This window comes from Camelus ferus, chromosome 2 (assembly GCF_009834535.1).
Source record: "Camelus ferus isolate YT-003-E chromosome 2, BCGSAC_Cfer_1.0, whole genome shotgun sequence".
NCBI lineage: Eukaryota > Metazoa > Chordata > Mammalia > Artiodactyla > Camelidae > Camelus > Camelus ferus.
This window is the reverse complement of record NC_045697.1, coordinates 33,226,882-33,371,060: the sequence shown is the minus strand read 5'-3', so window position 1 is coordinate 33,371,060 and position 144,179 is coordinate 33,226,882. Positions and strand designations below refer to the sequence as shown.

The window sequence follows — 144,179 nt, the reverse complement described above, 5'->3', positions numbered from 1 at the left end:
ATAGGTGTAGATTTTTCTGTGTTTGTGGGAGAGGGTGAGCTAGGCATTCTGCTACTCCACCATCTTGGCCCAACCATGACATCCTTTTCTTTTTTTTTTTTTTTTTTTCTTTTTTTTCCAATTGATTCATGCCTTCTTCTCTTAACTCGGTGCTTAGCATCTTGAGAACAGACACCAGGTCTTAGATTTCTGCTGTACTCCATATGATCCCTATTTTCAATAATGATTTTCTAATAAATATCTGTTGAATGCATATAGTTATGCTCCTGGGGTGAATGTATGACAGGAGGTACTCAGAGCAGCACATAATTCCAGACAGGAAGCTTGCCAGGCTGAGTCATTCAGCAGCTGCATCATGTTTGTGACATGTTTTCTTATCAGAGTGTGAGGATTAGGAATAAAGAAATCTCAGTTTGGTGTGTAGGGAATAAGCTTGGGTTTTGTGCCTTCTTGCAATTTAATAATGCATTTTTAGAACTATAGTTGTGCATGATTCTTTCCTTTGATTCTACATAGATAACACGATTTTGGCTGCAAGTAACAGAAATGGCTTCAATAATAAGGAAATGATTATAGCAAAAGATAAAAAAAAAAACAAAGGAAAAGTTCAGAGATAGAATGGTTTCAGATTTGATTAATGCTGTAAGTCAATAATGTCAAAAATTTCTTCTATCTTTCCGTTCTCAAGCTTCCTACTAGTGTAATTCCCTCAGGCTGAGTTTCTTTTTAATTGCAAAATGGCTGTTACAGATTCTTCTCCTTGTTGATGGTACCACAGGTGTTCAGTGGGAGAAACAAAATCATATCTTCTTTGGTGACTCTATTTGGGAGTGAAGACTTTCCCAGAAGTCCCTAGCATATAGCATATTTTTTTCTCATCTCTTATTAGTTGAAACTGGATTACCTGCCTGCTCCTAAAGAAATAAGTGGAAGGAAGGATGAGACTACTATGTTTGTCTTGGTCCCAGAAGAATTCTGGTCACAGGTGGTAAATGGATGGCTATCGGAGTAAACCTGAGGCTTTTCGGTATGTTTGAAGTGGAAATGTCTGCTAGCAAAACACCCAGTGGTCGGCCTTAGATCCCAACACAGTACTGGCCAATGACCCCTCTCCAAAAGGTAAGCAAACCTCCTCCCTCTCTTGTTTGTTTTCAAAGGATTGAATAGGCTAATGCACTTTCTGACTCTGGGGGATGCAATCCAGCTCATCAATGGTTGGAGTCCTCTGCCAGAATATTTTAATAGTCTTAATGACCATACATTATATATATTGTTTGCATTAAAATATTGGCTACGACTAAGCCCTGAGGTTTCTCTAGGGCACCTTTTTAAAGTAATAAATTTTAGACTAGCTGCCTTCCTTAGCCAACTTATAAGAGAGACCTTATGCTCAGTTCTCTTCACCTCTTCCTTTTGTTCCTTTCTTTCACTTACCCAGTGCCTTCAAACCTTCTTCCAGAGGCCCCAAGCTATGTCAAAACCTGCTCTTAGAAGTGTTCTAATGCCAGTCAGTTATGCTGGAGGGTGAGTTTGGACATATGTTCCCCTATTGGAATATGTGAATGAACAATTAACTTCTAATGGTAGAAAGAAGGGTTTCTGGTTTTGCTTGTCAAAGTTGTAGTTATCAGCTAAGAGAGTATGTACAATAACTAAAGAGATTTTAGGAGTTTTCTGGCTCCCTACACTACTCAACATAAGATTACAGCTGTGAGACATTTTCTTTAACCAGGTAAAGTGTGTGTGTGTGTGTGTGGTGTGTTTGTGTCAGAGGTGGAATGGAGGAGACAGTTTGAAATGCATGTTTTATTTGGTGATCCTAATTAGGTTTATATATACTGTCTTCATCCATCAGTTTATACTACTTCAGTTCAGTTGAAGTTTTTCTTCAAATGCATAGACAAAGTAATTAACTGAGTACATAATGACAGAAATATAGGATGGTGTTCTAATACCACTTGGAAATAATTTTGTTTCTGATAGACTGCCTCTCAAAAATATTTTCTCAAAGATTATGAAAATGAAATATCAAAATATTTTCAGTTTTCATTTTTTTCTTTCTTAAAATATCTTTCAACCTACATTATCTGCTTAATTGAGCTGATTGCTACACACACAACATCTAAAGTCATTGAACTGTTCAGATGCCTGATGAATTTTGTGTAAATATTAAAAAAAATATTTAACTCAGATGATGTCAGGTTTCTAACATGTATTATGCCTCACTAATTACATTATTTTTTTCTGTATTTCCTTTGGTAGACCAATATGAAAAGTATCTGTATCAAATCTGTCAAGGAAAAGGAATGCTAATTAGAATAAAGTTTTCAACATAATTTATAATATCTAAGAATAAATTATGACCTCTTCATCAAGTCACTTTACGAGAAGTTAAAAGACATACTTTATATACAGAGTTTTAGCTAAAAGACTAAATTAGCACAAGACTCTCCAACTCAGCTTTATCGAGCTCACTATAAGCCCTTCCCAATTTGGGTCCCTATAAAGTATTTATATAGCAATACTTCTTTTTTGTTTTTTTTAAAAACTTATCAGTGCATTGTATTTATTTGTATAGTTTCCTCAACAGCAAGCATTTGGAACTTAAGGAGCTTTTCTAAATAATCTCTGGGTGCTCAATATTCAGCCAAGTGTCCAGCTCACACTAGGTGCTCAATGCCCATTAGAAGTGCCTTATTTATTTTTGGTTCCTGAATTTGGACCACCTTGGTACTTGGTTAGGATTGGAGTTATGCTGGACCTTCCAGGAAAGGGGATAACAGTAGGAAGTCAAGGTCACCTTGTTTAGGATTTTTCCTCTTTGTAGTCTAAATTAGCTCCTCCTTGAGTGCTCTTACATTCTGCTCTTATCTCTAAATTCATTCATTAAAAAAAATACTGGATTCACAGCGAAAGAAAACGTGACAATGAATGTATGTATGTTCATGTATAACGGAAAAATTGTGCTCTATACTGGAATTTGACACAACATTGTAAAATGACTATAACTCAATAAAAAAAATGTTAAAAAAATACTGGATGTCTATTCTGTCAGTCACTGCTTCAGGCTCTGGGATTCATCTGTGAGTGAAATAGACACAATCCATCTCTCATGGAGTTTACATTCAATTTGTAGAGACGTGGAAATAATCAAATAGATATAAATTATAATGCTAGGTAGTGAAAGTGTCATGAAGAAAAGAAGATAAAGGGACAGAAAGTTCCAAGAGAAGCCAGTTTTAGCTAACATGGTCAGGACATTTTCCCAAGGTGGTTATATTTGATCAAAGACAGTTGATGTCTGGGGAAGGGAGCTGAGACATGAGGGGCTCCCTCATGTCAGGTCAAAGAAGAGGAAGGAAATTTAGCAAAAGACTAACAGGGAGCAGCTAATGAGGAAAACCAGGAGTAGATGCTGTCAGAGAAGTTAAAAAAAAAAAAGAAATAGCTAGTAATAGCCTATTTATTTTGCTTTGAATATATTCTTCCCATGCCTATTTATTCTGCTTTGAATATATTCTTCCCATTTTCTGTAAACCTCAAAAAGTGAGATTGATCTTGTGATCTAATTTATGTATTAGAAATTTTCAGCCTGAAACTCACACGTTCAATCTCCCCAACTTGTAAAGCAATGTCTAAATGGCCCATTGTGGGAAATGCTTTTCCAGCTTCCATCAGTTGTTAGCTTACTTACCCTACACTTAGCTAACCTTACAGCAGAGGTAAGGAGCTGTTCCATGGGTGGCCCAGATGTTTGGATTGTGTGCATTGGATTTATTCAGACTCAACCTCTGAAGAATATTTTATCTATTAAGATCAATTTTGCTAAAAAATGTATAAATGCTTTGAAAATAATTACAGTAAATGCCTTCTTATCTGGCCTTTTAGCAATTGGCTCGAATGTTTCCCATTCTCTCCTTCAAATGCGCTGACTGATTCCCTAGTCAGCAATTGCTCCCAGCCATGGTTTTCTCTCTACAATGCCTGTGACCTCCTCCCTCCTTGGATTAAGATGCTTCTCAAGATGGACTTTGTTCCCAACTTGCATATGCCAGTTGTATTTATCAGGGCAACACTTAACTTGAAACATTTGTAACTTGATACCATTTGGAAACAGAATACACTGCGTTGCTAAGTGTTGAATGTGGATTGCTAAAATAATTCTGATGATTTGGTTTTGGAGAGATTGAAACCAAGTACCCCAAACAGAATTCCGCTGCTGAGTTTACGATGAACTTCTCTGTCCAAAACTTTATTCCCTTTCTTGTCTCATCCCTGTTCCCCTCAGGATTGAGAAGTATCAAAGAAAAGGGGGCATTGAAACTGAGGGGGCCCTCCTGGATACAAAAACTCCCTGCTCATGTTCCATATTTCTTGTTTATAGAAAAAAGCTTTAGTTTCCTAGGCCTTCCCTGAATTCCAAAGAGCAGGCACAGGCAGTTACTAATTAGGGAAGTGAGGGAATGCAGAAACAGAGGAAAAGCAGTTAAGCAAGAAAAGTAATGACAGCTTAAATGGTAGTTCAGGGAGAAAACAGGATCCGAGTTCCTCCTCAAGGGATAGGCATAATAACCTGATACGTATCTTTGAGTTTCGTAGAAACTAAGACCCCCCTAACCCCAGGTGGAGGATGGTGACCTGAGCACAAGCAGGTAGATGCCAACCAGCTGGAACCAGCAGATCCTCCAAACATCACCCTGCTACCTCATCACCAACCTTTCAGAAGGGAGTCCAGGAGCTGCGACCCTCACCCAAATGTTGCCTTTAAAAACCCTTCCTTGAAAACCATCAGGAGTCCCCGTCTTTAGATCACTAGCTGCCTTGCGCGGCACCCTGCAATAAAGATTGTCCTTTCCTTCACCACAACTGAGCATCAGTGGATTGGCTTTTCTGTGCACAGGCCAGCAAACCCAAGTTCAGTTTGGTAACAAAATAACTAAGAACCAGGGTGAAATGATAAAGGTTAATGAATGATCGTAACCAAGTCCTGAATTATAATCAAGATTTGAGTCTGATTGCTTCCCCTGCCTCTTCAGACTCTCGTTATACTAGGAAAAAGGAAAAGAGGGAAGGAGGGAGGGATACAAAATGAAATCCATAAAGGAAGAAAAAAGAAGAAATAAATGAAAAGAGAAATAATTTCGAACTGTAAATCGATGCGATTCATATAAGAGGGACAATATAAAACTTTGAATTCAAAGAAAATGCCACATGTCTGCCTCTCTATATCAAAATATTAGCAAGTAAATGCATATGTATGCTTTTGTCAAGTTAAAATGCTTAAGAATTGTATGTATTATTTTATTAGATTCACTGTGAAAGTGAATTTTATACCTACTATTGATTTTCTTATGATACTGGTATTTATGAGTATGTATATATCTGTGGCTTAGAATAACTGGTGACTTTTATTTTGAAAGGGCAATGTTGCTGCAGAACAATCCAGGCAAAAATAGCTTCTTACGATGAAAAACTTTAAGAATCAGTTGACTGGTATCTTTCTGAAGCTTTCAACCTATTCTTGTCATTATACATTTATTTATTCTTATCATTACATATTTATTTAAATAAGGTTTAAAGTTAAATTAAACACATATATGGCTCACTTTACAAATTCAGCCTTAACACTACATCAACAATATTTATCAGTTTCTTATTTGTTAATTTTGAAAAACATAATACAAATAATTTAAAGTGCTTATTTGGAAAACACAAAATGAAACAGATGAGTCTTCTAAAAAAACAAAGAGTGAGAGAGAGAGAAAATCACTTCATAAGAAGAGAGAAATAGCAGAAAGAACTACAAAGAAAAATAAAGAGCTCCCGATTCAGTTTCAAACTCTCAGAATAAAACGGATTTGTGTCCAGTCATGTAGAGAATTTTTCTTAAACTTGAAAATCTGTGTTAGCCAATTTTTATGTGATTTAGTGGAAAGAGAGTATCCTGGTTCTAAGCTTAGCTTTATCATGAGTCCCCAGTGAGATAGTTAGCATTTGTGAGTATTTACTCTAAACCAGGCACCATACGTATCCCATCTAATCCTCCTATCGATCCGTCTGCATAAATATTGTCACCCTCACTTTCTACATGAGAAATGGAGGCTTAGAAGGAGGTGAAATACACAATCAATGGCTGAATAGGAATGTGAACTAACCTCTGTCTGAGGACTAAGGCTGGATATTCAACCATGTCCCGTACTGTCTCACCTCATCTGTTCATGTCTCGATTTCTTCTTCTGTAAATTGGGGGTAAAGTCATCTGTCTTCCTCAGAGTGGGTCAAAAGAAATGCAAAATGAAAAAAAAAACCCTGGTGCTTTGCAAATGTCAGGTAATGTTTATTGCTACCATCACTTCTCAAAGAAGGTTGGAGAATGGAGAAAACCTGAGCAGAGCAGCTTATTTTAGAGAAACGGAAGCACGTTCAGCCCTCAGTCCCGACTCCAACTTACCCTGTCTTGTCGCCCTGCGTTCTCCCAGTAAGGGCTCCACCAGGCTGGACATGGTGGCCTGCATTTTTCTGCTGCTCATCAGTGGGTCAGAGAATCATCAGATTAACTTTTCAAAAGACTTCCTTTGGTAAAAAGGAAGGACTAGAGCTGCATTAAGTCCCAATTCTGATTTTGACAGGGGCCAGTGACCAGCTACAGGCAAGCGTGGTTGTTTCATATTATCTCCCAAACTTGAGAGACATTCCTGATGAAAAGAAATGATAAAAGGGACACCACAGTGAGTCATTTGACTGTCCATTAGGTAAAAGGTAGGGCTATTATTTTGAAAATACATTTGAACGCGTGCCTGGTTTTGTTAAAGTATGGCCTCTCTGTTGAGACATGCATAACATTCCTGCAAACAAAGAGAAAAAACCTAAGCAAAAGCTAGATTTATATATATATATATATATATATATATAGAAAAATCCTGGGTGAAAGCTAACAAAAATTTAGTGTCTTATTCAATAGGGTTTAATCAATCAGTTTCTAAAATTTGTCAATGAACTCAATAGTTCTGGATTATATCAGCAGCAAAAAAAAAAAAAAAAAAAAATCCAGGGATTAGAAGTTAAAATGGATGGCTGGAGAGAAGGAGACAAGTGGCTTAGGGGTAATTATAATCAACATTTTACTGAACAGGATTAAAGATGATGCATCCTCGGAGTGAGTTTTAGGGCAGCCAGTGTGAACAGCAATAGCATGTAAGTGACTCCTGAGAAGGAACTTAAGACAATTGTCAGGAGCATATCCTTTTGGAAACTCACTCTTCATAACTATTTTTATTGTCAAACAATGTGCTAGCTTTGACTTGATATCTCAGTAAACAGAGGGGCTACAGGAAGGGAGGGGAGGGATAAATATATTAAATAAATAATAAAAAAGGAAATGTTCAAATTCCCTTCTTAGGGTGCTGATTTCACAGTGTCAACAGATGGTGTTTCTTCTGGTTTCCCACAGTGTCCTAAATGAGAAAGTTTTTCAAGATACTAAGCTGAAAATAAAATCAGAGCCTTTCAATGTAAAATTCAAGTCAAATCACAAAAGAAAATGAAAGCAATATTTCGAGGTGAATTTTTGTTATGTTCTTGGGTTCAATACAACAGCTAGTGTATGACTGAACTAGAGTCAGTTAGTGAAAAATCCAAGTTTCAAATCCAGATCTTTTCATTACAAAGCCTGTGTTCCTTCAGATACTCTGCTGCCTACCAGCCAAATACTAATCTGGATTGCTCAGGCAGTTACTGATGGAAGAACTTCCTTTCTGAACTCTTGAATTTAGCATCTTGCATTTGTGAAATTGACATAATAACACAACATGAGAATGGCAATTTAAAAAATAACAGTAATAATACCACCATGCATTTTCAGCTTTCTGTAGATAAAGTGTTTTCTTACATGGTTCATTTAATGCTCATAATAACCCTGCATGGTACATAGAAGATTGTCCTATCGCCTTATTATAAGTGATAAAATGAAACTTGGATAAATACTTTTGTCAAAAATCCTGTCATTCAGTTTAAAACTAGAATGAAGACTCTAATAGGCAGGTCATCAGAAGGGAAAAAAGTTATAAGATAAATAAGTAGTAGGGATGTCATGTACAACATGACAACTGCAGCTTACACTGCTATATGATATGTAAGAAAGTTGTCCAGTCAAAAAATGAGCAGAAGACCTAAATAGACATTTCTTCAAAGAAGACATACAAATGGCCAAAAGACACATGAAAAGATGCTCAACTATCACCAATTATTAAAGAAATGCAAATCAAAACCATAACAACGTATCACCTCACACTGGTCAGAATGATTACCATCAAAAAGTCTACAAATAATATATGCTGGAGAAGATGTGGAGAAGAAGAAACCCTCCTACACTGCTGGTGGGAATGTAAATTGGTGCAGCCACTATGGAAAACAGTATGGTGGTTCCTTAAAAAGCTAAAAATAGAGCTATAATATGATCCGCCAATCCCACTCCTAGGCATATATCCAGAGAAAACTCAAATTCGTAAAGACACATACACTCCAATGTTCATAGCAGCACTATTTACAATAACCAAGACACGGAAGCAACCTAAGAGTCCATCAGCAAATGGATAAAGAAGATGTGAGATATATAATACATATATATATATAATATATATATATATATATAAAATACACACACATATACTAGAATATTAGTCATAAAAAAGAATGAAGTGTTGCAATTTGCAACAGCAACATGGATAGACCTAGAAATTATCATACTAAGTGAAATAAGTCAGAGAAGACAAATATTACATGTCACTTATATATAGAATCTAAAAAATAATACAAATGAATCTATTTACATAATAGAAACAGACTCACAGACATAGGAAACAAACTTATGGTTACCAAAGGGGAAAGCCGGGGAGGGATAAATTATGAGTATAGGATTAACAGATACACATATATTTGAATAAATTCAAATGTATTTGCAACAAAGATTTACTATATAACACAGGGAACTGTATTCAATATCTGGTAATAACCTATAATGGAAAATAATCTAAAAATATGTATATATGGATAACTGAATCACTCTGTGTATAACTAAAATTAACACAATATTGCAAATCAGCTATACTTCAATAAAAAATTTTTAAAAAGAAAACTACAAAAAAGAAAGTTGTTAAGAGAGCGATCTTAAGAGTTCTCAATACAATGAGAAATTTTTTGCTTTTCTTCTTATTTTATCTATATGAAATGATGGATGTTAACTAAACCTAATGCAGTAATCAGTCCACAATGAATGTAAATCAAACCATCATGCTATATACTTTAAACTTATATAATGATATATTTTAATTATTTCACAATAAAACTGGAAACACTTAAAAGATTCTTAAAAAGAAGTAAAGAGAGAGACGACCTCAGTAGAATTCCTGACTTCATGAACGTTCGAAAAAACACTCCAGGATATAGTCAAAAAAGTGCAAGATAATTAAAACTTCAGGGAAAAAGGAAATACTGTAAAAGAAATAAAATGGAACAAGAATTTCCCTACTTGGCCCTCTAGGCCAAAATATTTACCTAACCATAATCATGTATGCACTATTTATTCATTCAACTAGAAATAGTGATAAAACTAAATAGGGCCAATGAGATAGAGAGGTGGGGAGGTAAGGGGACTAAATCCTCAGAGCAGGACCTCTGGAGATAATACTTGAAATCAAATAACCAGAAAATATAAATCTGTGTATTTTGCTTGAATATAGAGGAAATAACTGTTAAGAAAAAAAATGTTAAAAGGTTAAAAGACATTTTTGCCTCTGAGATGGAGCAACTTAGGGGTGAAAAGCAGAGTTTAGATTTTCAGGATATATGTATATAATATTGGGGGTTTTAATCATGTATATATTACTCTGATTGGAAATATCACTTATTTTAAGTGACTTTAAAAAATGAAAAATGCTCAAAACTGGTCAGAATTTTATATATATATATGTATCTGCTGTCCACTCCCAACCCCCTGAGGGCAGCTTGTGCAGTGAGCTGAGCTCCCACATGGCTGGAGTGGAAACCCAAGCCTCTCTTACACAGCGATGCAGGTGTGTAGGGTAGAGGATATAGGGAGGCCAGGAGAGTTGCAGAGAACCTTCAACAGCAGTTTTCAGTCGAAGTAACAGACTTCAGTTTGGACAAAACAGTAGATTCAGTGAGCATGAGAAGAATTCTAGACATTTTGAAAGTAGAAACAAAACTCCTGCAGATGGATTGGGAGGGAAGACTGGACGTCCATGAGGACTTAGTATTTGGGATCTGAACAACGTAAAGAGTGAAACTGCCATTTATGAGGCTGGAGAGGACCATGTGGAGGGCATATTTGGGGGATGATTACCCTGAGTTCAGTACTGGACATGATCAGCTTGCTGTGCCTATTAAACATCCAAATGGAAATGCCAAGTGAGCACATAGACATGTGAGTCTGGAATTCAGGAGCAGTTCTAAAGCAGAGATTAGACTGGAGGGTCAGCGTATAGATGGTATTCAAAGCCAGGAAGGGATAAAGTTACCTAGAGGGTGAGCACAGAGAGTAAAGAAATACAGACTGAGAGTGGAGCATTGGCCACTCTGAAGGTAGGGGAGATGAGCACTCAGCAAAGGAGACAAAGAAGGAATGGCTATGAGGGTGACCAGATAAAGTGGGACCTGAGACGTCCAGTAAGGAGAGTATTTCAAGGAGACAGGTGTGAGCAACTGTTTCAAATGCTGTTAATTAAGTGAGCTCTGAGAAGTAAGTGATCCTTACACATGGCAGCATGCAGGCCATTGGTGTCACTGACATGAGTTCTTTCAGTGATGGGATTGGGGTGATAATGACTCCAAGAGAAAAATGGGAAAGCAGTGGAAACTTCAAGTATAGATCTTTTTCTGAGGAAGATTGCTAAAAGAGAAGCAAATGGATTAGACAGTAGCTTTAGGAGAACATAGGTTGGAGAGAAGGGTTTTAGGTCCTTGTTTATTTTTAATATTTTATAGTATGTTGGTCTGTGGATGGGAATGAACCTGTAGTCAGGGAAAAACTCGTGCTGTGAAGTGAATGGGGAAAATTAGTGGAGTTATGTCTTTGATGGACAAGATGGAACGGGGGCCAGTGTACAGGTAGAAGATGTGGGTACACGTAGGATTTTAGACTTGGTGGCTTGGGCATAGAGAAGCTCTCTCTCTTATTTTTTGCTTCTGTTTTCTCTGAGAAGCAAAATAATCAGCAGAGAGTAAGACAGGGAGGAGTTGTGGATGCTTTGAGGAGAGACAAGAAGGAATGAAATAATCATGCAACTGAGTAAGAGACAGAAAACTGTCTAAAGAAATACAGTAGGATGGCCCTGGGGCACTACATGTTCACTGGAGGGTTTTGGTCATGACATGTATTTCTGGGCACGTGCAGCTGCCCAGGTGCCGGCACAGAGTATGTCAAGAGTTGGGTTCACACAGGGTTGGGCTTTTCTCAAATTAGTTCAATAAAGTAAGAGAGGAGAAAGTGAAGGGGTCTATGTAGGGTAATGGACAGGGCAATGCATCACGGAATCTGAGTTAGGTGAGCAAGGACAAGAGCATGGTCAAGGAAGGGGTTGCAGAGCCATACAGACAAAATTATGGGACTTGAGGTACTAGTAAAAAGTAGTGAAAAGCAGGAAATACTAGCAGCAAAAATGGGTAAGAGGCCACATACTGAAGATGTTACCTACAGAGAAGCTGAGCTGTTTGGACAGTAGGGAAGACAAAGCTCCGGATGTTGCAGTGAGTACCAAGCACAAGGCCTATCCACCGCCAAGCTGTATGGTACCTGGGATATGAGAGAGAAACTGCCCATAGTTTGCAAGGGCTCTAGGCACGCCTTTTCTGTGACTGGACAGATTTCCAACTGTGACAAGAGAGAGAATGCCAATGTAGCCTAGAATTTCTTTTGGAATTTACAGAGTATGGTATACTGTATACACACACATCCACATACATATTATATATCTATTCTTTTCTAGGAATAAACATTTCTAATTTTTTCTACTAGTTTTCTGTAAAGTAGGAAAGTACAATTTATATAATACCTGTGTTTTTACGTATACTTTTGTTCTCTTATCATTTTTATAAGAAAGTAATAAAAGGAAAAATTACGCACACCATTGCCTGAAATATTACGTACACCATTACCTGATTGCAAAGCTTAGTTACTATTTCTCTAAATTGCCTTACTTAGCTACAATCTTAAACGTTAGCGCAAGTGTAACATATTCTTTTGTCCCTTGAATATTCACCACTCAGCGTTTTGCAAATGACTTGTAGTATTTTGTTCACAATAACTTCCTTTGTCTGCCTTGCCAAGTGGTTGATATCCAGATGCTCGTAAGCACAATAATGTGTGGCATAAACTAATTATCTGCCATGCGCCACTATTTATACATCCTCACTACGTTAGTAAGATATGAAAGCGATTTACAATTCCCTTTAAATAGCCCCATGCACCTGCAGGCAGTTTTGGTTCAATAACACAGAAATGAACAGTAAAGATAGGTTAGGCATCTTTGTTCTTTACAGCTTTAAGAGTTCAAATGATTATGAACAAAACACATCCTTTCACTTTGCAGCATTGCAAATGCTGTGACAATTTTTGTACATTTCTCAATTAATTCTGGAATGTTATATCTTGGAAGCAAAGGAACTGGAATTCTGCAAACTCATAGAATTCAGGGTAACATTGATATATTAATACACTTTTTTTTTGTTTTAAGTTTGAGTGCAGTGGAAAAGAAGGTGAGGTTGGTGATTTAATGGTGACAGAGATGAGGGGAGGAAACTGAAGGGCATAGGTTTTTAGCTCACTTCATAGGTCTGAGTTTAATCCTGTACCTGCAGGGCCAGCTTAACTTTTAGGCACAGTAGGCATGGTGTCTATTTTAATTTTAAATTCTCTTAAAATCAGAAAGAGACAACTGACCATAAGAGCAATGAACATATAATAGTGAATCTAGCCAAGATAATAATTGTCTTCATAGTTACATAGTCAACAAAATATTATTTGTTTGCTTGTTTGTTTGTTTGTTTGTTTGTTTATGGAGGAAGGGGTCCACAAAGGCATAAGTGCCTAAGGGCTTATGAAAGTCAGAACGCAGCTCTGAGTGGCCCTGTGATCTTGAATGAATAACTTAACCAGGTTGAATCTGATTCTCCTCATCTTTAAAGCAGAGCTAATATCTGAGAGGGCTGTTAGGAAAAAACTGGTGAGATGCTATGTCTGAACTGCTCTGTATAGTGTCATGTAGAGTCTAGAGGCTTGATAAATGTGAGTTATTATTAAGTTTTACTAAAAATGGAGACGTTGGCTCCATTACTGCAGCCAAAATGAACTGTCTCTCTCTCTCCACTTTCTTTTAACACTGCTTGCTACTTCGCTACAGGATGAAGATGTTCGAGAGGTTTGGCAAATTCGGTAAGAACAGTTGTTTGTAAAGATAATTGATAACGCTCATAAATTAATGGTTCATTTTAATTACTCAGTCATTAAACAGAAATATCTTGGGCTATACAGCCAAATTCCTTAACTTATGCAGATCCCGTGCACTATATGGACTTGGTGTACATTTACATTTTTTTTAATTTGGATGATTAATAGATAAGTGAAAAATTATTTTTTTTTTACCAAATTCTTAAAATGTGACTATAGACTGTTTCAATTGAAAAAAAAGACTGTTTATAAACTCTTTACTTCTACTGTATTAAATATGATAGAATTTGTATGAAATGTAATTTACTAAAGAAAATAAAGTTATTTATAGTATCTCTCCTTTCCTGGCACCCGGTAGTTGCAGCCAGTGTTTCAGCCAAATAGAAAGAACCAGAAGCATTTCTTTTTTTATCTGCTGCTTTTAGAGAAAGAGAATATGGAGAATGAGAAGAAAGGGGATACTAATTTTCTCCAAACAGACTGTGATGTAAATGTTAATCTGTGCGTGGGGACAATGCAGACCTTCCCAAGGTGGAATGGTACAAAGCTGTGCTCAGTTTCCTGTTCCTACAATGTTCTAGTTTTCCCAACTCTGGTTATTAACTCATTAATCATTCCCTCCCCCAAGAAGAGAGTCTAATAGAATTTAATGACTTTTTTAGCCAGTAGCTTAGACTGGCAAACCTTTCATCTTTCTCCTGAGCACTGACCCACGGCTATAAATCTGTAATCTTTCAATTCCAGTCTTGTCCGTGCTAGCATGAGCCATGGTGGGCTTTCTTTGGGGAAGCATGCTAAGACTTCAAATATCTCTGGCTCACTTGTATACCAATAATCACGTTCAAGAATTAGTTTCTGTATTATCTGTAACTGTTCTAGAAATAAAGTACCTTTTCTGCCACAAGCTTTCCTACTTAGACTATAAGCTTCTTTTCCCAGGGAGACCTTGTCCAGGTCCAAGAGCCTAGACTCAAGTGTGAGTAACCCTTCCCTTTCTGTACCCACTCTAACCACTTGTTCACTGCTGTTACCTTTGGCCCTGTGCCACGTATAAAGCCCTGACAACTCTTTCTTAAATACTAGCTGCTCACTCCTTGTTTTCTCATTTTTAAACTCTACAGTTCCTGTGAACAGTTCCAGATTACCCGAGTGTGCCCAAACCAATTTGGTCCTTTAGTAAAGTCAGGTTCTTTTGGTAAACATCAGTCCCCACCCCAGGTTAGACCTTTTGCAACCTCTCAATCAAATGTTAAGCCACAATGAAAGTAAATCTTAAACCAAAATCTGCCCAAACCAGAGGATATTCATTAATAAGCAGCACAGTCACAGAACTTTTTCAGCTCAGTGAAGAGAAGTTTGCTCTTTTGCCCTCAGGTTCACAGAAAAACACTCACTCTTAAGGGGACATAAGAAGTCCTAATGGCAGCATCTACAGTCTTTGTAATTGGATCCAGGGGCAAGACGTCTCCAGGTCAAGGGCCCTAGACATGGAGGGCAATATTTTGGGCATAGATTGTTGCCGAGCGTGGTCCCCTCATATCTTATTCATGCAAGGACACTGAGTTCTCTTAAACTCCTCTTAACTGTTCACATATCTTGAATCCCTTTGCTATGACCAACAAAAGTTATTTCTCCTAGGGATTATGCAAATTAATTAACCCAAAAGGGTTGATTCATATTGAGACATTTCTTAGGCTAACTAACTCCCTCCAGAGTGTTAGTTAAATTTAACTTGTCCACACACACATGTCATACTACCGATACTGAAATATTTAAAGTGAATTAAAACCAGAAAATATAATGAATAAACCAGCTTGTGGGGTGGTGGTAGTGAGAGGATTCTTCAGTAATTTCCTGGATGACTTAATAAGTAAAGTCAATGGGATCTTGAAATTATTCAGCTTTATAGATCAGACACAGTCCCACAGATGGTGGGATAGGTTTAGCGGGCATGGAAGTTCCCTTGTTAACACTTGGGCCTGTGATCCTCTAAAGTCAGAATACTTCTTTATCCATTAAACTTTGTCAGCCTGTGCTATTTAAGGGGCCAGACCCTCTTCCACTGTTAGGGAAAACCCTAAGAGAATGTAAAGGAAGAGAGAAAACAAGGAAATGAGAACCCAGAGCTAGAGGGACACAGAGTTCAGGATTGTGATTTGAGGTCCCAGGAAGACTAAGAAAAGAAAACAGTAGCTGATTATTTACAGAGTGAGAACATTAAAGAGGGAACCAAAGCGAGAGTCAAGTGTAGAAGAATGAAGTGTGATCCCACTTATCAAAACCAAGAATTGGTTGGAACTTAAGCTCAACCAAAGAACTCTGTTACAGCAACTATAAAGACAGATCAGAATGGAACCCCAGCATGACTGACTTGAGGACTGATAATCAAACTGGTTCCAGGTGTCTCTATATTCTTTTGTTCTAGTTATTTTCAGAGCCTAGGGTGGAATCCATCCTGGGGAGCAGTTAAATGACCAAAGAAAAATATTACAGGAACAAAAGCCACCCCCTTGCTTTATTTTCCCCCAAAGTTTTGTTTATTCTTAACTAGTGCTAAGAATACTTAAGTTGTCGCACTAATATTTTCAAGCAGTAAATCAGTGTTTCTACTCTATATTTTAAGGAGATCTCCCTCTTTCCATAGCCACCTCCATATTTTGTTCAGACACCCATAATTTCTACCAAATAATAGACAAGTCAACACCTAATAGATCATATTCATATTCACCTACAGAGAGACCAATACATTAGAATTTCATTTTGTAGACAATTGCTTGATAATTGGCAGACGACAATATCTGAATAAAGAATCCAATTGGCTCTTGACTCGATTCAGTTTCATTTTTATCTCTGCTTTCAGATACACTGATAAAACTTTAACTGATGTGAATTGCTATTGTTATAGTTGTTTAGTTCAGTTAAGTAGTAGAAATGTTTTAGAACAATCCTGAGGCAAAAGACATAAACTATGCTGAAACACCAGGAAATTCCTCTGCTAAGTATGAGTAACAATGAATAGCTAACAACAACATCAGTATTCATAGAATTACCAAGTAGGAAAGAATTTATTTCCACAAAACACATTTTTACCTCTCCAGGCCAACCTGTTTCAGGATCCGATGACCAAGAGCTGGTATAATCACACAGAGCAGCAGCATGCACTTGACCTAGTCATCTATCCATACAACCATTCATCCTTTCTTTCAACAAATTTTTTATTGAGAACTCATCACTGTGCTACACAGAAGGGTCCACAGTCATAAATCATTAGCTCCTGTCCTCAAGGAGTTCACTTTCCACTTGGGGAGATAAATGAACATTTTGTTTTGCAATATAGTGTGATAACACAAGTAGAAGATGATATGGAACACAGAGGAAAGTCATTCACTGATGTGCTAAATGCTCACAAGTCCTCTTATTTCAGATTTTTGGTGCGGACTATGCGTTCTTTAATCAAATGCTTTCTTGAGGATGGTGACCTTGTTTTGTTTTATTTCTTTCTCTTTTTAATTTCAAATAAGGCCTGTGTAGGGCTTTACATTCTACAAATTGTATATAAAATATTTTTTAATTCTTGTTTTTGAAAAATAATTATTTAATTTACCAAGGCATTTTTTGTTTTGTTTTTGACACTAATGGAAGACTCTTCCCCCAGGAGCTAGAAAGGAACCTTCCAAATAGAAATTAAAGGAAGAAGGTGTCTAGGAACCACCCTGTTCAACATTTCTGAATTGCCATTCAGATGGCACGTGTGACTTTTTGAGTTAGTTCAAAGGTTGGCAAACTTTCTGTCTTAAAAGGTCAAATAGAGATGTCAAGCTTTGTGGGCAATGTAGGTTCTGTTGTGACCACTCAGTTCTGCCATTCTAGAACAAAAGCAGCTAAAGACAATACCTAGACAAATGGGCATGGCTATGACCCAGTAAATTTTTATACATGAAAACAGGTGGCAGGCCAGATTTGTTCAGCAACTAACTCACTAACTCTGGAGTCTTAATTGATTAGTTCAGATCATGCTAAAAAAAAAATATATATATATATATATATATATATATATATATATATATATACATGTGTGTGTGTGTGTGTATGTCAATATTCATGTAGTTATATATTTGAATTATGTAAAATATATTTCTCTGAGAATACATTTGGATTTATAGGAATATGAATGGGACAGATAAACAGTTCATTTGACTTAAGAGCTTAGGACTTAGGAAGGACTGATGTAAAAAGCAAATTCCCATTTGTAATAAAATTCTTTGGGAAATTAGTCCCTTAGTAGATAAGGTGAGTTTTCACACTATAAGACTATAAAAGAAATAAAAGTCATCTTCTATTCCATTCACTACAACTCCTATATGGCAAAGAGCCTTTTAGAATACTTACAGATCCTACATCCATATATGGTTCATAGGGGGCTGCTAATTAGTCCTGCCTTCTAGGGAAATAAGGATAAATCACACCCATTCTAGGCAGAATGTACTAAGGTGAGATATGTTGGGATGATGAATCCTCCAAGACTGGAAAATATCTATATGTGGTCTTATCCTTTGAAGTCAAGAATTCATTGGCTTCCACTATTACCAAATGCTACTGGATGAGTAGAAACAGCTTTCCTCATCATGAACCAAAACATGATTATCTTTCTTATCATTTCCTCTTACTGGCCTACCTTGATTGAAATATTGTGTCCCTCAGCCACCCCCCTTCCCCACCGAGTTCTAACACTGAGTATCCCCTCTTCTTATTTCTCATAAATGCAGAGGGACAATGGCATGGTCTTGAGCTATGAGTTCTCCATAGACTACGAATGTGGCAAAGATCCAAGTTACTGGACTGCAGATTTCTTTTTAGGGATATGAGTGGCTAGTTTTGAAGGTAATGTTATACATCTAATCCTATGTTACACATTGGTTTATTTATTCATTTTTTTCAACACCTATGTATTGAGTGCTTACTCTACGTCATGCAGGGCACTAATTGCAAGGGTTGCAACGTTAAGTAAAAATAAACATGGTCCCTGAACAATGGAACGTACAGCTCTGTCAATAGATTTTTGTTTTTAATGAGGGTACTGAGAGTGAACCCAGGACCTTATGCATGCTAAGCATGTGCTCTATCACTGAGCTATTTCCCTCCCCCTAGATTTTAATCAAGTAATCACACATAATAATATAAAAACAGAGACAAATTCTCTAAGAGGAAGCACATATAACAAAAAAAAAACTAACAGAGATAAGTAGGGGGGTGGTGCTATGTCAAGGAAGGCTTCTTGAGGAAGTGCTTCCTATTTTTTGTATGAAGGATGCATAAGTGAGTGGAAGGGGTAAGAGATTTCCAGCAGAGGAAACGTGTGCTACAGTGACCTGTGGCAGGAGGAGAACTGGCAGTAGGAAGCTTGGCACATTCCAGGAACTGAAGAAGGTGAAGATTGATGAGAGCAAAGGGAATAATGGTTCAAGGCCAGGCAGGAGTCAAGGAGTGCAGGACCAACTATGGCTATGGTAAGGATTTTGGTCTTGATCTTATGAGAAACAGGAACTATGGGAAGGATTTTAAGTTATGAGTGTGATGAACAAATGGCTATTTTGGACAGATAACCCAGAGCACTGCATGAAGACCAGGCTGAGGGTCAAAATGGATAAAGGCAGGACAAATGAACTGCAGTGAACAATATACATACACTCCTTGATACAGCCTGACTTTCTTATATTAAGACTTATTGAGTGTCTACACCATGAGAAGTACGATGAGGGATGAAAAGAGAGATATCATAGTTTCTGGTCCCTTAAGAACTTGTTAAAGATGAGTCTATTTTTCTTCTTGCAATTTGCATGTTAAATTTTTGCAATCGTTGGTACTTGCATTATGTTGATTGACTACCTAAAAGCATTTGAACCTGAATATTTCTGCTCCAGTGAATTGTATAATAACAACAACAGAATTGGTATTAAAATTTGTGACTAACTTGCCTTTTCTAACTTGTTGGAAATCTCTGGACATGCCTTTAAAATTTTTTCACTATATTCAGGTCAGAGTCAATTTCTTTTGTTTTTCTTTATGTAGTTGAGATACGGAGGTATATTCCTAATGTGAATTCTTCATCAGAACCAGTGTTCTTATCCACCTCCCATCACTTTAACATCTAGCAGTAGCTGTCCCAGTCAGCCTCTTTGTCTCACCCCTTCTCTTTTTGTCATTTTTTTCCAGCCCATTTCTGGGACCTGGCAGATGTTTCGGTTATCAGAGCTCTTGCTGGAACTTAGTAAATACCGTACACCTTCCTCCTCAGCACCACATCCAGGGTCTGTGTTTCTGTGGGGCAGGATGAAGCAGAGGTTCAGATGGACTATTTGTCAAGAACACCTGCAGACTTTGTCTCAATCCCTCTGGGTGTTTAGGTGGAGAAAGAAAGCGAAGAACAATTAAGAAATGGAAATAAAACCAAAGTGTTACCAAAAACCAAAGAAATCAATTTCTTCAGACTTAGATAAGAAACTATTTATATGCTATGATTTCAGGGTGGTTCATAAAGTTTCTGTGCAGGAAAACATTTTGCATGCCACTCCATCATTCAATGTTTCATATCAAAAAAAAAAAAAAAACCCACACACAACAAAACTTCCTTTTCTCTTTATCCCCAGTGGTCAGGTTAGACCAAGTCATTTCATGGTTAAACACCCCCCCACCCCCCAAATGTTAGAGGCTTAAAACAACAAATATTTATTTTTCATTCATTCTGTATGTCCACCGCAGTTCAGCAAGGAGCTCTGACCTTTGTTGTCCTCACTCAAGGACCATTTGGAGTATCGCTGGCTGCAACCAGACAGCGGAGGAGGCCACATGGTAAATAGACACAGGCACACTCAGCCTCCACGTGGAAATGGCCCGTGTCTCTTTTGCCCAATGATCATTGGCCAGAGCAAATTCCATTGCCACCTCTAATTTCAAGGAGAGTAGGCAAATTCAATCTGCTCATCATCTAGGCTGGAAACTAGCAATATTTGCTGGGTATTACTAATGTCTGCCAGAAGCCTCTTAAAATAGCCCGCCTCAAAAAATATTCTTTAAGGATACTTTGTTAACTCTTAACTCATAATTCAAAAAGTACTCTTGCTTTTATCTTCCAACTGAATAGCATGAGAAAAGACCCGGAAGTCACAAAACAGGAATAATGACTTGAAACCCTATTATAATCCAGTGGATGATCCAGAGAGTGGCTGGAAGCTTCTACTTTGATTAGTGTCTTTGGTTCTGTAGATGTTACCGATATGGGTCTTTTTTAAACAACCGATCAAACACGTGGCAATTTCTTTATTGAAGGAAAATCAGTGGCCAGTTCAAAAGTGAAAGTCACTTGATTTTTCTATTCAGTTCGTATAATAAGCCACACAATACACTTGAGTGGATTTAATAGCATGGTTTATAGAGAGACCTATGCACAGAAACACAGACAGGGATGCCCGTGTATTGGCAGCAGAAACACTCACATTCCCATTGGATGAAATGGACAATTTCCTGCCTGTATGTCCTCTTATAAACACATCTTTTTCCATATGCTAAAGACAAGTGTGTGCACAGAAGCAGACATGCTATATATAAATATCAAGAAAGAGGGAGGAAAGGGGGACATTAGAGAACTAACAAAAGATGGAAATGCAGGCCGAGCTGGAATGAAAAGGAGGGCATGGTATACTAAAAAGAGGACAAGAAAAAAAGGGCAGAAAAAAAGAGAGCGAGAGAATGAGGAAAACCATGTATTCATGAGAAAAAAAATAAGGCAACATAAGAGAATGTGGGTGTACGAGGAGGGCTCCAACCGATCATTCTGTGAAGGTGGGAACCTGAATGCTAGTGGGAAAGAGTGGATGGGAGCATATAGGGAAAGAGTCGAAAAATTCAATAAATTCAAGAGTGAGGAGTGCAACTGAATCTCACCTACTAAATGTCAAGGCAGTAAGCCAGTGGCTTTCAGACACTTGACACACTGCACGGTGTTGTCTCTGACCCAGGTGCCATTCAGTGCACTTGCATCAACTCGTAGAACGCTCACATTAACCACGTGAAGCTGGTTCTACAATTACCCTTATTCTGTGGGTAAGACAACTGAAGCCTAGGGAGGCTAAGCAATTTACCCAAGGTTGCACAGTGAGTAGGCAGCAGAACTAGGATTTGAACCTAAGTGTTTAGCATTGGAGTCTGAGCGCTTCACCACTACTCTTTCTTGAATCTCATTTCCTCTAAAGAAAGCATGGCGTTTCTCACTTGCAAATAATGGTGCAGATGCTCACGTATTCTCTCACTTATTCATTAGGTTGTTCACTCATTCATTGATTCATTCATTCTTTCATTTATTCCTCAAGAAGTTCCTGAAAGATTATATACACCTGGTCTGTGCTAGACACTTGGAAGGTAAGGATGATTAAGGTGAGGCTCACAGGCATGAGATAGAAAGTTAATAAATAAGTTTAACATGATATTCTAGGTTTCAGGTTAAATGCCTGTGCTAAGTTCAGCAGGAGCTCAAAAGGATGATGTGAACAATTTTATCTGGACAGATAAAAAATAGTTTATAGTGTTGCAGCAAAGTGTGTTACAGCTCAGTGTTATAGCTCAGTTGTGACAGCAACCTGGATTGGGGGAGAGACCAAGCAGCACTTGGAGGGTTGGAGAACTCAGGTTTATTATGCCAGCGGGCCCAGAGGAGTTAACATTCCAAGCTCTGGACCCCATCTGTATGTTTACATAGACTTTTATAGGCTACCAATCTAGACTTTGCAACACTTTATAACATCATATGCAAATAAGGTATAACAAAGGTGACTAATTAAGAAAAAGCTTTGTAGAAATGGACCAATCAGGAGTGAGGGAAATGGACCAATCAGGAGTGAGCGCCATGCAAATAAAGCACTACAAATGGACCAATCAGGAGTTAGCTCAGGGAACCAATAGAATCTTAGGGGTAAGTTCCTGGAAGTAAGCTGTTTCAGAGTTTAAAAAGTGAGATAATGCCACTGGGCCAGGGAACATGATGGTGCCAGCAGGAGAGTAGTGGCCCTGCCTGGGGGTCCTGTTGATCTTTTTCATGGGGCTCCCCACCTCAACAGGGCTGAAGTTTAAAGCACTCACCAAGTAGATGATGTGAAAATGGCATTCCAGTTGAAGGGGGCAATGGAAAGCCAAAGCATAGAGACAATGAAGCTACTGGCCATTGAGAGAAACAAACATTTTCACTTGTAGGGAGCATAGAGAACAGGATGATGTTGAGAAATGAATGCTGATTATGGTGATTGATGTGTATGTGTGAGTGTGCACATGTGTGTGTGAGAGAGACAACGTGTTGATGGAAAGATCATAGTTGAGGCTAGAGATATAAATGGATCAGATACGATGTGCAAAAGAGTTTACACCTTATATGTTTATCAACAAAGAATTTTAAATGGTTGAGAGACTCTATCAAATTGGTTTTGGAAAACTCTTTGCTGGACCTGTAGGGAATAAACTGAAGAAAACTGAGATTGGAGGTAGAGAAACCAGTTAGTAAGCAATTTCTTATTGGTACTGCAGTGGACCAAATGAGGGCAAGGCCAAGGCAATGGAATCGGTAAGGGGCAGAGTGGATCAGAATAATGGATAGATAGGAGGTATTTTCTCAGCAACAGTAAGTGTGTGTGTGTGTGTGTGTGTGTGTGTGTGTGTGTGTGTGTGTGTGTGTGTGTGTGTGTGTGTGTATAGGAGGGTGCTGAGGAAAAACAGTTGAGAATGACTCCCAGTTTGGGGGATTTTGGTGGGAGGATGGTGGTATGATACAATAGAGAACATCAGAGGAGATGCCTTTCGAGGAAAGATGTTGTCTACCAGTGATGTACAGTGAGCTGTGAGAGGTGGAGAAAGCTTTGAGAGTTACCAGTATGTTATAGCTGTGATTGCCCAAGGTCATGGCATTTTAAACTCTGGCACTAAGGCTCCCGATTTGTATTCCAAAGTGCTTAACTCTACAAAGAAATCAGCAATTATTTATCGGGCATCTATGAGCAAGATACTCTGGCAAATACAAAGAGTTCTCTAGAAAGGGAAATGGTCTACATATCATTATTTAAAATAATTTGATATCCATAATGAATTTGCCATGGTATTTTTCACTTTTTCTTAGAAATAATTGGTTTCTATTTTCTCTTTCATGTCTCTCTGACTGACCATGAAATACTCATGGCCTGTTTATGGTTTCACTTATTTCTTCACACTAAGTATATCCTCTCTTCCTCTCATGATGAAAGAGTTTTGGATGCTAAAAAAAAAAATGATATGGGAATAATCCTTCAGGTGAAACCAATCTTCTCTCACCTGAGATGTATACAAATAGGCCCAAACTAGGTCTTGGACGTCCTCCCTCCTCTGATTTTGTTGTTATTATTACTGGCTTCCTCTGCAACATTTTGTTTGACGAGTTGTTATTATTCAGAAAATATGCATATAAAATAGATCTTTTTTCTCACTCTGGATGTGATCATTTCCTGGTCCTAGGGGCTTCTTCTTAAGTGGCTTTTTGCATCATGGAAAGTACTTAATAGTCTTCTTAATAATAAGAATCAACTTATTAATTGTTACATGGTAACAACTAGATTTGTGAATTATTCAAAGAAACACGCCCTATGTTGCATTCTTTTTCTCAAGCTGCACGTTATTACTTAGTAAAGGTATTGATTTAGAAACATACAGTTTTTAGAGAACATGTATAGGCCTTGGTCGTTAATTTGTTCGCAATTAACAACATATATTATTTCATGCCTTTTCAATTTGATATAATCTCCCATGAGAGTAGGGACCATGCCTTATCATCATTGTATCCAGAGTGGTGTCTAATGGTGTCTTGTACATAACAGACACTCAATTAGACTCGTTAAATGAATATATGGCTGTCACTAACAGACTTATACTACTCAGATAACACCAACATGTCATCAGTTAAACATTTTGTCCAAAGTTTAAAGGGTGAGACTACACATGGGAAGCTGAATTTAGGCTGTCAAGGAACAACAGAGGCAGTGCAGTATAGACATTAAGCATGGACCCAGACTGCTTGGGCTCTACACCTGGCTCCTCCACTGGAAGGTCATAAGTTAACTTGACCTTTTTGTGCCTTAAGTTTTGTATCAGTGAAATGGGAGTAACAATAATGTAACTTTTGCTTTGAAGAGTAATTAAATAAATCTGAAGTACTTAGAATGGGATCCAAGTTTTTATACTAATGAAGATATTATACGTTTATGTTTATTATTTTCATTACAATTATTATTATTTAGGGAACATGCCTCATAGGCAAAAGCTGTCCATCATGTAGTAGCTTATTCTTCAATGAAATGAACAGTGTATTTTCCAATGAGGGAGCTTTTGGTCTGTATTACTGGAATGTTCTCTTTGTTTTAGAAAGCAGCTGAAGAGCCTGGAAACAAATTCTGTCTATAATTTCACAAAAGGAAAGCAAAAGGATTTCCTCACAAATTACTCTGTATATGTATTTGATGTAAGTAGTTGGTTTTTTTAAATCTTAGAAACCACTAGGGTATCCTGAATGTGTGATATATTTGATTTGCAAGTTGGGTAAGGTTTGTAAAATTATTTTATAAACAGAGAGTTAATCTGTTTTAAGAAGGTAATGTGCATAGTTTATCCAAGCTAGTATATGTGATATATTTAGCTCTAATGAAATGTGCCCTAGATACATTTATTTAGCAGAGGAATTTTGGAATTATTTGTTTATAAGGCTAGTTCCTCCCACTTTCCAGCTGTTACTTCTTGCAAAATCTTAGAGCCTAGTGGACATATTAGAACCACTGATCTAAATGCAACTTACAGGAAAAAATGGAGCTTGACGGTCATAGTTTTGACTTGAGAATTACCAAATGGGTATTTGCTCCAGTTTTTTTTTTTTTTTTTTTTTCCTCAATTACAGTGTGGTCAATATGTGAGAATAGACTTGCACTCCAAACCTGCTGAAACTAGTAAAGCATCCTGGGGAAGAGTACCGACTAGTATTTAATTCTGTGAAAACAGGATAATCTCTGCTTTAGTTCCTATTTTTGCACAAATATATATTCTCATTTGAATGAATGACTCACATAGGAAAGTCTGTAAAGTGTATATATATTTATTATATGAAATACATGCTGGTATTTTAAAATTTGTAAATATGGTGAGATGCTATTCTTGTTGAACCAATTCTGGTACTTCTCTTCAAAGTATGTAAAAATCACTAAGCCCAAATTATGTGGCAGTCAGGCTAAAAGCATTTCGTAGAAATGTGTTATATAAATGCTAGTCTCATTAAATCCTTCTGCCTATCTGTATTAGTCCAGACACCTTTCTACCGAGAACTATCTGTACATCTGTGTGCACGTATGCATATATAATATATACGTACATCTATTCTATATCCTTATATAGACATATTATCTTGTAAAACCTAAAGATTCGTGAGATTCCCTATATATAGATTACAGAGTAGTAGTTCCCTGGAGCAGTAGTGCCAAGTCTTTATATAGCTGAGCCCTAAAAATGGAAGCTCTACAAAATAGCTGCTAAAAAACATGAACAGTTTTGTGAATTTTAAATTTTAAATGAATTTTAAAATGGTACAATATTGTGAGCTATCAGGAAACAAAATCAGACAAAACCACGATCCCTAAATTCTTCATCTTCTTTTATTTTTGGTCCTCATGTGGAAATCTCCTTAGGGACTTGGGTGTCAGGGATGGGAATATGTAAGAAGTGACCCCCGCCCCCGTCCCATCCAAATCACGGGAAAGTAACTGAAACATGGTCAAGCAGAAGGTTTTGTGCTGCCTGAGCTGGGGTGGGAATGGGTTTACTGGCCACCAATTAGTTGTCAGATCTTCTACGGCATTGGTTGCCTTAGGACCTGCTCCAAAAGGAGTGGGTAGGAAGAGCTTAGTCATGACCTACACAGGCCAGCTCTCAAATCACAGGCAGTTCGATGCACTCCATTACAGAGAGGAAAGAAGGAAATCAGACTGGATTTATCAGATATTTATGGGAGCTGGACAATCCTAGAAAAAAATTTGGCTGGATTAGTAACACAGTGAAATATCAGTATAGATATTTCTATAAAGGTAGAGGTCCACTGCTTGCAATCAGTTTTCTGATTTCCATTTCCTTTAATGTGTGCTTTGAAGTTTAAATCACAGCTATCCAGCTTCAATAACATTGTAAAGCATTTTGTGGGGAAGAACTAAAAATCACGGTTTTTGTAGTGAATTTTTTGAATCTAGCTTTTACTAAGTCTCTCTCAAGTAAGTGCATATCCAAATCCACAGACTGTTCTAGCATACAGTTTTTCAAAAAGTAAGTGGTGAAATCATCAAAAATAGTTTGAACTTTGTGAAGTTCCATATAAATGGGTCATATAGCAATGAGATTAGAAATTTATTAAGGATGCTAGTGGGAAAAGCTAATTTTTTAGAACAAATTTCAATAAATACAAATTTTGAGATAAAGCAATTAAAACTAAATTCCATCATTCATCATTAGAATCCGAGGGACTATCGTGATAAGTATGAAAATAATGTACAAAGATATTTACAAAAAAAGTGTTACATTCATGAAAGGGAGATTTTGTAGCATAGCAACTAAGGTTGGAAAGAAACCATGAGCTGTTCGACCACCATTATAATAATATAAACAATTTAGTAATAATATAAATAGTGAAGCGATAGAGAGCTAAATGAAGATTGAGTCATGGAAATGGAAAATAGGAAAATACAGTAGGAAGTGAAGTGTTCACACCAAGTAGGAGATGTTTAGATTCCCTAGTTGCAAGGTTTTAAATGGCATGCTTTTTATCTTTTTGAATTTCAATTAGACTCTGCAGTGGGCAAGTCAGGAAGAGAATATTAATGATGGAGGAGAAGGCTGGTTGGTGTTCTTCACAGAGGCAGCTAAATAGAGCAAATGTTTGTTTAGGTTGTAGCTTATTAAATGCTCATTCAGAAAGTGGTGATTAATAGGTTAAAAAGAACAGCTTGAAATATTTACAATGTAAAGGTTTTACTCTCCTCACATAATCTTCAAAGCAAAGCTAAAATTTACTGTAGATTAGCAGTGCCTGTTATGAAAACTGCACCATCCAGGAAAAACATCTGAATTTGGGGTTCATAACTTAGGAAATTGAAGTATTTGGCGTATATTGACTGAATGTTAAACGACGGAAATGTATCAGCAGACCTTTCTCTTTTTTTCTTTTAAAATGTCTCACATTTATAACAACTTCTTGATGAGAAACACCCACTCTGCTTTGTCTTAGAAAGGTGTACATAGCATTCTGTCTTATGTGCAGTACAAAAAAGGAAAATGTTCTTTCTGTTGTTGCTCAAGTTGCACGTTTGGATTTTATCATCTCAGATAAAGAGAAATGACACAGATCAAACACGGTGCTGCAAGTGTACGGCTGGGGCTGAAATTACAACAGGTCTCCAAGCCAGCAAAAAAGCCCTGAAAAGAGAAGACCTCAACACCTACCACATTGTCCTCTGTGGGGAAAGAACTTGTGGCGGTAATAGAAAAATCAGGTCCCCTCCTGCTGGCAGTGGGGGTGGGGGTTTGGGTGGGGGTGGGGGGGTTGGGGGAGGATGTAAACTTTTTTAGAGCGGTCGATTGAGTTTGATGACCAGCTCGGGAGGTTGCCTGTGAAAAGAGATTGGGGGGAAGAATTGCTGAGAGGGAGCGGGTTTCCCAAGGTGTATAATGGACTTTACTGACCGGCTCCTGGGAAGTCTCCAGCCCACAGAGCTTTGAGGGAAAATTGGTGCTGATGGCAGGAGTGTGAAGGAATGAGTGTGGTACAGCAAGAGGGCTCAGAAAATCAAAGAAACTTCCTGCTGTTTGATTCCACGCAACATGCCTGGAACTTGGCGCTCCGTGGTTGCGCCGATGACCAAGTACAGGCGTGATTAGTCCCCTCGCGCTCCCTCGGGAGCGGTACCTCTTCACCTCTTCTCGGCAGCCACGTCTCTCCAGAGCTAGGGCATGTTAGGGGGCAGGCGGCAGGGCGACGCCCCGGGGTTCTAGGGCTGCACAGACACACTGCATTCCCGACTCCACACCAGCACCCACCCGCAGCCCCCCAGGAACCTCGGGGCCTCCGGGGAGCCCCGGCGGGCGGCGGCGGGGAGCAGTCCCAGGCGGCGCGTGGGCTCAGCTCCTCTGGCGCGGCGTGGGCGCGGGGAGCGGTGCTCCGGGCGCACCCGCGCGCTCGCCGCCGCCCGTGGCTGTGCCGCTGCAGGTGCACGGCGGGCGGCGGGCGGTTACCCGGGATCCGGGCGGGGGTACGGGGTCCCTGCGTTCGGGGGAACCTCGTTAGCCCTCCTCCCAGGCCTGGCTCCTCCTACTCCAGGCGTGGGGCTCGTGCCCGCTGCTGCCTGCGCGCACCGCGCCGCTGCTCGCATCCCCCCTACCCCGCCCGCTCCTGCCAACGCTTCCCCCTCCTCCTCTTCCTCCTCCTCCGCCCATCACCGCCACTACGGACGCCTTCGCCTCCTTCTACTCCTCGCGCCGCCGCTGCCACCGCTCCTCACGCTCTCCTTCGGCTTCCATCAGCTCATCGCTCCCCGCTCGCCCGGCTGCTGCAATCTCTCTCTCTCTCTCCCTCTCTCCCTCTCTCTCTGTCTCCCTCAATCTCTACCTCTCTCTCTCTCTCTCTCTCTCTCTCTCTCTCTCTCTCTCTCTCTCTCTCTCTCTCTCTCTCTCTCTCTCTCTCTCTCTCTCTCTCTCTCTAAGTTTCCTATCTATTCGAGATCAGGGCAAAGGGAGGAAAACACCCAGTTCTGCTTGCTGTTTCTGGTAAGGTCGCACGCGTTGGTCCCAGCTGGGACCATGACTTCCCCATTTACCTTTGCCTCCCGTGCATGCCTCATCTCCCCCCACCCGACTCTCAGATGCTCGCTGGCAACCGAGGATGCTCGGGTCGCCCCCTCCTCCCCAGAACATTTAAAAAACAATTTCGATACTCTTCACCAGAAGCGTATTTGCAACTACAATAAAACCCGAGACGCCCGGCCGGCCGGGCAGCACGTTAGCCTGTCTCTTTTATAGTCTCCAACTTTGCACTCGGTGATCGCCGCTGCCTGCCTGCCTCTGCTGGATCCCGGAGCCTCGCGCTCCTGCTCGGATTGTGATCCTCGGCTCCGGAACAGCTGTCAAACGCGTCGTTTCGCAGCAGTTAATCCGAACCCGTCTGCCTCCAAGACGTGGTCTTGGGCAACTGTGGATGGGCAGTGAGGGAGGTTATTTTATTTATTTTATTTTAATTTATTTTAAAGAGAGTGAAGTAGTGAAGACGTGAGGACTGCAGTTCATTGTAATGAAAGAATAATAATCGAAAAAAGTGGGCTGGCTGCCCTTTGCTTTTCTCGCTGTGAATGCGGGGGTGGTCTTGGTGGAGGGGACTGTGGCACGAAGTACCCATCTCTCCTCCCCTTTTTCGCTCTCCCCTCCAAACCATTCTATTCTCTAGCTCAGGGTCCCGTGTGTTATTATTACGTGTGTGTGCACAAAACAGTGTTTGCTTACGATGGGGCTGGGGGAAGTTCCTGGCAGAGCAAAGTCTGATTATTTGGTCGTCTTTCTTCCCAGAGAAGAAAAGAAAGAAAAGAAAAGAAAAGAAAAAAAAAAAATCCTTGGGTCATCACAGCCTACACTCACTCCGCTGGAATAATCTCCATATGCTTTAACTCTAATTCCCAGTGGAAATGTTATTCTTTGGGGCCATTTGGTTGGTGAGACTGAATGTAATTTTAAGTCTGTTTTGTTTTTCTTCCAAGACTTTACAAAGAGTGGCGATGAAGACGAAACTGAACGTCCACAGCATGCAGTTGCTGCTTCTTGTTTTCTTGGTGTGGGACCCAGCCAGGTGAGACACTTATTTACTGTTTTTGACATTTTAAATTCAGGGTAAAGGTGTATTTCTTGAATGCCATCAAAACAGAGGTGGCTTTTTGCGAATCTGAAGTATTCTGAAGGATCATTTCTCTTGAAAAAAGGTTGTGCCAGAAAACTGAACTATAAAGGGCAGACAAGTAAAAGTTCACTGCTTCTTGTTTTTAGTTATTAAAGACAAAAACGAATAGAAACATTTAAGAAAGAAAGAAAAGAAAGAAAGAAAATAAAGAAAGAAAGAAAGAAAGAAAGAAAGAAAGAAAGAAAGAAAGAAAGAAAGAAAAAGAAAGGAAAAGAGATCACCAAAGAAAAGAATATCCTTTGAATGACATATTCTTGCAAGGAATTGAAGTGGTTAAGTTATGAGCCACTGTACTAACACTAAAATTCAGTAAAGAAGCCAACTGTTTTCCTTTCAGCCAAAGAGAAAAGCACAAACTAAAATGATTTAAGTGTTAACTTCTTTTCTTTTTTCTTTCTTTTTGTTTTTCTTGCTTCCTTCCTTTTTTTTTTTTCTTAAGTGGTTTTGGCTCTTTCAGTCAATATAGAAAAACCAAATGATGTGTGAGTCTCAAACCTCTAGGTGGAGGTAGTATACAACTTCACAATCACAAACAATAAAACAAAAGCTTGATTTATTAATCAACTTTTCATATTATTGATTTAGAGATTTTTTTATTCCTAAAATTGTCCTGTCATAAAAAGTACTTATTTTGAAAATGTAACCAATTTTATTTTGCTTATATTCTACAAACATGAAATTAAAGTTCTATTGCTTTCAATAACTTCATCTTAATTGTAGTCTGATCATTAAAAATCAGAAAAGTGGCCATCTTGTATTTACTACCTAAATGTAGGCTATGGTTTTCAAAATACCAGAAGACTTAAAATGTAAAATTCATAAGAATGTCCATGTAACCATTCCTTTAAAAAAAAGAACAGTTAGTCTCTATGATTTTGTAATGCCTTTATTTCCATTTGAAATTTTTATTTTCCTGTCTGAGTAATTGTCAAAGTATGAAAATACTTTCTAGAATTGAGGGATCTCTTTATAAAGCCTTGTTTTTAATTGGAAAGTATCTCTTCATTTAAAATCTTAGTATTGACTTTAGAAAGCAAATGTGGTATGTGATTAAAAAACACTTTCCCATGAAAAATCCCTAAGTGGAAGTTTATGACTATCTTAGGGACTGTTTTTAAAATTAGCTTAAGGCAATATAAAAACTTTTGAGGCTTGAAGGTATGAAATAATTTGCTTACATAATTTAAAAATGTTTATATCAGTATTTTAATATTTTCTTTTCTATCAAGAGAGTATTTGAAGTTGGTTACCAATTTTTTTATGTATTACTGCTATTTTTAGCTACTAGCTGTGTAATCATTTAAATGCAAATAAATTCTGTCACTGATATTTCACACAATACACCTTGATCAGAATGCAATTACATGTAATCTTTGATTTTAAAGGAGTAAGTAAACTGTGGCTAGTTAATAATCACTGAAAGTCCTCAGTCCTTATCCATATTTCCATCTACTAGTTTTCTGTTCTATATTTGACCTGTAATGTTCATGCCAGTATTTTATTCTATTATATAAACGATTCTTTTTTGGGGCCAGTAATTTAAATCTCTGAATCATTCTGGGTAAAAAAAAAAAAAAAATGGCAGTGAAAAGGGACATTCTGTTTTATACATCCAGTTGCTTCTGCACCAAATTGCTGAATGTCACAAAATCAGGTCTCTGGCTTTCTGATGGAGAAATAATGGAGAAAATCACTGTTGCAACCCTTTTCCGGTGATATTTTAAGACCATTTATTCTTTCCGCAAATTTATCTCACTCACACACACCCACACACGCACATACAAAATAGCTAAGCATTTTAATCTTTGGATGACCTCTGTCACTTTCCTCAGAGACCAGTCAGGAGGGGTCCTCCTCCAAGGCTTTCTGCAGCTGTGTGTGTGCTGCTGATCCTCCCAGAGCCCACCTCCACCTCCTGGCTACATTGGAGCCTGGCACACAGCCAGCGGAGTTTCCCTGATGTCTATATTGCACTTGGCCATTGGGTGGAGGTATACCCAAAGTAAGGAAATCATCTTGCTTTAAAAGAGAAAAAGACATAAAAAGAAAAGACATTTATGAGGAAGGAAGAGAAATTTTGTGCCTCCAAGGAGGCAGTTCATTTTCCAATTAATATTCAAATCACTGAAGAATTATGTCAGGGGTCCCTTTGGTTTTTGTACCTTTCTAAATGCAGTGTAACATCACTAATACTGTCTGCATGTGATACTCTACAATCATAATATATTCTAGGGAGTGGATTTTAGAAAAAATGACTAGTTCACACAGAATGCTCTGTGTTAGAAATCTGAAATAATTTTGACATCAAACTTTCTGATAATCTAGTATTTACTATCCATTTCCAACAGCATGTTTACCTTTCCCACAGGCAGACTGGTATTTATAGAAGTGGAAAAAAAAAAGGAGGAAAACGGGTGGCACTGATAGCTTAGGGAGACTTAAAATTCAAATCAAGGAAGAAGAGCATGTTAGCGCTTGCAAAACACACATATGTATATATATCAGCTTGTAAAATTATCTGTTTAGGTTGGTGCTGGCTAACATCCAAGAAGATGAGGCTAAAAATAACATTACCATCTTTACAAGAATTCTAGACAGACTTCTGGATGGTTACGATAATCGGCTTAGACCAGGACTGGGAGGTAAAAATAGTTTTCTTTTTTTTGAACGCTCACAAAATAATGCCTTTAAAAGTTAAGGGTAATATTTATATTTTAATACATTTTTAATATATGAATGTATTGCCCCATATTAAACAAACATAGATAATAAAAAATAAGGTATATGAAATAAACATTATTTCTGATTTCTTTTATACATACACAATGTATTTAACATACCTTTTACAGAAGTCATATAGAGCCCAGACTTTGTGCATGAAGAGTTTTTAAATTAGTTTTATTCATAATGGCTAAGTTTTTCAAACTTAGAGTATGTGAAAGTGTAACGTTATTGGGCAGATGCGTTTGTGCAGTATCTCCGGTTTCCCTCACTGAATTTTACAGATGCCTACTTTCATATTGGTACAGATATGGAGATATGAAGAACATAAAAAAAATAATGAAAGACTATCTGGGTTGTATTTCAGGAAATACACTTATTATTCTGTGATGATATTTCTTGACGCATGCATGTGACTTTTCTAAAATACAGCACAGGTTTGACATTCTTGAAATTTCCAAAGGCGTTTTAGATATCCTTTAGCTGTAGGCCTAATTTTGTTGGTCTGTGGCACAGTTTGATTTCGAACTTAAACATCTATTTTCAGCTCAGAGAAACAAATCTGTTTTTATCCATAGAGGTGAAAGAAATTAAGCTTGGCTAACATGCTAAATTTTAATTATCCTTCAGCATAGTTGGCTGATGCTAAGGGAATTAGGTAAAAGTAGGGTAGGTGTGTAATTCCTAAAATGATTCTAGTCAAAATATTGTTATTCGACAATTCTGACATGTGTATATGCAGATATATATATATTATCATTTATATGACATTTATCATATATATTATATTTATTAGGATGTTCAGATTAATTAATAATTCAAAATTAAGATAAATTATTTGAACACTTGATACTGATAAAAGATTTGTATAATTATTCTGATTATCACCAGGTTGGCAACTTTGCAATATTAAGTTGCTTGAAAAGATATGTATTGACTAAATGCCTGGATGTTTATGTAAATACTGTCTTTGAAAAATATAGGTTGTTGTTAATTCTATACATAAATTTGGCAGTTGTGTGGTTTGCATTGCTCAGGAGCTGGAAAAGTTCAGAAAAGACCCAACTTGTTTTTAAATAATATGCCATTTAATTGCTGTTAGTTTTTGTCTTGAATCCTGAGTGGTACGTCGTATTGGAAGAGAGAAGTGCTGGGGAGGAATGATGTTCAGCAATATGACACATGGTATCTCTCAGGGAGAGCTCAGTTGTTTCACGTACAGTTAGTCTAGTAAAAGGAAAAGAAAAGAATGTTTCCTTAGTCATGGAAACATGTCGAATGACCATGAATATAAGGAATTACTGTCCACATCAGCCTGTACAGCAAGGAGCTCATGTCAAACTCATGCAGTAGACAAATGCCCAGCATAAGGCTGTTATAGTTCATGATGGTGGTTTGAGAGGTAGGCTGCACTAAAGCAGATTTTTTCCCAAGGCATAGATTTTATCACTTTTAAATAAATCATATGCTGTCAAAACCTTAAAATATTTGAGCTAGGTCTTGGATTTTTGTCTCTGAGTTTTCAGGAGCAATATTTACACCATGGGCGTCTAGTCGGGAAGTAAAAACTACTTGTTGCAGGTCCTGGGTATCACCATTTACTGCTTCATATTTCTTTTGTAAAATCTCTTCTATTCTCTTCACCTCCCTTGTCGGCATTCGCATATAGATTCTTGTCACTGTGTTATTTAGTTTAATGCATTTGACTCAGTGGCTCTTCTTGCTTGGTGTGTTCCTTCCTCCATCCTTCCCTGACATTGGACATATGCTAGTATCTCACAGTCAGATTAGCCTTCTTTTGGTTGATGCTTTTCATGTGTCATTCTCTTCTCTTGATCAAATACCCTCAGTGGTTCCCCACTGCTGTTGGTAGACAGCAATGAGGGGGCAGTGGAAGGAATATAGGCCTTGCGTGCAGATAGATCTAGATGAGAAATTCTGCTCCATCTACATACCCAAAACTGTACCTTGGCCAGGGGATCTGTTTACTTTCATTTAAAATGGCCATGATGTATTTAACGTCCTACCTTACAGGGTTGTTGAAAGGATCATGGAAACAAAAGTGTACACAAAGCAGGTCCCACATATTGTCAGTTAAACAAAATCAATTCCTTTCCTCCTCCTGTAAATTCCTAATTTGACAATCAAAAGTTTTTACAGTTTACTTCTTTGCTTCATTTTCCCTTTGCCATCCATCCATCCTGCATTTCAAAGTCGTCTCTTCATTTTCTCATGAGAATCCATCTGCTCCGTTGGCCTTTGATCATGTTATCCACACTCACTAGAATTATTTTTCCTCATCCTCTCTGCTGATCTAAACCCCAGTTTTCCTGTGAAGACCACCTCAGCATGGGTCCTTTTAGTAACAATCTTTCTTAACTGAATTGAAACTCCCAGATTCAATTTTCTCTCTGTTGAATTTCTTTAGCGGTTGTTGGCTCTGGATTGCATGTGGTACTTATTATTTGCTACCTTGGATTATTTATTACCTTTTTATGTGTCTCTTGTTACCTTAACAAGATTGTGAGCTTACTGAGGCAAGATACTGTATCATGAATCTTCTGTGCTCTCAGTAACTAAATATTGATTTGCATATGGCGGCCATAAAATAAAGGTTGATTGCTTGATTAACTTTTCTACGACCAGTTAATCATCTGGAAAATGGGCTACTCAGATCTGGCTGACCTTTTAGATGTGGATGTTGAGGTGATATGTTGAGCATCGTGCAGCAGAAAGACACCGTGGCTTAGTGGAGAGAACCTAACTTTAGACTGCAGAGATTTAGCTTAAATCCCTGCTTTGGTACTGAGCAGTCCTGTGACCTTAACAATACTTAGCCTCTCTGGGGCCACATTTGTCATCTATGAAGTGGGATTACTATTACTATTCTTAGGGTTTTTGATGAGTATTAAAAACTGATATATGCAAAGGATTTAGCAAAGTGACATATAGTAGAGAATTAATACAGAACAATAACTAGAAGCCCTTGAAAATTTTCATAAATATACTCTTGTACATTTCTGTAATTATTATGATTATTTCCATGTCCAAAATTCTTAGCCTGGATGTTCATATGTCATTTCAAATAGAAAGTTCAAGGAAATTATTTGTATCATTAAGTCCCAGAAATTAATAATAAGGGAAAAATTGAGTTTGATTCAATTTTAATATATCAAACTGAACATCTCTATTGATGGGTAATCTGGATAATTAATCTCAATTATTACTTTTTTTCCCTTTGTAACTTTAATATAAATGAGTGCATAAGGAAGAGCAATCAGTTTTAGATTGAGTGAGAAAAATTGTTCTTTTCACCTAGCTCTACAACTTACTAGATCTCATCCTAGACAAACTACTTAGACATGCTGAGCCTTGGAGTTTTCTTGGGGAAAATAGGCTCGCTAGTATTTTATTCTGAGAGGAGGAGGGAAAATTGGGATTCATATACACAGCAAAGATTATACACTACATTGAGTGATAGGATTTAGGTGTTTAATGATTGTGGGTTCTCTTTTTTTCTTCCAGTTTTATTGAGATATAATTGACATTTAGCAGTCTATATATTTATGGTGTACAGAACAATGGGTCCTCTTTTAACTATGGGTCTGATCACATTACTCAACAGAGCAAAATCCTGCGATGGTTTCTACTTCAATCAAAAGACAAAATAGATTTCTTTCTGTGGCTTCCAAGACCCTGCATGATCTGTCTTCCTGTCCTTTCTTTGGCTTCACATCATACAACTCTCCTTGCTAAGCCTGCTGCAGTCACACTGGCTTCCTTCCTAACACACCAGGATATTCCTTGGAGCTTTTTCCCTGACTGTTCCCCCTTCCCTGGATATTCGTTGATTGCACCTTCTCAGTGAGGCCTACCCTGACCAGTCAAATAAACACTGCAGGTGTCTGCTCGTTAGCAAGTCTCATCCCTCCCTCACCCCCACTTCTGATTCTCCCCTTACACCCATGACCAGTTTTTCTTCTGTTTCTTAGCACTTAATATTTTAGTATACAAGATAATAGTGTTTTATTATCAGTACATCAATTGCTTATTTTTGTCTCTTTGGTAGAACATAGGCTCATTGAGGTCAGGGATTTTTGCATGTTTTGTTGTTTGATTCCCAAGCATCTAGAACCGTGCCTGGCACATAGTAAGCGTGCAATTAAATGTTTCTTGAATGAATTTTAACTTTATTCATTTATTTCATTTTTTTTGCAAAATAAAATATATTTTATTTTTGGAAACAAATATGTGTTTGTCTCAGTAAGAAAGCACAACTGTGTGAACATCCCCTAACCACGTCTGTCATCCAGCTCCTGCTTTCCTTTCTCGAAGCATATTCTGCTTATGTGTGTGCATGTGTGCATGTGTTTTGGGTTTTTATTTTATGTTTAATTTTTTTTAAATATTGCTTTTTATTTTGTTGTTTCTTAATTTTTTTGTATATATATTTTTATTGAAATATAGTCAGTTTACAATGCCGTGCCATTCTGGTGTACAGCATAATGCTTCAGTCATACACGAACATACAGATATTCATTTTCATTATAAGTTACTACAAGATATTGAATATAGTTCCCTGTGCTATACAACACATATAAAAGATTATACATCATTTTGTTTTCTTAATATGCTACCATGATGAAAAGACTCAACTAGAGAACTTACCTTATCCTTAAAATCATCAAAGCAATTATCATTTAATTATCATACTGGCCTTTCACTCTTAGCATCAGCATATTTTAAGCTGACTTTTCACTGAATGGAAAACAACTATTACACCAATTATTCAAACTCTTGACTTACGTCAGCTGTGATTCTGCCCTGAACTAACTGTGATTTTGGGTGATTCATTAATCCTGCCTGCGACTTAATTTACTCATCTGTGAAATCGGAGGAGAGATTCTACTTACTCTGTTTATCTCTCAAGGATATCGTGTGGCTCAAGTAAATTAAAATTTTTAAGAAAGCATAATGTGACATATAATGGATAGATGTTAGTATTGTTAGAAACAGCAGAGGAGAGTTCTTTAAGGAGAACATCCTCTTAGAAGGTAGTATCCTTGAAAACATGCCAAGAAAACATTGGTAGGTCTTGTGCATTTGGTTGGTTTATTTCTTTGTAAGTCTGGAAACCTGAGATGAATTTACTTTGATATCTTATCTACCAAGACCATACATGCAGATTAGTTAGAACTAATAACTGAATCAGTTTTTCCCTTTTGTTTTCATTTTAGTCATTGGAGCTAACAGCTTGGGTCCCACCTATGGATTTTCACATTCCATAAGAGGCTTTCAAATTGTTAACTGAATAAAAGGAGCAACCTTTGTTTTCTGGACCAGTTTTATGGGGTCATTGAAAAAAATGAGTGTGGAGACAGGCCTCATATATTTATGACAGCTAACATCCACGATGCTCAACAGTGACAACTATTAGAAATGACAAGGCTTGGTATCTAAATTATAGATTCAGTCTGGAAAATCTAGATTGAGTACCATGCTTAACTGCATTTTGAAAAGCTGTTTCAATGAGCTTGTCTAGATAGAATTTTCCCCCCAGTGCTCTTGTTTTGTACTCTGAAAACTTGAAGAAGCTTTCTTCTTAAAGCCCATGAAAAACATGATGTCAGATTATAGACTTAGGGTCTGAAGGTCAGTTTCCAAATTCACTCTTAGATATTTCCCCTCAGGCTATAAAGAGATAGATGATAACATGCTTCTATGAATTTTCCTAGTCTCAAATTTATAAACAACAAAATATAGGCTATTCAGTGGGTAAAAATCAATACAAAAAAATCTGACCTCTCCCAGAACCTGAGTACATCTGACCTCAGGATAGCATTGCATTATTTTAGAAAGTAATGAATGGTTAAGATCAGTGCCTTGGAACACCAACATCTTTGGATTTGAATTCTGTTGCTGCGATACATTGACTCCAAAACTTTTAGCATGTTACTCAACCTCTTCTTGCTTTGGTTTCTTCATTTGTAAAATGGGGGAAGTAAAAGTATGTGACCTATTGGTTTGTTAAGGATTTAATTTAATTTATTTATTTTTTTAGCTTCTAAATCCTTTGGAGTGACTGGCAGACAGAGTAGGAACGCAATACTTGTAGATATTATCCTACTATGAAAGCAATAGAGGCCATCTCTGTGTTTCCCTTCATTTATAAAAGCTGTGACTTCTAAAAAAAGGATAAATTGTGGCACAAATCATCTATTTTTAAAGAAAGGATATATTTGTGTGTTTCTTATGCTATTGATTTCATTTTGTAACACACCTTTGTGTATGTGCTGAATGTGTGAAAACAAAGCCAATCACAAAAGAAATAAGTTGTATTTATTGTTCTTTATAATTATCATTGAGACATATAACAATTTGGCATCATCAATTCATGATCATGAATTTGCCTATAAGAGCAAAGTTATATTTACAGAATGAAAACCTCACCATATGGTGTAGAGGATGATTTCAGGGACATAAGACTGAACGCTTGTCCACTGTCCTAACCTGGGATGTGCCAGGAACTTGAAAGGCAAAAGCTATGGGTCTTGTAGTTACAGAGTGCACGCCTGGTGCTCGACTGCATCCTATGAGGTGAGGGGGCGGCAGAGGCATCGGCAAGGAGCTCACACTGAGAGTGATCTGAAATCTCTTTATAGAACTGAAGGGTGGGGAAAGGACAGGTGATTTGCAAGCTGAGCAGAAAGGAAGCGACTGAGCCCTTAAGAAGTTCTAGTCTCAGATGCAGGCAGGGTAAACTTCAGGTGTTGAGCCTCCGCTTAGACATGGTGATGTTCAGCCTTCTCCCCCTTGTTCAGCAGCTGTGACTGGGGCTGGTGCTCCTGGAAGAGGCATGAGCCGTGGACAATGCAGTCTCCATTCCCTTTTGACTCAGCCTTCTGAGGTCCCCTCAAGTGCCCTCAGTTATCCCTAACCTTCAGGATAAACTTTAGGCATGAGAAGATTTCAGAGCCTTTTTCACTCTGCACCACATCTTCTCCACCCACTTGAGTTTGCCAAAAGGTCACAGGAAACACCGCATTTGATTTTTCATGAGTGAGAAAATGAAGATAAGCTGGGGTGATCTCACATGAGTGTGTAAATAGCTTTTGGTAAAGGTATAAATGATCAATATCAAGTTATTTTTCATTTCCTCTTTATTTAAAATGATTTTGTGAGAGGCACAGAACAGAGAAAGCAGAAAGGTACTAGGTGCCTGAAGCAGAATGCTCTTTGGGAGGCTGGGAACTCTGGGCATGACTTTCAAAATCAGTTCCTTCAGAAGTGTCTGGGGCCTGACTTGGTATCCTCCCCGTGACATGGAACTAGTTTGCTCTTTCACGGTGCATTCTGGCTTAAACTAGAAACGCGCTAATGTTAGGTGCAGACTTTTGGATTCTTTTTGATATTTTGAAGCAGATGAAGAAACACTTTCTGTACATCCTCACTACAAATCTGTGTTGCTTGTCCCCTCCTTGTCAGGGAATGTGCTAAGATGGGCTTCTTCAGAAATGGTTAGAGTGAAGTGTTGTAGAATTCTTTCTCAGTTTGTTGTTTTAATTATACATATGTGTATATATATACATACACACACACATATATATCTTGTGGTAATTTTATAGGAAATACAGACTCAATGCGTACATGGCAGTAATGGTATACACTAGATTGGGTGGTGGCGCTTTCTTCCCAAACAGCATCTCTCTCAAAATTCAAGGGGGCATCACCAAAGTGCGTGATCCAGAGAATACTACCCACGTTTTAATCAACTGACGCTAAGGCTTTGTTTTCACCTTAAAACATTTTGGATTAATAGCTGCTGCTTCTCTCAACCATTGCTGCTAGAAAGGCATTGTTCACAGTCCTAATTTTGAGGAATTATTATTTTTGCTCTTTTAAGCACAAGCATTCCTCACTCACCGTGTTGTTTCCTCTCTAGCTTTTAAGCTCAGGTGCAAGCAAGGGTTTTTCTTTTTCTTTTTCTTTTTCTTTTTCTTTTTCTTTTCCTTTTCCTTTTCCTTTTCCTTTTTCTTTTCCTTTTCCTTTTTCTTTTTCATTTTCATTTTCTTTTTCTTTTTCTTTTTCGTTTTCTCTTTCTCTTTCTCTTTTTTTCTTTTTCTTTCTTTCATCCCTTAATAAGCAGTGGATAAATTGGACCATAGGCATCCATTTGTGTTAGTGTTATTTTTTTGATTGCTGCAGCCCAGTCATATTGCAGAAATCTATACTGGTAGTGGCCAAGGCCCCTCATTGCCTCTGCAAGTCATTACTTTTCAATATGTTAACATGAAAAGAGTCAAATGAAATTATTCTAGTATCTGTTCCCTAACACACATATGTTGAAGGCTTATGATGTGCCAGACACTTGGCAGGATATAAAGATGTACACGGGGTAGTGTTGGTCTCCAGGGGCTGAAGTTCCTTGGAAGGCAGATAAGAGAGTTACAGTGTGATTCTCACAGTAACTTGAAACAGCACAACACATGTTCCATTCCAAAAACATGCTATTGAAGTTTAGAGGAATAAGAAACCACCTTTACTTGTACCATACAACTGGAGTTAGCCAAGTTCTGTATCTATAAGCGTAGCTCATTCATTCAGGTGTTTCTTACCAAGGGCCAAGGATTTGCCGGGTCCTGGAAATGCTGGAATAATGAACAGGACCAGGTCTTTAGAAATTCATATTGCACCATATTTTGGCTCTTTCCGCTTTTTGAGTATCCTAACATCTGTTTCTTTACTCTTTCCTTAATTAAAAATATTGTATAATTATACTGTGCTTTTCTTTTTTGAACTGTGAGTCTTTTCCCATAAGGGGAAGGGTTGGTTCTTATATATTTACTGTCAGGCTGAGAGTTGTAATATCTACAGAAGAGTGTAACATCCAGCAAGCATGCCATTCTGTGTCTGTTGCAGGATTGTGAGGGGGTTTATGGTAAGGGTGGCAGTCCTAGAGGTAGTAGGGTACGTGTTAATTCCAGTGGAAACTTCTGGATGCTCCTCAGTTCTCTTTCTAAGGAAGACTTATTTTCTGCCTTATCTTAATTTTTTTTGAGCTACAGATGAGTTAAAAAGTAACTAGACAGGCCCTGTGAAATAAAAAGAAAAAGACATATGAGTTGTAGTATTATGAGTATTTAGTTTATTTCTTGTGAATTTTGGATGTTCCTGACCCAACACAGAATTCTGAAAACTTGTTTTTCTCTTGAAATACCATCATTCCTCAAGGTACAGATCTTATCACTTATGAATAAGGTATCATAACAATGAAATTAATGTTGAAATTTAAAGAGCTTTTATATAGTAGTTTACCAAATTAGGGATATCAACTTGTAAGATGCATAGAGATCCCTTCAAAGTCTCCATGGGTTTTTGCATTTTAAGTAACTTACATTAGGTGGTAGTTTTGATGCCTTTATACATCAAATTACAAGCTGAAAAACTAGCATGTAGGGAAGTATGATTCCATCTCCATCTTAATTTAATATGAATCAAGTACTACCAATTTTTGTTTAATCTTCTTACATTTCTTGTTTATTTAAATATTTAAAATACGCATGATTAGAAACAGAAATAGTTTCACGTAAAGTTCAAAAACATAGTACTCTGTTATAAGAACATTCCTTTTATGAATATCTTTGTTGACATTCAGGTTGTTAGTTCCTTATTAGGGGATTAAATGCAAAACGTAGCACAAAGATTGTTCCAGTAGCATGTGTGGCATTATTCTTTCTGTATAAAAGTATTTCAGTATTCTTAGAGGGTAGGTTCGGTTAGGATATTACTAAGTTGACTTAAAACGTAATAAAAGGAAAAGGAAGGTTTCCCTTCTTCTTGAATAGTATCCACAGAAAATATGTGTCCAGAAGCAGATACTGCCATTTTCAACTATTTTGCGGAGATGGTCAGTAAAGTCTAATAAATTTTATGACTATTTTAGGCATGTGATATTGTAAGTGGTACAATTGGATTTTTGTCTCTTGAGTAGAGGAGTAGAGTTAGGTCACAAATTGAAGGAAGGTTGAAGAAAGGATAAAAAATTATTAATTCCGCCCAAGAGCATTCCCAAAACTATTGTCTAGATTATGTTTTGTAGTGATACCTAAGTGTCTTAGTAAGTATTGGAAAGGCATTTGACTTCCATTAAGAATGTAAAAGTATTGGGTGCTTTTAGAATTGTGTGTGTGTGTGTGTGTGTGTGAAAAATTTTTCAGGACAGAAGAGAGCTCCAGACTTAAATCAGAGGGGTAGTTTGGAGGAGGAAGACAAACATCATGGGATGTTTTAGAAAGAAATGAGAGGCTTCCAGTTTACTCCTGAGATGATGTTAGATTTTGAAGCAAAAATACTGAGTTACTGCTCAGATATTTGGGTTGGAGGGTCCACATTTTTTCCATTATATGAATTTTTTAGAAGCCTTTACTAGAGAATTAAGCAAATCAACCATAGTCAGAGAATTAGGGTAAATGGGACAAATTCATTTTTGTTATAATGATTACATAGAGAAACTCTCCAATTTTCAAGAAAAGAAATAGTGGGCTAAAATGCCAGCCAGGTTTACAAGAAAGATTAGAATTTTAAATACCAAGAGAGGAAGTCTTAATTAAAAGAAAATGGGATTGCAAGGCTGGTGTTCAGGTCGAGTAGAGGCGACTGGGGGCAGGGGGTAGATTTAATCAGTTATTTAGGGCATGTGAAAGGATAATCATTGAAGCAAAAAATGTGAAGCTGATGACTGTGTTTTGAAGAATAGCAGAGGACTCATCCAACAGCTACTAGAGGAAGAGAAACTCTAGAATCTTAAGAGTAAATGGAGTGGGTTTAGGTGGTAAAAATGTTATAATGGAATGGGGGTAAATGTAGAGCCATTTTAATGGAAGTTGTCAGTAGAGCATTAGTAAGAGAGCAAAGTCCCTTTAGTCCCTCCAAACTAAAACTGAGAGCATCCTTTTATCATTTTGAGTAGCTTTTGCCTTAGTAATGATCATAGAATTATAGGATCAATGAAGACTGTCAAGAAATATGGTTACCAGAGGGGAATGAGGGGAGGAAGGATAAGATTAGGAGTTTGGGATTAACAGATATGCACTACTATATATAAAAGAGATAAATAACAAGACCTACTGTACAGCACAAGGAACTATATCAATTTCTTGTAATGAGCCATAATGGAAAAGAAACTGAAAAAATATATATGTATATATGTGTATGCATAACTGAATTGCTCTGCTGTACACCTGAAACTAACATTGTAAATCAACTACACTTCAATAAAAATAGGAATATTAGAAAAGAAAAACATTAAAAAATAAAGCACTTTTCTCTTTAAAAAGAAAGAAAACTACACGTAGAGACACATGATCAGTGGTGCTTATATTATAGTATGTTGGCATTTAAAGTAGGTTAAATATCAAAAATCGATTTGCTATTCTTAAAACATATCAATCAGAATCATAGGGCCTGAATTCTTACAGGAGAACACCAGATGGATGAAGCAGTGAGGAGAATGTTGCTGTAGCAGAAGAATTCCTTTCAACTTTCATTCTTTCAAGCTTCCCAGATAATCTGCACACTCTTGGGGGTGTTTTCGTCTGCCACCAAACTGATGGTCTGACTCATAGTATTAGCTCAGGGATGGTCACTGAGGGTTTATGTTATCATCTGTGAAATTTGGGGCTGATGAGAAGTCCCATGGGGCCGAGCTGCTGACTCAGGATGGAGATGTTTAGGTGGAGATGCAGTTCTACTTGTTACACTGATGTCGCCTGCCTTTGTCAGCCAATTTAGTCTTTGTTATTTTTGGTGACGGATTCTCATACAGGCATGTCACCCTCACACAGCGGACTGCTACCAGTTGTGGGCGCAGCTGCAGTTTCTGCTGCCGTTGCTGCTGCTTCGGACCAGCCGAGAGGTTAAGCAAAACCTCTCACAGATGCGGCAAGTGTTCAGGAGCATGTTGAAGTGAGTGGATGTGAAAGTCAGTGGAAAGTGACTCTTCATCAGATCCTTTCGCTTTGGGGAAGTTTTGTGGCCTGCCATTGCTCTAATTTTCCCCCATCCACTCAGAGAGGGTGGTGTGACACTTCACATACTTCCGTCTGAAGACATTAGCAGAAGATATAATACCCCAAGGGGCTTTTTATAGTGTAAATTTAATGCCACTCAGAACAAAGGAAACCTAGCTCTGTAATGTTGGAATAAAAGAATAAGACATAAGTGAAAGAAGAATATCATGGGAGCCTTTATCAGTTAAGGATGTGTTTGAAAGTAACTGAAATGTCTATCGGCAGTGGCTCCAATGGATATCAGTTTTTCTCACAAACTAGAAGTCTAAAGGGAGGTGGCTCCTAGTACTTGATGACATCAAGAACATCATCAAGAACCCAGACTCTGTTTTATTCTTCCACTTCTTCCTAAACGTTGACTTCAGTCCTTATGCTGTTAGCTTGTGATCCCAAGATGGCTGCTGCAGCTCCAGCTATCATATCCATCGTTAAGGCTGGAATAAATTGGCAGGGACTGTGCCAGCTCCTGGAGTTCCCTTCATCAGAAAATTAAACCTTCCCACCACTTGCAGCCAGTGTCCATATTTATATCATAGCTATTTCAAGCCAGGAGAGCATCTGGAAAAATGAGTACTCTACCTGGGGGTGGGCACAATTCTGCTCTGAATAAAATTGGAGATTTATTACAGAGAAGGAAGATGTATTGGATATTCAGTAAGCCACTGGCAATGCCTACCACATTTACTAATGCTAATAAAAGTTGCTTAATCATTGAGGGGTAGGGTATAGCTTAAGTGGTAGAGCTCATGCTTAGCATACACAAGGTCCTGTGTTCAATCCCCAGTACCTCCTCTAAAAATAAATAAGTAAGTAAACCTAACTACCTCTCCCCCTAAAAATTAAATAAATAAAATTAAAAATTAAAAAAATATTTTTAAAAAGTTGCTTAATCATTTTGTGCCTCAATTTCCTACTCTGTAAAATGGAAAATATTAATTCCAATAATGAGTTGATATAGTTAAGGCACTTAAAACTTTAATTTGTGTATGAATAACCTGGATGGTGATTGTCAAAATGTAGATTTTGATTCAGTGTATCTCCATGAAGCTCAAGATGCTGAATTTCTAATAGGACCTGGGTGATGCCAATGCTGCTGGTCCTTGGGCCTCAGTTTGAGTAGCAAGGAAGTTCTCAGCTAAGACTGCCGCATTATACAACCTCAGGGGGCATTCATGAAGCATACAGTGCAATGAAGAGAAGAGGCCCTTTAAGTACTCATTATTATTATTACTATTACTATTATTACTGTCATGTTTTACTCTGACAATTAGGAATTCATAATTTATGTTTCTAAAGGTTGCAGTGATAAACCTTATATTTTTCAGAGTACAATCACAGATAAAGTCATTCCTTATGATAATGCTTTTATAAAATTGCAAGTAAATATTAGGTTGACCATTAAAGTCTGTGGATATGATTTGTAATGTTAAATTCAATTTCTCTACTCAGTTATCAGTACACTCTAATTCTGTCACATTCTATGTAAATAAGGTCATATCCCTATCTATAGCTATAGTTAACAAATTAAAACTAATTTGTGGTAAATGCATGGTGGCATTTGAACTCTGCTTCAAAAAATGCATTGGACATTGCAATTAGCTAGTCTTGGGGAAAATACTGACATGAAGCTTGTATCTATGGCCATACTACCCTGAACACTCCCGATCTTGTCTGATCTCGGAAACTAAGCAGGGTCGGGCCTGGTTAGTACTTGGGTGGGTGACGTCAAGCTTGTGAACTAATCTAGTATAAATAATTCATTATAAAAAACTAATTTAATTCTGAGTATATTACTGTGGTAAATAAAATTTTACCAAATGTGTAATCTTGAAGGTAAAAAAATAATAGAGCTCTCTCTTTAAATTATTTTATATTCTGTTTAAGTTGCTCCAAAATTTTATTTTTGGACAGATGAAATGTGTGATTTCCTTTAAAAAATATTATACATGGTTTGTATTAGAATACTTGATAGAGACCAGATTATAAACCTGGAGGATCCAAGTTCTTAAAGAATTGATTGTATTTTAATTTTAAACACACTAGAAGACAAAAGGGACTTTGCTTCGATCAGAAGAGGCTGTTTTGGCAAAGCAGTCTACAAGGGCGTAAATACACTAGTTTCTATATGGAAATCCCCTTTCCGTCTATAAAAGGCCAATGATTATCTCCATGCCTCAGTTTCCAAAACATGAAGTTGAAGCAACTCTAGCTAATGATCTGCAATGCCTCTTCCATCTAAAATTTCTGCCATCTTTTTGTGTCTTGTTTCAAGGCAAATAGAGTAGAAAATAAGTTTCTTGGAACAGAAATCTAAAACCAATTTTTCCTTCATTGTAGAGAAACAGACAAGCATGGGCTGAATACAAGTTAGCAGAATAAGGCTGCTCACCCTCCGAAGTGTGGCCATCTGAGAAGGGTACAAAGGCTGTTTGGTCTTCCAACTCCGAGCAGTTAGGAATTCGTACAAAACTAGGTACTTCTATTGCATGAAAATGCCAGTAAAGAACTTCTCTTAAAGCTGAGCCTGGTTCATTAGGAAGTCATAGGTACAAGTGAGGTAGCGATAAATGTGCCAAGGTGTATTTGCCAGCATTCTACACATCGCTGGACATTGTCTCTCTCTATAGGATGTAATTGGCCACATCTCTTCAGAACTCTCCCTGTTTGACTTCTCTGCTCTTTCTGATATTATAGATCTACCTCCTTTTGAAACTCACTCCTCTTTCCTGATCCTTGGTCTCTCCGCCCTCCGTCTTCATTCTTTGGTTTTGTTTTATTTTCTCCCTTCCCGAATGTAGGCGCTCTCCAAGATTCCGTCCTTTGAACTCTTTTTGCTTTTCACTTTCATGATTTTCCCAGAAGAATTTCATTCAGTTCCATAGCCTCAAATAGTAACCTATCTGTAGATTCTCTCTCCTCCTGCTGCTGTTTTCTGGTGTAAATTTGCTTGCTACTGCCCGGATGAACTCTCTTTATGACCATACACTACTTCCAGGATCAAGCCCAGAGCACTTAAGGTGGTAGTTTCTACAGCCCCTGGCCTCTGTTCACTCTTCTGGCCTCATCTCTGACAATTTATCACTATCTTGCATGAAGTGGTGTAGATTACCTGACCTTGTTTCAGTTTTTATTCTTTAATGCATTTGACTTTCTCTAGCCTGTGGGCCTTTTTACGAGCTGTAGAGTCTACTGGGAACACATTTTCCTTTCTTCAGGTTCCGGCTTGAAAATCATACTTTATAGTAATCTTACATGACTATCATCCCTACACACACACACATCTCTGTTGAAAAAATTACCCATTACTGTATTTGCCATAATTTTAACGTACTCTTTTGGTGACTCTATCTTTCACCTATTGGAATCAAAGAGCTTTAAAGTCAAAGATTTATGCCTCCTTGTCTGTTGTTCTAGCCCCAAGTGTATGTGTACTGCTTCTAGAAGGTAGATAATCATAATATTTGTTGAATAAGTGAATAGACTCCTGATGAGCCGTGTCCTTTCGTGCACACATTTCTCAAACTTCTAGAAACTAAATTCATGAATTTGCCACCTGAAATTGCTTTTCTTCCTGTGGTTATCTTTGCAGTGGTTAATGGTATCCACATTTGTCAAACTACAAGAGCTAAAAATCCATCTGAGAATGGTTTTTCAAGTTTTCTTTACTTGTTCCTAGTTTCCTGACTTTAATTCTGTATCCTCAATACACAGATATCAACATGATTGGTGTGTTTCTGTTTTTAAATAAATAATCAGCCTAAAGCATTTAGAAATCAGGACCCTTGCAATAAAATTGTGGATTTCTGTCTCCTCTTTTAAAAATGGCAGATTTGGTCATCCTAGGCTGAAATTCCTGATGACAGAAATTGAAATTGAAATTGAACTGATGACAGCAATTGAAACTAAGTAACAGCTTTCCCTACTAGAGAAGGTAGATCTTCCACATTTAATAAGCGATCTCATTCAGTTCATGCCCCTCAGTCATGCTGCCTGCCTGGCCAGTAAAAAGTGTCCCAAAACACCTGAGTATATAAACCCAGCCCTACCCTACTTTCTACATTGCCAGGTTATTTTTAAATTAGATTTAATTATGTAATTCTTTTGCCCAACACTCTTTAGTGGCTTTCTTTTTTCCCACTTTCCGTAATATCCAGTCCATATAACAAAACACTCAGAAACAAGAATATGGGGACCCAAACTAGTGCTTCTCTTGGGCAGGTCAAGTAGAAGAATGAGTTGACATCATAAAGACTGAAGAACTGGAGCACATACATTTCTTGTTTAAAGGGAGTTCCGCTTCTTCTGATTCTTGCCATATGTGTCTGAGATCAGAGTTGCTAGATACTCCAATTATTTTTTGAAAGTTGTTGGAAATATCAGTTTTTATGGAAAGTTTTTTTTTTTTTAATTTAAATGCCAATCACTTCTAATTCTAATCAAAACAAAATCTTGTGCAACTCAAACAAAACATAACAAAGAACTATTAGTTTGCAGCCCCTGGCCCTAAACCAAGATTTCTCATGAAGGGTATGAAGGAATCAGTTGGAGAATTTGTCATATGCACATTTAACAAATATTCAGTAATTCACAAGTTATGCCCAGAAATCTGCATTTCATCAAATGGTCTTCATTCTGATGCAGGTGGCCCAAACACTGGACTGAATCATCTAAGTTTCTGGTTAGAAACAATGGTATCTTCCTCTATTCTCCAATAGTACTTTATTAGTGATCTTTTAGTTAAAAATGAAAAAGAAATGTGTGTAGTAAGATCACTCTGTCACCAGGTGAGTCTGGCTAGGATTTTCCTCAATATCTTTGAAGAGGGACTTTTGTGCACCACTGTTCTAAGCTGGCTCTCAATTTTATAGGGTCAGAGACTTACTTTTGTTTACTAAGTGTATTAGTCTGAATTAACTGAATTATGCTGCAGTAACAAGTCTCAGCTTGAAACATGTTTTATTCTCTCTTATTGCTTATGACCCGACACTGTTCACTGAGGTTGGATGGGTGTGCAGGGTTTGGGCTCTCCGACACATCATCCTCCCTGAGGGTCTCAAGGTGATGGACTTTCACCATCTAAAATATTGCTGGTCACGGTGTCAGGGAAAAGACATGGGATCAGGAACATACTGTCACTTAGAGCTTCGGCCAAGACAATGTCACTTCTCAGATTCTTCGCTCAAAGGAAGGCACATTGACATGCTTAACTTCCAGGGGGCAGAGCAGTACGACTCTACTATGTACTCAGAAGTAGAACTGAAGACATTTGGCAGCTTAAAGATTACCATTCATAGCAAGAAGTACCCATTTCTCAGGGTGTAACTCATCTTCGATAGTGACAGTTAATGTGCACTGCTTGGTGATACAAGTCATATCTTGTTTCAAGATATAATTCAGAAACTATGTTTTGTGGCCAACACGCTTAGTGTATTTATGACTTGATTATTATGCTTTTTTGACAACTTGATTTGCTATGCCTTCAAAGCCTTCTTCCCCGACGCCTAAGCATAAAGAGCTTTGCTGTTTGGGCTGTGAAACCAGAGCCTGAATTTCAGGTATTTAAGAGGAGATGGTCTTTGAAATGTTAGCCTGAAATCTCAAACCTCCATGACAGTAATTGCCAGGGAAAGTGGATTAAATGGATGAGGAGCAGAGGCCACATCTTTCTAGTTTGCTACTATGTCCTCAGTGCCTGGCAGAATACCTAGAATTCACTATTTGTCAGTTGACTCTGTACGTGAATCCAATGCTCAGACATAAAAATACAGAGACGCATTTATACTTTGGATAGCTCCTTATTTGGGGTTCTCATATACAGTTTAGGCATTTAACAGTAAGTTTTAGTGCTCACTGCAGCACATATACTAAAATTTGAATGATACAGAGAAGATTAGCATGGCCCTTGTGCAAGGATGACACGTGAATTCATGAAGTGTTCTATATTTTTTTAAGTAGATAAACAGCAAGGTCTTACTGTATAGCACAGGGAACTATATTCAGTATCTTGTAATAGCCTATAATGAAAAAGAATATGAAAAGGAATATATATGTATGTATAACTGAATCACTATGCAGAAATCACTACACCAGAAATGAACACAACATTGTAAACCAACTATACTTCAATACAAAAAAAGTTAAAAATCTATTACTTTAAAAACTCTTCCATGATTTTTAAGATGACTTCCATGACTTTTCTCCGATGTACATTTTTTACATATATTGTTTATATTTTCCTCTAGGCATTATAAAGTTCAATTTGTACATATAACCTTGTTATCCATCTGAAATTTATTAATGAGATACAGATATAAATTTATCACAGAATTGTTTATTGTGTATTATTTCTTTTCTGCAGTGATTAGTGATCTTATTATATATTAAACATCTTTAATAAGCCCTGTTTAAAAAAAAAGTGAGTTTTATCTTTAAATGTTGGTGATTTGGACCTCCAGCATTTCTTACAGTGAGGCACTCTTCTCAGAAACAATGTTGATTGATAAGTGGATTCAGTTGCTGTGCTGAACCTTAAATTCAACAGCACATATTATTAGAACCATTAGGATGAGCTTGGATTTACTATAGTGAAATGGACTCATTCAGCGGCCTTCGCTGTTGCTGAATTGGGGTGACCACATGAGCGACGCTTGTGAACCAGAGGCCCCATGGGTCCTGTTGTCTGTAGGGCATTCAGGACTGCATTCTAACACCGAAATGAAAGCACTGTAAGAGCCACTAGTTGCACGTGATAGAAACAAAAACAAGACGGCAAAAATGTATTTCAAAAGCCCGAGAAGCGTTAAGTCTATATGTTTTTCTATGTTGAGATTATGCAAAACCATTATTAGTTTCATACAGACTATTGGAATTTTTCAGTTGTCTTGCAGAGGTTATCTAATAACATTATAAAATGATGTGAGTCATAATAAATCCATAATAATAGTACCTACCATGTTTTGAGTGCCAGGTAATATGCTAAGCACCTCACCTAGGATTTAATATTCACTATTAGTCCCACAAGGGAGACAGGTAGTTTGATGAGCCCCACTTTTTCTTCTCATTAAGAAAATGAGAGCTGGAGACCAAGTATTTTCCCTTTGTCACATAATTATTCTGTGATAGAATGAGCATTCCAACCCATGCATGTTTCTTTAGAGCCTTTATCTGATAAATCAGGAATTAAGAACCCCCAAATCCAACAGAGGTGGTCAATAGCAATGAGAAAACCTCTGCTCTGGGAGCCTCTGGATAAGTCCCTCTGAAAAATGAAGACTGGTTTGCAATCCCACTTATTTATTTGTTTGGGGGGGGGGGTGTCTCTTTATCACATTTCTTGGTCAGCCTTGACTTGGATGTATGTCCTGGGTTTGGATCTGGGTTCAGATATGAAGCAACAGAAAGGACATTGATTAAAGAAAATCTGTTAGGGCATTGGTGAAGTAAGGCCAGAATCTTTGACTGTCATTCTGCTGATTTTACCCCTTACTTGATCTGAATCAAAGCTTTTGCTGTTATTATGTCCAAGAATAGCTAATAAGGACACAAGAAGATCATGTGTTTTATGTAAATAATTCCAACATTGCTTGATATGCAATCAATGAGTACTTAGATTATTTGCGGAATTAATAATGCAGTGATGTGATTAGTCATACACATTTCAGCCCTGACTGACTTGTTGTGAGTCACATTTAAAGAATATGGTGCATGAAAGAGGGATATGTCTATGAAAACCAAAGAAATGAAGGAATATTAAATGCAAACATTCTTTCCCCTAGATGCATTTCCTTTGTCCCCACGTGACCCATGCTAACCTTACGAGGTAGTATGGTATACCCAGGAACCATACCAGGCTTTGGAGCCTGATAAACCTAGGTTTGCATTCTGGTGTTCGCACGTTCTAATTGTATGTTTGTTTGTTTTTTTTAACACATTAGTTATCTTCTTTGAGCCTCAGTTTTTTCATAGGTAAAATAGATATAAAACAATGAAAATTCCTTAGAATGTTAAAAAAGATTACATGAAATGCTGTGTGTAATAGTCCCATAAAAGTACCTGGCATGTGGTAGGTGTTTGGTAGTCAGCTTCCCAATGGCCCTTTGATTCTTGCTAATATGTCATAACATGGAAATTTGTTCACAATTTAAGAAACAATGAGTTCAAATGAGAGGTTCTTTAAAAACAGCAGATGGGTGGTTGTTTTTGTAAGGGAATTGATAAAATCGGATGATCTTTAACTCCTTACCCTGGGGCTAGCATGATTCAACTCCTTTTGGGGCTGCCTTTCCAGTGGAAGCTTGTAGCAGAATCAAACTTTTAGTTTGTCAGAATCTGTGAACTGCATGATTTTTCTTATCACCATTAGAATTTAATGAAAGGAAATTTCTGGCTTTCAAGATTATGTCTCTGGAAGTGTACAGAACAAAACAGGGGAATAAGGTGCTTCTGAGAAAGGATGAGTAGGCAAGTAAAAGGTAGTCTATTTTCTTTTGGCTTTTCTTTAGAAATTCAAACTCCCATAAATATGTCGTATCTCCTGTGTATAAATATAATTAAACATTAATGGTATAACAACTTAAGGGATTTTATTAGGCTTCTGATCATAATTACTTATGATTTCTTCAAACCTTAAAAAAGATAAATTGGGAGTTTGAGATGTGCAAATACTAACTACTATATATAAAATAGATAAAAAACAAATTTATTCTGTATAGCACAGGGAACTATATTCAATATCTTGTAGTAACCTATGATGAAAAAGAATATGAAAACAATTATATTTATATTTAACAATTATATGTATGTTTAATAATAATGAAACATTATGCTGTACACCAGAAATTGACTCATGGTAACTGACTGTACTTCAGTTTAAAAAAAAAAAAAAGTTAAAAAAAGATAAATGTTTTAAATGATTGAAAGTGTTAGGCAGTAGACAATTATTAGGGCTGTTACTGTGGTAGGTAGAATTCTAAGATATCCCTCAAGATTCCTGCTGCGTGCTTTTTTAAGTCCTGTGTAATCCCTGGGACTGTGAATGCATCAGTCCCGTGGTTAGGTTTTGCTTTGCGGCACTTTGCCTTTAAGTTACTCAGGAGGGCCTGACATAATCAGATGAACCCTTTAAATCTGGTTCTAAGGATCTGAGATGGAGTAGTCAGCGAGATTTGAAACATGAAAGGCACTTGACATGAAGGAGATTCTCCGTTGCTGGAGAGGACCATGTAGCAGGGAGTGTTGACAGCCTCTAGGAGATGAGCTGTGGCAGCCAGCAAGGAAATCGGGACCCTATACAGTGTGCTATATTATACAGTGTGAGAAGCTGAATTTGGTCAACGATTTGAATGAGCTTGGAAGCTCAGCCTTCCCCAGAGTCTCCAGAAGGGAACCCAGCCCAGCAGACACCTTGATTTCAGCCTCAGACCCTGAGCAGAGGACCCAGTTGTGCCAAGCTGTGCTTCCTAAAGGGATGTTGTTTCAAGTGCTTAGGTTTGTAATAATTTGTTGCACATTATAAAACTAATACAATTGCTGCTACTAACTAAACATATCTTTTTTTTAGTGTTTTGTCTATGCCAAGCGCACTGTACTCTACAGGCATAATTTCATTTAATACTTTTTTTTTTTTTTTTTTTTTTTTTTTTTTTTTACTGAAGTATATAGTCTGTTTACAATGTTGTGTCAGGTTCTGGTATGTAGCATAAAGTTTCAGTCACACATATACATATATATATTCATTTTCATATTCTTTTTCATTGTAGGTTACTACAAAATATTGACTATAGTTCCCTGTGCTGTACAGTATAAACTTACTGTTTATCTATTTTATATATAGCAGTTAATATCTGGAAATCTTGAACTCTCCATTTCATCCTTCCCACCCCTTTCCCCACGGGTAACCATAAGTTTGTCTTCTATGGCTGTCAGTCTGTTTCAGTTTTGTAAATAAGTTCATTTATGTCTTTGTTTAGATTAACATATAAGTGATAGCATATGGTATTTTTCTTTCTCTTTCTGGCTTACTTCACTTAGAATGGTGATCTCCAGTTCCATCCAGGTTGCAGCAAATGGCATTATTTAATTTTTCTTATGGCTGAGTAGTATTCCATTATACTTCTTTTTCCAGTCATCTGTTGATGGACATTTTCATTGTTTCCATGTCTTGGTTATTGTAAATAGTGCTGCTATGAACATTGGTGTGCATGTATCCTTTCGAATTAAAGTTCCCTCCAGATATATGCCCAGGAGTGGGATCGCTGGATCACATGGCAAGTCTATTTTTAGTTTTTAATGAATCTCCATGCTGTTTTCCATAGTGGTGGCACCAAACTACATTCCCACCAACAGTGTAGGAGGGCTTCCTCTTCTCCACACCTTCTCCAGCATTTATTGTTTGTGGACTTTTTGATGGTAGCCATTCTGTCTGGTGTCATTTAATTCTTACAAGCACACTGTCAGATCGGCATTATGAGCCCCATCTGTGAGAATATTGCAGCACATACAATTTAAGTGATGTGCACAGGATCACAAAATTACTACTGTGCAACTCAGATTTGAACTTAGATTTCTCTGATTCCAAGTTTTGGCATCTAACTTGCTCTTAATTGTGCAGCAATAAACATTTTATAGAGGTGATAACAGGCCATCTACAGGATGAGATATAACATGAATGTGACACTTGGTCAAAAAAAGTCTTATTTATGAACCCTTAGCAAGAGATAAAGAAATTTGGTTTCAGTTTTTATGTGACATGATTACCAGCTGTGGGTGTTATACTTTCAAACCATTATGTGAGAATGTACTTTCCCCTTAAAATTGTTATGGAAAAGTTGAATTATATCCAACAATGCACTTTAGATGTCAGTTATGGCTCAAAGTTGCCATTAATATAAATAAAATTATATATTCTAAAATGACTGACTTTCAAAGTGCATTATTGATACATTCATAACATTTTATTTTATTTTTTTATCACCCTTGCCTATATTGAATAAATGTCTTTAAAAACCATTTTTAGTGTTGTTAATGTTCTTGCATCTTTATTAAATGTCTTATGAAATTGTCTCAGAATATTAACTTTATTGCTGAAAGTCTTGACTATTACACATTAGACTAAATTCTATAAAATACAGTTAATTTTTTTCTTTAAGCCTTCCTTTGCTAAATTGTTCCTTAAATTAGTTATAAGTCCTTATATAGTCTCAAATAGGCCATTATCTTGTCATATTTCTTAGTTGGTATTAGTGTTTTTGCCTGTTTTCTCTCTGATGACCTCTCTCTCCTTTAATGCATGGAGATATTTTTTGCCTCCGTTTTCATTCTTGACGGTGTTCTCATTTGTCCTCAGGGATTCAGCTGCCATTGTGTGTGTGTGTATTTCTAAAGTCTTCTGAGCTTGGAGACCTCATACCAACTCTGCCTCCGCGGGTGGAAACGTCTTTTAGCTCTGTCCAATAATGCTTCCTGGTTAGCCGTCACCACTAATGTTTAAAACTCCCCCTTCACTCCCTCCTCTGTCTTGTTGAAATACTTTATCCTTTCACTCCCTGCATTCATTATCCATCCCCTTTCATCTGTCTTACCTATTGCAGCTTTACTCATTTTTCAAAAACATCTGTTTTTGGTATGTCTTGCAGGTAGTGGAAAAACAGCATGTTAGACTGGTGAGAGAAGAAGTAAGATCAAAGCTGTCTCAAAGGTTTTTGACTTAGGCAGATGGGCACAAACTGCTCAGTTTTACTTCCATAGGGAAGATCTGAATTACTGTTACTTTTGTACATGCCTCTTCCTGAGGAGATTATGAATTTCTTAAATATAGGAACTAAATCATTTTGATTGCTTAATCCACACAGCACTTAGCACAACATCTTGCACAGATTATCACTCAATAAATGTTTAATAGTTGGAAAAAATCAGTTTAACTTTATCATCTGTTGTCCTTTTGCAAAGCATTGCTTTACTGCCTGTAAGTCTGCTAAGACTTGAATTTCTCTTGGCTTAAAAATGACCAGCAACCATGTGGCAGATGCTTACAACCAATCATTAAAAGTTTAGAGACCATCCTGAATCTTTTACTTGGCAGCTTTTAATGGTTTTGTTATAATGATTTCATCTACTTATTTTTGAATCTAGTTCTGTTTCCAAATAGTGCTTTTCTCATTGGGTAGAGTATAAGTTTACCTGTATCATGCAGAGCAGTTTTTTTTTTTTTTTAAATTAAGTTTCTTGAAGCTTGAAAGCTTTAAGGAATGTTGTCTTTATCATTTTTGGATTTCCTGAACAAATCAGATTCCCAAGGAACCTGAAGGCATCTTATCTAGTTTTGTTGCTCCCAGAACCAGCAGGGTGGGAGAGGGGAATCTTCTAGTCACCTGTCAACTTTCTTCTTTCTGCCCCTTCCTTTCAGGGATGTGAGTGGAGCTCCCATTGCTCCCCAAGATCTTTCATGCTGTCATTTATCATTGTATTGTAAACAAAAATAGAAATCACTGAGGAGTCTGTCCATGTTGAAAGCAATTATTTTTGGAAAAAAAAAAGTTCTGAACAATTAGAGCTCACCAAAAGTTTTTAAAATATTTCTTGATGTATTTATATATATGTACACGTCAATAAAAATAATTTAAAAAGTATATTAAAAACACAACTTCAGTATGACTCAAAGTTTTAAGAAATTATATATATATTAGAAACAGGCAATTGTAGATGTGTTGTTTCAGTAACGCATTACTGTGTAAAGAAAGATATGACACTTGTCAATTATCTGATCTTTGACGGGGCTGTCAGGGCCTTTTCTAGGGTCCCACAGAGTGAATGTCAGGGATATCATGACACTACAATTGAAGATGGGCCCTAAATTGTCAGAGAATGTTAAGGCCCAAAAAGATTTAGTTGAACAATATCTCCTTAAATTTGGAGTGAGTGATTTGCATTCAATTTTACAATGTAAGTGGAGAGAATGTGTTGGAGAATGTCAGGTCCCATAAGGATTTGTTTCAGAATATCTTGTTAAATTTGCAGTGAGTGACTTTTGGTGGACTTTACAACATAAATAGATAATTTTTGGTAAACTTCTCCAGACCAGTGTCTGTAGATTGATAGACTTTGGGTCAGGAGGAAAGTATTTTAGTTCATGCTTCTATTACGTGTTATCTTTATGACCCCATGTACACTATAATATTTAAGTTCTCCAGGTTTTCATTTCATTTCAAAATGAAGATGCTATTGCAGATGATAACATTTGTAAATAACAGACATGTGTTTTGATGGTTGAATGAATGGATGAAAAGGAGGAATGGAAGGAATGGGAGGAATGGAAGAAAAGGTGTGTTTGACAGTTATCCATTAGCTGTGAAAACAATTCATCAGTCCTTACATGGAGAACATTAATGTGGCTGAGATGAATGGACCTGTTACAGATGGGTAGATAGGGATTCAGATGGGCAAAGTCTAAGAAGTAACCAAGCTAGTACATAAGGTCCTCATAACTGGTGTGACGTGGAGATTGAAGGATTCTGTTAGAAGTGTGCGAGGGGAGTTCTATCTGAGAATAGATCTACGTCAGTTGCCCTGGAGACAGTGGCTGTGCATGGACCTGAGGGCAGGAGGGTGCTGGGGGAACCACTGCTGTACTAGAAATAACCCAGCAAACATGTGAGCTTGGAATCCCTAACTAGTCAATGTGTGTAGCTGAAAAGTGATTAGAATATTCTTAAAGAAATGCCAATTCTGTTTTCTCAGCATCCTCATTAACGTCTTAGATGTATTTGTTTAGCAGTGTCCTACTGCGACAAAGAAGACCATAAGAAAATAATTTTTTTAGTATTGCCTACCACAATCCAGTTAAAGCATGACATGCCGAGCACATTTTGCTTGAATGCTGCAAAACCAAACACACGCAGAAAATGAAAGCCCTGTACTTTCAATGTCAGAAAAAAATCCCTCCTGATACAGCATAGCATATTAATTAGCAGTATCCTGTAAGGAGCTGAGTGTAGAGTTTGAGGGCGGAGCTTAGAAATCAGAATTTATGAAATCTTTTCATGTAAGAATCATCATTGCATCATGGCACATCTTGAATGAAGCTCAGCAACAATCACAGAGAAGGAAGAAATGCATCAATAGCACGATTTACTCAGAGATGGCATTGTTTCCCTAAATGACGCAAAGAGCAGCAGCAGCAGCAGCAGCATCATCATCATCATCATCATCATCATCATCATCATCATCCCGACGGAGTGCTTACTCTGCTCCAGGTACCACTGTCAGTGCATCTTATATATTAACCCATGTAACCCTTATACTGACCTTATCTTGTAGAACTCTTTCAATTTTACAGAATAAAAGCTCCATACATGTAGACGTTTTATGCTGTTTGTGTGTAAGCACACTGCGTGTCCTCAGATCCTAGATTGGAACCTGGCACAGAGTATGTGCTCATTAAATATTAGTTGAATGCATAGTTGAGGAAACCTAGGCACTGAGAGATTAAATAACTTGCCCGATATTTACAAATAGGAAATTACAGAATTCAGATTCAAACTGAGGTCTTTAAACTTCACACAGCCTTAATCAACTGAAACTCAACATTTTGGGTGACAAGCATGTGCAACTGCTTTTCTTTAGTCGTTGAGGGTCTATGAGGCCAGTCATAAGACTTCTTTATTCCTCTCCTAAAATCCCAACTCAAATAAAATCTAGACCTGGGAAGCAGACATATGGACGTCAGAATATCAGTTTTATTTCTGACCAGACTAGTATTGGGGACTGTGGCTTAGATGTGTGGTCATGGCCAGGCATTCTAATATTTCGCCCCGGGGAGTATTTGGGCTGGCAGATAGACATCCGTGTTCCTGGTCACTGTTTCACGTGTATGGGACCCCAACAGACATTTTAGCTCTGTCTCTAGATGACAAGCTTACGCCAGACGCTGTGTGCTCATCACAGGAAACAAGAAGAACACAGGACACAGACCTCCTGGGGCAGGTGGGTCTTAAACCAAAGAGTGTGGCAGAGCTGAACAAATTCAGTTCCTTCTCTCAACCTCAGTTGTCACAAAAGTTATTTCTCTTTTGAGGGGGCAGTGGTACATGAGTAGTAAATGGGGATGGAAGTGTTATATCAATATTGTTCCCTCAGGAAAGAGAAAGGGCTGTGAAAATGTGAGGGTTGGGGAATAGGGGTTCCCCTAAATACTAGATCAAACCACCTCGGGGTCACAGTTCCTTTTGCCTCCCTAGGAAAAAGGAATGTGCTCGTTCTGAAACCATTAAATTTGTTCCTGATTGTCCTGTGACAATTTCTGCAGACCCAGGGCTTATGTGAGTCTCAGAAGTGATTTTGGTATGCAGACTCGAGATTTCTCAAAGGCACACTTACTCAGATAGAACGCTGTGATTGCTTGGGAAGCACCAAGGAGAAAAGCTTTTAGATACCCTGCATCTGGGAAGCTGAAAAGCAGTGGCCACTTCCTGCTCAGCAACTTTGTCTTACCCGCCCAGATAATTGCCAGGCTGTTTCATGCCCGGGCAAGGGTGTGGGGAGGCAGAGGCAGGCAGGTTGTTTATTGAAAGGGAGATTTCAAGAAAATCTGAAAACTGACAAGTAGATTGACTTTAGCAAATCCACAGACAGGAACTGAATGGGAGGATACAATCAGAAGTCTTAGGAGATGAGATTCCAAGTAGAGCCAAAGAAGGCTGATTTTGATGGTCAGAGAACTCCAGAATTATTAAGGTTTCCTAAAGAGCACAGCAGAGCACTGGTTGAAGAAATCAGTTTTAGGAGTTGAAAGGATGAACAGCTAAAGAAGTGGTATTCTTTTCTGAGGAGTGATGTGGGCGGGTACACGGTGCCCGTGATCCAACTAACAATTAACAAGGATGGGACCTTGGCACCTGATGTGAAGCAAGAGATGTCACATTTCAGCAGGTTCAGTGAAGATGGAGATGAACGCTCTTGACTCTTGGAATAGGTAACACATACATCGCCCTTATGAGAACGACGGATGAGGAATGTAAATAGAAATGTTGTAACCACATTTAATTCCAGTGACCTAATGAGCTGATGAAATGTGTCTTTAGAAAGAGCCTAAAGGTGTCTTAGAACTGAAGTGCCATTCTCACTGACCCAGTCATTTTAAAGGAATGCAGAAAAAATATAAATAATTAAAAAACAAGGCAGGAAAACATACAGCATATTAGATCATACTGTGTTTTCTTCCAGTGATGCTCTGGGAGTGCAGTGCCTAGTGTAGTCTTGATTATTTGAAAGCTCTTGTGCCCAGGAGGCATCTTTGGCAATGGGGGTGTAGGAATCCTACATATTTAAATGAGCTATCCTGCAGGAAATGCTAAAGTGAATGCTTTGTATCCGTAAACATTCTTCTTTTGTTTTAATTAAATAATAACTCTGATTTAAAAAATAAATTTGAGAATCCATTTAAGAAGTTATTTGCAGTTAAAAGAGCTACTGGGGGGAAAAACGGAGCATAGCCTGACCCCAAAGGATATATTATCTCTTCACTGAGCTTGCAAAGGGAGGGACCACCACTGTTTAAGGGCCCATTTAGGAAGACAGTCTGGTGGTGTATTTTTAAAGCATGATGGATGTTTAGGTCTAAAAAAATACTGTTTAGCGCACTGAAATGCCAGAACTCTGTTGACGGCTGTACGTTCCTCCATGTTTATACCGTGAGAAGTGAGCAGTTGCAGTTAGAAGGACTATTCAGGTTAAGAGAATACTGGCAAAAAATAAAGCAAGACACTGAGATTGAAGCCGTTAATATAAATTGCCAGCACTGATATGACTCACCAGGCAAATGAGAAAGAAAGCAAAGGGTTGGTGTGGGCGGAGGGTGCCTGGGAAGGGAGTAGCCTAGGATATTTTTATCAGAATGTGCATATTGAGAGTCTGCTCAGTTCATGGCTGCCTGTAAGGTGTGTATAACATGAATTTAGTGTATCATTATAACCAGGCCTCCCCCCAAGGAATTTTGGAATCCAAGATACAAGTGGCCGCAGGTCTGACATAGATGGGGCCAGACCAGATGACAGATCAAATTCGAAACAAGATAATGTTCCAAAAAGGACCCACTAGATGGGACCTGGCATTGTTCTTCCTGAGACCACATGGAGCTGAGTTCGAGAGGAAGCACTGAGACCGGCCGAGGAGCAGCCGGTTGTTTGCTTTGCATTATTCCAAACAAGCAGTTTGAATGATTTTTAAAAAGTCACCTACTTTAGTTTAAAATGCTGAATTTACCATATGGTTCGGGTGTTGTACTAACTGAAGGTCAAGTGTTAAAGAAATTCAGGAGTAATTCTCAGGGAAGAATTGAGAATCAGGATATGATAAAATAAAGTGAAAGGGAAAAAAAATTAAAATTCACACATGTTCCCTCTGTTTTCCTTGCCTTTTTCTAGAGAAATTATGAGCCAGTATCTTATTTTGAAAAGAAGATCCCATCGGTCCCATCTTGAAGAAGCACCAGGACCTTTTCACGTCCCTCACTCTTGGTGCCAGTGGGTGCTCTTTGGCAGGTTATCTTCTCTCAGATTTGATCTGTCATCTGGTCTGGCCCCATCTATGTCAGACCTGGGACCACTTGTATTTTAGATTCCAACCTTCCTTGTAGGGAGGCCTGGGTATAATTATCTTTCTAAATTAGGGTTAAACTCTGAAGTAGCATAGCTCTTGACAATTACTTTCTGCTCCCCAGTCCTAAATCTTTTCCTACATAACAGAACTTAGGATTTTGCAGAACCTTGCCGTGAAACAATAGCCTACTTTCAACATGTCACAGTGGTCAGCATACCACGTTTTAGAGTTGGAGATGAGCTTCAGTTCTGACTCTGCCACTTACGGTTGTGTAACCTTGGACAAGTAATAACATTTCCTAAATGTCAGCTTCTGCATTTGGAGTAATAGCTAGCTCAGAGTTTCATGAGAGGAGATAAGATAATATATGCAAAGTACTTAGCAAAGCACTGGCATGTGGTACATGCTACATAAAAGTTATTTCTATTCATTCTTTCATGAATGTGTTCATTTATTTTACAGGTGTCTGTTGAGTGTCAAGTATGTGTGAGCAATTGTTCTAATTCATTGGATTATATGAGTGAATGAAACAGATTCCTGCCCCTCAGTTTACATCTTTGTGAATGGAGCAGAAATAAATACACACAGTAAAGTCCATTATGTAGTATGAGTGATGAATGCTGTGGAGAAAATAAAAATAAATATAAATACAGCAGGGAGATGAGTAGCAGGAAAACTGAAGGCAAGATGAGCATTTCCAATTATATAAGGTTGTCAATATTGGCCTCATTGAGATGTTGACATTTCCATGCAGATTTAAAAAAAGGTTGAAGGTGTCACCTAAATGGATGGCTGGGAAAAGAGTATTCTAGGATGTGGAGGGCTGCAGTCAATTCCAAAGTTTTAAGGTAGGAGTCTGCCTAGGGCAAAGAGGCCAAACTGATGGAGGGAGTTAAAGCTAGGTATGTAATGGAGAGGTTGGCTTACATCACTTAGAGCTTTGTTGGCCGTTATATGAGCTTTGGCTTTTACTCTGTGTGAGAGGGGGAGTTCAGTTTGAGTTCCAAGAGGAGGCATGGCATGATTCCATTTTCTCATGTTTTATAAGACCCACGCTGTGTGATGTAATGAAAGTAGACTGTCTGAGGGCAGAGATGGAAGCTGGGAGACCAGTTACGAGGGCACTGTGGTTATCCAGAGGAAAGATGGGGGCAGCCGGGACCAAGGTGGTAGCAGTAGCAATCTTGACAGGTGGCTGGATTTTGGATAGAACCAACAGGTTTCCTGAGTGATTGGATATGGGTGTGAAAAAGAAAAGTCAAAGATAATTACAAGGTTTGGGCTTAAGCATCAGCAAGAAATGCAGTAAATGTAACCATTATTGTTATTTTACAATTTGCAGTTTCTTGTTTTACACAGTTAAAAAAGAACAATGAACTCATTTGTGCTTCTGTATATCCTCTATGGCACTGTGAAAACAATACGTGCCCAGTTGATGCTGAGTGAGCGACTGTTGAGCCTTTGAGGGGTATGGGGACAGCTCTGCTGGTCAGGGAAGACAGTGAAGCATGAAAAGATAATATGACCTTTCAGAGAAAAACTCTTCACTTTACAGCTCGATCCAGGTCTGGCCCTGCCCATTCATCCCCCATTAAATTTCTAATCCAGGCACTTTTCCCTCGGCCATTCTCCAAAATCAATATGGAGGCCCACAGCCTTCTTGACTGCAGAAAGTGGTCTCCCTTGTTATGAGTCTTAACAGTGATCTGGCTTCATTGTCCTCTGGCCACATAGAGACAAGTACCGTGCAGTCAATGGAAAGGGACAATGGATGAAATTACAGGACTCAGTAAGTCTTAAGAAGTCTGTTTAATTTTTTTTTCCCATGGGCTGAAAGGGATCCCTGTTATCCTCTTTACGTTTATGTAGTGATAAGATTCTTAGGAACTAAAAGAACTGCCACAGTTCTTTCTGGAAATGATGTATTTCATTTCTGCATTAGGTTTACATTCTTGTGAACATTTACAGATGGGATTCATAAAAACTTCACACTGAGAAAAGAAGCAAACATTATTTCTGGGAGGACTAATGGAAAAATAAATTATATAGCTTACTTACTATTTCTGTTTTTCCATCATAATCGGTGAGTCACAATATAAACAAACTACCGAGACCCAACAGTTGTAATTATATTTCAGAAATGTGGAGTCAGTTCCTTTCAAACAGGAGAGCTGTGGGTGAGGAGGATCAGGGCACAAATAGGATACCTTGATTTAGCTCTAACTGTCCCTGTGACTATAAACTGGATATGTTTTTCTTGCATGAGGTATAAAGGCTCATTTGTCAATGATTCTCTGCCCTTAGAGCAAGAGGCTTAGAGTCCCATATTCTGAGCTCAGTGATGGCAAACATGGTGTGAATCTCTTTGATCTGTTAGCTAGAGTTGTACCACAGCTGCCTTTTAAAACTGCCTGGCGAGCTGAAACAGCAGTTTAACAGTCTCCCAGGAACGGCAGGAACAAGTAAGGATGGACAAAGTGGGAATCATCTTCTGGTAAAACCCCAAATGTATCAACAGACAAGTTTATATAACAAATACCTTTATAGGAAGTGGCGCTAGAAACTGAATTTAGGACAGGGGAAAGATCAACTGTTTATAACAGTGTATTAGAGCCTAGAAGGAAAAAGTATAAAATTTAAATGCAAATCATAAAATGAATAAAGCAACATGAATATTTACATGGAAATACATAAGACATATGATCAGAGCTGAGAAATTAAAGGTATGCTACAGACTAGTAAAGAGTAAATTTAACTTTTTACTTCAAATATGGTCTGTAATCACTCTCCTTGAAAGGTCAGTTTTTCATGCATAAGTCTTGTGTTATTACCCATATATATATATCTTTTCAAATATTCTGACTCTAAAAATTGTGTTTGTAAAAAATATTTCTCATATTTCTATTTTTCCTTTAGTAGCAAATGTCTAAAATAAAATATTTTATTGTTTTGAAAAATATATAGACATATTTAGGGTTCAGGGATACATCTAGAACAAAGTAAAATAATGTAATGAATCATAAAGAATGCTGAGTTTGGGAACTTGAATTAAATTAAAATGAGTATTCAGACTGAGGTGTAGCATCCCAAACTATTTTGAAATGCCACCAGCAGATTCTATCATCCCTTTAGTTTCATAGTTGTCTTTGTTTTTCCCCAACCTTTCATTTGTCTCTTGTGTCTAGTGACTTTTTTCCGTTAAGTTCTTCTGCTACGTTTCTGCACTTACTTTGAGGTCCAAACCCTATGTTGTAATCTACTTTCTTAAGTTTTTCCTCCCTAATTAAAAGTCTAGGTTTCCTAAAATTGCATCAAAAGGGCCTATCATAAGAATTTATATTCATTACAGTTAATAGCTCTCTTTTTTTTTTTTTTTAGCTCTCACCTATGGGACCATGTAATAAAATTGTTGCTGGTGATTAAGTTCTTGTCTCATCACAGAAAGAATTCAGAGATGAGACATGGAGGTTAAGAAAGTAAAGTGAGGACTTATTAAGGGATGGATAGCACACTCTCAAAGGGAGAGCGGGCAGGCTCAGGGGAGCGGCGGCCCCGAGTTTCTTTGGCAAGTTGGTTACATAGGGTGTAAAATGAACGGGCGGAATATTCACTGGGGAGGGAGGGGTTTGAGGTCATATTCCCTGATTTTCATCCCAGCTCCACCTTCCCGAAGGGAGGAGAGATTTTTGTCCTTATTTAGTCTTATTGGAAGTGTCATGGCATCAATGCATGATGGGTACTTCTAATCTGCAAGGCTAATTTTATTGAAATGAGGGCATAATGAGCAAAAGGTTACATTTGGACAGTGGAAATTCCTGTCCTTTCCCACATTTCTTTGTCAGCTTCCAGGCCACTTGTCACACCAAAATGTGTGATTGCTTATCAGTCCAGAGGTTCCTGCTTTGTCTGCCCAAGGACCCCTGTTATTTACATGATGTATGGTTTCCTGCATTTGGCCCCATGCCCCTCCTTTTTGCCCAGTTCCTGCCATTTGGCCTGTGTCCCCTTTCTCTGTTCATATCTAGCTATCTGCCTGTTCTCACAAAATGAGTTGAAATGGTAGAAGGGAAAGGTTCTGAGAGCAAAAGGAAACAATTTTTAAAAAGAAGCACATTTTATAAATAAAAGGATGGCTTGAGAAGCCTTCTCTTACTCCTCGGTTTGAGTTCAGGGTCACCTCTCTTCTGACCATCAGCCACCTCCTAGCCTCTCACACCACAACTTAGCATGTTTGATTATTTTTATCATTTACACACACTTCATGGACAATAATTACTTGTTTCTCTTTCCTCAAAGACCATGATGGCTACATACTATGCTTTTACCTGAGTGTATTACATAGTGTAACAATCAGTCACTCAATTATGTTTTTTTTGAAGGAAGAAAAACAGGAAGAAAAAAGAAGGAAAGGAAGAAAATTTATTTATCCATTTTGCAGTATCTTTTTTCATGTAGCCTTCTTGAGAAGTTCCAGACTTAAGACAGAGTGATACAGGCTTTTGACTTACATATGGGGCAGTTCAACACCAAAATTTATTTATTGGTATGTGTATACACACACAAATATATACATATATATATATCACATATTATAATATAGACACACCGGTATATAACACATATATACACACATACCATGTATATATATGTAGATGTGTATACATATTAATATGTGTCATATACATAATACATCATATATATGATATAATGGAAAGTTTGTATGTATATGTATGATATGTATGTGTGTCACATACATGTGCATATAAACTTTTCATCTTAAAATTTAAATAACATGTTTTGCAAAACTAGCACTAATATTTAAATGTACTGTCGTTTCCTTTATCATTATTTCTATATTATTATATCTCGAATATATAACTTGAGATTGGTTAAGTTATTAAATGACAAGTGTGTAATAAATATATATATGTATGTATGTATATGTGTATATATATCTCTATATCTGGTTTGATTATACTGGCACTACTCAAGATACCAAACAGTCTTAAACTAAGTGAAAAATCCATTTCATTGGTTGTTTTTGAATGACATTTTATTATTGGGATAGTAATAAGCATGGGATTTTTACATGAGAAAAATGTTTCAGTACAGCTCTCTTATTAGTAACTGCTGAATTTGGATGAGATAAAATGAATATAATTATGCACAGTTCACAAGGTGATCTTGAAAATATATAGAAAGTTAACCTAGTCCATGCAAGTACTAAATGCTTAGTAGGGGATAAGTTTCTTTTATTATCACACAATGGGAATTCAACAGCTAGGACAAGCATTTAAGGGTTGATGCATAAGTTTCTAAAAGTCCCTAATTACATGTTAGGTGTAGAGTAATCATAACATTCTCCAATGCACAGACTGTCAGGAAACAGTAACCAGTGATGGGTGATAAAGTTAATTACTTTAGGTGATTTCTTTTTTCCTTTTATAATACTTTAGGTCAAATTTATTTTTAAGAAGAAATGGATACTGTCATCAAATTAGAATATCAATAAGCTCCATTTTATAAGTACAGAGTTTCTTTTTGAAGCTGATCCAGGAGATTCAGGGAAAGATAGCAAGGGTTTGTAATGGTGCCAACAAGGCTTTTCACACATTTAACTTCAGAATGTTGTAGATAAGAAACGTTGAATTGTTGAATGGGAGAACAGAACTCTGTTTGAAACAAAAGGGAAATGATCTTAGGCTTTTAGCATCTAAATCTAAAACTTTACCTTAAAATGTTTTCCATATGTGATAAATGTCATTCGGCAGTTTGCTGTCATAATACTTTTCCTACATGTAATTTATTTCAGATTATCTATAGGTATAAAGATAATAGTTTATTTCGTATTTATCTTTGATCATCATCCACTATGATTATCATTCTGTGGTAATTTGTGATTCTCCGTTACTCCCGTAGAAAAACGTGCTGGGGGGCTGTTGAGTGATGAGGAGAGTGAGGCAACACACAGCCGTTTACCAGCTCCTCATGCATTAGAAGTTACAGCATAATTTATTTCATTTGGAGAAGTAAAAATTTCTGGAACCAACAGGAAGTCTAATCAAACACCCCAGGTGGCAAGGACAACTTCAAAGAGGAATTGTCATCCGAGCTTATTTTTTCAAGAACAAGGATTACAGGAGAGGACATTTTATATGGAGTATGTTATGGCTATAACAGTGTCGAACAGCATTGGATCGGGATGGAAACGAGACAAAGATCATGAAGGGTCTGATGTGCCATGCTGTGATCTTCGAACTCGATCTTTAGGCAGAGGATAGTCATTGAAGAAAAAAAAATGATCAGAGAAAAGACATAACCTGATTTACAGTTAGCAGTGTCATAGAGGGTATCACACAGAGGCAGGAAAACTAAAAGAGACCACTTCAGGGGGCATTACCAGTGAGGATGGAGAAGAAAGGAAAAGTTGAGAAATGAAGGAAATACAATCAACAGAACCCCCTGATCAATTAAAATGCAGGGTATGAGTAAGACGTTCAGACTGAGTCTATTAAAAGCTTGACAACTGACAAAATGATGGTGTCTCTTACTAAGACTAGAAATAGAGGAGGCAGAATTTTGAATGTTTGAAGCCATGGCCTATACAAGCTTTTGAAATTGTATTTTTAAAGTCTTTACTTCTCTTACATTTAAATGCTTTCCTTCTATAAAATAGTAAGGAAAGAATTGAAAACTTACTTTGCAAATTAAACAGAAATATCACTGTTGACAGCAGTGTTCTGTGGGGATGGCAAAAAGGTCATAAAAGAAAAGTTAATTAGCATACTTTTTAACTTATGCACTTTTTCTTATGATTAAATGAACATAGTGGGATTTTTCAATCCCTCAGTATTAGTGATACATATGAATTGTATTTCTCAGTGTTCTAAAATCCTCAAATTATGTTGATTTATAGAATAATTCGTTATCTTCAAAAGGGAAAAGCTTGTCCTTATTATATATTGAACATGAGAATCCTTTTTTTAAATTAATATATATTTGGGGAGCAAAATGTAAATTTTTATCAGCAGCATAGATTTAGTTTTAAATTCTCATAACTTAGTTGTTAGGCTGGTTTCTAACAGAACTCAGAGAACAACATAGGATTTCAGGCTGGTGATGTAATAAGTTCCAAGTTTTTAAGGGACCCAGTAAGACTAAATTTGTAATAGCCTGTGCCCAGACTGAACTTTGAACTCTCGGTGTTCTAGCATGTCCCATGGGCTCTGGGTGCTATCTTTAACAACTTGAAACAGGATGGGGTCACTGGAATCTCCTCACAAGAGAATCTTACTTGTAATAGTAGAAGTGAGATCTTTGAGAACATCTTCACTCCTTCCCTTGCCAGAGTCCTAAACTGAGCGTGGCGCAGTCGCTTGATGAAACATTACCTTGAGGAACATAAATCGCCCCTGGTACCACACAGCTTCCCTTTGGAAACATTCTCTCCCTTGTCTGTCAGGCAGGGGATGTCTCTGGACTGTACTTAGTAAACCCTTAGTAGCTATTTGTTAATTGAACCAAATGATTTCACTAAATCCAGGGGAATCAATGTGCATTCAGTCTCCTCTTCTTTTTCCTATTTGATTGCCTTTACCAGTGCTTTGGGGAGAGAGGTGTGTCTTCAGCTTCCTCACCAGAGAAGGCTGATCATTAGATATTGAAGAAAGACATTTCAGAGAGAGAGAAGGCATGACAAATCTTCTACCTGATGATGGTTCTAAGGCCAGAACAATCTGAAACCCTTTTCGGAACAGACTGCAGTGATTTCAAAGTCCTATTCATTTGTAGCCCATAATCAGTGACTGACATGATGAGATATATTTAGTTTATCCTTTGAGGACTTTGTATCCTATCCATGAAAGTACAAGTTTCATGACCCTTGTTTGGGATTCCCAAAATGGGCTATACTTTTTAAGTCAATGTATTTTAATTAGTAGGAAAAATCAAAGTAAATAAATACAACTACAAGAACAAACAATATATAAAGATTCAAAATAAAAAAAATACATCAAGGAATCTTACCTTGAGAGGAAATTTCATATATTCAGTATATGTTTCATGTCATCAAAGACCAAAAGATTAGAACTATAATGAAAAATGATGGTAGGAAAACACAGTTCACACTGGTTTTATTATTTTTCTTAATTCTTCCTGATTTTGGGGGAACTATATTTATCAAACATGTGTTTGAGTGTCTAGTGGGTGAAAGATACAGACTGAGGAGCAGCAACTTCTTTGTGGTAGAATGGTGACAAATTATCAAATTCAAAGTTTTCAACTCTTAGTAGGAAACACTGTCATATCCACACAAGTCACTTAAGTATTTGTTGACTTTAATGAAACTGACTGATGACAAATGGCACATGTAGGTTTTATGGGAATCATCCCAGGAAACAAAATGTCTTTGTTATTGCTGAGAGAGTAAAGCAAAACACAGCAATGACTAACTTGTTTTAAAATGTGTGCATGACACTCTACTTATGATACATGGTGAGCAAAATTATTAGCATCCTTATCTTCTTGCAGGGATATCATCGACAGTTTGATTTTACTCTCCATATTGTGAGTTCACGCTCTTATTAGCATTACTACTAATGTGCAAATTACAGGGGTGAAGACAGTCTAGCTTCTTGCTTGGATGGTTAGCTCCAATTAATTAATATCTTTGAATACAACTGAACCTTTCCTGAGTCCTTATTTATTATCATTTCCTTTTCTTAGGGTAAGATGTTTGTAGTTGATTTCCTTTCTCTCAGAAGCAGACTCTAAGATATGCAGTCACTTGGGATGTGGTATCAGGAGGCCCTGGCGGAGGTGAGGGGTAAAGTGATATAGGGAGGGGAGGACGGACAGCCAAAGCAGGGTACCACAATGAGCAGTGTACTGCTGAGGACAGCTGGGGTTCAGTCCCACTGAGGTCATCTGGGAAAGGGTGTAGAACATGCCTTAGAGTTGTCTCCAGTGAGAGGGAGAAAAAGCTGAGTTGTATTTTCCCCAATTCCCATAGTCTGTGCACAGGCTTCTCTGCACTTCAGGTCTTCCCTGCACAGCCAGGAAAAGCCCCCGGGCAGAGAATCATAGGTGCATGCCGCAGAATGCCACAATGTGTAGAGGAATCACGATTGCCCGGGGAATACAGACAGAGAACTAGCAGCAGATGCCATGGTGGTCTATGGATATGCACTATTTTATATGTCGTCGATATAATGATTTAAACGGTCAAAGTTTTCATTTGGAATCGTCATCGATTATAATAAGAAAGATGCATAGATATTCTACACGTAACTCAGCATTTCTCTCCTCTCTGAGAACCTTCTTAACTTTCTTGCCAATAAACCTAAACACCTACTTCCATTGTTTCAACACTCTGTCTTGTCACCCTGACGTATTTAAAGCTATCCCCTCCTTCTGCTCTCCTCCGTGTAAGTATCTTCAGTCTCCTTTACTGACTGCACTACCTGCTGACTCAGGAATATTCCTCTGTCATCGATCTTCTCTCACCTGAATATTCAGCTTCTGCCTCTCTCCCTTCACCCCTCCCATTGGCGTTGCGATCCTTAACTATCTTCCCCCTTAAACAAGCAACCAAAAAATTGTCTCTTTTTCCCTACCTTCCCCTGTGGCTGGAGCCCTCTTCCCCTTTTCAGTCAAACTCCTCAAGTCTTGTTTAAAATCACTCTGGCCTTTTCCTCTTCTCTCCTTCTCTTCCTCCACGCTGGCTTCTGAACACATTTTTTGTTTCACTGATGGCTCCCAGATCTCTGAATTCAGCAACTATTCCAGACCTCTCAGATGGCTCGCCCTCTCAGCCTCAGTGACAGTCCGTGACTCACTTCTTCAGAGGGGTGTAAACTGCCTTTGTAACACTCTAGTTTTGGGGACACTCCATTTTCCTCTCCTTTTGATTCCACTACCTCTCTGGATTCTCCTTCCTGCCTAATTTCCTTTTTAGGAGTTCATTCAGTGTTGGGGGGGGTCATTTTTCTTTTCCTGTATATGCACAGCAGGAGAATATCCCTCTCAATGCATACGTTCTTTAAGTATGTTTATGCAGCCAATAAACCATGAAACCAGTTCTTTAACTGTGCATGTCTGTGTTCTGCATCTTCAGGCGTTGCTCTTACCACTTACAGCTACTAGGGTAATCTTATTTTTCTCTCTTTAGATTCTTACTTGGCACGTCCCTGCAGCCACTAGGTAATGATGATATTCCCTATTGCTCTTTGCTTGCCATTTGGTGTGTAAGAGGATAGTCTTCAGATCCTTACCAGGAATATATTCACGTGTTTTCATCATCTCTCTTCTCTGTTATAACTCCAGACTAAGGAGAATAATTTCATTTGCCTCCTTTTGGGTGAAGACTACTTTACCATTTTAATTTCTCTTCTCTGGAAAATTTTAAATCCATATCTATGATGACTAAGTTTTATTCAGGTGTTTACTGAATTAATGTGGTAGCATGATTAATTTGGTGCGAGAGAAAAACACAGGTAATTCCAATCCAGGACCAGCTACATAATTTGTGAGGTCCAGCCCAAGATGAAGATACAGTATCCTTTATTCAAACACAATTAATAATTTTGAGAAAGTAAAAACAGATCAGTAGACCAGGCACGGGGTTTTTCTGAGCACAGGGACCTATGTGATGGGACCAGTTGTACAGCCATCAAGCAGACCTGGTGCAGGTGTTCGAGGGCAGGTGGCAGCTGAGAACTAACTTTATAAATGAGTTTCAAATAAGTTTTATAACAAAATTTCATGAATACCAACTTTGGAATAAAATAGTGTATAAAATAACAAAGTTAAGTGAGTATATTTATTTAGGACACTGTAACTATGCTTTTGACACAGAGTATTGTGGTGAATAGAAATATGTAGTTAATAAGAAAACACTTTCGTTTCACATTTATTCTGGACTGAGATATAATGTTTTGTTTATCCTGAGGACTCTGGAGTCAGGTTGCTTGGGTCCTAAAACCTGGCTCTATCTAGTCTGTAGAGTGTGGGTCACGAAGCACATTTTCTCACCTTTCCCTACATCAGTGCACACAGATATGGGGATGATGACAGAGAGCCTATCTCATAGGTTTGTGACACAGATTATTATATTTCAAGTCCTTTGAAGAGTAAGCTCTGTGACTCTGTTATTTCAAACAAGTCTACTCTGTTATTTCAAAATTCTTTTACTTTTTATTTTTGCTTTAGTGGATACGATGTCCCAGGTTTAGTTTATGTTCTCTTTCATGGTTGCAAATTCATGTACAGCATAATATTAAAAATAGTTCATGATGTTGTTTGTGTAGAATTATACATTTGACACTTAGTCATTGAAGCATTCAGTTAGTTCATGATGATAGAAATTAATGCTGTATTTTTTCCCTTGTAAGAGTATGGAAAGGGCTGTATTTAAATTTTTCTTTTCTTTGAACTTTTCTCCTATTGTCATTTGGCTTATTGAAAATCAAAGATCTAAATCACCTGGTTAATAGAGCAATCCAGTTAATTGTGTTACAGTTTATAAATTACATAACTTTCTAATCTAATTCAGTTTAATCTCAGAATTTCGAGCTTTCTTGATTACATTTAAAGGCAAGCTTGTATGGAAATAATCCTTGTGATTATTGAATGCTACTTGCTTTTATTTTCATGTCACTGAATGATAAAGCTTTTTATATTTAATGTGAATTATGTTTATTTATGATAATTAATAATGTTTTGGGCTTTATTGAGAAGATACACTTATTTACAATCTACAAACTAAATCCCTACCATTATGAAATACCATCTGAAATATTTGTTTTAAAAGTCAAATTTAGGACTGTATCAAACAGTAATCATACTAATCATACTTTATATTATGTACTGGTGGTCAATTTATTGTAATCCAGCTCACTTAAGATAGCTTCAGAGGAACTATTTCTTCTGAGCAGTGTGTGCAAAACAAAATGCTCTGGTCAGGTGTAGTTTCCAAATAAGAATGTCATAATCCTTCTAGGCATTTAACATTTAGGATTGTGAGAACCTAGGAAGAAATTAAGCAATAAAGCTATTTTTGTTGGTTGTGAGCATTGAAAAGACAGTGAAAGCAATATTTCCATATATCACAGAACTTCCCAAACATGCCATGTACTTGACCCCTTCTCCCGACTGTGGTTCTCACTATATAATATCTATGTTCAATCTCTCTTTCTCACATCAGACAGTATTACTGAAGTCTTCACTAACATCTACGTGACCAGTTTTGGCCCTGTCTCAGATACAGATATGGTGAGTTTTTCATTAATATTATGGGAAGTGTGTGTGGGCGGGGGGGGGGAGCTAATTTAGAATAAACAAGTATTTTTAGTGTTATAGATTATGTGTCTGTCTCCTGCCTGTTTAGTCTACCCCCATACATGGAGATGTAAGGATCTTAATCTGCTTTTATCTGTGGTGTGCCATTCTAACCTGAGTGTTCAGATTAACCTTTTATATTTTATATCATTTTCAAAACATTCTATCACAGTGTGACAAACAATTGTTCAAGTAAAAATAATGATATTGTTGAGAGCCATTTTCAAAGATTAAGGCACCTTCTTGACTTCCATATGTCTGTACAGTTTTATAGATAACTGCTTCCTACAGATTGTGGTCATGGTCAGTGTTATAAATGGAAACCTTCTATTGGCACTGAGTAAGGTTTTTTTTGTTCATACTAGGTACACAAATACAGTACAGACAATCCTTACACATAGTAGGGATGTATAAATGAATCTAAAGAAAACTAGAATCTTAATGTTCTTGAATTCTATGGAACTGGTCTTTATTTTTCTTTAAAATGAGATCAGTGGAAGAGGGAAATTGGTCTGTTCGGTTCAAAATTGGTGGACTAGATACAACATAGATAAATTCTTGATTAAGCATAGGAATTGTAATAATCAGTCTTCCACTTCTCCTGTCCCTATAGTGATCTGTTAGACACTTTTTTGTAGAAATTATTTTTCATCCACCTTCCTTATGGTCAGGGAGTGAGAATTAGAGGAGATGCCCTGTCCCTTTCTTGCCTGGTTGTCCTCCATCAGTGTCATCTCTCTCCAGTGTCTTCCCTTTCTCTGATACCTCAAGGGGAAGGGTGACAGGTGTGGAGGTTTTCTGCCTGGAGAAACACACAAAAACTAAAGGTTTTCCTTTTTTTCAGATGCTCATAAGCAATGTTAGCCAATTTCTTTTTTTTTTTTACTGAAGTATAGTTGATTTACAATATTGTGTTTGTTTCAAGTATACAGCATAGCGATTCAGTTATTTTGTCTTCAGATTATTTTCCATTATAGGTTATTAAAGTATATTGAATATAGTTCTCTGTGCTATATCGTAATACTTGTTGTTTATCAATTTTATGTATAGTAGTCTGTATCTGTTAATCCCATACTCCTAATTTATCCTTCCATCCCCCTGCTTCCCCCTGGTAACCAAAAGTTTGTTTTCTATGTCTGTGAGCCTGTTTTTATTTTGTATATTTGCATTATTTCTTAAATTCCACATATAAGTGACATCATATGGTATTTGCCTTTCTCTGTCTGACTTCACTAAGTATAAAATTTTTCAAGTTCATCTATGTTGATGCAAATGGCATTATTTCATTCTTTTTATGGCTAAGTACTATTCCATTATGTGTGTGTGTGTGTGTGTGTGTGTGTGTGTATGTGTGTGTGTGTGTGTATCTCACATCTTCTTAAACCAATTTTCTATTTATGGGCACTTGTATCCTTTCCATGTCTTGGCTATTGTAAATAGTGCTGCTATGAACACTGAGGTGTGTGTATCTTTTCAAACTAAGGTTTTCACTTTTTTCCACATATATACCGAAGAGTGGGATTGTTGGATCATATGATAGTTCTATTTTTAGTTTTTAAAGGAATCTCTATATTATTTTCCATAGTGGCTGCACCAATTTACTTTCCCATAATTATCCAATTTATTAGGAGCTCTTTACATTGGGAGAAGATATGCCGGTTTCATCATTAAAAAAGTCTGTTTTTCTTCCACCAGAGCCACTTCTCTGACCTCACAGTTCTTTTGTATATTAACTTGGATGGTTGAAGATGTAAAGTGGAAGAGGGGTGATGACCCCCAACTTTAGGGAAGTGGTTGATAGCAAAGTCTACAGGTCTTTAAAGTTCTTTCTAATTAGAATGTGAAAACTTAAGTGCTGTTTTTTCCCCCTCAACCTCAGGCCTTAGTCACAATTCTGCAATGACAGGAAAATTCCACTTTTCAACATAACCCTCCCCCTTGCATTATGTTACATTGTGACCTGAAATATTAATCATCCTCTTTCAAGAGGTTAATTGTAGTGTACAGAAACTTGAAAATATGACAGAGACATATTTGTAGTAAGAGTGTGTACCCAAAACATTATTGGTTGGCGGTAAAGGTAAGATTTCTGTGCAGCTTGTCTTAGTAAATGCTCCCGTATATTGGAGAGACACAGTGAGACACATCACCTCGATGCGGAATCAAGTGCAGAGAGTCAAAATTTTGTCTGGCACTACATTTGAAGATTAGCAGAATATCACATAACATTTGGTTCTTATATGGTTAACTTTGGTGTTTTATTACCAGCCAAAACATAAAAGTAAATGATATAGGACCTCAAATCATCAAAGTTTGCAATGTTGTAGATTTTATGTTGTAACTATTAGTGTTAACAGGTACTATGTTAAAGTTTGTCTGTTTTGCAAAGTGAATTATTTTACCTCAAAACATCAAAAGTAAACATATATACATAGATACTTTTTCTAGACATACAAATGTTTGTTATTTAGGGGGTTCTAGACAGTCATATATTTTTGGTGAAATGTATGAAGGGACTTTTTTTCCAGTGGTGGTGATGGATTGGACTAATCCTCCCCTCTTTGTTCTGACCGTACTTTGGGATTATGGACACATGTAGAAAGCTGGTAGCTTCAACTCAAAATGGATTGAAGACTTGAGTGTAACACCTAAAACCATGAAACTCATAGATGGAAACATAGTGGATAAACTCTCTGACATTGGTCTTGGTGATGATTTTTAAAAATTTGACACCAAAAGCAAAAATAAATAAGTAGGACTGACTATATCAAACTGAAAACTTCAGCACAGCAAAAGAAGCTATCAACAAAATGAAAAAGCAAACTACAGAATGAGGGAAAATATTTGCAAATTATATATCTGATAAAGGGTTAATATCCAACATATATAAAGAACTGGCATAATGCAAAAGTAAAAAAACAAAACAAAACTAAACCAAATGCCACCATCCAATTTCAAAAAGGAAGAAAAACTAAATAGACATTTCTTCAGAGAAAACATACAAATGGCCAACAGGTACATGAAAATGTATTCAGCATCAATAATCATCAAGGAAATGGAAATGGAAACCACAATGAGATAGCACCTCCCACCTGCTGGAACAGCCATCATCAGAAGGATGAGATATACTGTTTGATATCACTTATCCACTTATATGTGAAATCCAAAAAAATAAAACAAATTAGAGAATATAACAAAAAAGAAGCAAACTCACAGATATAGAGAACAAATTAGTGATTACCAATGGGGAGAGGGAAAGTAGGGGGACAATATAGGGGTACAGGATTAAGAAAAACCAACTACTATGTGTAAAATACATAAGCTATAAGAATATATTGTACAACACATCACAGGGACTATAGACAACATTTTGTAATAACTATGAAACGGTGACTAACTATGTTGTACAACTGAAACTTATATAATATTGTACATCAACTGTACTTCAATAAAATAATTTTTAAAAGATTAGAGATAAATGTTGTCAATGATGTAGAGAAAAGGAGACCTTTGTGCACTGTTAGTGGGCATGTAAATTGGTATAATCACTACCAAGAACAGTATGGAAGTTTCTCAAAAAATGAAAAATTAAAAAAAAATTAAAAACTACCATATTATTCAATAATCCACTTCTGTAATGAAAAGAAGATCTCCAAGAGATATCTGCACTCATATGTTTATTGCACCATTATTTACAATAGCCAAGGTATGGAAAAATGGTGTGATATATATATCACATGAGAAAGAGCAAAATCCTGGCAATTTTTGACAACATGGATGGACCTTGAGGGCATTATGTTAAGTGACTAAACCGGACAGAGAAAGACAAATACTGCATTGTATCATTTACATATGGAAGAAAAAAAAAGTGAAGCTCACATAAACAGAGAGTAGCTAAATGGTTGCCAGCAGCTGGAGGGTGGGAAAATCAGGGAGAGATTGGTGAAAGGGTCTAAACTCTCAGCTACAAGAAGAATGAAGTCTGAGGATCTAATGTCAAGCATAGTGACTGTAGCTGGCAGCACTACTGTATAACTGAAACTCACTAAGCAAGTAGAACTTAAATGTTCTTGCCAAAAACAAACAAAATAAATATATAAATATGAGGAGATGGATATGTTAATTAACTAGACGGGGGAATCCCAAGTGTGATCATTTAGTTAGTATTTCCATGTAGGAAGTTTTTTCCAGGCATTTGTTGGGGTTTATATATTTTAAAAAAACCTAAATTCTGGGGGAAATCAAGTAAGGAAAAAACGGGGAAAAGCATTATAATTCTCCTGCAAGAATTAAAGCTTAGTAGTCAACATAAGGAATCCACTGATGTCAAGATGAAACTCAGAGCAGGGGATGCTGACGGGTGAAGTTGAACACTCAAGGTTAAGGACAGTGTGTTCCAGAACTGGGGCAGTACCATGTCTGAGTGAAGTCACAATTAGGCATTCAGGCGCCTAGCAGTTGTGTGCTTGTGGTCCTGTCTGCTGCTGTCATTCTTAAAAATAAACAATATTTATAAGATATGTGCAAAAATACATAAATAAAAATAAAAAGCTGGTAGCTGATGTTAGGTGTGCAGTCATTAGCAACAGAACAAATTTAAATTCTCTTGTCTCTGAATTAAATTCGGGTCTTTGGTCTCTTTAGTGAATTTAGCCCAACTACTTTAAAATTTTTAACAGGCTCAAGATAGGCTTTCTTATTTTAGGGGACACTACCACACATTATAGTCAACCTTAAAATGCACTTACATTCCAAACTATATAGGTTGAATTGAATTGAATGAAATGGAATTTGGCAATGTTTAAATTTTTAAAAATCAATTATTTTGAATTTTTAGCTTTCTTTATGTATTTTGGATTATGTGTATGTATGTGTGTGGGCACATGCATTTGCACATTGAGATAGTCCCTAAAATGCAATGTACATTTAATATCTCCATGGGCTCTTGAAATGTTTGATGGCCCTAGATATTTCTCCTAATACACATTTTCCTTGAATCACCCAATGCAACACAGTCTTATAGAGTTCTCTTTGGTCATGTCATGTCAGATTTGCTACTTTATTTCCATCTTTATGCACCTTATTTACCCAGTCTTACCAATACTTGGTTTGGGAGAGTCTAGTTAATTGCAATACCACCAACCGGACACATACTTACTTTGTCATCAAAGTCTGGTCAGAGGAAAGGATCCGTAACAGTTAAGTAAAAGAGGGAAAATCTAATATGAATTATTAGCTGGTACAAGATGGTTAAATAAAAAAGTAAAAGAAAACTCTAAGCAGTATAGATTTAGTAAATGCGAAAGGCAGCATCTGCTTCTGGGGTGAAGCATCATGAACAAGGAAGGAACTTAGAACTTGGAAGGAAGTCCTTCCCCTCAAGACCACGATTTAGAGCTCACTAGAATGGATGCTGTTGCTATAGGAACATGCTGCTGTGAGGGTATGTGCTGAAACTGGTCCAGAGGCATATCCTTCCTGGTGGCTGAAAACTCACAGCACAGCAGTCCTTGAAGCTGCACTGAAGAATGACAGTGCACCTGACGTGGCAGTGAACCAGAGAGAAAAGCCCCCTTCGCTGGCTGTGACATGGGAGTATACCTCCAGCACCCTCTAAAGACAAACCCTAACCTTGTGTGAGCTGGTGAAGGAGCCATGTTTACAGAGCCCTTCTCCTGTATCACAAAGAAGGGGAAAGGGGATGGACTTGGAGCTGAAAGTCAATGCACTAGAAATAGGTATACATAATAATGTGTAATGTGGGGACGATTCTGAGGGAGAGTCAAGAGACAGTTTGATCACTCAACAGGTAGTGTTTGATATTTGTCCAAATCTAGAGAAGAAAGTGTAAGCTGACTAACCTAAATACACTGTAACACAGACACACACACTTTCTCATTGTAAATCTATTAGGGGAGACAGAGCTCAATTTCAAAACGAGTACATTTTGTGAAGAGAAATGAGTTGGTCTTCACGATGCTCAGATGGAGTGATTTTCAACCTTGATATTACTTTTGTTGTAAAGCAAGAAAAATAATGAGGAAAGTTTGAATGATGTTAGTATCAATGGCCAGGTCAAGAAATGAAACTTATATGTGTTACTTTAAAGAGAAAGAAATTTATTATGATGCGAAGGGAAAATATACCCATATTATTTCTACCTGTACATAAAGTGGATATGAAGATATCTAATTCATGTCTTACGGAAGTTATTTGTTAATGGGAAAACAGTAAAGAATAAATTTAATTTTACTGTTGGTAGCTTAGCTGATACAGTCTTATTTCTATGCAATGTGCATACTCAGTAGCAAGATCTAAACTCCGAAGTCCTCCTGTTCAGGTCAGTGATGTAGATTTGTTGTGACATTAGCCTGAGAGGAAAAAGCAGCATAGCAAAAAGAATTAAGAACCAAAAGAACAAACACACAAACACACACACAAACTACTGTCTCAGAATCATTAACCAGAATAATTGTCCAAAGAAAGTTGCAGATCTAAATTATAATTAAAGATTCTAATTACAGTGTTTGCAATTAAGTTGAATTTTTTTAATTTCAACTTTGAAAAAGTTCATAAGTAAGAAGGTAAATTTGGAAATGTACTGGTAGCTGACGATTGACAAGGCTGGTAGTAGCATTTAAGCAATTTCTAACTCTTCTGCATTTTTTTCCTCTTCTCTTTGGTTTATAGAGGGTCTTTTCCAATAGCAGTAAATATTTTCACTGTGTGTGCATATTCTTCGGGCATACGTGGTATAGCCACCAATTATTGCACTGAAACCTAGACTACGAACCTCAGCCCAAATGGTTATCTCTTGCACTGCTAAGTATTAGGGTTAGAACTTGAACAATGGAAATGCTGAAGTCATCTCAAGATTTGTGACCTAGAGTTTACAGTTAAGCTATTAAAAAGCAGTCAGTCAGGAAAGTGGTGACCTTGGTTTGTTGTTCATACCAATCTCCTTGGTTAATACTTGTCTATCTTATGCAGAGTACATTATCTCTTAGACACCCCAGAAGCTATTGGGATATTATGTAGTTCAATAGTGAACATCATAGGGAAGTTCAGAAAATTATTAGATATTGATATTTGGTTGAAAATTGACACTGTGTTTAAGTTGTTTACCTTTATCACAAGTTGCCATTTGTAAATAGTCATACAAACATGGCGAATACTGTATATCAAAGGTAGAGTAATAATGTTTCCTCACTTTAAGGCCAGAATGCAGAAGCTGACTACTGGAAGGTTAGTGATATTTTGGAAGGATAGGAACTAGGTTTAGGGAACATTCAGCCAATATTTTTCAGCACCCTCCTAGAGTTTTTAAAAATGTTCCTCAAAATGAGATTCACAGACACTTGTGTTGGAATCAGTATTATTTATTTAAAAAGTTATTTCCTAGGTTTCTTCTAAGATCTGTGGAATCCTAATCCTAATTGAGGGGTGTGACAGTCTGTCTTTTACTAATTAAAGCATTTGACTTTTTCTGAGGGCAGCCAAAAGCCATCATATGATTGGTGGGGTGGGTTGGGGTAATATAAAAGATATGTGAAGAGTCAGATTTTCTGCAATCCAATCATTTGCATTAGAGACTGAGGGAAGGAAAAGCTGGTTTGAAAGCTGCTGTATGCCAGGCAAGAAATGATGGCCAGGGTGATGGGACTGAAGTTGGAAAGAACTGAAAAGATTTAAAAGATCTCTGTGTGGTGGAATTGACAAGATGTGGTGATCTGTTGGAGGAAGGGGCTGAAAGAGAAGTATAGGATGAATGCTTGGGGGCATTGGGTGGATGGTGGTGCTAGTCACTGGGATATGGAACACAGAAAGAAAAGTTTTGTTTGCTTTTGATTTGGTGTCTAGGGGATGAGAATTTATGCTTTGGATGTATTGAGTTGGGGGCTTTGAGAGAGATTTAGTTGGAGATGCGAGGTATCAGTCATAGATCTGGAGCTCAAGAGAAGGGCTTAGAGTGCATCCTTTGGTAGTTGAAACTATGGGCGTACATGAATTCGTTCAAGGGAGGAAACTAAAGTGAAATGGTAATTATGCTTTTCTAGAAACTCTAGAATAGAAGAAGATGAAAAAAAGATTGCAGAGGAGACTGAGAAGGAGCAACCATGGGTGTCTGTCAAAATGAAAGGCATTCCCTTCTCCGAACCTTAACAACAAACATCAGAGACCACTGCCTTTCTTTCCTTATCAGATGCAGTGATGTCCAACAGTCAGGTATCTGTATCAGTAATGGCCCTCTATCCAGGTAGGATTCTGTATACTGAAGGAGTATGGTTCATTTGGTAATGGGATGAACCCATAGGTTTTGCTCACAGTAAAACCTCACTTAGGGAGTTGGGTAATCATTCCAGAAGAGTGCAGGTAAGTGTAGTTTGACCAATTTGACTCCACTTCTTACCTTTATGCAAGAGGGAGGGTTGTAGGAACTAAGGTACATCCAGTCATAGCTCACTTGGCTGCCTTGGGAGAGAAGCATTCCTTATCATTCCTCCATTCTTTTGTATAAACTAAATAACAAACCACCATGCTGAACATGAAGTGATTTTTAAAATAAAAAATTGCAGAAGTTGCATGTTCTTTCCCTAGGTTACAAGGGTGAGACATGTCTTCTTGGGAGAACGACACAGAACGTGTGTGCCTTGATGAGGAATAATAGACACTGTCCACTGGTGTTACTCCCACATGTTCTCCAGGAGATACCATTACATGTAGATTATTGTCAGACACAGAAGGTCTCAGGTCCCATGATGAGCATTTTCCCAAGATTAACAACACCAGGAGAATGTGGTTTTCATGCCAATGCAGGAGAGCATTGCAAAAGTAGGGAGAGAACAATAGCGTCATATACTGTGGTAAAGCCAAGAAAAGAATTTGAATGTGTCATTAGATTAAGAACAAGGAGATATTTGTTGATTGTGGTAAAAGCAACCAGATTGCAGTGGGCTGAGGCATGTGGGAGGTGAGGAAATGGAGAAAGGGTGGAGGCAACCTGTTTAGGCAGCGGGGTTGTGGAGTGGAGACACGACAGAGGGCAGTAGCTGTAGGCATCATAGCTATCAGAGAGGCTTTTATTTTTAAAGATTGCATTGAACGTCTCACTGTTCTCCGAACATGCCTTTATCTTTTACAAGTCTCTGGCCTTGCAAATGTTTTTCCCTGTTCTTGTTATGCTTCCCTCCTACTTTGCCAACTGGAGATCTTTCATTTATTCAAAGCCAAACTCAAATTTCATCTCCCCTGATGTTTTTCTTGGCTGCTCTAAGTAGAGTCAGTGTTCCTTGTTCCCGTGCCCCACCACATGGCGTTCACACGTTTCTATGACTTTGCGCACTAGGGAAATCTTCACATGTCTTTCTTCTTTACTGCAGTCTGAGCTACTAGGAGGCATGAGTTGTGTTTGTTCTTTTTCCACGAGATTTGCTAAGCGCATACTCTGTATCTGTCAGTGTCAGGAGCCAAAATACTTAAGTATAACCAGGGCTGCTTGCGTGGTGCTCACAGTGTAATGGGGGACAGCTAAGGGAAAAAAGCATCCATTTTAAAACAGTGTGATCACGTTTTTATTGAAGTATTTGTGGATTAATATGGTAGCAGGGGGATGTGGGTAGAACATATCTATCTGAGAAGGTTTCTAGGAAAAGAAGATGGTGGAGGAGGACAAAAAAGGATTGGCCAGCGACGTAACGGAAAGAGTAAAACACGAAGAATAAGGGGGTGGGGAGTGGGAAGAGATAGACCGGGATTTCAAAATTGTAGAATAGATAAACAAGATTATACTGTATAGCACAGGGAAATATATACAAGATCTTATGGTAGCTCACAGAGAAAGGACTGTGACAATGAACATATATATATGTTCATGTATAATTGAAAAATTGTGCTCTACATTGGAATTTGACACAACATTGTAAAATGATTATAAATCAATAAAACAAAGTTAAAAAAAAAAAAACCAAACAGCACAAACTGAAAGAATTTGTTGAATTTAGAAAAAATGTAAAAGTTCAACATGACTGGAGCCTAGAATACTTTTAGATACTGGGGGGGAGAAGAGGCTAGAGAAAACTTAGAACCAGATCATGAAAGCCTTATAGCCAACTGCCCAACAGCGCCATGAAAGCATCCCTAGTGAAACTCAAAACGTGGTCGATCTCGGTTGTCACAGATCATAGTGTAGAAAACCGCTTTTTTTTTTGTATGTGTCAATATATTTTAAAACATAACTATTATAGGCAAGAAACGCCTACTGTGATTAGTTTAATGCATTTATACAGAAGCACACACACACAAATGTACACCCTCCACACTTGTGAATTTAAGGATTAGGGTATTGCACGCAGGGGACTGACGTAAGGTATATGAGAGCTTTTCTACCACCTGCCTCTGCTGGTGCCTTTTGCCTCGTGTACCATTTGAGCTGTTATTGTCCAGAATCTTTGTCACTACATTTAACTTCCAGTGACTCCTCACACTCACTTATTCATGGACTAATTATCGTTCATTTCCTATGTTCCAGCCAGTTAGATACTGGTGATGCATTGAGGAAGGAGGTCGTTGTCCCTGTTCTCAGTGTGGAATAAAAGTTGGCCAAATGCAGGGAAGTGAGACTGCAGCAGAGATCAATGAGTTGGGCTAGTAAGACGGAGTGTGACACAGTGGACGCCCCACAGGATCGGTATTGCTGTAGACAGAGTATACAAAGAATTGCTGAACCTGAGACTAGAGAGGTAATGGAGGGAGAGGTCACTACAGGGCTTTGGAGACTGTGAGAAAGCATCTGAACTTCATCCCAAGGGCTTTAGAAATTCAACTGATCAAACTCATTCTTTGGATCTTCTTTCCCCACATCCTGACAATATCTGGGGTGCATCTTCTGGCTTTTTGTTCAATTTTAAATATCCAAGAACCCAGTCCAGTGCAATTTAAACATCAATCTCTTATGCCATTTAGATCTTCTCTCCTTTTCTCAGCTATGGTCACAGGTAAGGGGTGCACAGTAGGTGATGGGCAGTGATCTACTCTTCCTCTCTTCTCTCTGGGTCTTCTGGAGTAGAGACAAGGGAAGGGGAGATTAGAAAAGGGGGGGATATCGTCTTACTTAGTTTTATCTGTTAGTGGTTCCCTCTGCACAATCAATGACATTTGTATGCCTGGGGGATAAACACAGGACCAATCTTGGGCACTCTTGTGATTTCTTCTCAATGACCTCCTTATTGTCTGAAACACCAACAGCACAGGTGGCATACTCTTTCATGGACCGCTTGCGGCATCCTACTAACCCCTGTCCCTGGCACTTGGTGAATTTTTGCTGCTGGGTGTCACTCCTTTGCCAGGCCCCCCTTTTCCTGAGTATAGGGAATGGGCGAGAAGGATACTTGGAAGATGATTTATACAGGCCGCCTTCTTTGATGTCCAAACTGTTTCTAAGAACTTTACAAGTGTTATCCCTTCTGCTTCATTCTTTTAAGAAATAAGTTGTATTATTATCACCATTTTACAGATAAGTCAACTGAAATAAAGAGAGACTAAAGAACCTGTTCAAGGCCAAGTACCCCGGTCTACCTAACTTGAAAGCTCATGCTCTTAACATCTGTTTCATATTACTCAACTTATTAATATTGTTGTTATCCTTCAGTCTTGTTGTTGAGTCTGTTTAAATGTGGAAAGAAGACTTGAACATAGATTCCAAAACTCCAGGCTCAGCCTGTGACTAAATTCTCCCTGTGACTTTCCATAATACATGACTAGTACCTATTTTTAATCTATAAAAGAAGGAAATTTCACTCTGATGTCCTGCCTCCAAGAATTGTTTTTATGTATGGTACAATGAAAAGAACATGGTGTTAGGAAGCATAACGTTACAGTTCAAATTTTGGCTTTCTCTCTCTTTTTTTAAATGAATATGGCTTTTAAAGTATTCACCTGTGAAATGGGAATACTTCTCATATTTAATAAGGTTATTATGAATTTCAAGTAGTAAGTTATATCAAAGTGAATTGCGATTAACATATAACTATTAATCATTTTGGTACTTTGATTAGATATATTTTAATAATCTACTGTTAGAATCTGAACCTTTAGTATCAGTTTTTAATTTTTTTTTAAACTTGTTAGGAATCTAGTTCCAAAGAGAAAGCCCAGATATCTTGCCTGCACAATGGTCTGAACATGCAGTAGCCATGGTGGTCTGCAGTCTGTGTGAGCTTCTTTGCATAATGAGGTTTTATGATCTGTACTAATTGGGTTTATTGACACTGCCAATCTGTTCTTAAGCGTCTCACTTTTTTGCAATTTTTGCAATGCTAATACTGGGCTAAATTCATGGTTACACCCCTTTGAAAACCAACTGAAGGTATTGGAGCTTAACCAGTCTTGTATAGTCTAAGGGTGTTATTTCTTTCATTGCTACACACCTGCTTCATAAACCACATTTTTCTTCATTATAGAAGAAGCACACTGATTGGAACTTACTCAGAGGAGACTAGCCTTTAACAGTAAAAGGGTATAATGAAATAAATTTTGGTACTTTAAAATATACCCAGTAAATCAACGCAAATGAGGAGTCACTTCAAGAGCAGTCCTGCAGTTTGGGTATGTTTTAGTGAGTAGATAGAATTCTTCAGAAATGGGCTACAAGCATTGACTTATAATTAATGTAGCCAGGTACTAAAAAATATGCTGCCTTCACTAAGTTACTGTGTCCTTGAAAGTATGTTTTACTATAAACTGGGCAATAGAGAACGATTTCCTTCTTCACAATACATTTTTTGGACATAGTACTCAGTGTAAAGACAGTAATAGTACTCAATAGTAAAGACACTGGGCTGGGAACTGCATGCTTGTATGGGTTCTGCCCCTCACAAGCTTGGAAACTGGGCAGTCACTAAAATTATTTATAATCCCATCTACAAAAAGGAGAAGTTAGATCAAATTTCCTGTAAATACTTTTTTAAACTTGAAGTTTCTGGATTCTTCAATTCTTGGGTCACCCAGCATTCTCAGGTGTCCTGTACGCAGGCCTGAGGATAGCTATGTGCTGATGTCCTTATGAATTTTTTTTGTTTCTTTTTAGTTGTTTGTGTGTCCTCTGAGCAATTTTGTAGTTGATGTTGGTATCATTTATTTCTTCTAAAACCTCAGTTAATGGGTCTAAATCTTGTTTGTGTGAAGATGTTGCATTATTCTGTGCTTCTCTGGCAAGTTTCTTGCAACACACAAATCAAGTGATTACTATATCAGTATATACTCACGTCAAACTTGAGGTTTAAGAAACCTTTCAAGGATATTTTTTTCAAAGACTGAGAATGTGCATTATATATGCATTTAAAGGAATCAAATGCAAATAATCTATTTGGAAATTCTATTGTAATTTACTGGATGTACAATAAATATTTGATTGAAATGTCTCCTTTTCCTCTGTTTTAATCTCAAAAGCAAAACCACAAAACTTGTGAATTAACTAAATTAACTGTATTTACTTATGTATTTCTATGTCTATATCTACATGCTTTTGTACTAATATATTGAAGTATTCTAGGAGAAGCACAAAAGCAGAAATTTGAATAAGTTAAAAAACATTATTTTCAGGTATAATTTTTACATCATTAACAAAATAGATTTATTTTCACTCCCACTTAAGATTTCTATTCATGAGATTATTTTAGCAATTAATATGTTTAAATGCACTTTATTATTTTTAAATATCTTTCTTAAATATTTTATAATATAGCAATCAACAGTCTGATTCTAAATTCATATTATTCTAACACTTGTCTTAATGACTGCTATAGATGTAAAAGACATGTAAGTTCAAATTTGAGAAGTGCATCATTGGCTGTGAGTTACTGAACCATTATGCCAATTTTTAAAAAAAACATCCACCAATTTTAGATGTTCGCCTTCATGTTCTGGATGTCTGGTTGTTAAAACAACTTACTTTTTGCAATGTCCTTATGCCATCAATAGCCAGTATTTAAGGTGAAGCTCACCATGAAATGCAGTGGGTGTAAACTCATATTTTAATATCCTTATTGAAAATTACGAATTTGCTTTTGTACACTTAATTTTAGAGTTAAGTTCATCATTCTTTATGTGGGCTAATGAAGAACTCATATGAGGCATAGAAGTGATATCCTCTTTTCTTATTGTTCACTTGCGTTTGTGGAATTATTGGTGGTTTCTTCAATCCATGGTGTTATTTAGCAATTTTTAAGTCAGTTGTCTATTTTCACTTGAGTTAGTTTAATCAAAACTAGATATTATGACTTAAAAAGTCACCCGAGTACAAATCGCAGTGTGCTGCAAGTGCGTAAACTCAGTGTCCCTTGACCGTCTCTGGGTGGCTGTTTCTCTTCCCATAGGACACAGTGAGAGCGCCATATATACATACAGCGATCCATATGTTATTTACTCACAAAGCCTCATTTACTTCTTATATTTAGATAATAATTTTATATAAAATAGATTCTAGTATCTTGTTCCTACATCCAAATGGATGTACATATTTCACTTTGTAAGTCACTGCTCTAAGCTGAGTATCCTGCTTCTGTGCACAAGCTTTCATTTAATTTAGGTACAATACAGTTGATTACACCTTGATATCAGACTCATATAACTTTCATTGGAGTCATATGATGAAGAGAAGTTTCAGATGTTCTCAAACTCTTTGTTCATTCACAAGAATCTTTTTTTCCTCTCACAGAGGGCTAGTGTGGTAAGCTGCAATGATGGCACCCAATCTTCACCCCTTTCTATATCCACATCTTCTTTTCTCACTTAACTTTGTAATGCCCTCCCACTGAAAGTGAGGTGACCTACAGTAGTACTTGTCACTCAACTCAATGGTGTGACTTGCTTTGGCCAATGGGATGTTAACAGACATTACACAAGCAATGACTTAAATGGGCTTGTGCATTAGGGCTTGTTATTGTGTATACTTCTGCCAGCATGAGAAAGATAAGCCCATGGTAGACCAGTGGTTCCTGGAGTAGGAGGCTGAGAGATACTTGGAACAGAGCTGAGTTGCCCCAGTGGCCCGTACACTATATTAGCCCAGATTAGCTAATGGCCAGCTAACCCACAGATACAAAAGCAAGAACAGCTGAGATCAACTGAGCCCAGGTGAGATCAGCTGATCTCCAGTCTCATGAGCTAATAATAATTGTCTGCTTTTTTAAGCTAGTGCATTTTAGGTGATTTTTTTTTTTTACATGGCAATAGCTTAATGATATAAGCTAGTATCTAGATTTTACTGGTTTAACTCTGATTTCCCTTAAAGACACTTACAAATTTAGGAGTGGGAAAGAGTACTTTATTTTCCTTCTATTTGCATACTCTGTGTACTCCTCAACCCATCGCATTTTGGCTTCCTTTCTACTAAACTTTCAAGATCTTTCAGTGCTATTTGACACTGTTAATCTCTATATGCTTCTAATTTTTCTTTTCTCTTAGTTTGATATTTTTCTCTCCCTCTACTCATTGTGTGTGTGTGTGTGTGTGTGTTTGCTCTTTTATGATTCTTCTTCCTTAATTTTCTAGAGTTATTTTCTTATTCATTTTAATCAGTTAATTATGAAACATCTATACAAGTTACCCTGCTAGCCTCATCCTTTTAATTATCACTGCTAAAAACACTATAACCTGGGACATGTCCAGTATATTTGTAATCACATTAAATGTACATGGACTGAATTACCTTCCCATTAAAATAAGGAAATGATCAGATTCAACAAAAAATTTTCTTAAGATATTTTCAATAAATTGGAAATTATTAGCATCTTCAGAGCACAGTCTCTTATTACAAATGGAGTAAAATTAAACACCAATGATGAAAATATTAATTAAACCAATGTATTTGGAAAATAAAAACAATGTCTCCCACACAGAGAAAAAGAAAAGTCATAGTAGAAAGTATGAAACATCTTCAACTGAACAATAATAAAAACACTATTAATTATAATTATTATATAGCTGTAGAAATCATGGCTTTGGAATTGATGCAGGTGTAGACAATAGAAAAGAGACGTCACAAACAGATCTATGCTGATGTGGACACTAAATACATGAGAGAAATGTCATTGCTGAACTGTGGGGAAAGATGGACCAATCAATAAATGGTACCAGAAAGTTGTTTTTCCATTTGAAAAAAAATGGTTCAATTGATCTGTATTTCATATGATACACAATAATTCCAGGACCTAAACGTTAAAAGCAGAACTTTGACATCTTTAAAAGAAACATGGAGGGATATATTTATGATATTTTGTATACCTTTGTGCTATTTATTATAACTCTTTTTGAGTTCTGTATTTTCTAAACTATTCGTAAATAGAAAATATAAAAAATTTCTATAATTCAATAAGAAAAAGACAATCTAAAAGGAAATTGAGCAAATCACATGAATAGACAATCCATACAAGAGAAAACTAGAGTATTTAATAAACCAACATATGAAAATATGTTAAATTTCACTGGTTTAATAGAAAAATCCAAGTGGCAGCACTATAACCATTTCAAACCAATCACAATGGCTAAAATGAAACAGTCTGTCTACACCAAGTTGTAGAGAAAGAGAAAGTTTATACTCTACTAGTGGAGATATAAATGTGCACACCTCTTAGGATTTCAATTTGACAGTATCTCCTTATTCATTGTAATGTACACTCCTCTTACAATTTCAGTTTGGCAATATGTTGTTATTGATTGCACATATAATAAATTTTAGTAACCCCACTTGTCAGCACTCTAAAGCAGTGGTGGGTATACCACGATCCATGGGCCAAATCCTGTTGGCTGCCTTTTCTTGTAAACAAAGATTTATTGGAATATAGCCACTCTGACTCATTTAAATGTTGCCTGTGGGGGCTTGCACACTACAACAGCAGAGTTGAGTAGTTGTGATACCGACCACATGGCCCTCAAAGTCTAAAACACTAAGTGGCCCCTGATGGAAAATGTTTGCTGACCTCTGGTCTAGGGTAACTCTTATACTTTTGTCCTAAAAGCATTGTGTAATAGTGTTCATAGCAGTATTGCTAGCAATAGTGACAAGGAAAAAAAATATTTAAAAGCATGGAAAAAGGAGGCATACTGTAAAATATTCTTAGGAGGTAATGCTAGGCATCAATGAAAATGAAGCAAAGGACTAGATGTATTGCTATGAATAAATCTCAACAACGTAACTGAAAAAAGTGGTTTCAGAAAAGTATACACAGTATTATCTCATTTATATAAATGTTAAAAATGTGACACAGAACACATATATTTATATAGTAAATATGTAAGCCTTTATGTGGGAATGAGAAACACTGAATTCAAGATGACTGTTTCCTCACAGAGCAGGAAAATGTGCTTGAGGAGGGACACACAGGAGAGAAAACACGTGAATTATGTTTACGCTTCTTGTTGGTGATGGCTACCATGTATTTGCAGTGTTCTTTTTACTCTCTTATGTGTCTGAAGACAAAAATAAGACAATGCACAGATGAAAGCCATGGTGCCTTTTCTGAAGACCTGTTGGCTAGTTGGGAGGCAGAAGAAGAAAAGTGTAATTTCAGTATATGACTTTGTAGTAATGGAAAGCTTTACGAGTAACAAAGATACACAGACAGCTGACTGCATATCTCCCAACTGTTGAGGGGACCAGAAGCATGCTTATCAGTAGAGTTCTTGACTCAGGCAGGTGGGGAACTTGCTTTATCTGAGGAATGCAACGGATGGGGACTGTTGGAATTGTTCAGGGCATAACATGAATGTGCCTGGTTGCAGGGAGTGGGCGGAAAGGCACAGGTTGCCTTGGATAGGTTGGCCAAGCCCTCTCTAGGGACACTGTGGATGCTTAAAAACAGTGTTCCTGAAAACGCTTTTTAAAAAGAGCTCACCTAAAACTTAAGGTTTATAAACCTTGAGTATCTCCTATGTGGTGGGTCTGTAGCAAATGCTTGTTACAGCAATAGATTCGGAAACAGATAAAAGATCCCATAATTTTGCAGAAATGAAAAAATCAAATTTGAAGTTCTATGAAAAGTTGTAAAATGTATTTAATTTGCCTAGACAGGTAAATGTCCTATGTGTTCACATCAGACCTGGATTTGAGGGAACCACCGGTTGGAAAGAAACACTAGCATAAAAACTTATCAGATAGCAAAAACTCATCTCTTAATCTAGTTTTTTAAAAAATTGAGTTGCATTTATATAGAATTAAACTTAAAAAATGACTAAACCACAGTGGGTTAGATTATGAAATTTTCTCTTACTATCCACTTCCTGACTTAAGCCATCACCCGTGACTAATGTTTATTGTCCTCATCCATTCAATTTTTGAGGGATTACTGGGAATCATTTACCTGAGTAAGGTTTGTACACATGACCTGATATTTTCATAACTACGTGGGCTTTATAATGTCCTTTTATACACACACAATTTTAGTTGAGTGAAATTGTCAATTGCTGAGGTGTTTATTTTCAAACGTAATGACTGGGACTTTGTGCTCAAAGGACAATTTCTGAATTTTCAATCTCAGGTGTGTCACTGATTTTAGTTATTTATCATGGAAGTGTTTGCACAAACATACACTGACAAAAAATTTAACATTCAGTAGGCTGTCAGTATTCATCAAAATTGTGAATCATGTATTTCATCTAAAATGTATACATTCTCTTATCTTAAGATAGGGGGGAAAGAAAAGAGAGGGGAAGGGGGGGATGAGTAAAAGAGGATGAGAAAGAGAGATATTGATGAAACTAACTTCAAGTATTGGAGGATGATAATAGGGAAATTGATCACTAGCTGGTCTATATGACTATTTAAAAGTGCCCTTAACCTGAGAGAGTTTATTTGCAAAATACTCATATTTTAAGTATTCTAATACCTTGTCAAAGTATTTTATTACAACACATTTTATAAAAAAGCTTTATTGAAATCAGCATTCCCTAATACATACTTTTTAACAATATGATATCTCACCATTGTTTTCAGATTTAAAAAGAAATAAGGTATTTTACAACTTCTTTGGCAATGAATGATGACTCATATAGATCTGATAGTGTGTTTAATTAATAGTTGTCTTTCTTTCTTTTTTTCTGTTTTCTTTTCTTTTCTTTTCCTTTCTTCCTTTCTTTCTTTCTTTTTTTTTTTTTTTTTGCTGAGAATCAGGTTCCTTGCTTATTCTTTCTTGAGATGAATGCCTTAGGACAATCCACCCAGACACTGACCAAGCATGCCCCCTCTCCAAGTAGTTCTAAACTATAGGATCTATAGGATGCAGTAAAGCACTTTGACTAAGACCTTGTGCCACTGAATGAGTCCAGATTAAGTAACTTTATTATTTTCTTTTCATATTAATATGTGACTAATTCTATAAGTACGTATGCTTTACCCCATTGTAAGTGGCAATGTTTATTTGTAAGATGAAGGAATAATCTTTCAAAATTCACTCCTCTTGAAATGGCTTTCTCAAGCTATTTATATTAAATATTTTAAACTATTTTAAACTACTTACATTATAATTGAAAATTATATTACAATTTTAAACTATATTATACTATTTAAATTATAATTTTAAACTATATCATAATTTTAAGCATTTATTATTTTCAAAAGAATTCTGTTTTATATTTCAGGAATATACAATAGATGTTTTCTTTCGACAAAAATGGAAAGATGAACGGTTAAAATTTAAAGGTCCTATGAACATCCTTCGACTTAACAATTTAATGGCCAGCAAAATCTGGACTCCAGATACCTTCTTCCACAATGGGAAAAAATCGGTAGCTCATAATATGACAATGCCAAATAAGCTTCTTCGAATCCAGGATGATGGGACTCTGCTGTACACAATGAGGTATGTTTTTAGGTTTGATATGTTAAATACTGAGGAATCTATGTTGTAACCAACCAGCCCTCCTACTTGTCAACATTTTCATAATGAACTATTGAGGTACACATAGTATGCTTTCTAAATGCTTGTGTATCAAAAAAATAAAAATAGAAAATAGTACTTACGAGGAGTTTGAGTCTCATCTTAGTGTGTTAAAACCTAAAAATTGCCTTAACTATTAAGAATTGATTTTTTTGGCAATTTACTTTTCATGCTACATTTTAGTTAAGTATAATTTTAATATGACAAAATTTTCTTTATACCAGTATATAACTTTATTTTTAATATCTCATCAAATATCCCATCAAATTTAAATAATTTTAAGCAAGTTTTATTTAATTTAATATTTACTCTAGAGGAAAAAAAAAACTTTTAAAACGCAGGGATGTAGTTTTTGTTTAATATTGGTTGCAAGTAAATTGGTACCATAAGCATATGTATTAGATTGAACCATATGAAATTGCCATTTTGTAAGTCAAAAAGTGCCATGTAACATCAAGTTCATATGATTCAACCCTAAAAAACTCATCCAAAGAAATACACAGTTGCTGACTCTAACAGCTAGTCCATTTTAACTTTTCTCATGAATTAATCTTTTAAAATAAATTACTTATAGTATGTTACAAAGAAAACAATCACAAATCTAATAAAATAATATATAATCTAAAATGTAAGTGTTTGATAAAGGCTTTAAAGCATAGGTAACGTTTGTCAGCATTATACGTAGACAGATTTGTATTCCAGGCATTTAATGTGTTATTATTTCATATGCAATATTAAATTGTGGGTTCCAGCTGTGAAAGTTATTTAAGAAAGCGTAATAATACAGTCCTGATCTTTAAAGAAAACAGTCTTGAAGACTCATTGCTAAGTGACCATTGCCCAAAATGGGAGTGTTAGCTATTCCTTCTGCCTCACTCTCTCTGAATATTGCAATCCAGATGCAGCACCCTCATTGATTTTACGTGTTGATCATTCCTGTGGATTGACAATGATTGGAAATTTGGGGTTGAAACAAAATGTAGGCTGAAAACACACAGAGTTTGGAAAAATATTGCATCGGATTCTTCTTAAAATACTCTCTTAGAAGTACATAAGCTGTAATTAAATGGTTTGTCACATTTGTTTTCCTCACCATAAGACTCTTCTGTAAATTCAATTTAATACCTACTTTACCTCTGTGTAAAAATGGAATAATTAATAACTTTATAAAAAATTTGCTGATTACTCTTAATATTCATAACTTGTGTCTATAATTTGACCAGTAGTCTAGTCTCAACAAGCTATTTATAAGAGATAAATTTATATACATATCTATGTCTGTATTTATATTTATATATATGTATCTCTATACAGTATATGATACTCATTCAAAATTTATGTATTTTTGAAGGGGCCTCCTCTGAGCCAGTATTGAATTCTTGTATCAGTTTTGCTATATGGTTGTTGATGGGATGTTGGGGGGAAATAAAATTCTTTTTATGATATAGATTTTTTTCATTGAGATTTCTATGAAATGTTAATATTGAAGTTAATAGGAAAATAACCTTCAAAAGCACGTATATAACTTCTTGACTAACCACAGAGTACAAAATGCTTAAGTAAAGTATATTTTTAAATAAGCATTGTTACTTGAGCTAATGCCTTCTGAAGGATCACCTAAATGTGAAAGAACAAAAGCATATTTAAATGTGAATTAGCCTAATATAATGCTACAATGAAGGTCCTATCTCATCATTAATTCTGTTGACAACAATAAGGAGTGATTTATCTTGACTTGCCAATTTACCTAAACAAAGAGTGGAATTTTGACTTCTAGGCTTACGGTTCAAGCTGAATGTCCAATGCACTTGGAGGATTTTCCAATGGATGCTCACTCATGTCCTCTGAAATTTGGCAGCTGTAAGTATGGGGATGAAGGTACATGTTTTGGGTCAATAAAATCAGGGCTAGTCAGCAGCACTACTTAATTGTATAGTTTCTTCTTATATGATGGGATGCTTAATACTTGTCCAATAAGATGCAGAAATAAAAGAAATACTGATTTCCCTCAAGTAATCCACTGGCTAGCCCTGTTTTACTCTCAAATATAATTATATTTTAATTATTGTTTTTAGTTACTGCTAATAAAGAACAACCTGTTTTTATACATTGAAAAAGTAGACTGGGAGCTCCTTGAAGGTCAGAACTATGTCATTTACCTTTTTTCTTTTCAAGTACTAGCACATTAAAAATGCAAAATAAATAAATTTTTTTCCAACTAAGAATGAAATGTAGGGGGTGGGGAGGGATCAACTGGGAGTTTGGGATTAGCAGATGCAAACTACTATAAATAAAATAGATGAGCAACAAGGTCCTACTGTATAGCACAGGGAACTATATTCAATCCCTTATAATGGCCTATAGTGAAAGAGAATATGAAAAGGAATATATTATATGTATTTATAAATGAATCACTATGCTGTACACTGGAAATTAACACATTATAAATCGATTATCCTTCAATAAAAAAATCTAAAAAAATTAAGCATGGTGAGAAATATGCAAAGAATAATTATTTGATGTGCTGGAGGTATTGGCTAACACTATGGTCGTAATCATTTTGCAATATATGAGTGCATCAAATCCACATATAGTACACCTTAAACTTACACAATGTTATATGTCAATTATATCTTAATAAAGCTAGATTTAAAAAGAACGATTGAAGAGCCTATGGACAGCTATCAAACTAAATTAGACTATCTCTGCCACTGCTTATCTGAAATAAAATCTGTTTTAAACAAGCAAACAAAAGAAGAATGAAATGTAAAGGATAGATTCCATTGTTTACTAAAGTAGCGATCATCCTGTTGCAAATGTCAGGCACAGAAACTGGGTCTCTGTTTTCTTTCTACTTTCTAACTAAATGGAAGGAATTTTTTTTCTAAAATAAATTTGAAGGAGATGACGTAGGTGGATTGCTACACGTGGGCACTTTCTGTGTACAATAAAGTATTTCAGAAAAGGCTCTGTGCATTTGGCAACCTCTGTAGGTCACTGAGGTTGGACCTTATATGTCAAGCAGAAGCATTCGCTCTCCCAGAATAATTGAGAAGAGGGAAGGTCAAAGCATCTCCCTAGGCCCACACGGCATTCAGGGCAGGTTCAGGATAAATTCACGGGCACAGCTAAGCAGCCTCTCTCTTTGTGAGCGTGTCCAATAGCCTGACATTTCAGAAACCCAGCTCTTTTTAGCACCCCTATCTTTGTCCATTCTGGGCAGCTTTTCACTTTTCATTCTCTTGAATAGAAATGCAGTTCTCTCACCTGATTAAAAATATGTATAACTGGATGTGTGCCTTCTGCATCATGTGAAAGAAGAGGGAGGAATGATGGCTAATTTGAATGCAGAGCTCTCTAATTATTTTGATGACCATAGTTTTGTGGAATGAGAAGTTCAGTCTTGTTTGTTCTGTTCATTCTTACAAAAGGTATCAGCTCTCAGTTTTCTTTGAGACTCTTCCCTTTGTTTAACTACAAAGCCGTCTTTTATTGTCATGGAAACTATCACTTCAATACTGGCATTTCTTCAAAAATTATTTAAGATAGTCAATCATGTTATAAAAAGTAAACATGAGGCTGGAAAAACTCCAGCAGATGCAGCAGAGAAAAAACTCATTTGCATTGCATAAATGGTATTAAATAGAAACTGAAAAGCCTTGGTACCAAAGGAAGGATTTATTCAAGATGCAGTAATGGTCTAAGAAGGAAAGGCATTTTTCCGTGCACAAGTTAGTGCCATTAAGAAACCAAATATAAACGATGTGATGTCTCAATTCTAAATATGAAATAAATACACCTAAAATACTTAAATACAATTTAAAATCCCTTACTAAAGTGCATCTTCAGAGCAGTGTAATATTGTACCCCTGAAAATACGGTCTTCTGTATCTAGAAGTGATACAGGCAACAAAGTTTATTAGGCATTTTTTGTTGAAGTAATTGGTTTTATTTCGTTTTCTCCATGTTTACTTTCTGACACATTGAGTAAATCATTTATTTATGCTTTTATTTTTCCTTGCCAATAATAGGTATTTGATATATAAAGGTTGAAAGTATGGACAACAAGCCAACCCAAAACTTAAAATGTTGGCAAAACAAATTTTGGCAAAAGCAGCCATGACTTTTCCTTCTAGTCATTTATTCCTCTCTTGTTCAAAAAACTCCCTTGTCTCCCCACAAATAATGGGATTTCTGGAACATTATCATTTTTCTCAAATAAAAAAAGCATCTTTTCTACTAATTTACAAGTTTGAATTCAGTTTTGTATTGCTTTATTCTTGTTGCCTCATGTCTTTATATAATTCTTCACTGTTCAATTTGATTTTAAACTTCCTGAATGGAAATCTAAGAGTATTCTGGGCATTATCCCAAAAGAAATTGTAAATTTTCTTTTTGGATAAAAATTAATAATTAAAAATGATTTGGGGATTTTGGGGGGGTTATCAAATATGAAGAAACAATATGCATTTGTTTAATGCAGATTAGGACTCAAAATGGGTTATTTAGCAAAATTAAATTATTTAATGAAAATCTAATACAGATATGGAATTTATAATGAAATTTATTTTTCTCCCCTTTTATTCTTTACTGAAAACATTGCAGTGGTCTCCTAATTTATCTGTGTGTTGATGGACCAGGAAGTGCCTTTGATCTGCACTGTATAACGTTCTACTATCTCTTCTCTCATCAGACTCCAAATCTAAGAAAAATATTCCTGTCTAACAAATGAAATAATTGTTTTTTTATGAAAAACATGGGAAGGAGCAATCACTTTCTTTAACATATTCTTGGGGTCCTATCCTAATTTCCATCTTCCATAGCAGTAAATGGTAGAATTAAAATATATTAAAATGTGAGTTTATTGATTTAGCAAGAGTGATCTGAGAAAGTTTTCTTTGTGGCCGGCATTGCGCCGGGTGTGAGAAGTATCGACATGAGTCCCTGCCCATCAATCTCTTACGAGTTTCTTAAAAAAGCCACATTTGTGGAGTATCATTTTCCCTTTTTAGGTTTAAAGGTAAACATCAAAATTCAAAAGTGGAATCATTATGTTTACTTTTAAATAAAACCTAATAATTTATTAAGATTTATTACTCATTACTGAGTATCATGAGGCCTTCTGATACAAAGTGGTGCATGTGACGTCTTTGTGATGTATTCAATTCTGTGTCATTTGAAATTTTAGTGAAGCCATGATACGTACTTATGGGGAAAACAAAACAAGTCACTTGATGATCTGCAAATGGATTGCTTGTCACACACATGACTAATGTTATTTATTCATAACAGCAGAATCATCAGTGGTTAACTCATTTAAATTAATTCATAAAAACTTAGACCTTAGGGCAACTGAAATTCATTCATATGCAAGTTATATGAATATATCTACTATTAAAATATATATATATACACATATTCATACCTATAATGACATATGTACATATATATATATATCTAGCATCCTATTTCAAAAGTTATTTCATGTAATATAGTTTACTTTTGGATGTAGGTGAATACATGTATTTCACTGATATTAACATTTAGTAGTGATATCCAGAAAACCAGGCAACATTGTAGTATGCCATTAAAAGACCACACAGTGAATAAGACACAAGCACATAGAAGTTCACTTTATTGTTATTAACGCTTAAGTGCAAATGGATTTGTGATCACAGACTTTGGATCAAGGAAAGTACCAGGACCATCCCAGAACAATCATATTAATCTAGAAAATTTACAGAAAGCAGGTGAATGAGCTTCCCAACATCCTATAGAGCTAGAGGTAGAGATATTGCCAGAAACAGCTGGTTCTTTCCCTCAGTTGAAAATGTGACTGTGATGCTGAGTTTTGCTCCAGGACCAGGAGTAACTAGTATTTCTAAGCATTCCCATGAGCAAAAGTGCACAGAAGGTCTTCAAAAGGTCAGTAGTATAGCAGCAATTGTCTGTTTATTCAACTGTGGAGAGACTCTGCCTGTGTGGAGAGGTCAGCTGTTCCCCCTCAGGACACACAGGCGCAAGGGAAATGCCAGGGCCAAAGAAGTGCTGAGACGGACATGCTGCCCACTCTCCAGCTCCAGAGTCATCTCGATTCTGCTAAGTTCTGCATCCTTGGCCAAATAAATCAGAACGTTATACCTGGTCTGTACGTGTTTCGTCTCCTCCTTCCAATCCATAGCTTAATTAGGGTGCTATGAAAGTATAGTCCAGTGAGATCTGTGTGCATTAATTAATTTTATAATGAACAGGTTTCAAAAAGTGTTTATGAAACTATAGCATTCTCAGTTATTTTACAGATTCTGCAAAATTAGTTTTCATTCTTCTAATGAAATGCATTGTGTCATGACAGCTAAGTCATTTAATTCTTAACTGGGTGAAAGTGTTGAAGAAAAATCTACAAAATTAACTACAGAAATAATAAATACAATATAGGCCATTATTATTTTCCCACGTGGACAAAAGTTACTTTTATGTCCAGAGAGTAGTGACATTTTGGATTATGACTGTTATTTCATCAGTGATTGCTGTTCTAAATGAAATAGTTAAATGGGCTTTGGGCGTTCACAATCTGTTTATTACAACGCCTTCATCTACTACCTTGGGACTGTGCATCCCAGGACCCAGTGATTTTTGCAGACTCCAAAGAGAAATTCATTCTTCATCTCTCAGGATTGCAATGAAAATACTCTTATGGTTATGATTGTCTCTCTTGGTCTGCTTCACAGCCTTTGTACTGAAGTTGTAAATTTCAAAGACACTTTTTTACCTCCCAAAATATGATCTGTAAATATCAATTTTTTACAGTAAACAGTAATTCTATGAAATACAACCCTATGAAAACATCTTTGATGTTTTATGTTATTGGTGGTTCTTATTAAAATTACTGTAATAGTTTTTTTTCCCCCTCATTTCCTACAGATGCATATACAACCTCAGAGGTCACTTATATTTGGACATACAATGCATCTGATTCAGTACAAGTTGCTCCTGATGGCTCCAGGTTAAATCAATATGATCTGCTGGGCCAATCAATTGGGAAGGAGACAATTAAATCTAGTACAGGTAAGTAAAATGAGTCTAAAGAAAAGCTAGTTCCTAAGAATATTAAATGGGTTAAAGTCATTGGAAATGTGTCGGTTAGCTTAAAACCTTTTCCTCTTGATGTCTAAGAGCTAGCAGTACAGATTTTGCTTGGGAGCTTTTTAGAAATTCAGAATCTCAGGCCTGACCCCTTACTAAGTCAAGATCTGCATTTTAACAAGATTTCAAGGAGATTCCAAGGTGTGCATTCAAGTTTCAAAAAACACCGGTCTAAAATATGCAACCAACTCAAAAAATGTGTCTTTCCGGAGAAGCCAATTTTACTTTGAAACAGTGTTACAATTTCCCTCACCTTCTAATTCTTTCTCCCTTATTCTGGATAAGTCACGACTATTCAACTCTTGATTTATGGATAATTACTCCTGGCCTGTGTGGGAAAGCTAAAGTCCTTTCCCATGGGCACACTCATTTAAGGAGAAGCAGCCATATGAATGAACTAATGACCTCACATCTGCCAGATGTAAACCCAGAGAGCAGAAAGGAAAGTAGCTAGGAGGCTCAGATAGAACTGACCATGGTGAATTAGAACAGACATATAGCACTGAGACGTTCAGAATTGGTGACAGGATCAAAAGTGTAAAATCTCGGCCAGAAGATCAGTCTTGGAGATGTGGGCAGAAATCAGCACTTTAAAGTGTGGGAGAGGAGTGGACTGAAAACAATCAAAACAGAGGCTTGAGGTTGGTACCAGAAGGTCTGAGGGACCCGAGCAAGTAAAATAATCTACCGTCAGAGAGCAGAGAGCATTCATGAATCCTCTACGCCCTTGGCCAGTAAGCATGACCTGGAGAGAAAAACGAAGGCCATACCATGCACACACACAGTTCAAGCTTCTTGGTCATATTAAATTTTTCTTTTAAATATTCTTGCTACACTAAGGGGGGCATTTAAATGTTATATACTTTCTGTGTCACATATAGGATAAACTCTTTCCTTTTTAAAATCAGGGACTGTTCTTTCTCTAATCCTTTCCATTTCCAAAACGTTCCAACTATTGACTGCTGCAGTTTCCTAAGCTTCTTAAATTTTTCTTCTAGGTGAATATACTGTAATGACAGCTCATTTCCACTTGAAAAGAAAAATTGGGTATTTTGTGATTCAGACATATCTGCCTTGCATCATGACTGTCATTCTCTCCCAAGTGTCATTCTGGCTTAACAGAGAATCTGTGCCTGCAAGAACTGTGTTTGGTGAGTGAGTAACTACGCCCTTTGCTATACAGCACGTTTTGTTCCATTGCGCACTTTCAAACGCGTTATCTTTCTTGACCCTCATCCCAATAGTTTGTGGTGTGTGGGGCCGGGAGTACTGGCTTCACCTCGTAGGTCGGGAAACTGAGGCTCAGGGAGGTAAAATACATAGTCAGTGTCAGACTCTGAACAAGGGATAAAAACAATACTCAGATACTCTGAAATGCATTGTCTTCTTTCTGTTAAATCATTTTGCTTGTCAACATTTGTTTCCATGTTAGTGAAAGAAGAACATTTTTAGTATTCTCATATTTTTTTTAATGTAGCGTATAATAGTACCACATTTCTAGCCTATGTTTTTTATTTTATTTTTTGTTTGGTTTTTAGATGAACAAAGATCTTAGTACTTTAAGTGAAAGAAAGAAAGAGAGGAAGGGAAAGAGAGAAAAAAAGAGACTCCTCATTTGCTAACAGTAGTGTGTTTAATAACAAAGTTAATTTTCTTGATTTAGACCATGCAGGGAAATTTGGTTACTGCTTTTTGGATAATGAACTAGGCTGAGCACATTTGTGACAAAGTAGATGACCTTCGTGTATTTCATCCACTCATTCATTTAGGAAAGTTTTATTGAGAATCTACTCTGTCGGTTACTATATCAGGCCCTAAATCTGCAAAAACATATAAAATATAGTCCCTGCATTCAACTAGCTCTGTATGGTGGAAGGTACCAGAAGAAGCAGGAAAGATAGTGTCAACACAAAATGAAGGCATTATAAAAGAGGCATATACAAGTCGTTAAAAAAGACAACAGCATGGATCCTCATGTAGAGAACTGATTAAAAAACTGAGCTAACATTTGACTTAAGTCTTGAAGGATGAGTAGTAGTGTCCCAGGCAGATGAGATGGAACAAGAATCCAAGCCAAATGGGATTAATTTTGCAATGATATGAAGGGATGAAAAAACATAATGTATTCGGTGACAGTGAGCTGTTTCAGTGTCAGTGGGTGTACATACAATTGAAGTTTAGTTTGAGGCCTAAATGAGACGGGCCTTGTAGGCCATGTTAACACAACACATAGACCATAGTGTTTTGAGGCCATAGACGTGTGAAGCTCTGAGAACAGTGCCTGGCATTTAATATGCACTATATAACTGTTAGCTATTCTTATTAACAGTGGAGAAAAAATCAGTTTGATTCTCAATGAATAATTCAGAAAGAAATTAAGAAAATTATTCCATTATAATAACATCCAAAAGAATAAAATACCTAGGCACAAATTTAACCTAGTATGTGAAAGACTTGTCTACTGAGAATCACAAAGCATTGCTGAAAGAAACTATGACCTAATTAAAATGGAAAGACATCTCATATTTATGTATTGGAAGACAGTGCTGTTAAGATGAGAATAATCCCCCGAGAAATCTATAGATTCAATTCAATACCTTTCAAAAGTCCAGTGACTTTTTTTTTCAGAAATGACAAAGTTGATCCTCAAATTCACATAAAATTGCAAGGGGCTCCAAATGGCTGAAACCATATTTTTTTTAAAAAGTTGCTGGACTCACGTTTCCTAGCTTCAAAATCTAGTACAAAGCTACGTTAATCAAAATAGTGTGACAGTGCCACAGGGATAGACATATAGACCAATGGAATAGAACTGAGAGTCCATAAGCAAGCACAAACACCTATGGCCTGTGGATTTTCAACAAGGGTGCTAAGACTATTCTGCTGGGAAATATTAGTCTCTTCACCAGATGGTGCTGGGACAGCTGGATGACCACCACCACATGCAAAGGAATGACGTTGGACCCCTACCTCACTCCAGATTAAACAATTAACTAAACAGATACACAAATTTAGTCTAAAATCTAAAACTATAAAACTATTAGAAGAAAACATAGGGTAAATATTTATGATTTCATATCTAGCAGTAGATTCTTAGATTTAACATCAAGAGCATGAGTAACAAAGAAAAAAATAGATAAACTGAATTTCATTAAAGTTAAAACCTTTTGTGTCTCAAAGTACATCATCAAGAATGTGAAAAGACGACTTACACGTGGGAGAAAATATTTGATAATCACTTATCTGATAACAGTTTAATATCCTGAATAATGAATGAACTCTTACAACTAAAAAACAAAAACACCAAAAAAAAAAACTGATTTAAAAATGGGTAAAGAACTTGAATGGACTTTTTGTTTTTTCTAAAGAAATATACAAATGTCAAACAAGCACAAGAAATGATGTACATCATTGGACATTAAGGAAATGCGAATCAAAATCACATTAAAATCCATTTTACACACATTAGGATGGCTATGATAATAAAACAAAAAAACAAAACAAAAGGACGTGAGTGTTGGTGAGGTTGTGGAGAAGTAGAAACCCTCCTATACTGCTGGTAGGAATGCAGTTCAGCTACTCCACAAAAAGTTATATACAGGATTACAACGAGGTCCACCAATTCTATGTCCAGGCATTACCTAAGATTAATAAAAACGTAAGTTCACAGGGAAGGTTGTACACAGGGGTTTATAGTAGCATCATTCCTAGTAGTCAAAAGAATGGAAACAACCCAGACTCCCTTCTGTAGATGAATGGATAACCAAAATATGGTATATACTTACAGTACAGCATCATTCATCCACAGGAAGGATTAGGTACTGGTAACATGGTACAACAGGGATGAATCTCGAAAACATCATGCTAAGTGAAAGAAGGCAGATGCGAAGGTCACATATTTTATGATTTCTTTCATATGCGTTATCCAGAATAGACAAATCCATAAAGACAGTAAGCAGTTTAGTGATTGCCAGGGGGTGGAGGCAGAGGGAACTGGGGAGTGACTATGTAAGAACAGGGTGTTCTTCTAAAGTGATGAAAACGTCTTGAAACTAGGGAGAGGTGATTGCAGAACTTTGTGAATGCATAAATGCCACTGAATTGCACATTTTAAAATGATTAAATGTATATTATGTGAATTTCATCTCCTTTATAATAACTTTTAAAAGTCAAGAGTTGAAAAAATAATAGCATTGAATGAGCACGTCAAGGATTTCCCAGGATTTAGGAATCTTCTCAGATGTCTCTTTCAAAATTTGCAAATAATTAAATCAAAGACAAAAAAAAAATTTTGATGTGACCAAAAATAAGAGAAAATTTCCATTCAAATGGCTTGAAAAATAGAGTTACACATTTTTCAGAGCACAAATAATGCAGAAAACAAAGGTTTTAGGGAAAATTACATCATAACTAAAAACAGAAAGGAAATGATTAGGGCAGAATGGATCTTCCAGAAAGATCTAAATTTATATATAAATATAGAGCAAATCAGATAAATTAAATAATGCAGTATTTGTTTAACAAATGTAAGGAAAATAAAATACTGCATTGTGGCAAATAAAAATAGAGATTCATAGCATAAATCCCATGGATGCATATGTTAAAAGAAGCCAATAGAAAACTACCTCAGTATAGAGGAGAGAGAAACAGATGAATATTTAACTTTAAATCTACAGAATATCTTAGTAGCAAGGTTACTAGTTTGAACTATAACAAATGTACACGTTTTTAAAGATTGATTACAAAAATAACATCTATAAGTTAAAAATTCAGGCTATATTCGAACCTGTAAATTTTATGCACATGATTTATAATACAGGTTTAAGGATCCAGAAGTCATAATTTCATGCATATGAGCTGTTAGTTGGTAAAAGCATTTTACTACTATCTCTACAAGTTATTCTGTGTCAGACTTGTAGTGAACGTAATTCCTTGTGAGTGTGTATGTATATCCTTGTGCAAGTAAAAGATAAAAATCCTATGTCCTGTCTGGAGTAAGACTTGAAACCTGCCCAGCCTCCTTATTCTCACTCCATCCTTCACTGTTTTCTGCCTCCTTCTGAGTTTGGACTTCATCTAACTGATAAATAGCAGTTACCAAAATAGTGTCTACCCTCTCCAAGCTTTTCTCCCTGAATCCACCACAAGGAGATGGTCTATAAACTGATTAGAGATTATTAAATCATCTGCCCTCCTCCTGCTTCTGAGGCTTTCTGTGGTGGGTAACCTCCCCCACAAGTAAAACAAAACAAAAAAACTATCACAGTTATGAAATTAATACGCCCTGGAAGACAGATGTCAAATTTCCCAACCTTTGAGATCTGGCTTCATGCCGTGAATAGAATAAGAAAACGGAGCAAACAAGACATTGGCAGAGGAGTTGAAATTAGAATGTGCACCCCTTTGATATTAGAGACTTTGCTGCATTTATGAAACACATACTATTGGTGATTGGAAAACTGGCAGATAAGAACATTCCACATTAACTTTTGACAAAACAGTCATCTACTGGGCAGAAAGTCCCTTCATAAGGAGGTTATTGTAGTTAGTAAAGAGATAATCATGATCTGATATAATGAATATATATATATTTTTCCTTTAAAGCAGCTAACACTTTTGAGTGCTTAGCTACATATTTGAAAGAATAATGCACCAGGATGAAGACAGCATGTATCAGGTCCTGATTTTACTTCTGCATTAAGTGCGTGTGTAATCTCTCTAAACTCTAGATTTTTTTTTCTGCTGTAATTTGATATAAAACTTATGCTATCTACTTCATAGGGATTCCTAAAACAATATGTGTGCAGGTTTTCTTAAATCCTAAAGTAAATGTATGCTTTTATTGTTTTATATATTCAACAAATAGCAAGTTTAGGTATTTTCTGATAACCAAGAATACTGTAGAATGTTCCACGAATTCAAGTGGTCTATGAGTCAAGGCATGCCAAGGTAGGAAAGGGCATTCCATAAGGACAGGGCGAAAAATCAAAGCTAAGAGAAAGTGGAGCTCATAGAAAACAGAGGACAGAATGGTGGTTGCCAGGCGCTGGGGTAGGGGAAATAGGGAGAGGCTGGTAAAAGCTATAAACTCTCAGTTAATAGACAAATAAGGTCTGATGATCTAATAACATGGTGACTATAGTTGATAACATTGTATTGTGTAATTGAAATTTACTAAGAGAACAGAACTTGCCTTTTCACCCCCCCTCAGAAAAAAAAAACACACAAATATGTGAGATGATGCGTGCGCTAAGTAACTCTATGGTGGGGATCCTTTCATAATGTGTATCAATTCATCACACTGTACACTTTAAATATATTACAATTTTCTTTGCCAATTATACCCCAATAAAGCTAAAAGAAGTTTTAAAAAAGAGTAAGAAAGTCAGCTGGATATAGCTTCAGCTTGTCTAGGCTGAAGAATTGGTACAGCCTCAGAAGGGGATATGGATGGCTTTAATTGGAAAGTAGGGAGAAAGCGGCCGCAGGAGTCGAATGCCTGGGCAGTAGGGGGATATGAAACGAATGAACAGAAAGCCCGTGCAGGGCAAAAACAGCCTCTGCCAAACTCGTTCCAAATCCGTCTTCCACAAGGCATGGCTGCGGAGTGCTGACGGGCGGCATACCTGGCATCCCGGAACTGACTCTGGCACAAGGCAGCACGTGCTAGTCAGCAGGCTGCCAGCCCACCAGCCGCCCTCCCGCCCGCCCTCAGAGCCTCAGCCCTGCCAGCCACTGCCAGTTAGGAGAGTGACTGAGGCAAAATACATTAATAAGCCACGGCAAGAAGATTAGGAAGCCTCACTGGTTCTAGTCTAGGGGCAGGTTTAGAAGTTGCTTCAGGAATACAGGTGGTCTGCTTAAGCTTGATTGATGAGACTGGATTATTAGCAAAGGCATAGGAAGAGAATTACAAATTATGCTGTTATTTTGTCAGTGAATTTTTGTTTTAGACTTTTTTCAGGACATGCAAATATCCTTTCAATATAGTTATGACCATTTAAGTTATGAGAGCAGATTATCCAACCAATGCCATTTCCTATACTGAAATCTATGTGATTGCAGTGATGAGAAAATATTTGAAAATAGCTTTTTTTAAATTGAAGTAGAGTTGGTTTATAATGTGTTAATTTCCAGTGTACAGCATAGTGATTCAGCTATATTATATATTCCTTTTCATATTCTTTTTCATTATAGGCTTAAAATGGCATTTTTGAGCACCTCAATGGGTCATATACTTGTTAGATCCATTTATCATTTTAATCAAATAATCATTATTTAATCATTTAATTCTGGGAAAAAAAATCCCTGGTTAGGAAAGTAATTATCCCCCCTTTTCAAATAAGAACTTTGAAACCCGGCAGTGGTAAGAGACTACTCCGTTGCCAGACAGCAGGTCAGTAACAAAGAAAGAATTTGACCTTACAGCTCTCTGACTCTAATGCTTTCACTTTTTCTACTGCACCATTAATGCCATCAAACTGCTTTGACCTTTTTTTTTTTCCTTTTCGAGCCTGCAGTCAGAAATATACTGGGTGACTTCTTCAAACATGGGTAATTTCTGTGTGAGAGTCAGGCTTACTAAACATAGATCAGAACCTGAGGTGAATGTTCAGGTTTGAACAATAGTTACCTGTCGGCCAGCAGCTACTTACTGAAGTCTTTCAGATTTCTTGCCCTGTTTCCTGCCCAGAAGTTGACACTATCAGATTGTGGTATAGTGACCTATGCATCAAATGACCTTTCAAAGGTCACTCCTGTCCAGTATTATGTTCTGCACTTATAAATAAAATTAACCTAGTTAATCCAAGTTTTTAAAAGTATAGTTATTTATAGTAGGTTCACCTTAGTCATTTGAAACTTCTTTTTAATCTGAGGTAGAGAATTTATTACTGCTTTTGACTGCATTCTGTAAAACCATCTCTCTATTATACATTTTGTCTTGGAACTCACCTGTGAAGTCTTCATAATCTTATAGAATATATAAAGAAGGTTTTAGGTGTTTCAAAAGGATTTTTTCTTGTTACTGTTGTTTTGTTTTGATTTTTTTTTTTTTTTTTTTTTTTTAGTTTTCACTTTCTTCACTTAAGCTTTGAAATAAAATGGAAAATAATGGCCTTTGCTACTCTATTTTACTATTTAGACAGGTCTAGGTCATTAAATATTTAGCTTCACTATAGCAAAAGTGTGAGTGCGTATTTATCTTTAGTTTTTAAACTTACAAAAATTAAAGGTATTTATTTTCAAATATGTCATAGTCTTTCAAGGAAATGATTTCTACTCGGATGACTTATCTGATAAGAATAATTTAATAAGGCATTATTTATCACAAATAACATAATATCTCCCCAGTTAAATCACCTCAGGGAGCTATACGAAATCACCAAAACTATTAACATTTGCACAGTCACCCTGCATTTTATGACAATACAATTATAAGACTGAAATAGCAAAAGGATTTGATAACAGTGGGGAGTTTACATAAGACAGTGTTTTCTGTGGTCTCCTGTTCTTTATTGCCTTATTGTCATCTGAATATATTCCTTGTCATACTGATTATATTATTTTCTTCTAAACTTACAGAACAAGAATATTACTATTTTAGTTTAAACTATTTTAACAAAGTACTATAGACTGGGGGTCTAACAGACAACAGGAATTTATTTCTCACAGTTTTAGAGGCTGAAGGTTTGGAGTTAGGATGCCAGCATGGTAGGTTCTGGTGAGAACCCTCTTCATTGCAGGTTGCTGACTTCCTCATATTGTCACGCGGCAGGAGAGTGAGCTAACTCTCTGGTCTCTTCTATCCCGTTACTGAGGGCTTCGGCGTCATGACCAGATTATCTCTGAAAGGCCTCACCCCCATCACATCAGGAAGTAGATTTCAACAAATGAATCTGGAGGGAACACCACTGTGCAGTCCGTAACAGTTACTGTGATGTCTGGCAGTTACAGTAGGTTGAACTCTCTTGGGTAATGGAGCAGAGATGCAGGGATCCCAGGGTGATATCCTTGGAAGGCCGTCTTCGCTCGTTTTTAGATCGAACCTTTCCTTAACCAGAACTTCCACCTCATTCTTGATATCATTTGAGATTAGTTGTGAACCATGCTAGGTTTCTTGGACGTCACCTCTCAACTGTGGTAGATTACGATGGATGGGTAGTTCTTGGGAGACTGGTCTTAAGTCGTAATGACACTGCTGAATCCATTTGATAGCATTAGGCTACCAAATTATGCCTAATTAAGGAGCTGAATCATATCCTTTTAGAAATCTAGGAACAGAGTAGTTCAGCAATGAAGATAATGAATTTAACAAGAACAGAAATCTGTGGATCCATTCTGGGAAGATTTTGGACATTCTTGGAAAAGTGGGAAGAACAGAGAATCCAGTTCAACGCTTTCCTTTCACGTTCCTTGTGAGCTACATTAAATTATTTCTCAAGGAAGGAAATGAATAACTAAAATAAAATAGCCCAAGGCTTTCTAGGCAACCATTTAAGCAGTATAATCCCTAGGTACCTTTTGATTTTTTTTTTCTTAAATCGCCACTAGATGGGGCTCTTGCATCCTTGGATTCTTAGCTGCTTTATCTACACAGTGGGGGCCTAATGAACTCCGAAACAGGAGGGAAGCCTTAGCACTCTTTATTTGACAGGTTCCAAATGGGACATTTGCGTATATCATTTAATGTTCAAGTATATAAAATGTGTATTATAATTCCCATTTTAGAGGTAAGGTCAGTGAGGCTGAGAAAGAGAGGAGGAGGGAGGGAGAGGGCGGGGGAGGGAAAGAGAGACACAGGAGGATGATTTAACATTTGTTGGGGAATTCTGTGTACCAGGCAAGTAGGCCTGTACTCCCCATGACCTCCCCTACAAACATCATTTTCATTTTGCAGATGTGGGGAAGTGCTGAAGCTTAGCGAGTTCACATAGCTACTGTGACAAGAGCAGAATCCAAATCTGTGCCTGAGTTTAGTGCACCTTGTCTCTACGGATGGCCACTGCTGAGCAATCTAAACACTTCATGCACTTTTAATGCACGATATAACTTTAAAGTTTATAAAGATCTCAGGGGTCGACCTAGCAAAATGCAATGATTAGATTCATGATACTGACAAATACACAATGTAGACGTACCACTGGCTTTGAAAGGGGAACCCATTTATAGATCAGGCAGTGCAATTTTAATGAAGAGTGTGGACTTCTGAGGCAGACTGCCTGGGTTTGTATCCCACCTCTACGACTTGCTAACAGAATGATCTTCACTAAGGTTCTCAGCCTCACTTCACCTCCGTTTCCTCAACTGTAAATGAGGATGATAATAATGCCTAACTCATAAGGCCATTATGAGAATCAAACAAATTTAATTCATGAAAAGTTCTTATAATGAGATGTGGCATATAGTAGATGCTCCAAAGTGATACTTTTTAATCCTCTCTGGAGTAATGTAAGAATATGCGATTTATGTGCGAAAGGCTGCAGTGTATACTCTTCTATGGCCCATTTATATTACGATGTTGTGATTAAATCTCTGTTTCGTTCTGAAGCTTACATGCTTCTTAACCTGTATGTTCCTCCTTAAAGAATTTGTAAATATAGTCCCCCGGTGTTACCATTCACAGTTTTTAAAATTAATTATCTCATTCGGTGAACCAACAGAAAATAAGCATTTACTCTTGCCAGAATTGGAGTTAGGGGGCAGCATTTTTAAAAAAACATGATGAGCCACGTACCTACAAGCTGCTCAGAGTGTTGAGAAGTGAGAGAGACATGTAAATAAATATGAAATAAAGGATCATAGGTTCTGGGAGAAAAATATTCCAAAATTAGGTAAGGGCAAAAAGAAGGGAGCAGTGAAATCTGAGGAAGTCAGAGAAGCCCCAAGGGAAGAAGAATCAAGTCAAGCCTTGCAAATTAGCATAATAAAAAAGGCCACATTCTTAGCAGAGAGCACACAATTATCAAAAGCAACATGGAGCATCTGAAGAACAATAGATTACAGATTGGGTATCTCAGGTAGGGGACTCATGTTTGTAAAGATGGTTAGACAGAGACCAGTTCATGAACAGCCTTACATCCCGTGCTGAAGCCATGGAAACTGCTTAAAGGGTATTTTAGTGAGGGAGTAAAATGGATGCATTTGAGTTCGGGGAAGACTGTTATGGGGAATATTGTATAGACTGAAATGGTACGAGCGATGGAGGGTGACTAGTTAAGAGACAACTGACATCATCCGGGTGAGAAATAATGGAAGCCTGAATAGGACAATGACTGCTGGTGGAGAAGGGGCTCATAGACTTGAGAGCTGCAGAGGAGGGAGAATATGCAGGACGTGGTGAACGGAAGGGGAGAGACATGGAGCCACTGCCGCGTATGCCTAGATTTCTAACTGAAGGACTAGATGAATCTAATGTCATTCCCTACAATAGAGAATTATGCGAGACAGGTTTTGGTTTAAACCAGAAATTCAATTGTGAATTAAATTCTGTTCTATTGTGAATAGAGATCTGAGATTTCCGTGGGACTCATCTTCTGTGGGATTACTATAAAAACTTCCTCCCGTCTCTCTGTCCTTCGTCTTGCTTTCTTCATTCCATCCTACACAGTGCGGCAAAGTAACCTTTCTAAAACTCAGACCTAGTTATAGAACCCCCTCCTGCATGAAGCTTTCCCTGACTTTACATTGTAGCCATTGACTGAAACCCTTCCCATGACTATGAGGCCTTCAGGAGGCCTCCCCAGCCCAACCCATTGTGAGTCTATCTTTTGCTACACTGGGAATGTGTTTTTTAGTTTATTGAATATATTCCTCAGATTCTTCAAATTTCCTCTTAGGAAGCCTTCTCTGACCCCCAGATCTTGGATAGGTGCTTTTAGGTAGTGTCAGAGCACCCCCTACATTCTCCAGCACTTATTCTGCCGTCTGTTTGATTTGCCTGTCCATTATCTGCATCTTCCAGCAGGTTATATTCTCCCTGAGCACGTAATTGCTGGGTTTTTTTGTATACTCATGTCTCACAAAGTGTCAGGCACTCAGTACACTGGGTAGATTTTTTTAATTAAAAATTAATGTCATATAGGAGGCTCAAATAAATTTGTAGTGAGTCCATGAGAGATATCCAGAAGATGGTCAGGGTGAGTTATTTGGCACTGGAGCTCATAAGACACATCCTTAAAGAGTTTTATCATATGGCAGCAGGTTAGGAAACCAGAGTAAATTATATTGTCCAGAGAGAACAGTAAAGTAAGAAGAGGACAAGAGTGACGTGTTACCTTGTGGATCCCAAACAATTAAGGGATGAGTGATAAAGAGCGATAAAGAACGGCCTACAAAGAGAGCTAAAGAGTGGTCAGAAGACAGAATGTAATGAATAGCAGTAGCTCCAGAGCCTCTATTTAGGTGGGACCATACTCGGGAAGTGCGGCTTGGGACTGTCTGGAAGCTGCGTGTGCGTGGTAAGCACATTGGAATGACCTGCGGGAGGCCAATGCATGTATGTGTGTTGTTTTGTTATATTAGGTAGTTTGGCATATTAGAGGGTGAATGTGAAACACTCCTTTCTTCCTTTCCCAAGTTTTCAAACAATGCCCGTAGCCTGTGCCTGGACCATCCCAGGCCTCTGTCAGAGATGACTAGTTATTTCCTGATAACTTACAGAGCATTACAAGTCTTGATTGTAGCTGTGCACATGTCCAGACTACACTCCCCTGCCTCCTTTACTGCCAGATGTGGTCATGTGACTAAGTTCTCAAAGACGTAGGAGTAAAGGTTAGGCATATAGTCCTCAGGTTGTGCCCTCAAGGCGAGTGGACATGCCTCTCCTCCTCTCTCCCCTCTTGTCTGCTGGAATGCAGGCCAAACAGTGGCAAGTCCTCCTCAACCTCAAAGATGTGGACATTACCTCTGAAACAGCAGAGAAGTAAGAAAGAGGAAGTCTAGGTGTCTAATACCACAGCGGTCATACCCTTGGACGTCTTACACTACAACTGTTAAACGAGAAAGAGGATGGGGGGCGACTTTCACTGTACCTTGTCTGCTTTCCTACCTGCTCACTCCAGAGAATAGTCTTTAGTTGGTGCTTAGCTAAATATCTTTCCTAAGACTTAACTATAGCATTGTTATATGTATGTAATTTTATGTACTTATATAGTACACATGCAACAATATATGTTATACAGAGACATATATACTATATATACATTATATACTAAACATATACACAATGCACTAAATATATATACACTATATATACACATTATATACACACTGTATACTGCATATACATTATATATGCACTATACATACCATATCCTATCCTACATACTATAATATACATACACAAATGAAATGTTACACATATAATATTTTGAAGACTTATTGTGGACATGGACTATTTACTTAAAACTGTTTCAATGATCATGCATCTCTCTAATTCCAAATCTTCCAACTTACCCATCTCCCTAGTCATTGAATTCTGGAAAAAAAAAAATAGCTAGCATCAGACTATTTTTGTGTATTTATGTATTTAACCCCAAACACACACAAACATACTCACTCATTTCTGTGTCTGTATCTACACAAATAGGTGTATTTGCCTCAAAACTATATTTATTCATTCATTCAGTTAGAAAACATGTGCCAGGCACTCTGCTAGACCTTAGAGATACAAAGTGATACAAAGTGAACAAGAAAGATGTGATCCCCACCCTCAGGAGGTTACATGCTGTTTGAGGAGATGGGAAGGTAAACAATTGCATATATTATGATATGCTATGTTCTAGGAATACTCAGGTGCTCTCTGAGAACATAGAAGGGGCACTCAACACTGATTTAGAGCATTAACTGATCTTCATAGCTGGAGGCTCCAGCACGGATTCCCCAGAGTTCATGAATATTCATACACATATATGTATATGTACTTTCATATTTACACTGATTGCAAATAAATTTCAGTCGATATCCATGAAGGTTTTTAATATCTTACCAATTTAACAACTAGTGTGTATATTAAATTAGGGTCAGTATCATTACTGTATGAATTTTCTTCTTATTTTCAGTCTTACAATATGATTTTGCTTATGCTTGCAATGAAAGTATTAAATAATTGGCCAGATTTTACAAGTAATATTTTTTGCCAAAAGTATAATGAAGCCAGTTACTGGGGGAAAATATTAAGCAAGCACTGAATAAATCAGGTACATATGATTTGGTTGATTTCTTGAATTTTCCTATTTTTTGTAAGTTTTTTTAAATGATGTAGATACAGTGATATAACAATACTCTGATGTTATAATGCATTTTGAATTTTAAAATATGTTTTCAAAATTCTTGTTTTAAGATTTAGCTAGCAGAACAGAGTGAACTGTTAGAGCATCTGTGTTTCAAATTTAATTGTGCTGGCCAAATTCAGAGATTTATGAATTTGCCTTGTTGACTATCAGTCATCTGCTGCTAGTTCATTGTCTACTTCCAGAAGGTTGCCTATATTATATTGATTCATTCCCTTGCTAAATATTACCTAGCTTGTTTGATTATCTGTCAAACTCAACTACCCAGAACACAACCAGAAACCCAGAATAATTTAAAAAAATAGACATATGACTAATAACATGGGAAGTTACAAAAAATCATGGTTAAAATCAAGGCACTGAGCTTCAGGTTTCAGCACTGACATGTGAAGAGCTTGCAAGCTGTCACTCCCTTGCTTACAATAAGAAAAAGCTGAACAAATGAAAATTAAGGGCTTTTATGGCATTCGTATGAGAATTGAGGTGACAAGCAAACTGTCATTCCAAATTGTGAAGAGGCAGGCACATGCAGAGACACAGCTAAGGGTTTTTGTTTAGTTTTGACCTGGGAGAGTTGCCGCTGAAGCATCACACACTGGCAGAGGCACTTACGTGGTCATTTTGATGAACTTCTGGAGATTGAGTGTATACCTGGGTGCGAGTGAGAAACAGTCTGCTGGGGGAGACCCACATACTCAGGGGCTTCTCCTCTGGGAATCCTGCCAGGTTCTCAAGATAAAGCTCTGAGAAATATCCCTTCCTGCCAATGGCAGAGGAAGGAGCAAGGAAGAAGAACTTTTTGAAAGATACTCAGAGCCTTCTCCATAACCAAGGCCCATGTCCAGGGGAAGGGACTCAGCCAGAGCCTCACCCCAGCTGATGGAAGGGCCTTTCTCCTGCTGCAACCCCTCTAAGTCTTACTCTCTCACCTAACAGGGGCTCAGGAAATGAAAAATTATCAACTGAGATCTGAGCATCAAGGAAGTAGACTAGATATGCTACAGCCACTGAAAGGAGTAGGGAGAGTGGGGAATAAAGCCGTACCAGTGGAGAAATACTTACAAAGTTACAGTTAAGACACAGGCTGCCTAAAAGATTGATTTAATCAGAAGATTACAGAGCAGTCTCCTTACTACATACCTTACTATCACACCAGTAGGACTCTGGTAGAATAGCAGCATCTTACAGCACAAAGAGCTGAAGACACAGACTCCCCAGGAGGAATAGCTAGGAAAGTCGGGGAAGCCAGAGCAAGAACACGCAAAAAAATACCTTGAACCCTGTGGCACCTACAATGACAGCAAACATTAAACACAGCCAACCTTTAACCAGATTAACATAAATCCTACCGTAACAGTATATTTATCTCAGTTCCTATTATCCAAATCAATATGGTCAGCTTTCACCAAAAAATTATCAGTGATGCATGTCAATTATATCCTAATAAAACTTACAGAAAAAAATCAGAAGGCATGCCAAAAGGAAAAACAGAAAACAAAGAAAACACAGTCAGAAGAGAAAAAGCCAACAGAATCAGACTCAGACATGACAGGGATGTCAGAATTACTAGACAAGGAATTTAAAATAACAGATGCCTGGAGAAAGAACTTGTGGTATATGTATACAATGAAATACTACTGAGTGATAAAAAAAAAGAATAAAATAATGCCATTTGCAGCAACATGGATAGACCTGGAGATCATCATTCTAAGCAAAGTAAGCCAGAAAGAGACAAAAATGCCATATGATATCACTCATATGTGGAATCTAAAAAAAAAAAAAAAACAAAACAGGGCACTAATGAACTCATCTACAAAACAGAAACAGACTCGCAGAGATAGTAAACAGTCTTAGGGTTACCAGGGGAAAGGGGGTGGGAAGGGTTAAATTTGGAGTTTGAGATTTGCAAATATTAACCATTATATATAAAAATAGATTAAAAAACAAATTTCTTCTGTATAGCACAGGGAACTATATTTAATATATTTTAATAACCTTTAATGAAAAAGAATATAAAAATGAATATATATATATAGGTATGCAGGACTGGGACATTATGCTGTACACCAGAAAGTGTCACACTGTAACTGACTATCCTTCAATAAAATAAAGAAGAAAATTCCCAACAATTATCCCTTCAAAAAATAAAATAAAATAGAATAAAATAAAATAAAATAAAATAAAATAAAATGATTAATGTGTTAATGGATCTAAACGAAAAAGTAAACCACATGCAAGAAGAGATTATTTATATAATCAGAGAGATGGAAACTCTAAGAATCAAAAGGAATGACAGAAATTAAAAGCCACAATAATAGAAATTGAGACTGCCTTTAAGCGGGCTCATGATTCAGTTAGCTTGTACGTAGATCATTAGAAACTTCCCAAACTGAAATTCAAGTAGGGGGAGAAAACTGAATAAACAACAACAAAGCAGAATAAAACATCCAGGAACTGGGCTACAATTTCAATAGGTATAACAACTCATAATTGGAATATTAGCATAAGAAAGTAGGAACAGAGCAGAAAAATATATTTGACATAATCATGGCTGAAACTTTCCAAATATTAATGACCAAACTGCAGGTCCAGAAAGCTCAGAGAATCCCAAGGCTAAACACAAACAAACAAGACGAACAAACAAAAAAAATGCACCCAGTCTTATATTCAAACTGCAGTAAACCAAAGGCAGACAGAAAACATTGGAAAAAACTAGAGAAGTTAAAAACAACCACTTTAACTACAGAGGAACAACAGCCAGGGTCATCTTTCAAACAAGAGATACTGACCATGCCACTAACCTGCTGGAGACGAACCTGCAAAGCTTTCCCATTGCACTTGAAAATACGTTTATCATCTTAACACCATCAAATAGGCCCTGGATGGTCTGGCTCTCACCTTCCCCCTGGCCTCATCTTTATGAAACCCTCCACTTCTGCCCTCCCCTACTTTGCGGGCTTCTTTCCGCCGCCCCCCCACCCCCCTCGCAGTGCCGTGTTTCCCCAAGCCCCTGGGCTTCTGTGGATGTTCTTTCCTCAGTCTAGTGTTAGCTTCCCTTGTCTGGCGACCCTTTTAAATTTCCCCATATTTCCTTGGGGAAGCCTAACCCAACTTCCCAGTCCATGTAGGTCACCCAATGACAGTTCATCATGGACCTTGCCCAGTTGTGACCTTAGGGGACTTTGTACTCTTTTGAAAACCGTATCTCCTAGAGAATGATTTGGTTTGGCTCACCTTCCCACAGTGCCCAGCACAAAAGGGAACAAAATGCCTGCTTGCTTTATAAAAGAAGGGATAGATTTCTTGCAATTATCCTAATAAATTAATGCTTATCAGTGACAGATCATCGGAAGAGTAGTTTCAATTAATATTTATTGATTCATTTAAAAATAACCTATTTAATGACCTCCTCTTCTCTGTTATGTAACCTTTTACATTTTGGGGAGAAGAAGACAGACTCTAATCCATGTAGTTTATTGGGGGCATACAGGCGTGTAAACCCACAGACAGTTCAAATCACAAGAATGTGATTTAATAAAGGCATGCAGAGGACCATGTCACAGGTGCCTTTAGAGACGAAATCCTGCAGCAAGAAGAAGCTGAGCTGTGGGTACTGCAGCATTAGTCCAATGTGCACTCTTTGGGGGCGGGAATCTTTGCTGTTTTGTTATCAGTGTGTTCCTCATGCCTACAAAATGTACCTGGCACTTAGTGGGTACTCAGTGATTTATTAAGAGGAGGAATAGGAATTCGCTAAATTAAAATGAGGGATAAGTGACGAGGAAAAAATTCTAGGCAGAGGAAACAATATGTCACCCAGACTGAAAATACTCATGCTAACTGCAACTTCCACCTGAAATTTGAAATGGCTTCATTTAGATTGCAAAGGCTTTTCACTGAAAGAGGGGCATCAGGATGAAAAGGGTTTGGGGAAAGGGATATGCATTTTGAATTTGTTAAATCCGTGATACATTCAGGTAAGCAAGAAGAAACTTTTGTAATCCTTCACAGTGTTGTCTACACTATGAAGAAGCTTTCAAACTTTTTTTTTGTCTAGATCCTAATCAATACTTTCTAAATTTACAAAGTTTAAATTAGTGAGGTTGGGGATAATTAGGTTTTATGGCAAAGATAATGTTATCCAAGTCCTAATTTCTGCTTCTAACACATATAAGTTTCAATGTTTTTATCATTCAAATGTAGTACTGTTATGAGTTAAAATTTCAGTCTTTAAAATACTGTAAAATAAAATAAAATTGCAACCTTTCATAGGGCACTTATACTGTCTTGTAAATGTTATTATTGTCTTTTTTTTTTTTTTTTTTTTTTTGGAAAGGGGATCATTGCTTTGTCCATTGGGCTGAAGAGGGGAGGTGGGAATCCAACATTTTGTTACCAGAATGTCTGCTGTTTCTGCCATTTCTATCAGTAACCAGCAGGTGGTGTCAAACAATTTTACATTTCTGTTTATTGCAGTATTTGTGCCAGTTTAGCTTCGGAGAACTCTCCTTCCTAACTTCCACTTCACACTTCAACCACAAACACTCACACTCGAGCATTTGATGGGGATAAAGGTGTAAAGAAGGGTTTTATTTAATTTTTCTGATTTAAATATGTCCTGACTTTGCTTTCACGTGACACTATTTTTGCACATGCACTGAGGTGTCTTTTTATAATAGAGGTACTGCTTTATATGCTGTAACTCACTTGGTTGCTATAACAACACTATGGAAAAACACTATTCCTAGTCCCCACTTTACAAATGAGTAAACTGTGGAACAAAGAGACTAGGGAATTTCCCCAAGGTCACAAAATTAGAATCCAGGCATCTGGCTGTGGAGCCCACAGTCTGAGTCTCTGTGCTGAAATCACTTCCCCTGATCTGATTTTCTCCTTCAGTGCACATTTTCACTCAACACATAGCATTTCTTTACTTTGACAGCGTTTTCTCAGCTACTCTGTGTTGAGGTTTTTGGCACCTACACCCAGAAATGAGAAATATTACATAGAATAAAATCAGAAAATAAAATAGCTACATGTTAGCTATTGTCTGTGTATGGGGAATGCTCACATATTTTTCACATCTATGAGCAGAATTTTAGTGCTGAAAGCACTTTAAAATATTTGCATTTTATTTTACTGAAAAAGGAACTTAAGCCTCCCAAAGAAGCATTGAGTTTTGGTGGTAACAGAGGTGATGAGGAAAGATACAGTCTGTTATAGAAATGCTGTGGGAACATTCATTATGGAGGCCCTACTAGGTATAGGAAAATGCCTGGTGCTGGAAGACGGGCACGTGGAAGGTTTGTGAGTTTTCTATGTAAGTGCAGTTCTTTACTTAATGCCTCACTCTTCTGTCTACTGTGTTGTGGGACCAGGCTAGGCTGTACTAGCAGGTGGAACAGCTGGCGTATAAGCATCTTATCCTTCCAGTAAAAACAAGAAAGGAAGGAAAGGAGGGATGGAGGAAGGAACTTACAGTTAGTGTTAACAATATTATTGTCAAGTTTCCACAATCAGATGAAAGAAAATAAAATTCAGTTATACGGAAGATTTGAATATGGTGAAAGAGAGCCTCATAGTAGATTCCGATTGAAATTACTATCACATTTTATTGACTTGAATGATTAGACCCAAGTCTAATTTTCAGTTAGTAGAATAGACTTAGAATCATAGTTAAATTTATAGTTTGCCAGAATTTGAATATGCATTTTTTGTTGATTTTCTTTAAGTTGGCATTAAGGTGTCTATTAGTCATTCCCAAGAATTCACACTTGAATTGGAAATGATTAAATGTCATTAACAATCTTTTGTTTAAATTAAAATTTTTTATTTTTTCTTATTGCAAATGCAAAGCAGGTTCACTGCAAAGGAAAAAAAGAAAAGAAATTCCTTCAATGTTAATTTCCATAAGTAACTATTATCTTATATTGTATCCTTATAGGATACCTTATACAGGTCTCAGATTAGCAACCTCACCTTCTACTTTAAAAACAAACAAACAAACAAATAAATGAATAACAACCTAGAGCAAGAAGAAGGGGATTAATAAAAATTAGAACAGAGATAAATGGTACAAAGAATAGAAATAATAGAGAAAACCAACCATAAGTTGGTTTTTGAAAATGTCAACAAAATTGTCAAGATTTTAGCTAGACTGATCAAGAAAAAAAGAGAGAAGACTCAAAATTTTAAAATCATGAAATGAGAAGGGACATAATTACTGACATTTAGACATAAGAAAGATTATAAGGGAATCTATGAACAATTGTATGCCAAAAAATTAGATAACTGGGACTAATTCCTCGAAAAGTTACCAAAACTGATTTGAGTGTGAATAAATCTATAATAAGCCCTGAAGTGAGCAAGCAAAAAAAAAAAAAAAAAAAAAAAATCAATAAAAGCCTAAGGCTAGATGGCTTTTCTGGCAAATTCTACCAAATACTGACAGAAGAATTAACAAAATTCTTTCTCAAACTCTTTGAAAAAATAGATGAGGGAACTTCTTGATTCATCCTGTGGAGCTTTGCCAAGATAACAAAACCAAAGAAATCACAAGGGAAAAAAAAACAAACCTGCAGATCAATATCCCTTAAGAGTATAGATGCAAATATTCTCAACAAGATACTAACGAACTGAAGCTAGCCACAAACATATGAAAAGGATTACAAAACATGACCAAGTGACATTTACCTGAGGAATGCAAGATTGGTTCAACATACAAAAAGCAGTCAATGTAATTCCAACATATTTATGGAACATGAAAAAACACAATTATCTCAATAGACTCTGAAAAACAAAATAAAACATCTTTCATGATAAAAATAGTCAGCAAACTAACACCAGAAAAGGGCTTTTTCAGCTCAATAAAGCAGATTTAAGAAAAGCCCACAGCTAACATCATACTTAGAGATGAAAGATTAAAAGCTTTTGCCCTACCATCAGGAACAAGATAAGGATGTCTGATTTCACCAGTTCTATTCAACATCATACTGCAAACTTTAGACAGAGCAGTTAGGCAAGAAAAATAAATAAAAGGCATTCAATTTGGAAAGAAAGAAGTAAAACACTATTTGCAGATCACTTTCTTATATACAGGAAATTCTGAGTAAACTACACGCAAACTATTTGAGCTAATGTGTTCAACAAAGTCTCAGGGTACAAGATCAACGTAAAAAATCGGTTTTGTTTCTATACACTAGCAATGAACAATCTGAAAAGGAAATTAAGAAGATATTTCTGTTTATATAACATCCAAATGAATAAAATGCCTATAAATAATATGTTTAAAGATGAAAGACTTGTACGTTGAAAACTACAAAATATTGTTGAAAGAAATTAAAGAAACACTAAATAAATGGTGATTATATATGTATACATAATTGAAATAGATAGGTAGCCCATGTTTGGGGATTGGAAGACTTAGTATAGTTAAGATGTCAAAACTACCCCAAACAAGCCAATATCTATGAAAATTGCAATAACTTTTCTTGAAAAAATGAGCAGACTAGCCATAAAATCATAGGGAAGTGTAAGGGACCCTGAATGGCCAAAACAGTCTTGAAAAAGAATAACATAGTTGAAGGGGTCACACTTTCCGATTTCAACACTTATTCTAAATCTGTAAGTCATCAAAACAGTGTGAAATTTGCATAAGGACAGGCATGTAGATTCATGGAATGGAATGGAAAGTCCAGAAATAAACTCATATTTGTGTGGTCAAATGATTTCATCAACAATGCTAAGATCATTTAATGGGGAAAGAAAAGTCTTTTCAACAAATGGTGCTGGGACTACTGGCTATCCACATGCAAAAGAATGAATTTGGACATCTACCTTGCACAAAAGTCACCTCAAAATGGACCAAAGGCCTAAATGTAAGAACTAAAATTATGAAATTCAAAAAAATATAACTCTAAATCTTTATGACCTTGGATTAGGCAATAGTTTCTTAGATGTGCACCGATTCGTAATTCCTATCAAAGAGGATGTCCATCGCTCCATATTCACCTCAACACCAGAATAGTATCAATCTTTTGAAGTTTTGCTAACATTTTGCTGGTAATATTGTTTTAAAAATGCATCTTACTATTGCTTTTTTTCCTTGAATGCTGATGAAGTTAAATATATTTTCATATATTGATATGTCACTTGCATTGATACATATATGTGTGTGTGTGTTTACAGTAGGATATGGTTGTGGTTTGTGGGTATGTATGTGGGTGTATCTGTCTTGTATTCTATTTAATTATTCTCCTGTACCAAATTCTCAAAAGAAAACATCTTCGCAATCTAAAACCTTTCACAGCTTGATGCATGCAAACACAGTATTTCTGTAAATGTGTTTTTTAAATTCGACTCAGCAGCAGGTGAGTTAAATTTATTTTTCTACCTTTCATTCTTATTACTACCATCATATTCCCAGATGCATTCACTCATGATTAAACAGAATTATTGGTATTTTGAATTGTTAACTCTACTGTGGATGAGAAAAAAGCTGTTTTATTTATCCTAAGGGAAAGTAAAAAATAAAACATAAAAATTTCGATATATGAATGAACATTTCTTCAACATTTAATTCTCTTTCAATTTAATGTATCCCCTATGCACATAATTAATCCTCTATTGGATCTCTGGTAAAACAGGTAATTGTAGACGTTTTGACTGCTGATGTTGTAAATACCTCCTGAATTGTTGGTTCTTGTCACTTAACCGTTGTGATTCCCTGACCATAGGCAGAAAAGCTTTATAATGAAAGGAACGAGATTATTTTTTAAACCAACAGAGGTATAAAATATTCCTTAAAAACAGTGATTCATGTTTTTTTACGGTTTGAGGTTTAGTTGTTTGCTTTATTTTCTATAGATTCTAAGCTACATTGTGAAAGACACTGTCTTAATACTAATACTAGGCAATTCAGAATTAATTTCATACTTAGGTAACTATACTTAGAATGAAGACTTTCTTAATTGTAGTTCCATTGTGATCATTACTGTGGATAATTGATCCACTGCTTAGCATGATTCAATAAATGGTGAACAGATTAATGCGAAGCTTTATGTAGGATTTTTAAAAAATTAATGTTAATAGACGATGGGTCAATATCAAGGACCAGCTTCCCTCACTGTAAATTCAACTTGAGTTTCACCAGGCTTTCTAACCTCAACAATACTTGAGAAAAAAAGGAATTTATACAAAAAAAAAGAAAGCATTTCAGAGTCATCCCTTCAAGAATTATAATAACCATTTATTATAGTTAATTTTGCACTATTTTCTTCCAGAATATTTTTGTTTGTTTGTTTGTTTATTTTAGTGGCTAGAGGTGGCAGTGAAAGTAGCTTTGGGAAAAAAGAGTATTTCCAATGCTGTCCTGCTGGTATTTGTTGATGTTTGTGGTTCCCATCTTTCTGCAGGAGTAACAACTGTTCTAACGATGACAACACTAAGCATCAGTGCTCGGAATTCTCTCCCCAAAGTGGCTTATGCAACTGCCATGGACTGGTTTATTGCTGTGTGTTATGCATTTGTGTTCTCTGCCCTAATTGAATTTGCAACTGTTAATTACTTCACCAAAAGAGGATGGGCTTGGGATGGGAAGAGTGTAGTAAATGACAAGGTAAGCGAGAACTTCCTTCTCCCCGTGATTAAGAGAATCCCCCAACAGATTTGGCCTGTTACAGATAAAGTTCCAAAAAATTCAACCATAAGTTATATATGTAAAATGAATCATACAGACTTCTCTTAAAGTGTGCTCTTGCATGAAATCCTTTAGGAGTGCTTGAAGCAGTATTACTTCCGTTAAAACCACTTGCTAGCACCTTCTGAGCTCTGACTGTGTGTCAGCACTGTACTGAGATTTTTACATATGCTCTCTCATGTAATTGTTACAACTTTCTAACTAGGGTCTCTTTTTAATTCTCATTTGTTTCTGATGAAGAAGCTGTGGCTAAGTGAATTTATTTACTTGCTCAAGCTCACACAACTAGTCAATCAGTATACATGAACCCAGATCTGCCTGACCATGAAGTTCATGCTCTGAAGCATCACATTGCTTTATAGTAAAAAGGATTTGCAAAAGAAAGAAGGTATTAACTTTACTTGTTACAGAATTTCAGGCCCTATCAGTGGGCTAAGTTACGTTCCTCCTACTCTTTTCTTTGTTGCCTGGATACAAAACATCAGGCAGCACTGCAATCTCTCCCATGTTGTATGGAATAAGAACATAGATACTGGAATGCTAGATGTTTTAAGTTGCTTGTGTAGTCTATAGGGGAAAACCTTTTGTTTGTAAGATTAACATTTTGGGAATTATTGGTGTCCTTTTTTAGGTTTCAGGTACTGAAGGAAGTAGGAGTTTTGTGCTTTGATACAACAGCTGTTTCCTTTCTTATTCTATAGATTATTATTCATCTGCCTTAAGTGGAGGCTTTGGATGTATCACAATGAGATAGAAAGTATTCTTAATAGTAGTAAAATGTTCTACTTGGAGGGCTTCTTTTTAATAGCGTATCTACCTAAATATTTCTTCCGTTATATTTGGAATAACATACTTGCTGATTTTCTTTCTTTTTCAATTATTTGAATATAAATATTTTTCCTCATTTCTATGACCATATTGCAGTTTAAGTATACAAACAATTGATGCTATAATTTAAAAGTCTTGCTCTTTTTCCTTAATTTTGTAAACTGTAGAAGTTTTAATAAGAGTGCTGGTTTATTTCATTTTGTAGGCTATGTTTTGCATACTAATAACCAATGAGTAAATATTAAAGGAAATCTGATTAATTTTCTATAGTTAGTTTTCTAGGTTATTTCACCATCTCCATTACATTTTATTGTTGACTTATGTTTTCATTCCCCATATAGTATACTGCTTTTTCATTTCTATATAAGCAATTACTTCCTTTACTTATGTCAGTTACACATGTACTTTCATACTAACATTTTTTGAAGATAAAATGCTTTGTAAATATGTCATAAAAGATAAATAGTGGTTTGTGGTGTAAATGTCCCATATAGAAATAGATTGATATGTTATTTTTAATTCTATGAGGCTGCCATTTAAGTCAACATTGTGATTTGGCATATCAAATATTATACCTGAACTTGGAAAACAGAAGTACCTATCAATGCAAAAAACACATGCTTGATAATTCATTTGAAAATCAGCTAATAGCCTACTCCCAACTAATGCTGGATTTAAGTCTACCCACATATCCGATCCCACACAGTGAAAATAAATCCAGGTCGAAATTCTTTATGCTCCAACCTAATTTGAAGTAAAACAACTAACAAAGTTTCTATTATTTCAGTTCTAAGTGGTTCAAGTTCAGTGGTTAAATCAAAGGAGACATTACATCAGGCACATTGCTTGTTGTTAATCACTTGTCCGTAGCTAGAGTACCAAGCACAGTGCCAGGTCCTTAGTAGACACTGCAGACAGTTTTATTGAATAAAATAATAAAAGAGTTTCTGATATTAAATCTGGCAATGCAATACCAATGAGAAGACTTTTTGTCTTCATGGAAAGTTGTTTTAAAACTTTGCAATGGTAAATTGCAACTTGGTAAACTTTGCAATGGTAAATTTATATCAGTGGGTATTCAATACATTTTCATAATTCAAATGAATTTTGGGAGGTGTCTCCTAAAATTTCCTTGGAAAGAATCAGGTCCTTAGACTAAAAGAAAATCTAGTAGGGTGCCCCAAGCTAGTGCATCTGCCTGAAAGTATTTCAATGCTATTTACTTCTGCTTTAGTTTTCCTTACATTTAAATTTTAAGGGGAAAACAGTAATTTTCCTGAAATACAAAGTTTTTATTGATAGGCCAAACTAGCATCCTTTCAGTTTAACCAGGCTGATAGAAGTCCTCTTTTTTGAAGTTACTAAATTTGATTAAATGCACTTAAATTATCTGGCAATCCAAAGAGCATATAAAAAGTTCCTAAAGGTTTATTAACTGGCAAGTATTAGTCTGTCTCTAAAAAATAATCACTCACAGATTTATATTATTATTGTATGTTTGAAAAAAAGATATGTGTATTTAACATACAGTTTACGTGTAGATCGTGCTGTGATGACCTTTAGAGTTAAGTTTCGCAGATAAACAAATAAATCCACTCACATCATACTCAAGCCACATTTGAGCCCTTTATTAGAAAACAAAGCCTACCTTGCTCTGAGATCTTGCACAAGTTTGCACACTACTTTTAGCCTCAGGTGTGAAATTAGACAACAAAATTTTATCATTTTTTTTTAAGTTAAAACAATTTTTAAATTCCCAATTTATCCCTTCCCTCCCTCTTTACCCACTGGCAACCGAAAGTCTGTTCCGATGTCTGTGAGTCTGCCTCTGTTTTGTAGATAAGTTCACTGTGTCCTTTTTTTAGACTCCACATTTAAGCAACATCATATTCTCTCTCTGGCTTACTCCACTTACAGCTTTATCATTCTAAAAATGTAGTGCTGAGTCAAATAATCCAAGTTCAAATTTTTATTCCCTTTCATATATGAGAGAATCTGTTTATACAACTTCCCAAGTTCTTCTGGAACCTTCTCTCTTACCCAGTGTTCTTCCACTTGCTCAAGACTAATTCTTCCAATCCAGCTCTTGATCCCTTTGTTCCTTTTTCAACCTTGAGCCATCAGTTATTGTTTTCTTCTTATGTCTTTTAAGCCATCTTCTCCTTTTCAAACACCTCCTTCAAGTTTCTGAAGATGCTTAATATACTTATTTTACCATAAAAGCAAAACCAGACCCTCTCCAGATACTGTATCACCTACTGTGCCATCATCAGATCCAGCCCTCTTTTTCTGCATTTAAGCTTTTTGAAAGCATTGCTTACAACGTCTTTGTTCTCACTTTCAATTTAATTCTCAATCCACTGTAATCAGATTCCCTTTCCATTTATTGTCCTGAGTCTGAAGGACACCAGTAACCTCCACATTTTCAGATCAGATAATAATTTTCCATTTTTTGTAAAGGATCCCCACATAACCATTGACTGTGGTTATGCTCCAGAACTCCATTTCAGGCCCAAGTCTCCAATTTTTTTTTTCTTCTTTCAGACCTTAAAACAGGCCTTAGAGTATCAACTTCCTTCCTCAAATCATGACAGCTGCTACTATTCATTCTATTCTTTGAAATTCTTTACCTGAGTTCAGAGTAGATCTGGTCTCCCTAGCATCCACTCTTGTTTATCCCCAAAGAGACAGGCATTCAAATTTATCATATTTTATCTTATTTTATTTTACTCTTCACTACGTGAATCTCACTTTTACAATTTTACTGATGATATTTCTAGTAATGTCAGCAACACTAGCACGCTGTCCATCATTTATTGTCTCCAACTAGACAAGCCCTACTCATCCTCAACACACATAGCAACCCTCAGGAAATTTCTGAACACTTGCTCCCCTCAACCTGGAATGATTTGGTCACTCTGTAGCTGTGTATAATACCCTCTGCATTTGATCCTTTATCACAGTTTGTAATTGCCTTTTTATGTCTCAACTCCTTCATTGATATAATAATAATGACCATGTTTATTTTAATAAATCCTTTGTCCTTTGCACAGGGCCTTGCATATAGTAATTGATCAATAAATATGGTATGAATTAATGAAGTATAATCAAATCTACAGCCCATGCCTTTATCTTACCTTCCACAGTTATTATCTACAACTATACCCCATACCTGTCTTTTAACTTCTAGATTAATAGATCCAACCTATTCCCTGGGCATTTCTACATGAATATAACATTACAAGCTTTACATAGCTTTTACAAAAGGTGAAACAAAAAAATAAACAAACATAAAATATCCTAAACTGATTTAATATTTCCTCCCTATCCATGCCTGTTTTTTAAAATCTATATCTCAGTTCATGGCAAAACCTAATCTCACATACCAACTTGGAAGTGTCCCTTAAGATCTCACTAGTCATCCAGTGGTGTCCATTCTCCTACTTATGTCGTAGACCATGCCCTTGCCATTTCTCATTGAGACTTTTTATTCCTCATTATCTCTAATTATGTCTCCCTTTAATCCATCTTCTACAGTAATGCAGTCATCTTTCTAAAACAGAAATCTGATCATTTAATTTTTTTAGCTCTTGAATGAATTGTTGAAAGCAATTCTTCAAGCAGCTCAGCTAATATGGTCTAAATATATATCTTTATCATATGTTTGTTTACATGATGAATAATAAGAAAAATATTATCTATTATACACTTACTACTATGTGCCTAGGAGCATCTCTATGTTAGAATGAGGAAATAGAAGATTGGTCAAGGAAAGTTACTTGCTCAGGATCACACATTTAACAAATGGTGAATCCAAGATTGAACACAGATCTGAAGTCCATGCTCATATTCTTCCTTGAGCCGTTACAAACATCCCAAAATATCTATGCCTCTACACATCTCCATGACATTAGATGTGCTGATTTCTCCTGCTAAATTGCCCTCTCCTTCCTTCCCTAACTACTTATTCCTTAAGATCTATCCAATTGAATCTAATTGCCACCCCCACCCCATTATGTTTCTACAGTACCTGGCATAAATTCCTTTTATGCAACCTCATGAAATTATACTTTTATTGTAAACAAATCTGTTTGAAACATGAGCTAAGAAGATAATAGTTTTGTCCTATTCATTATTTCTCTGCCAATCCCTATCATAACATTTAGCACATAGTTTATTTGAATTAAAAAAAAAACTTTCATCTCAAGATTGTTTTTATTTCTAAATCTGAGTCAGTGGTTCTACACTGGCCAAGACAAGCATATTCTCTGGAAATACACTATATATTAAATTTCTTAAAACACAGACATAGCAACATAATATCTAAACTAACATGAAATGTACCATTGTTTTGTGATTCACTCCATGCAATTCATAGAAAACATCACATTTCAAGTGTTTTTATTCATTTATTTGCATCTTTAAACATCTTGCCTTGTTCCCAAAGCATTTCAGGCAGTTTACCAAAAGAATGCATGCATGTACTTAAATTATTATAAAATAAAATAGAAATAGAAGTAGAGAATCAGGATGAAGGAAAATAGACTGCAAATATGTTCACCATTTGGGCCAGAACATTAACTGAAGTCCACAGCTAGTGGATCTGAGACTCAAATTCTGAGCTTCTTGGCTATGAGTGTAATTCATGGCAGGGGCGGGGGGCACATTTTTCTTTAACCAAAAAATGGAAGTATACATTTCTTCAGGAAAAAATAAATTTTTTCCTACATTAAATTCTTATTTTTAAACTATATCATACGGGTTTTATATTAGAGAAAGCTGGGTACTGTTGCAAGTAATGTCAACATTTTCCCAATGAACGCAGTAATGAATTTTATATTGATGTTTCTTGTAGTCCCCTTCAATAAATGCTGAAGGCATTACATTAATATACAACTCAGTGAAGGCAATTCTTCAAGGAGCTAAGCTAATATGGTCCAAGTATATAGCTTTCTCATGGCCCAATTTAATCCAAGGAAAGACTTTAGAGTACTTAGAGAAGTGGATGGACTGTATAACCTTCAAACAATCTTCTGTAAGTATCACTTTTCTCAGTCAGGATGGTTAGCAGACAGTTAACAGTAACATTATCTGACCAGGGGGCATGTTGCTGTTTTACAAGTAATGTTTTTTCTAATAACCACAATAACTGTAAAAAAAGCAACATGATATGTAGAAAAAGCATAGATTTGCCACTTTGGAAACCTGGGGTTTTCCCAAAGTCTGTTATATTTATGAGAGCTCCATTTCCTTCTTCAAAGAGACAATCTCTTGAGATTCTTTCCAACTCTGAAAACATGTGATTATTATTTTTTTTTATGTACAAGTCACTTCACTACTAGGTGTCTGTCTCTATTTTAGCTAGAGCATTTGCTCAGTTTGTTAACACATTATTTTATCTAATGTTCTAAGGAAGCCAGGATTGCCTTGCCACGATGGTGTAAGACATTTTGATTTCTTAATCAAGAATTTTCCAGACTTGAAATTTTAAATATATATTTGGACACTCTAATAAAATAACAAACTCAGACTATTCTGGATCTTGTAAAAGTCATTTAAAGATAGAAAGTTTAATTCATATGAGTTCTATTTCCTTTTCATTCCGCATAATTAACAGAATTAATAGATCCTATAGCAGCACAATTTAGTTTTTCTCCCCAGATCATTTATAAAAATAAACCTCTTACTGTTTTATTGTATAGTCATGTTTTCCTGCTTCCCACTTACATGAGTCCCAATCACAAGTAAAACAGCTCCCACGAACGTGTGGAAGTTCTACAGCACTATTTTTCAGTTGAGCTTATTTCATGATTTCCCAGTTTCCTCCATCTATAGATGGTAAAATTGAGGATTTTCAGGATAAGTACATAATAGAATTTTGGAACACACTGTTGGGATTCGTTTCTATTAATCAAATGAATACTTACTGTTATTCTATAAAATAGACTGTATGCTTATATGTGCTATATACATTAATACATATTATCTTAGCAATCATTCTAGTAGATGTCACTCATCTGTCATGAAGTAAACATTTTTTGAGCCTGTGCCATGCCAGGAACTATGCTAGGAGCTTACAGTAAAGTAGAAGGAAAAAAAGAAGTGGAAAAAAGTCTACATGCCACTGTAGAGACAAGCACAAGGGGGTAATGGAAGCATATGGAAGGGGTGCTTACTGCAGTGGGAACTGATGTCTCAGTAGATGTGATTTTGTATAAAATGGATCCAACTAGGTGACCGATGTGGGTTGGTTATCAGTTAGTTCCTGGATCAACTGTGGTATCATTCACAGGTTAAGGAAGACAGGAGGGTAGACAGATTTAGGCTGGCATTGCTAGTTTCTGTTCATTTTAAGTGACTCTTACGACTTTTGCTACCAATACATGGATGACTGAAATATCTAGCAATATAAACGAGTAATGGTTTGAACAGTTAACACAGCAATAAACTTCCTTACACTATTCCTCTTCAAGGTTCTGAGGAACTGAGTGTAAGCCAGGGGGTTACATTAAATAAAGTAAAATTGGTCAAGTGGGATAAAAATCATGTGGTCCAAGTATGCAGCCTGCTGGCTTGATCAGAGGTTTTCATGGTATTCAAAGAAGACTTTATTCTTTTTGATAGAAGTAAGTCACTATCAACTTCATTCTTTTTGATAGAAGTAAGTAATGAATAGGGCAAAGTAATATCTTCTAGTAATGGCCTAGAGTATGGAAATTTTTGGTAGTATTACTAGCAGATCTATGTCTTACAAAGAACAGTAATAGAATATGTTGCCTGTATATACTCTGATTTAGAAGATCTTAGAATTAAGCTACAAATTCTTAGAAGTCAACTATGAATTTAACGGTATTTTTTCTCTATACACATGATTTTAATTTTAAATAGATAGGAACAATTTGCTTTACTGTAGATTTGTGGTAATTATTTTCAAGTGGATGAAGGGGGAGTTATTTTATTTTTTAAAATGAGATTTTGTAAGATTCTGAGCCAGAAAGGCTTTGCTGGGCTATGGCTAGGAATTGAGAAGGTTTAGCCCCATGGAGGTGCCCTCCCTTCATTCAATACATTGGGAAGAAATTATAGGTGCCCACCACTGGGTTTTGACTAAAGATAGTAGTCATGGCTGTTACACTTTCCTTACTACTGATTTTGAAAATACTCAAGTTTCCAAGCTCCAAGGGAACATCTTGAAGCCAAAGCCATCATCTTATCAAGTACTAAGTCTGCCTCTGATATTCAGAAATTGAAGCCATAATTTGAACAGCAAAGAAAAAGTAAGGTGAAATTTTGTTCGCTGTAGCTAAGTCAATAAAGTTACAGACATTTAGTAGAATACTTTTATCACTACTTATTATGGTTTCCAATACTGATTGGGTAACACAAAACAAAACAAAACAAAACAAAACAAAACAAAACAAAACAAACAAAAATAAGTACAATTACACAGGACTGATGTTTGGCTGCTACACTGGCACAGCCCTTTTGGGTATTTATAGCTGATGTCCGTTCAGACTGGTCAGAGTATCTGTTCTCATTTGTTAGTGCCTCTGCTCTAGAGTTTGTTAAATATTTTTAATATCACCTCAGTATGTATGTACAATTGAAGGGTATTCAGGGGGGAGGTGGGAAGGATGTTGGTAAGAGTTAATACAGAGTTTTTATCTGTAGACTCCTCCTCCTAAAGGATATTTTACATTTTATGTTTCTTTGCATAAATGTCTAAACCTTACTCCATAATGCCTGCCCCAACTTATATGTTCTTCTTCCACAAAATCGTCCTTAAGCTGCTTCATGCAATGTCTATGTCTTCTTCCAAAGATATAAAGTATATTATCTATGCATTTTATAAGCCAGTAGTCATTGTCTAGCTTCTAAAAAAGTTAAAACCTACTACTCTCCACTATGGGGCTATGTTTTTCAAGGTAGCTCAAATATACATTAGTTCATTTGATTCTCACAGCAGTTTAAGTATTATGTTTATGGCTTAGGTATAATTATTTTAGGTATTAGTTTATGGCTTAGGTATAATTATCTCCCTTTTTAAAGCTAGAAGCTGAAGCAGGGAGAGGTTAAGGAATATCCCAGGGTCCAAATTCTGTATAAGGGCAATTTGTTATCATTTTAAATGATGTTTAGGTATAATTGAAATAAGAATAATATAAATACTATATTTTAGGACTTTATGGGTTAGAGTCCTTCTAGAAGGTTAACCTAGTGATTAAAACTTTAATTGGAATATTTTAAGAAAAAGCACTCCCAGGTTTCATACAGCTTCCTCAGAGATAAAGTCCCATACCGTGCTGTTAAAAACAGAGGTTTGGAGGTCACACACATTTTGAGTTTGATGTTTTTTCAGCCACTTAGTAGACAAGAGACCTGGTCATGTCACAAAAGCTCTTTAGCTTCCACTTCTTATTCTGTAAGATGGGGTTAATAACAGAACTTACTTCTTATCCAGCAGTGAAGCTTGTCATCAGTGACACCGTTAGGCCTAACACTCCACCTGACACATCCTAGTGCTCAAAAAGTGTTAGCTGTCATCTGCTACCAGTTGGACCCTCGAGGATTACCCTTGTTTATAACTGGAGACTCCATGCGTCATTCCTGAATGAAAGCTGTTTCATCGATTTCATAAAGTTACAACTGGTAATCCCTCACCCCTTTTCCTTTTATGCTCCAGCCAGGTCTGGAAGTTTGCCTCCTCGGTGAGGGAGAAACCCAATGCCCATGAAGGACAGGAAACCCTGGCCTGTCCTCAGGGCCTCCTGGGCTTTCGTATCTCATTTTACTTGAATATTTTGGGAATTCTTAATCAAAATACTGATCCTCGAAATTCTGTTCTAGGCCAATTGGTTCTCTAATACTGATTTACACAGTTCACTATTTTGGATAATTCATTGCAGGCTCAATTTTGTTTGCATTTAGATAGCTAGCAGTGTATTTATATTAGTACAGAACTGCAGGTAAATGCCTTTTCAGTTTTTATTAAATACTATTATTGAATAAATATTTTCAGGTTTCATTAATTGGCCACATATTACATGCCTCCCTCATAGAAGGAATCATGTGAGTTTTGATGGTGAACAAGACAGAAATATCACCAGCCTTCACTGAACTTCCATTCCAATAAGAAAGGACGATTATCTGACTGATAATCACACAATTAAAGAATTTCCTCATTTTGAAAAATGCTGTGATGAGATTAAACTGGGTGCTACGAACAAGTGTAGATGGGGAGCCAGTACAACATTGGATAGAGTGTTTAAGAAGGCCTTTCAGAGGAAATGACATTTTAACCAAGACTAAAATTTGAGAGGAGATTGCTCACATGGAAAACGGGATGGACAGAAGGCATTCCAGATGAGGAAGTAGCATGACCACAGTCGCCAAACAAAGAAGTACTCTGAATACAAGTTATTTCAGTGGGACTCGTACATAATGAACAAAAAAAAAGACACCATGGCAAGAAGTGTTGATTTTATTCTAGGTTTCATGAGATAGTATTTAAGAGATTTAAGCAGAGGAGTGATGTGATCCAATTTATGTCTTAAAATAATCCCTGTGGCTATAGTTTGTCTAATGATTGGTGAGGTCAAGCCGAGTTGGAGGGCACAAAGGAAGCCTGCTTGGTCCAGGCGGGAGAAAACTGACCCAGACGAGAGTGAGTGAGAACTCAGCTGGGGATCATAAGGAGAAACAGGTTGTGCGTGAGCTAGGCAAAAAGCTAAAAGTTTGTGTTTCATCTTTCTTCTATGTTTTTACTATCTATTACACTGTCCTCTATATATGGTTACAAATTCCCACCATCTGAGTAAAGCATGACTGTATGGTTTTGCCATGAAGGGGAGAAATCCTGTTATCAAGTTAAAGACATTATTTTTTATTTGAAATTTGAGGTCATTCATTATAGATGATCATTCTTCTTGCTAAACTATTTCTACATTTCATTTGTTCATTCAACAAATACTTGAGTGCCTATTGTAAGAGTCAAAAATGTCATATCATTTATTCAGGTATTTTGCTATCAGATTTCCATGTAAACAACAAATAGTTCTCCAGGAAAATGGTGTCATTGATTTTACTCTGGGCATTTCCTCACCCTCGTGGTTTTAGGACTCAATAAACTTTTATTTATTTCCCTAAATTCCTGCCTTCTAATGGATAATGATGTTTATCAAGATACTTTTCTTCAGAATTTGAACTGGAGTTTGGAACATGTTAAGAAGCAGTCTGAACCCACATTCTCTTAATTCTTGTATTTTTCAATAGAAAAAAGAAAAAGCCTCTGTCATGATACAAAACAATGCTTATGCGGTGGCTGTTGCCAATTATGCCCCGAACCTTTCAAAAGACCCAGTTCTCTCCACCATCTCCAAGAGTGCAACCACGCCTGAACCCAGCAAGAAGCCGGAAAACAAGCCAGCCGAAGCCAAGAAAACCTTCAACAGCGTTAGCAAAATTGACAGAATGTCTAGAATAGTTTTCCCAGTTTTGTTTGGTACATTTAATTTAGTTTACTGGGCTACGTATTTAAACAGAGAACCTGTATTAGGGGTCAGTCCTTGAATTTAGACACAGGTTGACTTTGGGATGTACAGCAACATTAAACCTGGTTTGTTTTGCCATGTACAGTCTGACTAATAACTGCTAATTTGTGAACCAACGTGTACAGTATGTATATAGCTATCTAGCTCATAGACCTCTAATGGAGACATGCATTTGCGAAACTCGTGGAACTGCAGGCAGAAAGCACCCCACGCCCAAAGAGCCATTGCCTTTTTTTTAAAGATTTAACCCTAGCAATTGGTTTAAAGTGCATTTCAGATGACCTGATTTATTTCCTCTTCTTCTAATAGCAATGAGAATGGAGATCCTATACCACAATTTCTGGACCCTTTTGATTTAGGTCTTAAATAGGAGTATTTTCTACTGTTGCTTAACTATAATGTAAGATAACATTGTCTTTCCAAGACAAAGCCCTCTAAATAACAGAACCTCATATCTGCAACATCAGTTCCCTTCCTGAGTGCTCAGAAGCCCTGCTAGTATAATTGGAAGCTTAGCACACATCAGAAGAAAAACTAGAGATTTGAAATCAGCTTCTAATTACTCTGTATAGTATCTATAACCATGTACATATTACAGCATGACAAATTCAAATAATTATCAGTCACCCTAACAGGATGTTCATTATGTCTAGACTTTAATAGCTATCGGAATGTCATGGTCATCACGTTTTTAGCATCAGAATTTATTTGAAAGTAATAATTGAAATCCTACAGATTATTTTAATCATTGGAAACTACCTTAAATTAAAAAAAAAAGGACAATAAATATGTCTTACTCTTTCCAGGTATGTGTTGCATTGAAATTGATCAGCTAAATTTTCTTGGTGCTGGAGACTGGAACAAGTATCCAGTTTGGCTGCTGTGGAGCAAAATTCATATTGGATTAGAAAAGTGTGCCAAGAACTCCCACTGATGAGAATTCATAGGTGTCACAGAATATAGACGAGCACTTATACGATTCTCTCCTTTCCTGTTTACTGCAAATTCTGCCTTAAGGCTTCTTTTCATCAGGACTCAGAAGCCACTCATTATAAAGGAAAGGGCAGTTAATTGGCACATTTTTCTGTCTTGAAAGCAGCTCTTTCAGATAAGAATTAATGTAAATCTGCTTTTGTAAATTGCAACTTTAAATTCCGCTGACTCAAATTTACAGCTTTGTATACCAGAAGAGGTTTTGGTAAGAGTTGAACATTTTTAACCTGAAACTTTAAAGCATCACTAACAGATTGAGGATTAGTTCACATGCACAAACACTTCTCTCTCTCTCACACACAAACACACACACACTCACAAGAACACACACACACACACAATTAGCTAAATTAGGACACATACACAAACGTAGCTAAATTAGAAACCAAAATTTTCAATTTTATATAATTACTAATTATTAATGGATAAAATTCATTTTTCTTTTAACATTTAAAAAATACTCTCTATCTCCCTGAAATATGTTAATAGAAGTTAACAATTGTGTCTTATGCCTAGATGCAACATTTTTGGCAAACTTAAAATCCTTCGACTCACATATACATTAGCAGTTATTAGTTGACTTTTACTAATAGATACACCTTTCTGATGGTGTTTTTGTAGAAACATAAGTAGTCAAATAGTGGCATTTCTTGCAGTTTTGTACAGTATTTCAGTATAGTGCATAAATAGGTATGTTCATAAAATCAGTAAAAGGATTATCCTATGGAAATAAGCAAAATCACAACAAAAACTGCTATTCCTTTGCCTCATTTAAATTTTTTTTTCATTTTCCTTGTTTCAGTGTGATTCTATTATGTGCTTTGCATGATTGTATTAATACCAAGGTCACAAATGCATCTTATGAGCAGAATTTGCCATGAAGACAGCTTTGATATTAAAAATTCCCTCACAAAAGGAAATCCATAACCCTTAATAAAATAAACTTGCAACATGAGCCAATAAATGTATTTATTTACTTCCCTTTCAATAACACCTTCTTGGACATCTAAATAGTTTTTAAAAGTGCATTTGATTCATATACTAGAATGGGAGATATCTTATTTTCTTACACATTTAAATACAACATAGCTCTTCTGGGTGGTTTACAGAAGGGTGCAGTAGTCCAAACAGTACACAATGCTTGAAGTCAAGCAATAAAAATGTATGGTTAGTATTATTAAACGGTTTAAAAATATTGTTCTTATAAGTTCTGCATTGCCCTCTTAATATGTGACTATACATTATAAATTTATAAATATGTACATATGTAAAAATAGTTGTAAATAGAAGTTTCTGTAGGACTACAGAAAAGACTCATCCATCCCTTTGGCAGAAAGCTGCACCTACATTGGTGGTACCATTTTTATTCAAATTTACGGTAGATTGACCAGAAAACTTAGTTATGTTTATTTTTAGTTTCGGTTGTTTAAATCTTATTGAGCCTAAGGACATGCTGATAGCTGAGATTTGCCTATCATGTAGATCAGGATTTGCTATTGTTTCTCTAACTTTGGTGTATTTTTTTTACACACTTCTTAATCTTTTAACGTTTGGATAAATCAAAAGGAGCCTTTGATCTTGCTGGAGGGAGGGAAGATGCTTCATGGGATAGGATTAATACTACAGAACCAGAGTCTTTACATTTTTCTCCCTTTCATAAATCATTTTAAAAACACAAAATAAAAGTGACATGGACTTATTAAAATAAGGTTAATTTTTCAGGAAACATTTTTAATCAACTAGCAATGGTCTCTTTGGCCCATAATATGTATGCCAATTGTATGCAGCTGTACATTGACATAAAGAGTTATGGTATGTACAAAATGTAGATAAATACATGTACATATATGGAGATATAATCTCATCATTGTATAGCTACTGCTCCGGCTAAGCTAATGCTTACTCCACAAATATTTTTTATTTCCTAGTATTCACCAGGCCATAGGGATGGTGTTAATATCACTCACATCACACCGGCAGAATTTAGTTGAAAATCCAAGCGCATCTCATTCTTACAAAGACTGAAAATCAAAGACCAAATGTAATATATGAATTAATTTAGCGCTGAGAGCTGTTTAATGAGTTATGAGACTACAAGTGTGCTAAGATGCTGGCTGTTTTGCTCTTTTCACCTATTTATGTCCTCATTGGTTTGAATATAAAAACTGTAGTAATATAATCATTTAATAATTTTTTAAACTTCAGTGAGTTTTTAAGTGCCAAACTTAATGTTTAGCAATCTTTTCAGGGATCTCTCTATTTCGAATTTATCTCAGGTTTGGATAAGTGATCCCCTTGAGCCACGTTTCCAATTTTTGTTCTTGAATAGTTCACAGTTAATTTTAAAAGAACACAAAAGCTATTATTTCACTCATAATTTTGGTATGTATATATGTAATGTTTTATGATGTGGCTCTTTTCATATTGTTGGTTGAAGTCGCTGAGCTCTGCCATGATATCATAGATTCTGGAAAGGCACCAAAGCTCCAAGGATTCTAAGGATGTTGAACTTCGGTGTGGCCTGTCATCACTCCAATGGGAGGACAAGGGAAGTAGCTCAGGTCACCTCCTGCAAAGTCATGGTTCTTCAACATCTATTAAGAATTTTTTTTTTCAAATGGCTCCATACTGGGTATCTTCAGACCTTATGAATCGTCAGAATGTTTATTACGTATTTTGAAATCTGGGGCCGTATTCATTGGTTATTACACAGGCTGTTCCTGTTATTAGTCTTCTGGCATTCCTACGCCCATCTGCATATTTTTGAAGCAATTCCCAGATTTTTTTTTCATATAAAAAGATTGAAAGTTCAAGGGAATCTTGAGCTGACCCATGGCTACCGTGTAGTGTACTTATTTTCCTTTTAATTTAGGGCTTAAAGGCACCTTGGGCTTATCTTTTTTCAGTCCAAAGTATCCAGAAGTATAAAATTAAAACTGAGGAAGGGTGTGGTTATTTTAACACTTGCATGCTTGGGAACCAGAGACAGTGTAAAATTTCTCATGACAGTGTGGTCAAGACAAATTATGATATTTTTCTCTATTGAATTCATGCGTTAAAAAATGAAATTCAGTGTTTAATAAAATTCTTAATATCCACATCTTGTATTATCAACATTTATGTGCAAGATGCATATTTTTTCCACTAGTTTATGTGCTCATATTTTCATCAAATTCAAAGACAAATTTAAGACCTCGAAAACAGGGGAAAGATCAAAGAGTAAAACCCACTTGAAAAATGAGTTTGTTGCTAATTAAACCTAATGAAGCATTTTCCCTTTTTAACTCCTAAGAAAGGTGAGCAATTGCATATGCATAGGTATATTCAGAGATATTTAACAGTCATGATTCTATCAAGGTAAGCATCATGATTAAAATATTAAGATAGATTAAGTTCATGTAACAGGCATTTGGGAAAGGTAATAATCAAAATCTATTTCTGATAAGAATTTTGAATCATTTTCTTGAAAATTCTTAATGATCCAACATATTTAGACCACTGTTTTCAACCTTATTTAGGTGAAATGACCTACTTTGTCCTGTTTGTATAAAGAATATTTTTAACATATATAATTATATACCCCACTTCAAATCACTGTATGTTGAAGTTAATGCGTAACATCAGTCAATATTGCCAGTAGGGAAGAATGACCAGATTTATGTTTATGGTAATATTCTCGAAGAACCTTTAATGAGGTCTTAGCTTTGATTAGAAGGAGGGGTATGTGTATGTCTGTGTGTTTATTTCCCAGGTATGAGAAATTTTGACAAGTTTATGAAATCCAAACAGTTAATTTTATTAATGATTTCAATTCCAAACGTAGCTCTTATTAAAGTAGTTATTAACTTAGTAGAATAGCTTTTATTTTTTCCCAATAGGTCCATAACGAAGTTATCTGTTGGAGTTTAGTCTTGAGCTCTATATGGTTAGAGATATCCTTCTTAAAAAGGTGTACCCATTTTTCTGTTGTACTTCTAGTTGGCTCTTTTGAGCCATTAAATTCAAAATGATATCACAGTTCTGCTTATAAGGTAAGATAGGAAAGTCTTTGAACTCCAACTTTCTCAATGGAGATTTGTTAAAGCCTCCACTAGATTTAATATCCCATTGATCCTTTGCAAATACCAAGTCATTTTATATTCACCACCAGTTAGTTTAGTATTTTTCTGAATTATATAGCAAACAACAATCATTTTTGTGAAACTAGCTACTCATTAACATTGGTTACTGGGAATTAATTTAGTTTCTGGGAATACATTATATTTTTCTTTTTTGGTCCATAGGTATAATAATATATTTAAAAGGCTTAAAGTTGATTAAGGACACAGAATAATGAGCACTTCCTTCTTTATTTTTCTTCTTTTCTTTTTCTTAAATTTTGACAGCTGTGTTAGGGATTAGAGAGGTTTTGTTTTTCTTTGCCATACTGTTGTTTTCATAACATTTAAGACTATTGGACTTCAAAGATCATGTACTGATTTCATCAGTTTTTGCATATTATTGTCTATAGAAAGAAATGTAAACTGATACCATATAAATGCCAGTGTTGGGACTGTAAGTGTTAAATTAGCTTAGTTGGTGTAAAAAGCTTTCAGTTTTTCATGTTTTGTTTTAGAAGACTTAGTTTACCACAACATGTTGCCAAATGAAAGCCTGTATTATTGGATAAATTAGAGTGCTTCCAACAAAATTGATCTGATTAAGAAAGCAAAACAAAGGCCTTAGACCCAGAATTACTTTAGAGATAATGGCTTAGAGATTTGTTCTCAATTATATATTTTTAAATATTCAAAACACTATTTGAAGCAGTTGGCTGTATTTTAAATCCAGCATGCTATGTGAAGAAATTTAATATATGATTAGAAAGGTCTAAATGAAATTGAACTTGAGCTACAGTTTTCATGAATGAAATTTTACCATCCATAGATAAATCCTCAATTATTGATTTGGGGTGCCTGCACTGTAATTGATTTCAAGTTTATTGGTATCCTAATTTTTTAAAGTTCTTCTGTGCAGATATAAATTCAGGTTTTGAGGTGGGCCAAACTGAAGAATGTGACCTTTCACGAAATATTTAGAGGTGATGTGCATGGAAACTTAAGAAAGCTTCATATTTGTTGCTAAATTAGAAAACTAAAAAACAAAAAGCAATGAAATCATTTTCCCTTGCTACACATTAATAATAAAAGTACATGCAGAGAGAATGTATGATAAAGTTCCAACACTCAATTTTGAATAGTCATTAATTTGAAATTTTCTGGGTGACAGTGTGCTTGTATGGTAGGTTTTCTGGTTTGAGAAAATCATTCGAAAGCTAATAATATTTGTAATTTGTGACCTTGTTGTAACTGAGAAAAGTCATTATTTTTTATGTAAGATAATTTGACCTTTATTGAATGTGTCAGTGTGCTTGCTGTTTAAAAATTCCTTAAATAATCACATGCAAATTAATGCTAAACATTATCTTTTTGTACTTATTAAAATTAATTTAAATATATTTGATCTGAAAATTGTGTTTTTTGTACTCTAACC

At 36.6% G+C, this 144,179-nt stretch overlaps 1 protein-coding gene and 1 non-coding gene across 5 annotated transcripts; both read left to right on the top strand.

The window, feature by feature from the left end:
- The first annotated feature begins 28,904 nt into the window (after nt 1–28,904).
- Nucleotides 28,905–139,602, top strand: GABRA2 (gamma-aminobutyric acid type A receptor subunit alpha2). 4 transcript variants are annotated; one of them, XM_032496908.1, is made up of 11 exons: nt 28,905–29,320; nt 29,573–29,763; nt 30,301–30,389; nt 33,024–33,139; nt 75,081–75,148; nt 94,847–95,067; nt 96,923–97,005; nt 102,067–102,210; nt 103,287–103,439; nt 125,993–126,195; nt 137,377–139,602. In XM_032496908.1, exons 3-11 carry the CDS (start codon nt 30,319–30,321, stop codon nt 137,671–137,673), a joined length of 1,356 nt encoding a protein of 451 aa, XP_032352799.1. In that variant the 5' UTR covers nt 28,905–29,320; nt 29,573–29,763; nt 30,301–30,318; the 3' UTR covers nt 137,674–139,602. The 4 variants fall into 4 exon arrangements, with proteins under 4 accessions (XP_032352799.1, XP_006183438.2, XP_032352802.1 ...); XM_006183376.3 differs by lacking the exon at nt 29,573–29,763 and having other exon boundaries at nt 28,906–29,320; XM_032496911.1 differs by lacking the exons at nt 28,905–29,320; nt 29,573–29,763 and adding an exon at nt 131,960–132,139 and having other exon boundaries at nt 29,814–30,389.
- On the top strand, nt 51,130–51,233 carry LOC116659406. Its single transcript, XR_004314783.1, has one exon. It is a non-coding gene; the product is annotated as a U6 spliceosomal RNA (small nuclear RNA).
- Nucleotides 139,603–144,179: the final 4,577 nt, after the last annotated feature.

Bases quoted from the DNA above. Each gene is read 5' to 3' on its own strand.
- GABRA2 (XM_032496911.1), top strand. From the start codon at position 30,229: ATGTTATTCTTTGGGGCCATTTGGTTGGTGAGACTGAATGTAATTTTA. The intron at 95,068-96,922 runs GTATGTTTTTAG...TTTGACTTCTAG, and splicing joins ACTCTGCTGTACACAATGAG to GCTTACGGTTCAAGCTGAAT. The intron at 97,006-102,066 runs GTAAGTATGGGG...CATTTCCTACAG, and splicing joins TCCTCTGAAATTTGGCAGCT to ATGCATATACAACCTCAGAG.